Source organism: Thalassophryne amazonica, chromosome 2 (genome assembly GCF_902500255.1).
Source record: "Thalassophryne amazonica chromosome 2, fThaAma1.1, whole genome shotgun sequence".
Lineage (NCBI taxonomy): Eukaryota > Metazoa > Chordata > Actinopteri > Batrachoidiformes > Batrachoididae > Thalassophryne > Thalassophryne amazonica.
The window spans coordinates 92,582,238-92,726,416 of NC_047104.1; the positions used below are offsets into that span (position 1 = coordinate 92,582,238).

At 41.6% G+C, this 144,179-nt stretch overlaps 1 protein-coding gene across 2 annotated transcripts; it reads left to right on the plus strand.

Annotated features, from left to right (window-relative positions):
- Window positions 1-18,158: 18,158 nt before the first annotated feature.
- On the plus strand, window positions 18,159-93,227 carry kif7 (kinesin family member 7). Of its 2 annotated transcripts, none has more exons than XM_034189359.1 (20): window positions 18,159-18,222; window positions 20,230-20,615; window positions 22,618-22,815; window positions 23,249-23,648; window positions 23,733-24,080; window positions 31,111-31,288; window positions 32,118-32,285; window positions 40,919-41,068; window positions 41,197-41,342; window positions 42,520-42,641; window positions 48,870-49,025; window positions 60,633-60,838; window positions 63,510-63,707; window positions 69,976-70,101; window positions 70,388-70,564; window positions 70,646-70,861; window positions 71,102-71,308; window positions 87,456-87,654; window positions 91,474-91,635; window positions 92,532-93,227. In XM_034189359.1, exons 2-20 carry the CDS (start codon window positions 20,291-20,293, stop codon window positions 92,924-92,926), a joined length of 4,077 nt encoding a protein of 1,358 aa, XP_034045250.1. In that variant the 5' UTR covers window positions 18,159-18,222; window positions 20,230-20,290; the 3' UTR covers window positions 92,927-93,227. The 2 variants fall into 2 exon arrangements, with proteins under 2 accessions (XP_034045250.1, XP_034045259.1); XM_034189368.1 differs by having other exon boundaries at window positions 92,535-93,227.
- Window positions 93,228-144,179: the final 50,952 nt, after the last annotated feature.

The following is a 144,179-nucleotide window of genomic DNA, read 5'->3' on the forward strand; positions in this document are numbered from 1 at the left end:
GCTTATCAACCTGGTTATACGGTTAGACAACCGATTAACAGAACACCGACAGGAGCGAGACGAAGGGCGTGGTCAGGCACAAGCCGTCCCTCTTCCTCCTGGGTCCGAAAGGGAGCCGACTTCCCCACGCTCCACAGCCAGGGCTCTCCACGTGATGACAGCTCCCCCTGCTGACTTTGCTATGGAAACGAGCAGGGCCAAAAAGCGATCAGATCAGAGACAAAGGAGGCTGATCCGTGGAGAGTGTTTTCTCTGCAGCTCAACCGAGCACATACAGAGAGAGTGCCCCAAACGGTCAAAACAGCAGCACTCGTCCTTAGAGACTGGGCTAAGGGTGGGTCACAATACCCACGCGGGGAAACCCCGAAGATCTGCACGTATCCCAGTCACGATCCTGAGTGGGGATCTAACCCTTCACGCCCCAGCACTGGTGGACACGGGGTCGGAGGGGAATCTGCTGGACAGCAGATGGGCAAAGGAGGTTGGGCTCCCTCTAGTGGCCTTACCGTCACCATTGTCAGTGCGGGCACTAGATGGCACCCTTCTTCCACTAATCACACACCAGACACAGCCCGTGACTTTGGTTGTATCTGGGAATCACAGGGAGGAGATTGTGTTTTATGTAACACCTTCTACCTCCCGAGTGATTTTGGGTTTTCCATGGGTGTTAAAACACAATCCCCGGATTGATTGGCCGTCTGGGGTTGTGGTTCAGTGGAGCGAAACCTGCCACCGGGAGTGTTTAGGATCCTCGGTTCCACCCGGTGTGACAGCTAAGGAGGAGGTTTTAGTTCCCCCCAATCTGGCGGCGGTGCCAGCCGAGAACCATGACCTTGCTGACGTCTTCAGCAAGGATCTGGCACTCACACTGCCCCCACACCGTCTGTACGATTGTGCCATTGATTTGATACCGGGCGCTGAGTACCCGTCCAGCAGGCTGTACAACCTCTCACATCCGGAACGCGAATCAATGGAGACCTACATCCGGGACTCGTTAGCTGCCGGGTTGATCCGGAACTCCACCTCCCCGATGGGTGCTGGTTTCTTTTTTGTGGGCAAGAAGGACGGCGGACTCCGTCCATGCATTGATTACAGAGGGCTGAACGAGATCACGGTTCGCAACTGATACCCGTTACCTCTGTTGGATTCAGTGTTTACGCCCTTGCATGGAGCCCAAATTTTTACAAAATTGGATCTTAGGAATGCTTATCACCTGGTTCGGATGCGGGAGGGAGACGAGTGGAAGACGCCATTTAACACCCCGTTAGGTCACTTTGAGTACCTGGTCATGCCGTTCGGCCTCACCAGTGCGCCCGCGATGTTCCAAGCGTTGGTTAATGACGTCTTGTGGGACTTCCTGCATCGGTTTGTCTTCGTATATCTAGACGATATACTCATCTTTTCTCCGGATCCTGAGACCCATGTCAAGCATGTACGTCAGGTCCTACAGCGGTTGTTGGAGAACCGGCTATTTGTGAAGGGCGAGAAGTGAGAGTTTCACCGCTCTTCTTTGTCCTTCCTGGGGTTCATAATCTCCTCCAACTCCGTCGCCCCTGATCCGGCCAAGGTTGCGGCGGTGAGAGATTGGCCCCAACCAACAAACCGTAGGAAACTGCAACAGTTCCTCGGCTTTGCGAATTTCTACAGGAGGTTCATTAAGGGCTACAGTCAGGTAGTTAGCCCCCTGACAGCCCTGACCTCCACTAAGGTCCCCCTCACCTGGTCGGATTGGTGCGAAGCCGCGTTTAGGGAGTTGAAGCGCCGGTTTTTGTCTGCACCAGTTCTGGTGCAGCCTGATCCTACTCGCCAGTTCACAGTGGAGGTGGATGCCTCTGACTCAGGGATAGGAGCCGTGCTGTCCCAGAGCGGGGAGTCCGATAAGGTTCTCCACCCTTGTGCCTATTTTTCCCGCAGGTTGACCCCGGCTGAGAGGAATTATGACGTCGGCAATCGGGAACTCCTTGCGGTGAAGGACGGTCTTGAAGAGTGGAGACACCTGTTGGAGGGAGCGACGGTGCCCTTCACGGTTTTCACGGACCATCGGAACCTGGAGTACATCCGGACCGCCAAGCGGCTGAACCCCAGGCAAGCCCGTTGGTCACTGTTCTTCGGGTGCTTTGACTTCCAGATTACATACCACCCCGGGACCAAGAACCAACGGTCGGATGCCCTGTCCCGGGTGCATGAAGAGGAGGCCAAGGCCGAGTTGTCAGACCCCATAGAGACCATCATCCCCGAGTCCACTGTCATGGCCACTCTCACCTGGGACGTGGAGAAGACCATCCGGGAGGCCCTGACACGGAACCCGGACCCGGGGACCGGCCCGAAGGACAAACTGTACTTCCCACCAGAGGCCAGAGCTGTGGTTTTGGACTTCTGTCATGGTTCCAAGCTCTCCTGTCATCCTGGGGTGCGCAGAACCATGGCAGTGGTCCAGCAGCGCTTCTGGTGGGCGTCCATGGAGGCCGACGTCCGGGACTACGTCCAAGCCTGTACCACCTGTGCCAGGGGCAAGGCTGACCATAAGAGGACTTCAGGACTCCTCCAGCCCCTACCGGTACCTCACCGCCCCTGGTCCCACATCGGCCTGGACTTTGTCACGGGCCTCCCGCCGTCCCAGGGCAACACCACCATCCTCACGATAGTGGACCGGTTCTCCAAGGCAGCCCACTTTGTGGCCCTCCCGAAGCTCCCAACGGCCCAGGAGACAGCAGACCTCCTGGTCCACCACGTCGTGCATCTGCATGGGATACCAGCGGACATCGTCTCAGACCATGGCCCTCAGTTCTCCTCTCAGGTCTGGAGGAGTTTCTGCAGGGAACTGGGGGCCACCGTGAGTCTCTCGTCCGGGTATCACCCTCAGACAAATGGACAGGCAGAGCGGGCCAACCAGGAGCTGGAGCAGGCCCTCCATTGCGTTACCTCCGCGCACCTGACGGCCTGGAGCACCCATCTGGCCTGGATCGAGTACGCCCACAACAGCCAAGTGTCATCAGCCACCGGCCTCTCCCCGTTTGAGGTGTGTTTGGGGTACCAGCCCCCATTGTTTCCACTTGTGGAGGGAGAGGTCGGTGTGCCCTCGGTCCAGGCCCACCTCAGGAGGTGCCGCCGGGTGTGGCGGACCACCCGTTCTGCCCTGTTGAAGGCCCGGACGAGGGCCAAGGCCCATGCAGACCGCCGGCGTTCCCCGGCCCCTGCATACCAGCCCGGGCAGGAGGTGTGGCTTTCAACCAAGGACATACCACTCCAGGTCGAGTCTCAGAAACTGAAGGACCGCTACATCGGCCCTTTTACAATCCTCAAAGTCCTCAGTCCTGCCGCGGTGAAGCTGAAGCTGCCGGCTTCACTGCGGATCCATCCTGTCTTCCATGTGTCGCGCATCAAACCTTGCCATATTTCACCCCTCTGTACCCCCGGACCGGCGCCGCCTCCTGCCCGGATCATCGACGGGGAGCCGGCTTGGACCGTACGCCGGCTCCTGGACGTCCGTCGGAAGGGCCGGGGGTTCCAGTATTTGGTGGACTGGGAGGGGTATGGACCCGAAGAATGTTCCTGGGTGAAGAGGAGCTTCATCCTGGACCCGGCCCTCCTGGCCGACTTCTACCAGCGGCACCCGGACAAGCCTGGTCGGGCGCCAGGAGGCGCCCGTTGAGGGGGGGGTCCTTTTGTGTGGGCCGCTGAAGAGGAGGTACTGCTGGCCCACCACCACCAGATGGCGCCCTGCTTGGAGTGCGGGCTTCAAATCACGAGAGGGCGCCGGAACCACTGGGAGTGACAGCTGTCGCTCTTCATCAGCACCAGCTGTCACTCATTCAACCCATCACCATAAAGGCCGGACTGCAACTCCACCTCCTCGCCTAGAAATCATCTACCATACAGGTAATTCTCTGCTGAATCTAAACCGAACAATAGTCTGATCTCTTTTGCAGCCGTTTTCCTGTGACAGATTCCTTGTCTGCTGTGTTGGCGTTTGGTGTGGACTGCGACGGCTTCGCCTCCCACCCCACCCAGATAAGTGGTTGTCTCAGGAGCTGTCCGAGTGTGTTATTGGAGGTGGAGGTTCTCCCTCCTAACTGAACACAGACTGTGGGATTACTGAGTGTGCGTACTCACACTCATCAAACTGTTTCTGTTCTCTGCCAGCAGTACCGGGTCTGACTGCTGAAGACAGTGGCCACCTGCGGCGCAGGCCTTGGCGGCTCCGGTGTTCTTCAGATCCGTTGGTGGTGGAAGCTGTGTGGGTTCCGGCTCTTCTATCACCGGACGTCTTCTGTCGTCGAGCCTGCCACACGCTACCTTGTGTATGACTAACATTCCGCAATCTTGTTATTGTCTGTACGTCGTTGTGCGCTTCACAACATTAAATTGTTACTTTTTGGCTTATCCATTGTCCTTTCATTAACGCCCCCTGTTGTGGGTCCATGTCACGACACCTTCACAACACTGTGAGCTTTTCATCCACGTTTTTTTTTTTTTTGTAGCAGCTACGACTCGTCGTCACCTCTTAAAGCGTGGTGATAACAGCACACCTGCACTGAGCTTTACAAAGACATTTTTATGCTTTTTTTTCTCCTTTATTTAGAATTCTGAGCTGAGCCGCTCTGTATCTGCACGTTAAAACAGCTGATCCTCCGCGACGCGTCAACGACTAACACTATTTTCCACTCAAATGCACCTAAACTCGCTTTCTGAGGACCACATGATGTGAAAACACAATAAAATTTTCTTACCTGTAAATCTGGTCATGTTTTCTGCATAAATAAATGTTATCCATTCTTTGTGCTCAAACGCCAAAGCAGGGGCGAATCCAGATGGAATGGGGGTGTGGGGCAAGGATGTCCCCCCCCCACAACACCCCTAGATTAAAGGTCCAGTTTTGAAGCCTTTTTTTGATACAACTACTAATACTACTTAAAATAATAATAATTTCGACAAGTAAAATGTTTAGAGAAAATTTAAATGTTAGAAAAATGTTAGGAAGAATTTAATAGTTACATTTATTAACAATGTAGGTTAGAAATTACAAGTTTTACTGTTACAGTGCTGTCAACAGTTAAATATGAGGTCAAGAAAGAGGTCTTTATTTTACCTTTTATAAAACAAGTATATATTTTCATTGAAGTCAAGAAAGGGTGACTATAAAGTGAGTTTTGGCAAAACAAGTATCATTGTCTGTTGAGGTGGCAGAGGGTTGTTGTGGGCAGCTGGGGAAAGTAACTAAAAAGTAACTGGTAATCTAACTTATTTACTTTTACAATTGAGTAATCAGTAAAGTAACTAAGTTACTTTTTCAAGGAGTAATCAGTAATCAGTAATTGGATTACTTTTTCAAAGTAACTGTGGCAACACTGGATACCGGTATATAAACCCTCCTATTGGTGCATAAACTGGTAGATCGGCCCTTTAGTTATGATTGATTGTGGCTTGGACCAATGAGGCAAGGGGCAGGCCAATTATCCCTCCATCTCGGGCCTCGGTTGGGCTACACAGTGTGCCAGTGCCGGACAGAGCGATAACGAGCGATATGGATGGTGGCAAGAAGAGGAAAGGTGGCGCTGAAAGAGCCAGGGATCAGAAGAGAGTAGCCCTTCAGGCAGATGCTGCAAAATGTCTTAAAATAACAGACATGTTTGCTTCGCGTGGACGCGGAGCATCCACATCTGTGGCAGGCAGCCTCAGCAAGTGGCGGAGAAGAAGTTCAACAGGTCACACTGTTCAGATAAAAACCCATCTAATGAGACCACTATGGCCATGACGGTAAGTGAAGGTTAACTTCAGCTATTAATTGATGAACAGCAACCTAACTTGTTCATAAATCAGACATCTGTGTGTGAGAGAGACATTCTGATCTTCTGGTCCGAGGTAAAGTGCTGTCTAACTGGGTCACTCAGATATGAATTAAGGTTGGATATAATTTTCATTCATGCTAACTCTGCCAGTCACGTAACCTAGCCTAGCAATGTAACCTGTGCAAATGGTGTGCATGGCTAGCTACCATGCTGCCGCCGCCAGGTTGTTTCTTTATTCTTTATTCTATTTGTGTGACGGTCGTGCGTCGGTCATACGAAGTATGCTGTTTTGCACAGTCTGCGGTGCGGTGGTGTGGTATAATGGCGTCCCTGTCTAAAATGTATTTTCCCGAGTCCTGGCATAATTTCACATACCTAACATTTTACTTTAAATTGAGAGTCATTCTCTAAGTTGATTAGCAACACAAATTGGTAATAAAAGAAATCCTTGATGTTACTTCTAGCTTGTAGTGAGATAGACAACTGTCTCCATCTTGTGGCCTTTTTGTGTATTGCAGTTTCAAAAGTTCAACCTTTGTATCCAGTCATTGGTTCAGTCATCCAGTCATTTCTTGCTTTATATGATGAATTGTATCACACAAGTAATGATATATTATTTATAGTATAGCCTACAGTATTTCTATAACAAATGTTTTTATATAATTTCTATTTCTAAATTGAAGTAACAAGGCTGAATGAAATGATGGCTTATTATGTCTAAAAAGTAATGTGACCTATTGTCAATAGCTCGTACTTTTGATAAGCCTATGATAACTGTATTTCGGGAGAATTTTTCATAATGCTTCTTATAGTGTTAAAATGTATGTGCCCCAGTCCTCCATCTAGTGAGTAAATAAAAATCGATGAGTTGGAGGCATCAGAGAGAAATGTAACTTCATCCACCTTTAACAGAGCACTCTACCACGATGACCTCAAGTTTTGTCAATCAAGAAGGAAGCTGTTACTCTAAAATGTATGTTAAAAACATAGACAAAAGTTTACAGCTGATTGCCAGGACAAAGACAGAGCCTTTATTACCTTATTATTAACATATGTCAATTTTAGATTAATGGCTTCCTCCTTGTTCAACAGCCTTTTAGACCATGCTGATGACCCCAGTTTACCCTGATGTTTTTCAAGTCAAAGTCATATGCATTTCAACTGTGACACAATTTTTTGTAATTTTGCCTCTGTACACATCACAGTGGAGTTGAAATTAAATAATCAGTATGAGCTTCAAGTGTAGACTGTTAGCTTTAATTCAAGGGTTCAATACAAAATATTGCACAAATTATGACCATTAGTATATGTACATAGAGCCTCCAGTTGCAAAATCAATACATAACTGAACAAACTAAATAAGAATTATTTTGATACAAATCATCTCATTTCCAGACAGTTGTCTTTACACAAGTCAGGGCATGATGGATGAACATTTCCAAGTCACTGAATATGTCTTGGACTTCATTCCATCAATCATTAAAAAACAAACATTATGATAAAAACTATGACATCTGTTTGGACAAGAGGTCCTATAGGCCTTTGAGGCCAGCCGGGTTTATCTTTTTAAATATTCTGCATAACCTCAACCCTTTTGCCTTTTTTAAACACCATACCCACCTCAAGCCAAAACTCCAAATTAACTTACTACCTACGTATCTTTTTGATTCCCTAAGCAGATTCCAGATTTGGTGAAGACTACATTTAGTTGATCTTGTTTTGATTACACCAAAACCCCCTGCTCCTTCTTATGTGAAGTTTGTAAGTTGGTTTTCAATCACCATCAAAAGAGGCAAGTTAGATCCAACTTCCCAACAGTGGGATGCCACAATCACTCTAAAAGAATTCAGCCAGTTTAAAGCAAGGGTGTACACTGCTGTGGCACGCAGATGTCCTTCCATAAGGACATGTCTGGACATGTTCTCCTCCTCTTTTTCTTCTTCACCCAGCAGTAGCCCAATTTCGACTTGCAGCCTGTTGGGCAACTGCACCAGAAGCAGTCGTTAACCCAGGCCTTGCCCAATCTGTACAGACTTCTGATTTTTGGCCTGCATAATTTTTGTGACTTTTTCCACACTGAATCCCCTTTTTGATGCAACCCTACTCATTTATCTGGGCTTGGGACTGGCACACAGAATGAAGTGGCTGCACACTCCATGAGGCTGAGTTTCCAGAGAAACACACCACATGGCCAATCCAAGTGATACTCCTCATGTGACGCTCACTACATAACTGCTTCTTTGACACAAAGTCATTCCAGCAATACCCAAAGACTGTCCACAGAGACCTAGTACCAAATCCAACAAGTTATCACCTTATGTCATTGGTTAACATTCAAGTCTGTCTCACAACTGTACAGTAAAGACAGGTAGCACCAGGACCCTAAAGACTTCGTCCTTCATTTTCCTGCAAAAATATCAGGATTGCCAAGCACCTCTGTCCAGCAAACTCATTACTCCACAACTCCACTCAAAAATTCTCAGGATGTCCCAGAGAGTAGCCTGATCAACTGAACCTAACACGTAAAAGTTTTGTAAATTCCTTGTATGCTCAATCCCACTATAAAGCCCCTTAGATACAACCGAGAAGGTGTACCTAATGAAGTGGCCAGTATGTGTGTGTACGTACAAAATGTTGAGAATCTGTGCGATCAGTGTCTTGTCTAGGGTACGCTGTGCTTTTGTCCATTCACTTGTCGCCGCTCACGTTTCCTCTCCACCTTTACGATATCATATTACATTCACTTTCTCATCTTTCTTTCCCTCGCTCTTCTTATCTCACCACACACTTTCTATGGCTCTCTTCTTTTGTGTGGCTGAGTCACACTGTTCAGATAAAAACCCATCTAATGAGAGCCAGCAGTATGTGTGAGAATGAAATCAATATCCTGGTCTCAGCCAGACTAGGCAGGAGCCACAAGAAACCAGAACACCCTCTGGCTGGACTGGGGTTGGTAAGAGAATACTGTGATCTCCTCTGAAGTATCACAGAACAAAAAGAAACACAGTGTCTCTGCTGAGACTATAGTGAATCCAGACAGAAGTCCAAAGTTAGTTTGGATCAGGGCCATTCAAGTGTAGGTATGAGTGAGGAAGGACAAACCACCAAGCCTGTGCTGCAGGTTCCACCTCAAATGCCTATTAACCTTCAAAAAGCAATAGGTGAAAACCTACATACAACAGCAGCACTTTTTAACCAGGTGAACATTTCTCATTGTGTTCACAGAAAACCTGAGGCATGCACCTTCTAAATGCAGTGGAATACACACACACACATATATATATATATATATATATATATATATATATATATATATATATATATATATATATATATACATTTTTTCCATTTTCTTCCACTTTATCTGGAGTCGGGTCGCGGGGGCAGCAGCTCAAGCAAAGCCGCCCAGACCTCCAGATCCACACACACCTACCCCAGCTCCTCCGGGGGAACCACAAGGCATTCCTAAGCCAGCCGAGAGACGTAGTCCCTCCAGCATGTCCTGGGTCTTCCCTGGGGCCTCCTCCAAATGGGATGTGCCTGGAACACCTCTCCAGCGAAGCATCTGGGGGGCATCCGGAAAAGATGCCCGAGGCACCTCAGCTGGCTCCTTTCGACGTGGAGGAGCAGCGGCTCGACTCCGAGCTCCTCCCGAGTGACTGAGCTCCTCACCCTATCTCTAAGGGAGCGCCCAGCCACCCTGCGGAGGAAATTCATCTCGGCCGCTTGTACTTGCGATCTCGTTCTTTCGGTCATGAGCCAAATCTCATGACCATAGGTGAGGGACAGAACGTAGATCGATCGGTAAATCGAGACCTTTGCCCCCCGCTCAGCTCTCTCTTCACCACGACAGTCTGATACAGCGATCGCATCACTGCAGATGCTGCACTGATCCGTATGTCGATCTGACGTTCCATCCATCCCTCGCTTGTGAACAAGACCCCGAGATACTTAAACTCCTCTACTTGAGGCAACGACACTCCGCCGACCTGAAGAGGGCAAGGCACCTTTTTCCGGTCGAGAACCATGGCCTCGGATTTGGAGGTGTTGATTTTCATCCCGGATGCTTTACACTTGGCTGCAAACTGCCCCAGTGCACGCTGAAGGTCCTGATTTGATGAAGCCAACAGAACCACATCATCCGCAAACAGCAGAGATGAGATTCTGTGGTTCTCAAACTGGACCCCCTCTACACCCTGGCTGCGCCTAGAAATTCTGTCCATAAAAATAATGAACAGAACCGGTGACAAAAGCAGCCCTGGCAGAGGTCAACCTGCACTGGAAACAGGTTTGACTTACTACTGGAAATGCAAACCAAGCTCCTGCTGCGGTCGTACAGGGACCGACCGGATAGCAGTTAGCAAAGGACCCCGGTCCCCATACTCCCGGAGCACCCCCCACAGGGCGCTCAGAGGGACATGGTCAATCACCTTCTCCAGATCCACAAAGCACATGTGGACTGGTTGGGTGAACTCCCTTGAACCCTCGAGCACCCAAAGGAGGGTGTAGAGCTGGTCCAGTGTGCCGTGACCAGGATGAAAACCACACTGCTCCTCCTGAATCTGAGGTTCGACTATGGGTTGAATTCTCCTCTCCAATACTCTGGAATAGACCTTACCGGGGAGGCTGAGGAGTGTGATCCCCCTATAGTTGGAACACACCCTCTGGTCCCCCTTCTTAAACAGAGGGACCTACAACCCAGTCTGCCAATCCAGAGGCACTGTCCCTGATGCAATGTTGCAGAGGCATGTCAACCAAGACAGTCCCACAACATCCAGAGACTTAAGGTACTCAGGATAGATTTCATCTATCCCAGGAGCCTTGCCACCGGGGAGCTTTCTGACCACTTCAGTGACTTCGGCCTGGGTGATGGATGAGTCCACCTCTGAGTCCCCAGTCTCTGCTTCCTCTTCGGAAGACGTGTGATGATGGGATTAAGGAGATCCTCGAAGTATTCCTTCCACTGGCCGACAACATCCCCGACATATTATATATATAATGAACTCTATATATATTATATATATAATGAACTCTATATATATACGAGGTCTATTAGAAAAGTATCCGACCTTATTATTTTTTTCAAAAACCATATGGATTTGAATCATGTGTGATTACATCAGACATGCTTGAACCCTCGTGGGCATGCAAGAGTTTTTTCACGCCTGTCGGTTACGTCATTCGCCTGTGGGCAGTCTTTGAGTGAGGAGTCGTCCACCCGCTCGTCGATTTTTTTCATTGTTTAGGAATGGCTCAGAGACTGTTGCTTTGTTTGATAAAAAATTTTTTCAAAACTGTAAGGCACAACTGAGTGGACACCATTCAATAAATTCAGCTGGTTTTCGGTAAAAATTTTAATGGCTGATGAGAGATTTTGGTCTGGTAGTGTCGCTTTAAGGACGGTCCACGGCGCCTGACGGCGATCTGCGCTTCGAGGCGGCAGCGTCTCGCTGTTTCAAGTTGAAAACTTCCACATTTCAGGCTCTGTTGACGCAGTAAGTCGTCAGAGAACAGAGAACTTTCAGAAGAAGTCGGCATGAGGAGTTTATTCGGACATTCCATTGTTAACGGTCATTTTGTAATGAAAGAACGTGCGGGCAGAGTCGCATGTCGGGCTGGACCCGACCGCGGGGGGTCGCGGCAGGAAAAACACCTCCGTTGGAAATCTTAACGGGTAAGTTGGAACATGCCCAAGCTGTTAAACAATTTCTCAGTTACTCAGTTACGGCGCACACAGATTTGCCGAGTCGTCACGGAAACGACTCGGCGAATTTGCGCGTACGTCTTTCATTAAAAAAATGTCCTTAAACAGTGGAATGTCCGCATAAATTCCTCATGCCGGCCTCTTCTGAATCTTCTCTGTTCTCTCACGATGTCCTGGGTGAATTAAGCCTTAAATTAGGATGTTTTCAGCTCGAAACAGGCCGACAACAGCGCCTGGAAGCGCTGCAGGACGTCCCGCTCCATGGGAAGTCCTTACACCGACAGAAACACCCCATAATCTCTCATCAGCCATTAAACTTTTCACAGAAAACCATCTTAATTTCTCGAATAGTGTCCACTCGGATATTCCTCACAGGTCCAGAAAAAATTTTGATAAAGCAACGCGCGCCGTCTCGAGCAGCGTGTGAAACAAAGGAATTCAGCCGAGAGGGCGGGACCACATCTCACTCAAGGCCTGCCCACAGGGAAATGACGTCACCGACACGCGTGAAAAAACTCACGCATGCGCACGAGGGTTCAAGCATGATTGGTGTAATCGCATGTCATTCAAATCCATATAGTTAAAAAAAAAAATAAAAGGGTCGGTTTATTATCTAAGAGACCTCGTATATATATACACTCAACAAAAATATAAATGCAACACTTTTGGTTTTGCTCCCATTTTGTATGAGATGAACTCAAAGATCTAAAACTTTTTCCACATACACAATATCACCATTTCCCTCAAATATTGTTCACAAACTAGTCTAAATCTGTGATAGTGAGCACTTCGCCTTTGCTGAGATAATCCATCCCACCTCACAGGTGTGCCATACCAAGATGCTGATTAGACACCATGATTAGTGCACAGGTGTGCCTTAGACTGCCCACAATAAAAGGCCACTCTGAAAGGTGCAGTTTTATCACACAGCACACCAGCCCAGGACCTCCACATCCAGCATGTTCACCTCCAAGATCGTCTGAGACCAGCCACTCGGACAGCTGCTGAAACAATTGGTTTGCATAACCAAAGAATTTCTGCACAAACTGTCAGAAACCATCTCAGGGAAGCTCATCTGCATGCTCGTCGTCCTCATCGGGGTCTCGACCTGACTCCAGTTCGTCGTTGTATCCGACTTGAGTGGGCAAATGCTCACATTCGCTGGCGTTTGGCACGTTGGAGAGGTGTTCTCTTCACGGATGAATCCCGGTTCACACTGTCCAGGGCAGATGGCAGACAGTGTGTGTGGGTGAGCGGTTTTCTGATGTCAATGTTGTGGATCGAGTGGCCCATGGTGGCGGTGGGGTTATGGTATGGGCAGGCGTCTGTTATGGACGAAGAACACAGGTGCATTTTATTGATGGCATTTTGAATGCACAGAGATACCGTGACAAGATCCTGAGGCCCATTGTTGTGGCATACATCCAAGAACATCACCTCATGTTGCAGCAGGATAATGCATGGCCCCATGTTGCAAGGATCTGTACACAATTCTTTGAAGCTGAAAATGTCCCAGTTCTTGCATGGTCGGCATACTCACCGGACATGTCACCCATTGAGCATGTTTGGGATGCTCTGGACCGGCGTATACGACAGCGTGTACCAGTTCCTGCCAATATCCAGTAACTTCGCACAGCCACTGAAGAGGAGTGGACCAACATTCCACAGGCCACAATTGACAACCTGATCAACTCTATGTGAAGGAGATGTGTTGCACTGCATGAGGCAAATGGTGGTCACACCAGATACTGACTGGTATTCCCCCCCCCAATAAAACAAAACTGCACCTTTCAGAGTGGCCTTTTATTGTGGACAGTCTAAGTGCACCTGTGCACTAATCATGGTGTCTAATCAGCATCTTGATATGGATGATTCTGAGAAAGCTCAGAACTACACAGGAGGACCTGGTCAATGACCTGAAGAGAGCTGGGACCACAGTCACAAAGATTACATTAGTAACACATGATGCTGTCATGGTTTAAAATCCTGCAGGGCAGCAAGGTCCCCCTGCTCAAGCAAGCACATGTCCAGGCCCGTTTGAAGTTCACCAGTGACCATCTGGATGATCCAGAGGAGGCATGGGAGATTGAGACCAGAATAGAGCTTTTTGGAATCAACTCCACTTACCATGTTTAGAGGATGAGAACAACCCCAAGAAAACCATCCCAACCGTGAAGCATGGGGGTGGAAACATCATACTCTGGGGGTGCTCTTCTGCGAAGGGGACAGGATGACTGCACCGTATTGAAGGGAGGATAGATGGGGTGATGTATTGCAAGATTTTGGCAAACAACCTCCTTCCCTCAGTAAGAGCATTGAAGATGGGTCATGGCTGGGTCTTCCAGCATGACAATGACCCCAAACACACAGCCAGGGCAACTAAGGAGGGGCTCTGTAAGAAGCATTTCAAGGTCCTGGAGTGGCCTGGCCAGTCCAGAACTCAACCTGAACTCAATAGAAAATCTTTGGAGGGAGCTGAAACTCCAAACCTGAAATATTTGGAGAAGATCTGAACGGAGGAGTGGACCAAAATCCCTGTTGCAGTGTGTGAAAACTTGGTCAAGAACTACAGGAAACATTTTTTTTAGATTATGTCTCTCACAGTGGACATGCACCTAAGATGAAAATTTCAGGCCTCTCCATGATTTCTAAGTGGGAGAACTTGCAAAATCGCAGGGTGTTCAAATATGTATTTTCCTCACTGTATATATATATATATATATATATATATATATATATATATATATATATATATATATATATATATATATGTAGCGGGATGAAAGTCCCGGATCCCAATTGAAAAGACGTTCCCGCTAGCTTGGCTAATGGGGAGGAACGGTCTTTTGGTGCGAGCCGCGTGGGTTCGATTCCCCACAGTCGTCCCGGCCACAAAGGTCCTGCTGCTTCAATCTGGCGTCACGAACAGGATGTGGATCACAGAGTATGCTAACATGCACCTGTGACTTCGGGACGAAGTCAAAAATGGTGGGGAGATGTGTAGCGGGATGAAAGTCCTGGGTCCCAATTGAAAAGACGTTCCCACTAGCTTGGCTAATTGTGAGTTCCGCTTTGGCTGACCTGGTAGAGGAACGGTCTTTTGGTGCGAGCCACGTGGGTTCGATCCCCCACCGTCGTACCGGCCACGAAGGTCCTGCTGCTTCATATGTATATATATATATATATATATATATGTATGTGTGTGTGTGTGTGTATGTATGCACAGATTATGTGACTTGACAATAGGTGTGAGTAGGAGTGTGACTGTGTTTGTCTCTAGGAAACACTGTCAGAGCCAACAGTACATGTAAGAAGGAACTACAACCCCAATTCCAGTGAAGTTGGGATGTTGTGTGAAATGTAAATAAAAACAGAATACGATTTGCAAATCCTCTTCAACCTATATTCAATTGAATACACCACAATGACAAGATATTTAATGTTCAAACTGAACATTGAAAAACATTGTTCTTAAACTGTTGGACTATTTTTTCACACAGCTGTTCACAAAGTGGTGATCCTCGCCCCATCTTTGCTTGTGAACAGCTGAGACTTTTGGGGATGCTCCTTTTATACCCAATCATGACAGTCACTATTAGTGTCCTCAGTTCCCAAATGCTTATTGAGTGTTGTTAGAAGGAAAGGTGATGTAACACAGTGGTAAACATACCACTGTCCCAGCTTTTTTGAAACATGTTGCAGGTATCCATCTCAAAACGAGCAAATATTTGCACAAAAACAATAATGTTTATCAGTTTGAACATTAAATATCTTCTCTTTGTGGTGTATTCAGTTGAATATAGGTTGAAGAGGATTTGCAAATCATTGTATTCTGTTTTGATTTACATTTTACACAACGTCCCAACTTCACTGGAACTGGGGTTGTAAGTGGCCCTTAACTGTTATAAGTGAGTTTTTAAAATGAATGAATGAATATACAACCCCTGGCAAAAATTATGGAATCACCGGCCTCAGAGGATGTTCATTCAGTTGTTTAATTTTGTAGAAAAAAAGCAGATCACAGACATGACACAAAACTAAAGTAATTTCAAATGGCAACTTTCTGGCTTTAAGAAACACTATAAGAAATCAAGAAAAAAAAGATTGTGGCAGTCAGTAACGGTTACTTTTTTAGACCAAGCAGAGGAAAAAAATATGGAATCACTCAATTCTGAGGAAAAAATTATGGAATCACCCTGTAAATTTTCATCCCCCAAATTAACACCTGCATCAAATCAGATCTGCTCATTGACATTGACCCTATGCCATGACATTGACCCTATGTGTCTTTTTGAAAGGAATGTTTTTGCAGTTTTTGCTCTATGGCAAGATGCGTTATCATCTTGAAAAATGATTTCATCATCCCCAAACATCCTTTCAATTGTCCAAAATATCAACATAAACTTGTGCATTTATTGATGATGTAATGACAGCCATCTCCCCAGTGCCTTTACCTGACATGCAGCCCCATATCATCAATGACTGTGGAAATTTACATGTTCTCTTCAGGCAGTCATCTTTATAAATCTCATTGGAAAGGCACCAAACAAAAGTTCCAGCATCATCACCTTGCCCAATGCAGATTCGAGATTCATCACTGAATATGACTTTCATCCAGTCATCCACAGTCCACAATTGCTTTTCCTTAGCCCATTGTAACCTTGTTTTTTTCTGTTTAGGTGTTAATGATGCCTTTCGTTTAGCTTTTCTGTATGTAAATCCCATTTCCTTTAGGCAGTTTCTTACAGTTCGGTCACAGACGTTGACTCCAGTTTTCTCCCATTTGTTCCTCATTTGTTTTGTTGTACATTTTTCGATTTTTGAGACATATTGCTTTAAGTTTTCTGTCTTGACACTTTGTCTTCCTTGGTCTACCAGTATGTTTGCCTTTAACAACCTTCCCATGTTGTTTGTATTTGGTCCAGAGTTTAAACACAGCTGACTGTGAACAACCAACATCTTTTGCAACATTACGTGATGATTTACTCTCTTTTAAGAGTTTGATAATCCTCTCCTTTGTTTCAGTTGACATCTCTCGTGTTGGAGCCATGATTCATGTCAGTCCACTTGGTGCAACAGCTCTCCAAGGTGTGTTCACTCCTTTTTAGATGCAGATTAATGAGCAGATCTGATATGATGCAGGTGTTAGATTTGGGGATGAAAATTTACAGGGTGATTCCATAATTTTTTCCTCAGAATTGAGTGATTCCATATTTTTTTCCTCTGCTTGGTCTAAAAAAGTAACCGTTACTGACTGCCACAATCTTTTTTTCTTGATTTCTTATAGTGTTTCTTAAAGCCACAAAGTTGCCATTTGAAATGACTTTAGTTTTGTGTCATGTCTGTGATCTGCTTTTTTTCTACAAAATTAAACAACTGAATGAACATCCTCCGAGGCCGGTGATTCCATAATTTTTGCCAGGGGTTGTATAGACCAGGGTTGGATTCCAGGTGTGTACTCCCGGTTGTGCCCTTGAACAAAATGCTTCATCTGCATTGTCACAGTCAACCCAGCCGTTAATGGTACCAGGCTTGGCTGGACAGCAATCTGTGATGTACTGGCATTCCATCTGCTTCATGATGTGGTGCCGTCATGATCAGTATGGGCTTGACGAACCTCAGGACCGATACACACTTGACACTTCTAATACTTGAAGAAGCTGTGGGAACAGGTAAACTGGTTCATGACCACCACCATCATAATAAAAGATTCATGCTGGGTAAAAACAGATGCTGCATGTGAAGACAACACACGGGAAATCTGGTTGTTTTGCAATGTTTTGTTTGAGAGAATATCCTTTGTGGTGAGAAGATACAAGAGTCTGATCCAGATACACAAGAAAGTGACTATACCTTTATGGCACAGAGCAATTCATTGAATTAATTCATTCTGAAGCATGACTTACAGGTATGCAGAAACAGTTGTGAGAATCTGCAAAATGTTGCAGTTAAGTAGCCAAAGTGACAGAGGAAAATATAAAATAAGCAAGTTTGTCATTGTGACATGCTCTTACAGGCCGATATACAGCACAGTGTCACACTGCCCCCTACTGTCCACTAAGGAGACATGATCAAAGTCGAATGGTGAAAGGACAGCTTCACTTTTTGCAAACTGAATCATAATAAAACATTGTTAGAAATCAAGTCTCTGAGTGCACAACTCACTTCTGACCCGCGTTGGAAACGGTGTAGAACTTTTATATATATATATATATATATATATATATATATATATATATATATATATATATATATATATATATATATATATATATTAAAGTTGATGCACTCGATCAACTGAAAAAAGCAACTTTATTACACACACGTGTCTGCCACCTGCTGGATGGTCAGTTGATGCTGGGTGTTTTCCAGAAAATTTTGAACTGTGCTTTGATGTAAATATAGTTAGACGGTAACCTGTTGACCTGTTATGAATTATGACTCAGAATTGCAAAATTAAGTTTTGCATGAATCCTGATTTCGGAGGTCAGTCATACCATACCATGGTATGGTGGGACCGTGTCAGGATAGGTAAAGTAGGAAGATTGCCTGGAATAAGAGAGAGAACAACGCTAAGAGTGCAATTACTGGTTTAGGATTATTAAGCAGTTATTCTTGCAGTATTTATGTTTTCTGCAGTGACGGAGTAAGCTCCTCCCCCTGCCCGCCCCCTTATTATCATCTTCCAAATTCTCCGATGTTAACTTCACTTCTCAGTGCAACTTTAAAGTAAGTTTTTTATGTTGATAAAGCGCATATGAAGCACACAGTGAACAAAAGCAAGACTTTTATGCTTCGGGATTTGTTAGCGGAACATACAGCAGCACTTCTTTACGAAGTTGTCTGCACAGCTTCATGCTCATGTTACGTTGTTGGCTATCTTGCTAACGTTAGCAAAAGTTTTCTAAAACTGTAGCACAAGAAACCTTTTTCCCCACAAATATAGGCCAGCGTGACTTAAGTTTATTATTTTTCTTGTATGAACAGTGTACTTTTTTGCTGATAAGCGTTCACAGTAACTATGTAACAAGCGTTTAAAGTTTCTTCAGCCTTCGGAATGCTAGCCTGATTAGCCAAAGTGATTGAAGAACAACGGTGTCGATGCTAACTAGCCTGGTGGAGCGTTAACGCTGATTTCGTGATAGTAATGCCAATCGTTTGAAAACTATCACAGACAGACTTCCACTGAGCCTGTCAAACAAAAACTCTTGTCCAGATTAAACACAATGCAACAACAAAAACGTTGATTATTTAAGTTTCCGATGTGATATGAATTTATTTCATTTGGCATTAATAGTAACCGATGCAAATTACATGAAACAAAAATTGCCGAGGATAACACAAGAAAGCATTAAACTTGTGGTCCTCAGATGTAAATGTGATAGTTACAATCATTTCCACATGGCTTTGTAAAAATCAGTTAGACTTTGAAGTATGTTGGCTACTGTCAAACGTCCTTGAAGAAAGTAAATGATTTTGTGTCCTTGCTACAGTCAGGCCCATAACTATTTGGGCAGTGACAGTTGTAATTTTGCCTACTTAAAATGTGCAGTAAATGCTTTACATCAAGGCCTTTAACTCAGCATGTAACACTAACCTTAAAATATCTGCGGAGAAGCGCTTCCTGGACTCAAAATGTTGTTTGTTTGAGGTGCTGTTTGGATGGGATGTCAAGAATAAAGGCTTTTTAACTTTTTTGTTATGAGAGTGCCTTGGAGTAATTCTTGGTTGTTTCTATTTTGCGCTGTTTAGGAATTACATCTGTTTTTTTAATTTATAGTCTCTCTGTTTTCAGTGGCCATAAGTAATTGGAAAAACTAAATTAATAAATCAATAAAATGATTTATTAACTGTGCCACCAAGTAATGTTTTCGCTGGTGTTAGCAGGATAACTCAAAAAGTAATGAGCATATTTCAGTGAAATTTGGTGAGATGTTTTGCACATAACATTTATCTGAAAAGGATGTAAGAAGATGTTGATGGAATTTGGTGAGCAGATGGATAATTCACTAGAAAATGAGGGATATATTTGATTATTTTGAATTTGAGCTGCAAAATTTGATCCTCTGGATCCAGGATGAGAAATATATATGATTATTTTGAATTTGATCCGCAAAATTTGATCCTCTGGATCCAGGAACCAGAGGACATTTTAAGCAATACGTGGCTCAGTTCTGAAAAACTGAGTGACTGGGCAGTGCGAGAAGCCACCAAGACACCCATGGCAACTCTGAAGGAATTACAGGCTTCTGTGGATATGATTGGAGAGACTGTGTGTGGTGCAAGTTTTGTCTGTTACATCATCAGTTTTACAGGTTTGTGGTAGAGTGGGACAGAGAAGGAGATAACAAATAAAACTTTATATAATAATTTATAGAATAAAAAATATAAATATATAAATATAAAATATATATATATATATATATATATATATATATATATATATATATATATATATATATATATATAATGTGTTTGTCTATATGTGGCCCTGCGCCAGACTGGCATCCTGTCCAGGGTGTACCCTGCCTCACACCCTATAACTTCTAGGATAGGCTTCAGCCCCCGAGACCCGATCTTGGATAAGCTGTTGAAGATGAGTGTGTGTATATCTAATTTTAAAATTTTAATTTACGAAGCTGTGTCCTCGGGTAGTCAAGAAATGAACTCTTTATGGCCGTGTTATGCCACCTTCAAAAAATTTGCAGCTGTGTGATGATTTCTTTTCCCCTCTAGTGGACCAAAGATGAAGCCATCATAGAAGAGGACCACAGAAGCGTTTCTTGGTGTCGCAGAAATGTCTCCCAAAGTGCCTGGTGGGAAAGGAGATTATTCTGCAGTGCAAGTAGCTGTTCGAGTACGTCCTCTGTTACCTAAAGAACGTCTGCATTGTCACGAGAGCTGCATTATCGCAGACTCTGAGCTGTGCCGGGTTACCCTGGGACATGATCGACACTTCCATTGTGACTTTCTGTTTGAAGAAACCTGCTGTCAGGAGGAGGTCTATGAAGTGGCTGTACAGCCACTTGTTGATGCTTTCTTCCAGGGGTTCAATGCCACAGTCTTTGCCTATGGTCAAACAGGCTCAGGGAAGACTTACACAATCGGAGAGGCTAATATTTGTAAGTAGTTTTGGTATTTATTTGTTTTGCTGACACTATCCACTTCACTTTTTTGTCCAGCTTACCTCCCATGCCTCCTCCTGGTTCGGCTGTGCTCACAGTATAAAGAAAAAACTATTTTACCTCTTTGCAGTGAATTGGAGAACTGAAATACCACTAAATTACCACTTTAGAACTGTCTTTGGGTATAAGGCTCAAGGCTACTTCATAACATTATTAGACATTGACGGATTATTAGACATTGATTAGATATTCCACAACATGCCAGCAACTAATACGGCAGAGCGGGAGGTATCATCAAATGAGCTTGCTCACAAATATGTAATTTTTTGTTTTCAAAATTGATGCTTCTTTGTGTTTGTGAAATCATGAAAATTCTGACATGTTTTGGATTTTTCATCAATTATCAGTATTGTTGCTCTCCTACATTTACTGTTGGCACTAACACAGGCCAGCATTGTTAGACACCAAAGTTCAACAATATGCCAATCCTACATAGTAAACAGTGTTGCTAGCCTCTGTGAGAAACCGGCTGCATCTTCAGATGATCTGGCCTTCCAAGACCGCGGAGGCCAGACAAGCCATTCTGAAATGAGATGGTCTAGCCCACGGAGCATTTTAAATTTGAGCTTTTCCTGCCCCATCACTGCTGCCTATCAACCATGACAGCTTCACTTGGCAAGCTAGCATAGTGTGCGTAAGCCATATTAATGAGATTTCAGTACTTATATTTATAAATTTTACTAATGTCCAATTTCCGTATGTAACCTAAAATTATATATATTTTTTATTTACCAACCATTTTGTCTTGGGAAAATAAAAAAATGTGCAATGACTCTTGGGATTGTTTGAGCTGCAAAGGAACACCTGTTGCATCCTTTGTTTTTTGGGGGGAAGGAGGCTGCATTCATCGGACACATTTTGAGGAGCTTTCAAAATGGGAGAGCCAAGTCGCGCCACTATGATATATGCGGCCTTAGAAGGATACAACCTCTAAACTGAGTCGTAGCCACAATCACTGAAAATGCAGTTATTGAGGAGTCACACACAAATACACAAATCTACTTTTAAGATTAGGCTTAAAACTTTCCTTTTTGCTAAAGCTTATAGTTAGGGCTGGATCAGGTGACCCTGAACCATCCCTTAGTTATGCTGCTATAGACGTAGACTGCTGGGGGGTTCCCATGATGCACTGTTTCTTTCTCTTTTTGCTCTGTATGCACCACTCTGCATTTAATCATTAGTGATCGATCTCTGCTCCCCTCCACAGCATGTCTTTTTCCTGGTTCTCTCCCTCAGCCCCAACCAGTCCCAGCAGAAGACTGCCCCTCCCTGAGCCTGGTTCTGCTGGAGGTTTCTTCTTGTTAAAAGGGAGTTTTTCCTTCCCACTGTAGCCAAGTGCTTGCTCACAGGGGGTCGTTTTGACCGTTGGGGTTTTACATAATTATTGTATGGCCTTGCCTTACAATATAAAGCGCCTTGGGGCAACTGTTTGTTGTGATTTGGCGCTATATAAAAAAAATTGATTGATTGATTGATTGAAATATGTTATCTGTAATAACTGTGAATACACCTTTAGCCTCTGTCCGTTTCTTGTGTTTTATCAGCTACTAGACACATGGTTGGTCAAAATATTTATCACATGTATGAATGGGCTGAGCTGTTACAACTTTACATTTCTGTAAAAATAACTGGGCTCTGAAATAGTCTGCTGAAGATGCTAATAATGTTTTGTAAATTTACAAAATTTACAAAATTTTATGTGCAGTCAGGCAGGGTGGGAGTCTCCATCATGAAATCATTGCAATTTTAACTATATGTAAATGTATTTGTGTGAAACAGTGTTGGCACATGCAAACTTTACAGTTCACACACAGTAGCGCACAGCCGTGAAAGTACAGATGTCTACATGCCTGCACTGCACTGTCACAACATCATTGCCAGCACTCATCCACTTTGCATGTTGGGCAAGCTTATGTGATTATTTATTTATTGTTTATAGCTTCCTTTAGAGATGAGGAGCAAGGTATCATCCCCAGAGCTGTTGCAAATATCTTCAGGTTGCTGGATGAGAATGACCTTACAGATTTCTCAGTCCGAGTCTCCTATCTGGAGGTCTACAAAGAGGAGTTCAAGGACTTACTCGAGATGGAGACTGCCAGTAAGGACATCCACATCCGAGAGGATAAGGGCAACATTGGTATGGACTGGGCTGTTTTTTTAGCCTGTGTTTGCATATATCGTATTTGCCCATCAGAGGGCCCAGGGCCAAGCATTAGCCCACCCTCTTTTTTGAAGAAAGTTGGTTAAACGCCCACCTGAAATTAAATTAAGTTACAACCAACATATTCAATGAATGAGAAAAGGACAAAAAAATGGACACATTCAGGTGGAGTTATTTGTGATACATTTTTTATTTGTGATGAAATGTTATTGAAATTGGTATTCCGATGTATTAGTATTCAGTGCTCGTGCATCGGCCCACCCCCCTCTTCAGGCACAATTTCGCATGGAGAGCCATGGTCCCTCTGACGAGCAAACGGGGTATAACCTGTGGACATTTTGGAATGTTTGTGTATGAACTTTTTTGCATTTAATCCTTGTTTGTGTTTGATTTTTTTCCCCCCTCCAAGTTTTGTGTGGTATAAAAGAGTGTGAAGTGGAAGGTTTTGATGAGGTATTGAGTTTACTGGAGTCGGGAAACACAGCCAGGCACACCGGTGCAACTCAAATTAATCCAAACTCCAGCCGGTCACACACCATTTTTACCATGCACATGGACCAACGGCGAGGAAGCTCACGTCTTTATGGAACTGCCACTTCAGCTGGACCACAGATGTTGTCTTCCAAGTTTCACTTTGTTGACCTGGCTGGGTCAGAACGCATCTTGAGAACAGGAAACACTGGGGAGAGACTGAAGGAGAGTATCCAGATTAACAGTGGTCTACTGGCCCTGGGAAATGTTATAGGGGCATTGGGGGACCCCAAGAGAAAAGGCTCTCACATCCCCTACAGAGACTCAAAAATTACAAGGTAAAACTTACTCAAGGTTATCATTCTATCAGACCTTTTGTACACAAATATGAATTGTATTTACTATTTGTAATTTTCCACTAGGATCCTGAAAGACTCTTTGGGAGGAAACTCCAAAACACTGATGGTTGCCTGTGTTAGCCCATCTTCTTCTGACTTTGACGAAAGTCTGAATACACTAAACTATGCCACAAGAGCTCGAAATATTCAGAATCGGGCTATCGTTAATTGCAGGCGTGAGCCAGATCGGGTGGAAGGGCTGGAGCAACAAATAAAGGCCCTACGCAAAGCCCTTGAAAACCGTCAGCGTTCTGAGACCCGTATCATTGCTCATGCTGACCCAAACAGACGACCTCGACTAGGAGAGGCAGAAATCAGCAGACTGCAAGCTCAAAGTTCCCACTACAGAACCTGCACAGACACTGCTTACAGGTAAAGCACACTCAAAAAAACCACACACAAAAATATCTGGTTCATTTAATCTGGGGTTCGGGGTGCTATATGATCCCAAACTATAACTTATTACCCTAATTGATGATTCTACTGAATGATTTTATAATTAGGTAATATTATAATACTGGCACATGGAGAAAACAAATGAGACAAAAAAGCCTGCTGGATTCAGAAACACACGTCGTGGTCAACAAAGCAAAATAAAAAACAGTGATGCTTTTTTGAACCTTCTGCAATAGCTTGACAAATAAGGGGGAAAAAGATGAGAGCATATGGAAGCTGTAGTAATGTGTGCTTTATTTGAGCACGGAATCATGCACAGAGAAAAAGGCCACATGGCAAAAATGTTGAAGCTGATGCTCCCTCACAATGCATGATATTCCTCATCTTAATCTCTCTTAGTTACTGATTGTTTGATACAAAGTCATTCCAGTGGTACCCAAGGATTCTTTGAAGTAGGGCTGAAACGATGAATCAAGTAACTCGAATAATTTGGTTACAAAAATGTTTGAGGCAAAATTTTTCCCTCGAGGTTATGTTTAATGGCATAGTACATACGGCAGGCCTGTAATGCTCCCCAAAAAAAAAAAAAAAAAAAAACGGGGAAGAAGACCATAGAGCATGTGCATAACCAGTGTTGCTAACTTGGTGACTTTCTCACTAAATCTGGGTACTTTCCAAACCCTCTTGACGACTTATTTTCTCAAAAGCGACTAGCAACAAATCTAGCTATTTTTCCTGGTGTCATTGGAGACTTTTCTGGTGTTTGGCAACTCAAAAGTGAAAGCACGTATTGATGTAGTCTCTGTTCACACCGAGCAGCACTGGGTCTGCCCACCTCCGCTGCAGCTGCAAAGCCGCAGAGCCCTATTGCAAAGCACTGAGCGGAGGGATATCGACAATTCTCTGTTCAAACACACACACGCGATGCCCCGCAGCTTTTCCCGCATTGAATAGTAAGCTTGACTCGGACTCAGTCAACCTTTACCTCGTTTCCTGCGCTGTGACTAATTAGTCTCCAGACTTTGAGAAGCCCTGGCCTTGAGAAGTTATTTTATTTTGAGAAGCGATGGTCCATTTTAATGGCAAAATAAAACAAACCAAGAATCAAGTTTATTTGTAGTTCTAAATATTATAGTGTTTTTACTCACTTTTTTTTGTCTCTCCCATGTTTTGTTTTTTTCCAAAACTTTATTTCAATAAATACATTAACAGTAAACAAACAAAGGACAAGGCCACAATAACATTCATATAGGCCTTATTGTTGAATTGCTGCAGAGATGGTTGTTCTTCTGGAAGGTTCTCTCTCCTCAGAGGAATGCTGGAGCTCTGACAGAGTGACCATCAGGTTCTTGGTCACCTCAATTTCAATTTTAATTTTCTATTTATTTTCATTTATATAGCGCCAAATCAAATCAGCCTCAAAGCGCTTCACACAGGTAAGGTCTAACCTTACCAACCCCCAGAGCAACAGTGGTAAGGAAAAACTCCCTCTGAGGAAGAAACCTCAAGCAGACCAGACTCAAAGGGGTGACCCTCTGCTTGGGCCATGCTACAAACATAAATTACAGAATAATACACAGAACAATTCACGGACAAATATACAAGAAATGCTATTGGCACACAGGACAGGAGGATCGCCAACACGAATACAACTCCCATCTCTGGATGGAGCTGCACCTTAAACAGAGAGAAAATCAGAATCAGGCATCAGAAAGACAAAAAATACTGTATAATTTGCCAGCATTAAACAACAAGAAAAACAGAGAAATACTAAGGTGATCACCGGCCACTAGCCTTAAACTTCACTAAAAGACCCAGAATTTAGGTAAAGTTGAGGCCGCGGCCCGCTCCATTTACTAGTAAATTAATTAAAAGAGTAAAAAGTGTAAAACAAAACTGTACCAGTATGCTAGCCATATGAAAGGGAAAATAAGTGCGTCTTAAGTCTGGACTTGAAAGTCTCCACAGAATCTGACTGTTTTATTGATGCAGGGAGATCATTCCACAGAACAGGGGCATGATAAGAGAAAGCTCTGTGACCCGCAGACTTCTTAATCACCTTAGGGACACAAAGTAGTCCTGCACCCTGAGAACGTAAAGCCCGGGCCGGTACATCAGGTTTAATTAGGTCAGCTAGGTAGGGAGGTGCCAGTCCATGAATAAATTTATAGGTTAGTAGCAGAACCTTAAAATCTGATCTCCCTGGGACAGGAAGCCAGTGAAGGGATGCTAAAATGGGTGTAATGTGGTCGAACTTTCTGCTTCGTGTCAAAAGTCTGGCTGCAGCATTTTGAACCAATTGGAGACCCCTAATGCTAGACTGCGGTAAACCAGAAAATAGAACATTGCAGTAGTCCAATCTAGAAGAGATAAATGCATGGATCAGGGTCTCAGCATCAGTCATAGATAGGATGGGATGAATCTTAGCTATATTTTGCAGGTGGAAGAAAGCAGTCCTAGTAATATTTCTAATGTGGAGGCCAAAGGACAATGAAGGATAAAAAATTACCCCAGGGTTCCTCACTTTGTCAGTGTGATGTATGACACACTAGCTGAGGCTGAGCGTTAACTGGTCAAATTGATGCCAATGTCTTACTGGACGAAGAACCATCATTTCAGTCTTATCAGAGTTTAAAAGTAGGAAGTTTCTAGACATCCAACTTCTCACTGATGCAAGGCAATCTTCTAAGGATTTTATGTGAACGAGATTACCAGCCGTTATCGGCATGTATAACTGAGTATCATCTGCATAGCAGTGAAAGGTAATCCCAAAACGCCGCAATATGTGCCCAAGGGGTGCTATATAAAGGGAGAAAAGCAGGGGGCCTAAGACAGACCCCTGTGGAACCCCAAATTTCATGTCACTAAGGTTAGAGGTAGTGTTACTGTACAAAACACAGTGAGAACGACTGGTCAAGTATGACGTCAGCCATGCAAGGGCACTCCCAGTAATCCCAAAGTGATTTTCCAGCCTATCAAGTAGAATATGATGATCCACTGTATCAGATGCAGCACTGAGATCTAACAGCAGCAGAACCGTAGTGGTGTCCGAATCCATTGTAAGCAGAAGATCATTCACCACTTTAGTGAGAGCCGTCTCTGTTGAATGATATTTTCTAAAAGCAGACTGCAGTGGCTCAAAGAGATTATTCTCAGTAAGATAGTCTACAAGCTTCCGTGACACCACTTTTTCCAGAATTTTAGAGAAAAATGATAGATTTGATATCGGCTGATAGTTTGTCAATACACTAGGGTCAAGATTAGGTTTCTTAAGTAATGGTTTAATCACTGCAGATTTGAAACATTTAGGAACAGATCCAGAAGTTAAAGAAAGATTAATAATTTCCAGCACAGTCGGCCCAAGAGTGGGCCACAGGTCCTTAAACGTGCTTTTTGTTGACATTACGAGTTTTGTCAGCATGCCTAGTGAGATACTGTCAAATTCTGTAAATCTAGGTAATACCTCAGTAGTGGCGCCCACATCAATAGCAGGGTGTAGTGGCTGGATTAAGGCATGCCGGGATATGTTTAACTTGATGTCTTCTATTTTCTTCCCAAAGTAATCCAGGAAATCTTGTGCTGTAAAAGGAGATCGAACTACAGATGGTTGTCCATGCAAAAGTGTTGCCACTGTGTCGAACAAGAACTTTGAGTTATGCTTGTTTTTGTTGATCAGATCAGAGTAGTAAGTCCGCTTTGTAGCCAGTAATGTATGCTTATAGTCTAAGATAGCATCACGCCACGCAGGATGAAATACGTCTAATTTTAAACGACGCCATTTCCGTTCTAGACCTCTTGCTTTATGCTTGAGGTCACGCAGATAATCATTGAACCAAGGTGACTGTGATTTGGGGGAGCGCGGTTTTAACACAGGTGGTGCAATCATGTTGAGTGTAGTTTTGAGCACTGAGTTTAAACTATCCACAAGTCTGTCTACTGACTGGATATTTGTCATATGTGAAGCTAAGACATCAGGCAGTCTAGCTTCGAGTTCAGTCTTAGTTGAGGAGTTGATGCATCGCCGTAATGATATATAAGGTTGTTGTTCCACTAAACACGGCAGCGAAACTGTAAACTTAATGAGTGAGTGATCAGACACCACTGATGTAAGAGGCATGATGTCAATATTTGTGACAGCAATACCATGTGCGAGAACCAGATCCAGGGTATTTCCACTAATGTGCGTCGAATCCCGAATGCATTGCCGAAATCCTAGTGCATCCACAATTTCCATGAATGATTTGCAGAGGGGATCAGAAGGCTTATTTATATGAATGTTAAAGTCACCAATGATCAGAATGTTATCTACACTAGTTGACAAGTTAGAGATGAACGCACCAAATTCATCTAAAAATTCAGAATATGGGCCAGGAGGCCTATATACAGTGACAAAGTAATACGACTGATTTTTATTCTTCTGAACTTGGCAATGTGTAATATCCTGAGCAGAGCGGAGAATCAGATGCTCAAAGGAGTGATATTTGTAACCCTCAACAGCTAATAAGCTAAACCTAGATTTATAAATAAGAGCAACACCCCCACCTTGCTTCGCATCACGAGGAACGTGACTAAATGTATATGCTGGTGGGCAGGCCACATTTAAGGGGAGGAAAGCTGTAGGTTTAAGCCAGGTTTCACATAGCCCAATCATATCTAAGTGATGATCAGTAATTAGATCATTGATCAACAATGATTTTGAGGACATTGATCTTATGTTAATGAGTTGAATGGGTTTAGGGGTGGTTCCAGAGTGGCATATATAAGATGCCTAGAAGTAGGTTTAGGTTTAAGACATTCCACACGCGTTATAGGTAGCAGACATGAAATCTTTGCTATTGCTGGAACAACCACTGGGCCATCCTCAATTTCAACATCATCCAGTATAGTAATGGATATTAAGTTTGGAAAGCATATCCCTCTATGATTTTTATGGACACGACTACGGAAGCAGGTCAACTTGTTGAAATTCCCTCCCTGGAAAATAAACTGCACTAACACCATAGTGGATTTTCTGCACTAAATTCCCCGCTAAGCTAATGGATTCCACACCCACATTTGTCATAAGCCTTGCAGGGTCTCTAATCACCTGCTCCGTGGCCTGCTGTAGATTCCTAATGTTACCCTCCCTGACTAAGGCCCTTCTTCCCTCAGTTGCTCAGTTTAGACAGGTGACCAGCTCTAGGAAGAGTCCTGGTGGATCTGTACTTCGTCCATTTCTGGATATTGGAGGTCACTTTGCTTATTGGGACCTTCAGAGCAGCAGAAATGTTTCTGTACCCTTCCCCAGATTTGTGTCTGGAGACAATCCTGTCTCTGAGGTCTACGGACAATTTCTTTGACTTCATGCGTGGTTTGTGCTCTGACGTTTACTGTCAACTGTGGGACCTTATATGTAGACACTTGTGCGCCTTTCCAAATCATGTCCAGTCAACTGAATTTACCCCAGGTGGACTTCAGTTAAGCTGTAGAAACATCTCAAGGATGATCAGTGGAAACAGGATGCATCTGAGCTCAATTTTGATCTTCTTGACAAAGGTTGTGAATACATATGTACATGTGATTTCTTAGCTTTTTTATTTGTAATACATTTGCAAAAAAAAAAAAACTCTTTCACATTGTCATTATGGGGTATTGTGTGTAGAACCTTAAGGAAAAAAATGAATTTTGTCTATTTTGGAATAAGGCTGTAACATAAAAAATGTAGAAAGTGCTGTGAATACTTTCTGGATATGCTGTAAGAAACAACTTCATCCCTGTGAACTATTTTGATTTTCATCTCTGATTGATTTAATAGCACACCATAATAATTGAGCCCAATGGTGTGTAGAAATGATAGCAAAGTTTTTTTTTAACTGTGTATATGTTTAGTTATACTGGCTTGACATTAGACAGCACTTGTGTACTGTTTCAGTAGGTATGGCAAATAAAAATTGAGGAAAAATTATTAATTTGATGACAGTGTATATTAAGGGATTATTAACTGAGCGAGAGGTCTATATGGGAAAATATCAGACCGATGTGTTGACAGTGTGGTCTGATCTCCCCATCCAGACCGAACAAGCGAGGTTAATAATTTGTTTATTATATGGCTATTTTATATATAAACACGCAAACCTACAGTATCACCCAAATATGCTGCTGATGGTGTTGGGGTCGTTCACTTTCTTCACCTCCACTTGGTTAACAGATGGTCTGGTCATTAGCTGGTAAGCTTTAAGGGGAGGTGATGGTCTAGTGGTTAAGGTGTTGGGCTTGAGTCCAGAAGATCATGGGTTCAAATCCTCACCTGACTGGAAAATCACTAAGGACCCTTGGGTAAGGCCTTTAATCCCCTATTGCTCCCGGTGTGTAGTGAGCGCCTTGTATGGCAGCACCCTGACATCGGGGTGAATGTGAGGCATAATTGTAAAGTGCTTTGAGCATCTGATGCAGATGGAAAAGCGCTATATAAATGCAGTCCATTTACCAATTACCATTTAAGCTTTCAATCTGTGTTTTTTCCGATGCTGTTCTGCTATTTATGAAGTACATTCATGTCTGACTTGGTTTTTGTAATCGTGTTTTCAGCTTCCTGGGTTGTAACGATAATACACGTTGCAGACCGATTGTCATGGTAACCGGTCTGATATGGGAAAATATCCGACGGGTAATCAGTCAGTCAGAGCATGCGTAGTATCGCACCACATAATAACAATGTATATACATTGCAAATACAAACCTAAATGTCCTGGTAGTCATTTGAGTACTTGAAACAAAAAATGGTCTACACTGATGTCTGGTTGTGTATGTACGTATATACCAAAGCACAGCTGACCTGTTTCGCTGCTCCTACTACTGTCCTAGTTTTACACACTTCTGAAGCTGTTGTCACAATAAGACACAATTTTAGTGGTGTCATCATCCAGGACCATAGTCCTTTGCATCTTCAGTTTGTGTTTTCTGTGAGAGGAGTAGTTATTACAAGCGTTATTAATTAGTAATCTGCCTGTGATATTTGTTGTCACAGGTTGCTGCGGGAGCTGCAGAGTGAAGACTCACTGACCACAGAACAGTCAATCAGAGTGAAAGAGTGGCTATGTTCAGTGGAGGAGGAACGGAGTGGGCTGAGCACTGCCTCAGGACCAGACAGCGGTATCGACAACAGCTCCACCGAGGACAGTGTTGCATTAAAGAGGGAACGAGCTGTAAGGAACCAGCCTGCTTCTGCTTCTCTTTCTCAGAGTGTTATGCCTGGTTTACATGGCAAGATTTTAAAATTGTCGGTAGGTTTTCAATACCTGAGAGACCACACACATGGTGATAAAAAAATCATAGATATAACAATTTTAGTCATACAGTGTGTGGTGGGCAGCCACATGGTAAAGACAACACACCACATACGAACAGATTTCACGCGCAAACATTACCAGGTCAGACGGGAAATCTCACAAAACCTCTCGAGATTAAAGGTGACTTCAAAGTAAACAAACATGCTGGATGAGGAAGAAGCATTGACAATAGTTGTGGACTATTTCTGAGAAAAAAGTTACACAGAAAGAAAAGGCATTTAAAGGAGTGGAGACAGCATGACCACCAGACTTTCTGGTGTGCCATGACAGCTGTTTTGATTTTGGATTCCCCTCCTTGTGTCCGTCACCTCGCTTTCTGATTGGTTACATGTCACATTAAACAGGCTGTGTGCTCGTTTGTGGTAGGGCAGCCCACACGCTGCAATATCAGGCTAAGACAATCCAACATGTTGAGTATTCATGATTTGAGGTCTGAGCTGTCCCAATGTCCTTCCATGCAGACTAGAGTGCCCTTAACACACCACACAGCAGGAATATCTGATAAGATTATTCTCAGGGACATCACGATAGTTGGGCGTCCTTAAGATTGTCGGAAGGGGAAGATCGGGTCAGAAATTGGCATAATTATTTTGCCTTATGAACCAGGCATTACTTCAGTATTGTGTGATTACAGTGCTTTTAGGCATTTATGAATACACTACAGTTAATGTTGTTTGTCACACAGGATCGGGATGTTGGGGAGGAGAGGTGGAGCCATGATCATGAAAGTGAAAAAGATGACCAAAAAGAGGATAGTGTTGTTCAGCTTCAAGTCCAGATCCGGCGCTTGGAGAAGGAGAACACAGACTTTTTGGCAGCCCTGGAGGATGCAATGGAGCAATATAAGCAACAGGTCAGATGTAATGAAAGTTAAGACTGTAAATGTTGAGTATTTTCATAGCAGAATATTGTACTCGATATATTTATCAAGTCAAGTAGTTGAATAAGACTAACATTCTGTATAAATATAATGAAAACGGCAAGGGCCAACAGTATGAACTGACAACGAGCTGAAGCAGCAGCCAAGCCAAACGCAGGCATTATCTTACTAACATTGACTTTTAAAAAGCAGGTAAAGACACTTTTACACAGAGAAGCTTTTAGCTAGACTTATTTTTCTGTTGTTTTCTATTTTTAGTGTGTTTTTATAGTTTGGTATGATAAATTATTTTAATTTTACTGGTTTTTTGTAAAGTGTTTTTGTGATTTTTATCTGATAAGTGTTTTGTGTGAATCCATAGTGTTTGTGGACACCCTGGACATAAACATAAACTTGTAAACAGCAGAGATGTGAATTTAGACACAGATGTTCAAAACAAAGGACAATGCATCAGATTAACATTATTTCAAAGCATGCCATTAGAGGGTTTAAAACGCTCACGTCATCTATAATGTCATCATAGAAAGTGTGTTGCAGCATCTTGTTGCTGTATTTTAACCAAGTTGCATCCTGAGACCATGTGATATTTATTTCTAACTTCTTAGTTTAAGGTGTTTTTAAGAAATAAAGTTCTGTAAATTTGGGGGCGTGGTTGCTTTGAGTGACAGTGGTTGAGCCCAGTGTATCCCCTTCTCTTTGCTCAGACTCCACACAGTGCTTCACTCAGAAGCTCTATTTGCTTGTTTGGAGTATTTTATTACAAACACGTGGAATGATATGGTTTGTTGTATGGTGAAACGTCCGAACGGATCAGATGTTTCTATTGCAGTAGACACACTGAGTCGGACTTAATGCTGTATGCTGACAGTATAAGCACTTCTGGCTGTTGTAGGTAGCTTCACCCATTAGGTTCACTTAATGTACGATTACTGAGAAAATATGCGGCTCATAAATTTTAATGTCCATAACAAAGTAAGCCATTAGGGGAACCACTGCACAGTCGCCAAAACACCCAAACTCAGGTTAGGTGGCTCGGACTCTAATGCTGCGTTCACACCGGGCTTGACTAGACGCCACAAATTCACATTGGTCGCGTGGCGACGGACGCGCCACCATCACCTGGTGTGTCGCTCTGCTTTCGCTGCGAAAATTCGCCCCAGTGCGTCATCAAATAGGAGGAGCTTCCATTCCGCTCGCCGGCTCCGGTTGTCAGTCAAGTTAACATGATGGACCTTGATCACATGGAGCGAGTTGTTGTGGAAAGCTGACAAAGGTCATGAGACGTTCCCAATTTGGGTAGTATCATTATTTGCTGCAGGAGCTGCGTCTGGATGACAGTCCTTCCACCTCTCTAGGACCCCATTTGAGGACCTCCTGTCCCATTCATGCGCACACATGTAAACAATAAAAAAAAAAAAAAATAATAATAAAAAAAACTCCGCTCCCCCTGCTGTGGGGCTGCTCCTCGCTCTTCCCCAAAAAACTCTGTCATAATTGTGTTTAGAAACCAGTCACCATTTGTTTTATGATACATCTGTGTAGTTAATTAATAAAATAATCTTCACGGACGATTTGCTCGCGCGCGCACATAAAAAAAAAAAAACCCGCTGCTTGCTGTGGGGCTGCTCCTCGCTCTTCCCCCAAAAATCTCTGTCATAATTGTGTTTAGAAACCAGTCACCATTTGCTTTATTATACATCTGTGTTGTTAATTAATAAAATAATCTTCACGGAGGATTCGCTCGCGCGTGCACGTGAGAAAGAAAAAAAAATACTCTGCTCCCCCTGCTGCGGGGCTGCTGCTCGCTCCAAAAACTCTGTCATAATTGTGAAATAAAGGACAAAAGGGACATAAGGCCTGCTCACAGGCTGGCTACCAGAGACAGGACATGTTCACATCCAACTCAGTCACACTCCAGACATCTCCACGTCACTACATATTCAGTCCCTGATTGGTCATCGTGGTGCGACAAGACGAAAAAGTTCAGATTTTTCAACTTGGGGAGGAGGCCGACGCGACGTGATGCAAAAGCAATATCGCGCCACAAACACGCCAATCGCTCAAAATTGCTTCACTTGCGTTGCTTCATTCGCATCCATCGCGTCACGCTGCGTGGCTTGACGCCACAACACGTCCTTCCGTACGGATTACATGGCAACCTGCCGCTGCTGTCACTCACGTCGCGCCCGGTGTGAACGCGGCTTAATACTCATGTTCAGGCGTCTTTCATCATGAAAGATGATGGACAGAGACAAAAGGTGTATTCACAGTTATTGCAGATAACGTCATGATTGAACATCTCTGGAGTGATCTGAAAATGGCTGTGCACTGACAGTCGTCACCCAACCTGATGAGTTTGAGAGGTGCTGCAAAGAGGAATAGGCAAAACTGCCCAAAGATAAGTGCGCCAAGTTTGTGGCATCATATTCAAGAAGACTTGAGGCTGGAAAAGTTGGATCAACAAAGTATTGAGTAAAGGGTATGCACTTGTGATTTCTTAGTTTTTTTAATTTTTAAATAAATTTGCAAAAATAAAAAAAAAACTTTTTCACATTGTCCTTATGGGGTATTGTGTGTAGAGATTTGAGCGAAAGAAAAGAATTTCATCTATTTTGGAATAAGGCTGCAACATAAAATGTGGAAAAAGTGAAGTGCTGTAAATACTTTCTGGATGCACTGTTCACAGAGACACCCATGTTCCACCCTTTTTTACATTAATACGTTCATCATTCAGCTGCTGTGAACATGGCAATTGGCTTCATATCACCTGTTCCAGGTCTCTGTTGAATACCAATGGCTGATGTCACACAGGCTTTGTCCAGTATGTATACAATGTATGATTTTTTTTAAAGTAGACTTGCATTGAAATAAATGTGGTCAGATTTCAGAAAGAAATAGCTAATATGTATTTATAAGACCCTTGTGAATGCAGTAAAGTAAATCTGTAAGCCCAAATTTGTAATTCAGCGGAGAAATCTTCGTTTAAAAATGACAAATTTGCAGCTAAAATTTAGCCCTCTGTGAAAACAGTTTGTACAGCCGTATCATGTCCATGACGTCAGGGACAAGACGACGCGCTCCCGCCTTCAGTCCGATCCCACATTGAAATTGATTTTATCTGTTAGTAATGTTACTTATACACGTCCTGGTTTCAACATTCAAAAGTAAGTAACAATTTGCGGAGGGCTAAATGTTAGCTGTAAATTTGTCATTTTCAAATGTAGATTTTTCAATGCAGGTCTCCTTTAAAGGAGACCTGCATTGAAAAAAATGCAGTCAGATTTTTTTGAACAAAAAAATGACTTACATTTACACATGAGATCCTTCTGAATGTAGTAAAGTAAATCTACAAGCCCAGATCTGTCATTCAACAGAGAAAATGACATTTGAAAATGACAAATTTACAGCTAACATTTAGCCCTCCGCAAATTGTCCCTCTCATCATGGACGCTGCCGAGACGTCACGGACAAGACCCTCTCCCAGCATGCATTGCGCCAGTTATAATTTGTGGATTTACGTCAGTTTGCATCTGCACCTTTTTCTTGTCTTATACGGAAGGATCTACTTTTTTTAAAACTTCATATTGTCTTGCGGCACGTTTGGTGAGTACACATTTCTTTTATTTGTGCTTGAAAATTATTTTGGGGGATTTTTTCATACGCCCGTTTGATTGAGTGGTGTCGCAATGAAAATCTACTGTCTTTTGCCTCCGGCACCATCGCGGGATATGGAGGCAAGACCCGCAAAGAATCCCAGTCATTAAAAATATATAAACCTCTCTCAGCGTCCATGGAGCTCTGGGGCTCTGATTGCCAAGACGTGCGGTGCTGTGAATTTTGCCGCAAGAAGTCTGTCCTTGCAGCAACAGGTGTACTGGCCGCTTCGCATTAAAACTGCGAGCGTAATCTCAGGACTTGTGCCAAGTGTGCAGCAGCTCCATTTAGTAGACAGGTGATGCCGTTGTTGTGCGCTGAATCTGGCACAAAACCGGCTGCAAAGCAGACACGGGTGGTGAGTGGCCCGTGTCGGCGGTTAACGAGCTCGTTAACGAGCCCGCAGACTTAATAAGCACAGCGGAGGCAGAGAGGGAGAGGAAGAACGGCGCCCGCTGTCGATGTCGTTGCTGATCTGAGCACACAGATCTGTATCTCACATTCATTGCAGCTTACTTTTGGATGTTGAAACCAGGACGTGTATAAGTAACATTACTAACAGATAAAATCAATTTCAATGCGGGATCGGACTGAAGGCGGGAGCACGTCGTCTTGTCCCTGACGTCATGGAAATGATACGGCTGTACAAACTGTTTTCACAGAGGACTAAATTTTAGCTGCAAATTTGTCATTTTTAAACGAAGATTTCTCCGCTGAATTACAAATTTGGGCTTACAGACTGCATTCACAAGGGTCTTATAAATACATATCAGCTATTTCTTTCTGAAATCTGACCACATTTATTTCAATGCAGGTCTACTTTAACCCACATGGGTCTAATCTGTTTGCAGATGAGGTAAATTTTGATCATACTGTTAAAAAAAGACTGTGAATTCTTTGAAAAAAAAATAAAAATATATATATATATATATATATACGAGGTCTGTCCGTAAAGTATAGGTCCTTTTTATTTTTTTCAAAAACTATATGGATTTCATTCATATGTTTTTACGTCAGACATGCTTGAACCCTCGTGCGCATGCGTGAGTTTTTCCACGCCTGTCGGTGACGTCATTCGCCTGTGAGCACTCCTTGTCGGAGGAGTCGTCCAGCCCCTCGTCGGAATTCCTTTGTCTGAGAAGTTGCTGAGAGACTGGCGCTTTGTTTGATCAAAATTTTTCTAAACCTGTGAGACACATCGAAGTGGACATGGTTCGAAAAATTAAGCTGGTCTTCAGTGAAAATTTTAACAGCTGATGAGAGATTTTGAGGTGATTCTGTCGCTTTAAGGACTTTTCACGGTGCGAGACGTCGCGCAGCGCTCTCAGGCAGCATCATCAGCCTGTTTCAAGCTTAAAACCTCCACATTTCAGGCTCTGTTGATCCAGGACGTCGTGAGAGAACAGAGAAGTTTCAGAAGAAGTCGGTTTCAGCATTTTATCCGGATATTCCACTGTTAAAGGAGATTTTTTTAATGAAAGACGTGCGGGCGGATTGCAGCGTCGGCTTGCAGCCGCCGCGACGCTCCGTCACGGGAAAAACACCTCTGTTGGAAGCCTTGAGGACAAGTTGGAACATCTCCAGCTGATAAACAATTTCTCATATACTCACTCCACTGAAAGCCATCAAAAGCCAACTGGATTTTAACAAATGGTTATCAACACGGAGGTGTTTTTCCTGTGCCGCCGCATAACCAAAGAATTTCTGCACAAACTGTCAGAAACTGTCTCAGGGAAGCTCATCTGCATGCTCGTCGTCCTCATCGGGGTCTCGACCTGACTCCAGTTCGTCTTCGTAACCGATTTGAGTGGGCAAATGCTCACATTTGCTGCCGTTTGGCACGTTGGAGAGGTGTTCTCTTCACGGATGATGCGAAGGAGATGTGTTGCACTGCATGAGGCAAATGGTGGTCACACCAGATACTGACTGGTATCCCCTCCCAATAAAACAAAACTGCACCTTTCAGAGTGGCCTTTTATTGTGGGCAGTCTAAGGCACACCTGTGCACTAATCATGGTGTCTAATCAGCATCTTGGTATGGCACACCTGTGAGGTGGGATGGATTATCTCAGCAAAGGAGAAGTGCTCACTATCACAGATTTAGACTGGTTTGTGAACAATATTTGAGAGAAATGGTGATATTGTGTATGTGGGAAAAGTTTTAGATCTTTGAGTTCTTCTCATACAAAATGGGAGCAAAACCAAAAGTGTTGCGTTTATATTTTTGTTGAGTATATATATATACATATATATATATATATATATATATATATATATATATACACACACACACACACACAACCCCTGGCAAAAATTAGGGAATCACCGGCCTCAGAGGATGTTCATTCAGTTGTTTAATTTTGTAAAAAAAAAAGCAGATCACAGACATGACACAAAACTAAAGTCATTTCAAATGGCAACTTTCTGGCTTTAAAAAACACTGTAAGAAATCAGGAAAAAAAATTGTAGCAGTCAGTAACAGTTACTTTTTTAGACCAAGCAGAGGGAAAAAAATATGGAATCACTCAATTCTGAGGAAAAAATTATGGAATCATGAAAAACAATAGAACGCTCCAACACATCACTAGTATTTTGTTGCACCACCTCTGGCTTTTATAACAGCTTGCAGTCTCTGAGGCATGGACTTAATGAGTGACAAACAGTACTCTTCATCAATCTGGCTCCAACTTTCTCTGATTGCTGTTGCCACATCAGCTTTGCAGGTTGGAGCCTTGTCATGGACCATTTTCTTCAACTTCCACCAAAGATTTTCAATTGGATTAAGATCCGGACTATTTGCAGGCCATGACATTGACCCTATGTGTCTTTTTGCAAGGAATGTTTTCACAGTTTTTGCTCTATGGCAAGATGCATTATCATCTTGAAAAATGATTTCATCATCTCCAAACATCCTTTCAATTGATGGGATAAGAAAAGTGTCCAAAATATCAACGTAAACTTGTGCATTTATTGATGATGTAATGACAGCCATCTCCCCAGTACCTTTACCTGACATGCAGCCCCATATCATCAATGACTGTGGAAATTTACATGTTCTCTTCAGGCAGTCATCTTTATAAATCTCATTGGAACGGCACCAAACAAAAGTTCCAGCATCATCACCTTGCCCAATGCAGATTCGAGATTCATCACTGACTATGACTTTCATCCAGTCATCCACAGTCCACGATTGCTTTTCCTTAGCCCATTGTAACCTTGTTTTTTTTCTATTTAGGTGTTGATGGCTGTCGTTTAGCTTTTCTGTATGTAAATCCCATTTCCTTTAGGCGGTTTCTTACAGTTCTGTCACAGACGTTGACTCCAGTTTCCTCCCATTCGTTCCTCATTTGTTTTGTTGTGCATTTTCGATTTTTGAGACATATTGCTTTATGTTTTCTGTCTTGACGCTTTGATGTCTTCCTTGGTCTACCAGTATGTTTGCCTTTAACAACCTTCCCATATTGTTTGTATTTGGTCCAGAGTTTAGACACAGCTGACTGTGAACAACCAACATCTTTTGCAACATTGCGTGATGATTTACCCTCTTTTAGGAGTTTGATAATCCTCTCCTTTGTTTCAATTGACATCTCTCGTGTTGGAGCCATGATTCATGTCAGTCCACTTGGTGCAACAGCTCTCCAAGGTGTGATCACTCCTTTTTAGATGATGACTAACGAGCAGATCTGATTTGATGCAGGTGTTAGTTTTGGGGATGAAAATTTACAGGGTGATTCCATAATTTTTTCCTCAGAATTGAGTGAGTCCATATTTTTTTCCCTCTGCTTGGTCTAAAAAAGTAACCGTTACTGACTGCCACAATTTTTTTTTCTTGATTTCTTATAGTCTTTCTTAAAGCCAGAAAGTTGCCGTTTGAAATGACTTTAGTTTTGTGTCATGTCTGTGATCTGCTTTTTTTCTACAAAATTAAACAACTGAATGAACATCCTCTGAGGCCGGTGATTCCATAATTATTGCCAGGGGTTGTAATTGTATTTGCTATGTAAAGCAGTGGCTCTCCCAAAACTTCCTTTACCTGAATGATGGTAAAACTGAGATCATGGTGTTTGAGCGCTCTGGCATACCGAATGTGGTAACACCAAATTTTGGTGCTCTGGCTAAATATGTAAAACCAGCTGTCAAGAATTTGGGAATGATATATGACAGCTGTTTGAGGTTCGATCAACAGATAAACTCTGTTGTCAAAGCAAGTTTTTTCCAGCTTTGTCTTTTGACTAAAATAAAACATTTCCTCAGTAGACGTGATCTTGAGACAGCCATTCATGCTTTCATTAGCTCCAGACTTGATTATTGTAATGCACTTTATTCTGGCATTAATCAGTCTTCTCTTGCACGTCTCCAATAGGTACTGAATGCTGCTGCTCGTCTTTTAACAAACACTTTTAGACGTGAGCATATTACGAGTGTCCTGTACTCACTCCACTGGCTTCCAGTTTGATTTAGAATTGATTTTAAGATTTTAATGTTTGATTTTAAAGCTATTTATGGCCTTGCACCTCCCTACTTGTCTGAAATTTTAACTTTACGCACTTACAGTAGTACATTCCGGGCATCTGACCAACTTTACTTAGATGTTCCGAGGACAAAATACCAACGCTGGGGTGATCATGCTTTTGTGGTAGCTGGCCCCAGACTGTGGAACAAGCTACCTCTTGAATTACGTACTATTCCTGACGTAGCACTTTTTAAATCTAAGTTGAAGACTTATTTAATTAAACTGGCTTTTAACACCTAGTGGAGAGGTGACATGTTCTGTTTTTATGTGCTGTTTTAAAATTTTATTATATATGTGTTTTATTTTGTGAATTTGTGTTTTTAATGTTAAGCACTTTGGACACCAGTCGGTGCTGTAAAGCACTCTAGAAATAAATGTTGATTGATTGATTGATTCATTCATTGGAATTGGGGTTGTAATTGACTTCCATCCTTTTCAGAGTGATAAGCTGCAGGAACAGCATGACCTAATAGCAGAGCTGCAGAGTCTCCTCTCGACTCCGGGATTGATGGGCCTGGGCCTATCGCGGCCACATACTGCACCTATAAGTGCCACACAGCACAGTCAGAATGGCGACACATGCAGACAGGTAATCAACCAGAGAACAGCAAACCATAACAAATGTTCTTATGCCTGCCTATCATATTTAGTTTTTACTAGAAAATATCACTACATGCTTCTTTGGGTCAGTTGAGTAATTATGTCTGTGGGCTACAGCTCAGTGCAGCTGGCTGCTTCGGCAGGGCATCATGTGGAGAGCGTGACTCTGATCACTTCGAGAAACAAGAAGTCACAGGAGCTGCAGAAATGAAGGAGAAAGAAGAAAAGGGCAGTCACTCGAACCTTATCAAGGACAGACATAGGTATGTCTCACGTGGAATCAAGCTTTGTCTGTGCTAATAGCTGTGCTTTAAAGTGGGCATATTAATCACTTTTTCAGCAAGCTAATATAAAATGTGTTCAAAAAATGTGGGAAATAAAAACTGTTTTAAGGCAAATTCAGATCACTAAATTTTGCCAACCTCTTCTTTGAAACACACATCTCATTTGGACCAAATTTGCTGGAATCCTTAAACTGCTTTTGAGTTTTAGCCTCCACAAACAGGCAGACAGAGTTTAATACATAACTTCTACTTACTGGCTGAGGAAGACGTTTGGATGGTGGAGGTAATGAAAGGGATAAAGTAAAGTGCTGGAATAAGTAGGAGTGTTAGATGTGCTTTATATTGTACTTGAATTATTTGATTTTGTTGTACATGGAATAAAAATATTTATTATATGGCTGTGACGCTACACGCGCTCTGATTGGCTGATTACTGGTCAGATATTTTCCCATATGGGACCGGTTTCCATGACAATCAGTCTGAAACGCGTATTTTTTTACAAACCAGAAGCTAAAAGCACGATTAGAAAAACTAAGTCGGACATTTAACGTACTCCATAAATATCTAAACAGCAACTGAAAAAACGCACAGATTGAAAGCTTACCAGCTAACGACCGGACCATCTGTTAGCAAGTTCTTCATGGAGGTGAAGCGAACAAGTCGGACTACGAGCCGTCAGCAGCTTTCATATTCGGGCGATACTGTAAGTTTGCATGTTTATATATATAATAGCCATATAATAGACAAATTATTAACCTCACTTGCTCGGTCTGTACGGGGTCCGTACTGACAACACGTCGGTTTGATATTTCCCCGTACAGACCTCCCAGTCGGTTAATAATCCTTTAATATTCTCACTCAAATAAATTTTGTGCTGTTTTGATCCTTTATGACATGTTGGTGTTTTTTGACCAGTTTCTCCCTCAATGACATACCCAGAAGCAAATGCCTATTTCTGTTGAACATATGATAAAGGAGCCATGTACTTTGCATCAACACTTTTTTTTAGAAAAGGAAGCATTGACTTAACTGGAGTCTATCAACTCTGTGCACATGTCACAGACACAGCGGGCTGCAGACAATGCAAATTTAGTATGTGGATATGGATATGCACTATGCGGCCAAATATTTAATGCAATACTTTTGCATCTGTCAGGCAGGTGAACCCAACCTGGATGAAAAGGGACATGCTGATAGGGCGACATGGACCGGGTGGAAAAGTGGTGGGGTCACAGCTTCTTGAGACAGATCATCTCTCCAATTCAGTTAGAAAAGCATGTAAGTCTAACTGCCTGAGGTTGCTGCATAAACACATTTCATGAGTAATTGATTGGGAGGCTCACTCAAAATAAATGAGTAAACTGAACATCTACCCGAAAAACCTTAAATTCTTAAATCTGTTTTGTGCTATATCCAGTGGTGGGCACAGCTAACCAAAACGTTAGTTTCGATAATAGAGAAGCTTGAATCTTCGACTGGACTGGGTTGCTTGATGAGAGGACGTTTCGCTTCAAATTGCAGAAGCTTCCTCAGCTAAAATTCTTGCTCTGGTAGTCTGACTTCTGTCTGACCCTTGTCAAGAAGAACAAACAGAAGCCACAAAAGCTGGAGTTTTAAACCTAACCAGACGCCTCCTACCAAGAGGCAGACTGCTATTGGCTAGTGATTAAACAATTGCTTTAATTAGCACCTATTGTGCTCTAGTTAGCACCCTCCTAATGACAGGGTAGCTATCCCTCCTAACGATGGGACTGACGCCTCTCCTGATGATGTGAATGACTCATTACCATGAACAAAAGACTGAAACTGCTTTGATCTGAGTACCCCATTGTAAACAGGGGACAAAACGTGTCTCAGACCCCCTCCCCGGTTAAGGCTGAGTTTCAACTGTTTCACATAGAATGCCTCTTTCACCCCTCTTTCAAACCTAGAACATAGAATGCCTCAAAGAGGAAGCTGAGGAAGCTTCTGCGATTTGAAGCGAAACGTCCTCGCGTCAAGCAACCCAGTCCAGTCGAAGATTCAAGCTTCTCTACTACGGAAACCACCTAGACAGCTGAGAGCCTACACAGAAACATAGCTTCGATAACTGCTAATCTGCTAACTGAAAAGATGACTTTTATAATGCTTAAACCGATAAACCGCTAAAGAATTTAGCAGAAGTTACAGCTAACCGCTAACTTTTAGTATTGACTCTGGAACACTTGCAGCTACTGATAAGCCAGTTTTGAGTTTAAGCACCACCGACGCTTCTGAGTAAAATCAAAGGCGATCACAAACCCAACATGACCAACGAGTCAGAGCTTCTGTGTTTGTGCAGTCCACCCACTACTGTAAGGACTTAGTGTTCTGTGCAATTTGACCCAAAATGCATACAACACTGCCATTTACTGTATGGGAGTGTGAATAGCAACCAACGATCACACAGTCGCTATTCATTGCGATGAATCACACTTAAACAGAATTTTCAGTTTTGTAAATGCCTTTTATTTACAAATGAAAAAATACACATATACCAATACACATTTATTTGTTAAAAAACAACACATGCGTTACAGTATCTTGTGTGTTGGTTTTTACAAATAAATAACCCAACCAACCAGTGATGAGAGGAGGCTCATTTTCCCATAATGCCTTTTGGCATCTGTGTGTGTTAATGCTCAAACCTTCAGAATTAGTGCAATACTTAAAACTAAAGATATGTGCAATAGTTTCACTTTGTGAAAATGACAGTTGACATTAAAGTTGATAAACTGTCCAGAATTAGTTTTGTTTATAAATCAAACCATAAGTAAAAACTGCCTTGCTTTGCTTCTCTTCTGCCACACATCTGGGGCAATGTATGTTGAATATAAATGACTTTTTTTTTGTAGCAGCCTGACAACCAGGCCTCTTCTGCTGGGGTAGGGTTGAGCTCAGCTCCTCACAGCTGCCTGACTGCTGCAAAACATGTAACAGACAGAACTAACATGTATGATTTTAGAGTTTACAATTGTTTTTGACTGTTAGGCATTACTAACTATGCCAGCTAAAAAAAAAAGTCAGTGGACTGAAAGTAAGTGGAATGAAATTTAGCTTAATCTAATTGGTCCGCTGATGGTTTTCGAAGTTAGTTGAAAAGCTAATCTGCTAACAAAAAACTTAGCTTCACTAATTGGTAGTTAGTGAATTAGCGGAACTGTGCCCACCACTGGCTATATAAGGTGCCTTTTGCACCTCTAGATGATATACGAGGGCTGTCAATAAAGTAACGGTCTTTTTTATTTTTTTCAAAAACTATATGGATTTCATTCATATGTTTTTACGTCAGACATGCTTGAACCCTCGTGCGCATGCGTGAGTTTTTCCACGCCTGTCGGTGACGTCATTCGCCTGTGAGCACTCCTTGTGGGAGGAGTCGTCCAGCCCCTCGTCGGAATTCCTTTGTCTGAGAAGTTGCTGAGAGACTGGTGCTTTGTTTGATCAAAATTTTTTCTAAACCTGTGAGACACATCGAAGTGGACACGGTTCGAAAAATTAAGCTGGTTTTCAGTGAAAATTTTAACGGCTGATGAGAGATTTTGAGGTGATTCTGTCGCTTTAAGGACTTCCCACGGTGCGAGACGTCGCTCAGCGCTCTCAGCCGCCATCGTCAGCCTGTTCAAGCTGAAAACCTTCACATTTCAGGCTCTATTGATCCAGGACGTCGTGAGAGAACAGAGACGTTTTAGAAGAAGTCGGTTTCAGCATTTTATCTGGATATTCCACTGTTAAAGGAGATTTTTTTAATGAAAGACGTGCGGACGGGTCCGCGCGTCGGGACGCAGCCGCCGCGACGCAGCCGCCGCGACGCTCCGCCACAGGAAAAACACCTCTGTTGAAAGCCTTAAGGACAAGTTGGAACATGTCCTGCCTGTTAAACAATTTCTCATATACTCACTCCACTGGAAGCCATCAAAAGCCGCCTGGATTTTACAAATGGTTATCAACACGGAGGTGTTTTTCCTGTGCCGCCACACCGCGTCGGCTGCATCCCGACGCGCGGATCCGTCCGCACGTCTTTCATTAAAAAAATCTCCTTTAACAGTGGAATATCTGGATAAAAACTTCTCTGTTCTCTCACGACGTCCTGGATCAATACAGCCTGAAATGTGGAGGTTTTCAGCTTGAACAGGCTGACGACAGCGGCTGAGAGCGCTGAGCGACGTCTCGCACCGTGGGAAGTCCTTAAAGCGACAGAATCACCTCAAAATCTCTCATCAGCCGTTAAAATTTTCACTGAAAACCAGCTTAATTTTTCGAACCGTGTCCACTTCGATGTGTCTCACAGGTTTCGAAAAAATTTTGATCAAACAACGCGCCAGTCTCTCAGCAACTTCTCAGACAAAGGAATTCCGACGAGGGGCTGGACGACTCCTCCCACAAGGAGTGCTCACAGGCGAATGACGTCACCGACAGGCGTGGAAAAACTCACGCATGCGCACGAGGGTTCAAGCATGTCTGACGTAAAAACATATGAATGAAATCCATATAGTTTTTGAAAAAAATAAAAAGGACCGTTACTTTATTGACAGCCCTCGTACAGTGTTTTTTTTTTTTTTTTGTCATTGTGATCCCTTATTTATTTATTTTACATTTTGTCCCTGTACATAGCATCAGTGGTGTGAATGTAGGCATGTTCTTGTTAAGATGTGAGTTACGTGACATTAATTACACAGGTGTTACACAGGGAATAAATGAGCTGATTAGTGTTTCGAAGACTTTGTACATGAATTTGCAGTTACACCCTGTGCAGCTTGCATCATCACACGATCCTCATGTTGATGGACAAAATAGACTCATTACGGTTGTCATGACAAGCAAGTCATTACCTCTGTTCTTAAATGTTCTTTTATTTTCAGTCTTCTGGCTTGAAGGTCACTTAGTGAGGTCATGTTCAGCATATGGCTGCACTAATCAGTACAGACAAAAGAAAAGTATTTTATTGTACAGATTTCCATCAAATCCAGAAAGACGGGCTAAGTCATTAGCAGTACAGTGGTCCCTCATTTATCGCGGGAGTTACATTCTAAAAATAGCCCGCAATAAGTGAAATCCTCGAAGTAGTCAGCGTTATTTTTTACAATTATTATAGACGTTTTAAGGCTGTAAAACCCCTCACTACACACTTTATACACTTTTCTCAAACAGGCATTAACATTTTCTCACTTTTCTCTCATGTGTAAACACTCTCAATGTTCAAACCTTAGTAGAAAAATAAGACAGACCTGTTTTCAGGCCCAAACATTTTTTTGAGAAATAAAAATAGAACGTTTTCCTACAAATAATTATGATGGCTTTTAGAACTCCATCCATCCATCCATTTTCTTCCGCTTTATCCGGAGTCGGGTCGCGGGGGCAGCAGCTCAAGCAAAGCCGCCCAGACCTCCCGATCCACACACAACTCCCCCAGCTCCTCCGGGGGAACCCCAGGGCGTTCCCAAGCCAGCCGAGAGATGTAGTCCCTCCAGCGTGTCCTGGGTCTTCCCCGAGGCCTCCTCCCAGTGGGACGTGCCCGGAACACCTCTCCAGCGAGGCGTCCAGGGGGCATCCGGAAAAGATGCCCGAGCCACCTCAACTGACTCCTTTCAACGTGGAGGAGCAGCGGCTCGACTCCGAGCTCCTCCCGAGTGACCGAGCTCCTCACCCTATCTCTAAGGGAGCGCCTAGCCACCCTGCGGAGGAAACTCATCTCGGCCGCTTGTACTCGCGATCTCGTTCTTTCGGTCATGAGCCAAATCTCATGACCATAGGTGAGGATCGGAACGTAGATCGGTAAATCGAGAGCTTTGCCCCCCTACCCAGCTCTCTCTTCACCACGACTGTCCGATACAGCGACCGCATCACTGCAGATGCTGCACCGATCCGTCTATCGATCTCACGCTCCATCCGTCCCTCACTCGTGAACAAGACCCCGAGATACTTAAACTCCTCCACTTGAGGCAAGGACACTCCACCAGCAGCACTTCTGGTGGTGGTGGCTTTTAGAATTAACAAATTTATTTTTAACGATCAACCAACGAGGTTGGACACATAAGAAATTATTAATAGTGACTGACCAGTATTTCACAGTTCCTCTGATTGCGCCTGTTCGTCCTGGCGCCGCTCTTTTTCCACTGAGTCACACCTCGGTGCAGGTGTCTTTTTCTGAGTGAAGAACACAGTTATGGGTAGTTGTTGGTGCTCTTTTTTCTTCGGGGCGAGAAGATTCTTATAAACAGACACGCAGAACACAATGCGCGTGCTCTCCCTTCACGGTGCCGCGACCGGCCTGCTTGATGAGGATGCAGAACAAAATGCACTGTAAAAAAAAAAAAAAAAAAAAAAGCATGCAAAACTGTACTAAAAAAAAAATCTGCGAGCCCGCGAAAGATGAACCGCGTTATAGTGAGGGACCGCTGTAATGTCCCAGAATATTGGAGCAGCCTTCAGCATTTTCAGAATATTTATTTTAAATTTCCTTCATGGCAAGATTTACTGTTTTGTGTGTGTGTGGGTGTGTGTGTGAGAGAGAGCTTGCATGCTCTGGTCAAGTTGTGTTTGGTCCACGAGAAGGCCAGTTGTAAGGATGCTGTATCTCAACATGTGACCATTGTGCTACTTTTCTTTCTTAGCTTCACCAGCTTAGTGTCCAGTGTATTGCAGAGATTTGCATTCTCATAGCAATGAGCCTTTCGGATCGTTTAGGCTCAGTGTTAAATAGGGATACAGAGGGAGCCTTCTGTCTGCATCCTGCATACAATTCATCCATATTTGTGTCTGTTTCTGAAAACATGCAGGGACAGAATAAAGGAAGCAATACTAGTGGTAATCTTGGGGGCATTGTAGCCCAAGTTCAAGCGAGACACAACCTTAAAGCAAAAGTACCTCACAAAGAAGGCTGGTGTAATATTTTACACACACATATATATATATATTTTCTTGCTGTGAAATATCTAGTGGCAGCACAGATGACCACCATCTACATCACTGCCAACTCTTTTGTTTCTTTTGCGATAGAAATAATGGTGATGATGACTTTCTTAACATTTAGTGTTGTCAGAAAGTTTCAAGAGGCTCTGCCATGCCAACTAGTGGATGTTTTAAATATCCATGTAAAGGACATATAGAAGTATGTGGGTGGCAGCATTTATACCATTTAAAGTGGACAGAGAGCTTTCTGTATGTAAGTGTACCATATCTGGCCCCTATATGTGCACTGAGCGAGGGTGTCCAGTGTCTCTTTTGCCCATGAATATGGTAAGATTTGAATCTGACTGCACAGGTCTCTACTTGACAGCTGACACATCCATTCCATCTGATTTGACAAGAGCAATATATTGCTAAACACATTGGAGAATAAGATGAGAAAGTGTGGTAACAAGTTGCGAACATACAGTGACTTAGACTGTGTCCAGTCTCCTGCTGACCTCTATCTAGTTGTGATGATTGAGTCACTTGAAGGTACAGAACATATATTACATTAGTCTTTCTCTGATCTTTGTGTAGCCAACTGCAGTTCTGGGGACACCTCTGCACGCGAAAGTTTGAAGTGTTTCGAAAGTGTTTCAGAGTGGGGCCTACTTCAGGCGCAACAGAAGATCAGAGAACTATCCATCACCATTCGCATGAAGGAAGAACTAATCAAGGAGCTGGTGAAAACAGGTGAGGACTTTATATTCTCTATGACCTTTGTTACCTACCTCAATAAGCATCTTGAATAGTTTTATTAATACAAACTATAATGTAATTTATGCCAGGAATGCATGGGTGCTAGTTGTCCGTCAAATGAGGGAAATCCGTCAAAATCGAAATTCAGTTTGTCATTTCTGTCACAAGTTGTCAATTGCTAAGTTAAAAAACTATTTTAATGCTTTACTTTGACACAAATCGATTGAAAACCAAAGAATTCCGTAGTGTTTTGCAATAATGGAGGTCGCCGTTACTGGAAATAAAACCGAAGCGAGTTGATTTGTTACACGAGCCGTGAAGTGGTTGCATTTCGAAGCGACTCCATCACCACGCCCTCGAATACAATAAGGTAGGTATAGCACATGGGTTAAAGTTCTCCGTCACCACAACGGATTTCCGTCATTTGGAAAATTTAACCACACATACTCGCGCGCACGTGGTGTCATGTGTGTTTTGGGGCCGAAATATGATACTGTCACTGTCAAAGCAACATCCCATTCTTCGCTAATCAAAGCAGCAGCAATGTCAGCGTGGATGGCACCGCACCGTGGAGGAAGGGACTGTGTGAATTTTCACTCCTCTCCGCTTGCCATGAGCCACGGTCCTTCTCCTCCCTGTCTTCGTGGGAACATTGGCAGACCTTCCCCAAGTACAGCAGGTCGTGGCTTTGCTTTGAACCAATGAAGCATTGATCCGACTCGCTGCTTCAATGGTTTGTTGTTTTATTTCGCTTTATCTTAATTTTGCCCCGCTAAAACCCTAAAGAGCATATATCTGTGAGTAATAATTACCTTTTTTATGTTAAACCAACTTGTTATGGTCTTCTGAAACAGTTGATAGATGTATTTTATAAGTTAAAAACGGGACTGATGCTAACGCGTTAGCATGTCTATGGCATTTTCAGTCTTAAAGTTAGCATTAAGCTGTTCGCATCTTAGCACAGTTTGTGTGCATTTGTTTTCTGTATAATAATTAGGCTCAGCATTTGTTGTTGCAAAAGAGTCAGATGTATTACGAATTGTAATTTTTTTTATTTATGTTATTTATATATTAATAATAATAATAGCAACAACAATAATAGTAATAATAACTAATAATGCTACAATACAATTTTAGAGAAACAGACAAAAAGATCCTGATAAAGCACAACAGAAAGATAAAACCAACTAACAATGAACATAAATATAGAAATAAATGTTTCCTGTGAACACCTAGTGACTCTTATGCTGCGTTTACACCGGGCGCGACGCGAGCGACAGCAGCGACAGGTTGCCATGTAATCCCTATGGAATGACGCGTTTTGGCGCCAAGTCACGCAGCGCGACGCGATAGACGTGAGTGAAGCGATTTTGAATGATTGGCGTGTTTGTGGCGCAATATTGCGTCGCATCACGTCGCGTTGCCCTCCTCCTTAAGTTGAAAAATCTGAACTTTTTCGTCTCGTCGCGCCGCGATGACCAGTCAGGGACTGCATATGTAGTGACATGGAGATGTCTGGAGTTTGACTGAAGATGTGAACATGTCCTGTATCTGGTAGCAGCCTGTGAGCAGGACTTATGTCTCTTTTGTCCTTTATTTCACAATTATGACAGAGTTTTTGGAGCGAGCAGCAGCCCCGCAGCAGCGAGAGCGGAGTTTCTTTTTCTTTTTATTTTACGTGTACGCGCAAGCGAATCGTCCATGGAGATTATTTTACTTATTAACTACACAGATGTATAATAAAACAAATGGTGACTGGTTTCTAAACACAATTATGACAGAGTTTTTTGAGGAAGAGTGAGCAGCAGCCCCACAGCAAGCAGCTGAGTTTCTTTTTTTTTTTTTGTCTTATGTGCGCGCACGAGCGAATCATCTGTGGAGAATATTTTATTAATTACCTACACAGATGTATAATAAAACAAATGGTGACTGGTTTCTAAACTCAATTATGACAGAGTTTTTGGGGGAAGAGCGAGCTGCAGCCCCACAGCAGGCAGCAGAGTTTCTTTCTTTCTTTTTTTTAATTGTTTACATGTGCGCGCGTGAATGGGACAGGAGGTTCTCAAACTGGGTCCCGCAGAGGCGGAAGGACCGCTGAAAGCGGCCGTCATCCAGACGCAGCTCCTGCAGCAAATAATGATACACCCTGAATTGGGAACGTCTCATGACGTTTGTCAGCTTTCCACAACAACTCACTCCATGTGATCAAGGTCCGTCATGTTAACTTGACTGACAACCGGAGCCGGCGAGCGGAATGGAAGCTCCTCCTATTTGATGACGCACCGGGGCGAATTTTCGAAGCAAAAGCAGAGCGACACACCGGACGATGGTGGCGCGTCTGTCGCCACGCGACCCCTGTGAATTTGTAGCGTCTGATCGCGCCCGGTGTGAACGCGGCATTAAACCTCCACTTCATCCCTGTTTTATTTAAGTTTAATGCCAATTTGTTTTGCTCAAACTACACCTAAGCTGTGTTTTTACACAAGAAACTACACATTTGTGTCTTTTTTCATGAAAATATCTTATGAAAGATCACATATTACACTTTAGTCAGGCCTTTAAAATACTTTTGTGGACTCTTGCTGTAATATGTTGTCAGTGGTTGAGATAGCTGCTGTAGGCATCTAAAAATGCTCATAATTGGGTGAAATCTGATGGAAATCTCTTTGTGGTGTGTTGGTGATGTATGTATGTGCAAAATGAAACAAAACAATACTAATGTTTTTGACGAGAATATAACATCATAACTTTGTTACAAGCTCAGATGTTGATGTTGCGTGATAAAGGCCTTTTAATAATAACTCAAAGAAAAAATGGCAAAACTCACATGTAAGTAAAAAAACAAAACAAAAAAAGATGAATCAAAAAAATAATGGATTACTAAAATAATCATTAGTTGCAGCCCTTGTTTGTTTTACGAGTGAGAGCATTTTACTGATTAAATGTGAATAAGCCAGTTTTGAGGTTCTCAGTGTGCATGTATTTTCAAAACTGGTGACAGTGTTATTTAGTGCACAGCAGAACAACATTGTCACTTGCTTTAGGCCCTAATTTTGTATTTTATTGACTGTACAGCCAGCAACACAGCACCCTTTTGGCGCATTTACCAGATTAGAACCGATGAAAATACTACAGAAGACTAAGAATTTTTACTTGACAGTTTGAAGTGAGTTTTATTTGTTTCAGAGGGCTTCATACTCATTAAAATTCACCAGAATATACAAAATTTGACTTGCTCTTTTCAAAAATTTCTGGCGGAGATCCCCCAGACCCCTCCTAATCAGTACTGTGTTATTACGTCACAGTTTGAAGTGTTTTTTCCTTGTTTCAGAGGGCTTCATACCCATTAAAATTCACTGAAATATACAAAATTTGACTTTCTCTTTTTAAAAAATTCTGGGGGAGCACCGCCAGACCTCCCATAATCAATAATGTGTTTTTACTTCACAGTTTGAAGTGATTTTTATTTGTTTCAGAGGGCTTCATACTCATTAAAATTCACCCGAATATACAAAATTTGACTTGCTCTTTAAAAAAAAAAATTCTGGGGGTGCTACCCCAGACCCCCCATAATCAATACTGTGTTTTTACTTCACAGTTTGAAGTGAGTTTTCTTTGTTTCAGAGGGCTTCATATCCATTAAAACTCACTAGAATATACAAAATTTGACTTTCTCTTTTAAAAATGTTTTGGGGGAGCACCCCCAGACCTCCCATAATCAATAATGTGTTTTTACTTCACAGTTTGAAGTGATTTTTATTTGTTTCAGAGGGCTTCATACTCATTAAAATTCACCCGAATATACAAAATTTGACTTGCTCTTTTAAAAAATTTCTGGTGGAGATGCCCCGGACTCCCATAGTTTGAAGTGAGTTTTCTTTGTTTCTGAGGCCAGCCCCTTCCCCATCAAATCAAACACTTCACAAGTGGTTTAAAGGCTCAGACAAATGAAAAACTCTGAAAATTGTGAATGAACATTGAATATAATATCAAATAGAACTGAAGTCAGATGATCATAAGTTTTAATGACTGTCAGTTTAATCCTGTAGTATTCATGTTACAAATTTATTTTTAATTTAAATTCATTAGATATTAAAAATCACAAGAAACTGAATCATCTGGAACAATGCTAACAGAAGTTACTAGTATTCCATGAATGCATTATTATTACATATAAAATTTTCTAAGATTCATTTGGATGTCTTATACTTTTTAAATGATTCATATCTTCTTGCCTAATATAGAATGAACCATGAAGAGTGCAGGAAATTGTTTTGAGGAAGAATGCATCCATTCGTATGTACATACAGGCTCATTACACGAGTCGAGAACTGAAGAATTTTAAACTACAATACCTGTAAAGCAGTGGTTTTCAAACTTTTTCTTTTGTGCCCCGTTTTAAAAGTGGAAAAACAGTTGTGCCCCACCTCTTGAAGAATTGTTTATCAATTATATGATAATGGTAACTAAAATAGAACCTTTCAGTTGATTGAATTTATCAGATTTTTAGAGACAACACTTGAATTAGCTAACAGCTGTCCCAGAGGACCTTAGCCATGTTCACAATCACCTTTGTTGATGTCTCTCATCGGGACTGGGGACTTCTAATCCGTACATGGCACATTTGTTCCTGTACACTATTCCCACGGCTTGGATGTGCATCCCAGTGTACGGTCCTCCATCTTGCCTCCTGTCCCCCCTGATCGCGTGATATTCAAAGTTCCTTCAAGGTTGGGAGGTCTGTGTTCTTGCCTGCAGTGCATCCAGAAAGTATTCACAGCACTTGACTTTTTCCACATTTTGTTATATTACAGCCTTAGTCCAAAATGGATGAAATGATGAGCTCAGGGGCATCCTGTTTCTACTGATCATCCTTGAGATGTTTCTACATCTTAAGTCCACCTGGGGTAAATTCAGTTGATTGGACATGATTTGGAAAGACACACACCTGCCTACATATAAGGTCCCACAGTTGACAGTGCATGTCAGCGCACAAATCAAGCATTCAATTCAAAGGAATTGTCTGCAGACCACAGAGACAGGAATGTCTCAAGGCACAAATCTGGGGAAGGGTACAGAAACATTTCTGCTGCTTTGAAGGTCCCAATACGCACAGTGGCCTCCATCATATGTAAATGCAACAAGTTCAGCTCCACCAGGAGGACAACCATCTCTGCAGCAATCCACCAGACAGGCCCGTATGGTGGACTGGCCAGGTGGAAGCCACTCTTTAGTGGAATACACATGGCAGCCTGCCTGCAGTTTGCCAAAAGGAACCTGAAGGACTCTCAGACCATGAGAAACTAAATCTGGTCTGATGAGACAAAGATTGAACTCTTTGGTGTGAATGCCAGGCGTCATGTTTGGTGGAAACCACGCACCATCCCTACAGTGAAGCATGGTGGTGGTGGCATCAAGCTATGGGGATGTTTTTTAGTGTCAGGAACTGGGAGACTAGTTAGGATTGAGGGAAAGATGAATGCAGCGATGTACAGAGACATCCTAGATCAAGGGTGGGCAACTTGTTCCAGAAAGGGCCAAGAGGGTGCAGGTTTTCTTTGCAGCCACTGACTTCACCAGGTGATTTCACTGATTAATATCACTTTGAGTAGATGGAATCAGTTAATCAGTGAAATCACCTGGTGGTGTCAGTGGCTGCAAAGAAAACATGCACGCTCTTTGCCCTTTCTGGAACAAGTTGCCCACCCTTGTCCTAGATGAGAACCTGCTCCAGAGCGGTCTTGACCTTAGACAGGGGTGACACTTCATCTTTCAGCAGGATAATGACCCTAAGCACAGAGCCAAGATATCAAAGGAGTGGCTTCAGGACAACTCTGTGAATGTCCTTGAGTGGCCCAGCCAGAGCCCAGACCTGAATCTGATTGAACATCTCTGGAGAGATCTGGAAATGGCTGTGCACAGACGCTCCCCATCCATCCTGATGGAGCTTGAGAGCTGCTGCAAAGAGGAAGGGGCAGAACTACATTTTAAACTAAATTTTTATTTCAATTTATTTTCATTTATATAGCACCAAATCACAACAAGGTTGCCTCAAGTCGCTTCACACAAGTAAGGTCTAACCTTACCAACCCCCAGAGCAACAGTGGTAAGGAAAAACTCCCTCTGAAGAAGAAACCTCAACAGACCAGACTCAAAGGGGTGACCCTTTGCTTGGGCCATGCTGCAGACATAAATTACAAAACAATTCACAAAACGAACATACAGGAAATGTTGCCGGTGCACAGGACTGTTTCCTGAACAGATACCACACGCATTTCTGGATGGAGCCACACGTCAGAGAGAAAAGAAATAAAGCAGAATCAAGCATCAGAAAGGCAACAAATACAGTATAATTTGTCAGCATTAAGCAACAAGAAAAACAGAAGAAATACTAAGGTGATCGCCAGCCAGTAGCCCTAAGCTTCACTAAAAGACCCAGAATTTAGATAAAGTTGAGGCCGCATAGAAACATACTGTCAGTATGCTAGCCATATGAAAGGGAAAATAAGTGCGTCTTAAGTCTGGACTCAAAAGTCTGTACAGAATCTGACTGTTTTATTGACGCAGGGAGGTCATTCCACAGAACAGGGGCACGATAAGAGAAAGCTGTGTGACCCGCAGACTTTTTATTCACCTTAGGGACACAAAGTAGTCCTGCACCTTGAGAATGCAAAGCCTGGGTTGGCATGTAGGGTTTAATTAGGTCAGCTAGGTAGGGAGGTGCCAGTCCATGAACAGTTTCATAGGCTAGTAGCAGAACCTTAAAATCTGATCTCACTGGGACAGGAAGCCAGTGAAGAGATGCCAAAATGGGTGTAATGTGGTCAAACTTTCTGCTTTGTGTCAAAAGTCTGGCAGCAGCATTTTGAACCAGTTGGAGGCCCCTAAAGCTGGACTGCGGTAAACCAGAAAATAGAACATTGCAGCAGTCCAATCTAGAAGAGACAAACGCATGAATCAGGGTCACAGCATAAGCCATAGACAGGATGGGATGAAGCTTATATTGTGTGTGTATATATATATATATATATATATATATATATATATATATATATATATATATATATATTTCGCAGGTTAAAGAAAGCAGTCCTCATAATAGCTTTAAGGTGGAGGTCAAAGGACAACGTAGGATCAAAAATTACCCCAAGGTTCCTCACTTTGCCAGTGTGATGTATGACACTGGTTAACTGGTCAAATTGATGCCGATGTCTCACTTGACCAAGAAGCATCATTGAGTTTAAAAGTAGGAAGTTACTAGACATCCAGCTTCTCACTGATGCAAGGCAATCTTCTAAGGATTTTATGTGGATGAGATTACCAGCGGTTATCGGCGTATAAGTGAGTATCATCAACATAGCAGTGAAAGGTAACCCAAAAATGCCGCAATATGTGCCCAAGGGGTGCTTTATAAAGGGAGAAAAGCAGGGGGCCTAAGAAAGACCGCTGTGGAACCCCAAATTTCATGTCACTAAGGTTAGAGGTAGTGTTATTGTACAAAACACAGTGAGAACGACTGGTCAGGTATGACGTCAACCATGCATGGGCACTCCCAGTAATCCCAAAATGATTCTCCAGCCTATCGAGTAGAATATGATGATACACGGTATCAAACGCAGCACTGAGCTCTAACAGCACCAGAACAGTAGTGGTATCTGAATCTATTGCAAGAGAAATCATTCACCACTTTAGTGAGAGCTGTCTCTGTGGAATGATATTTTCTAAAAGCAGACTGCAGTGGCTCAAAAAGATTATTCTCGGTAAGGTAGTCCACGAGCTGCCGTGAAATCACTTTTTCAAGAATGTTAGAGCAAAATGATAGATTTGATATCGGCCTATAGTTTTTCAATACACAAGGGTCAAGATTACATTTCTTAATGGTTTAATCACTGCAGATTTGAAACATTTAGGAACAGATCCAGAAGTTAAGAGTTTAATCATTTCCAGCACATTTAGCGCAAGGGCCACAGGTTCTTAAACAGTTTTGTTGGTATAGGATCAAATAAGCAGGTTGTGCTTTTTGTAGACGTAATGAGTTTTGTCAGCACGCCTAGTGAGATACTGTCAAATTCTGTTAATTTCGGTAAAAGCTCAGTAATGGCACCCGCCTCAATACCAGGGTGTAGTGGCTGGGTTAAAGCATGGGTAGGTAACTCTGTTCAGAAACACTTTTTGTTATATTGGTGAAATGGTCCGTCTATCCTAAAATCAGACGTGTGTAGCAGCTGTAGGATCAATAAAACTCAGACCAGTTTAAGTCCCGCGGTGCGCTCTCAAAAAGCTAATCAGATGCCTTCATGTCTAGTTCTTCCTGCTCGCGTCACCAAGCTCAATGCCCCCCTCTGTCCCTCCCTCCTTCGCGTGTGCACACTCATCTCGTTTCAACAAAAAAGTTCACTTTAGCCCCTTTCACACTTGGTCCACTTCGAGTTGCGTCGTGTGATGCCATGACAATGCCACGTGGATATAACCTAGTACCGAGACAATGTAGCTCAACGCCAGAACACCATGAGGGATGCAAAGGATGAAGTGAATCTTATGCCAAAAAATAAACATGTTGAATTTTTTCTGTGTCGAGCACAGGATGCAGAAAGGAAGTGGTTTCAATGCAAGTCAGGGCAAAGCAACAGTGCTCAACGTGACTGGAAGCCACTCCCTCACAATACAGCGTTACCCAATGCCAGTTTCTGATTCCTGCTGTGTTCCACTGTTCCCAAAGTATAAATCATGCAGGATTATTTTTATACCGTGTACACAATGCAGTAAAACTACACACTCAAAGAGCACAGAAAAAAAAATGCTCAGAGTCCGGACATCTCCAGTCCACTCAGGGACGATTTGCTCACGCGCGCACATGTGAACAATTAAAAGAAAAAAAAAAACTGGCTGGCTGCAGGCAGTTACTCGCTCTCCCCTCAAACTCTCTCATAATTGTGTTAAATAAAGTCCATAAAAGTCCTGCTCACAGACTGATTCCCAGAGACAGGATATGTCCACATCAAATATAACTCCAGATATCTCCACAGTTACTCATGGACGGTTCGTTCATGGGTGCACAAGTGGCTTGCGGTCAAAGGAAGAAAGATAAACTATAACAGAAATCAGCCCTGCAACCCTGCACAAGAACTGCTCTCCTGCTGCGCGCACCTGACGCAGACATTACTGCGTTGTCATGATGCCGCATGAAGCAACTGGAAGCAGGCCCGTTACGTTTAACGGCTCACCCCGATAGAAAGCCAAGAAAAAGAAAGCCGGAGGCAGAAAAGGCTGCGATGAAAAAGGCTTGGGATAAAGCAAGTCTGGAGGTGTTTGCAGGGGTACAAAGGTCAAGGTCTTTAAGGTCCTTGCATTTCTTACCTGAAGTCCCATTCTCAATTTCCAGGGTGCATCTCAGAAGCACACACTGTACAACCATGACAGTCCATAGTGTGAAGATCACTATTGCCTCTAGATTCCAGGTTTGATGATACAACATGCCAATTAGGTGTCACCGTGATGACATAATGCTTTGAGCTTGTATTGTACCATGCAATTTGTACATAAACAACCACAACAACATGTCACTTCCAGAAGACCACCTAATGATGTTCCAGCATGGGTGGAAATGTTAGACTCCACAGAAATGCAAGGGATTACCCAAATATTTCAGAGATCACGATGAAAAAAAATTTTTTTAACATGTTGAAAATTCAGTCTCAGCAGAAACAAGATTATGGCACAATGGTGGAAGGTCCAAGTTCACCAGGACACCTTTCTAGACCCTTTTAAGTTTTACTTAGAATAAGGACAAGGTATGAAACATTTAACTTTAAACCTCTGTGACACCTTGACAGTTTAGCCAGCATTTGCAGAGCATATTAAAAATGCTGGCATACGCTGTTGTACATCTAATAAGTTATGGGTAAGTTTTGTATGAGTTAAGAGCATGTTGAAGTATGCTGGTATACATTGTAAAAAGGTGAATACGGCCAAATATTTTGGGCATGCACAAGATTTTCGATGTATGCCAGCGTATGACTCATGTTCTGCACACGCGGACCATAAGTTGTAGGTAAATTTTGCAATTGTTGACACACGTTTCTTGTAAGTTACTAATAAGTCGAACTACGTTCATTGATGCAGTCTATTAATTGGCTGAAAAACTGAAAGCTGCAGTTCAGACTGTTTCAAATATTAAACCATTCACACACGGAGTAAATGGTAAGTGCCTTCGGCTGCTCCCTTGTTTTCATTCGAGGTAGCCACAGCACGAAATGTGGCAGGGGTGGGGTTCGAACCGGGAGCCTTCTGCAGTGAAACCAAGCACACTAACCACTTGGCCACCACCCCTGCACACACACAGAGTAAATATAAAGTCTTAATCTGACCTGTTTGTTTCAGTCTGATTCATCATCACAGCCTGACAAAAACATATCCACATAAAGTGTCCTGATTTTGGAAAATGGCGTCTGAAAATACTTGAGTTTCTTGTCGTGGCTGAAGAAACGTAGCATTTTAAAAGAAGTCCCTCTGTGTTTGTCTGCTCCCAGTACATTTCTCAGCCTGAACCAGAGGACACTGACGCTTTGTGCCACATCAAGACAGTTAACTTATTTTAAAAGTCAAAAGAGTCACAGCGCCTCATTCATTCACATCAGTGTTTACCACAGGCATCAGTCATTTCTTCAGTATACTCCATGCATTGAAAATAAATCCCATGATCCACCAAGACAAAAATAAAATAAAAAAATTTAAATTACTCTGCTTGGCCTCCGTGTGGAACGGAGAGGCAATGCGACAGCGTCCGTGTGCTCGATGATGTGCTTGCCAATATTTACGTGTTCCTCCAGCCAAACAACAGGGTTCTGCCGATGGTGGAAGCGCAAACCAAGCCAGATTTAACCATTCCGACCCACACCATACCATGCAGTACTGACCCGGACCACTCAGTGGAAACGGGGCTGTCAGCATACGCTGGGTAAATCGACAAGGTGTGACAGGGCCTTTATGGATGTTAAATGTGAAAGAAGGAAAGGGGCTTTAATTATGGTGGTGAGACCTGAATGTCTTTGGTATTAGGTCCCTTTTGAGCATTCTTGGATATCTTTGGGAAGATTTTTTTTTTTTTTTGTCAAATGAATACTTACTTAGGGAGACTCGGATAAAAAGTATCACTTGCACTGTGAGGGAATGTCAGCTCCACGCCATGTGGTTCACTTCCCTGTGTGATCAGTGCACAGGTGCCTCAGTGTTTTAGGAACCCAGCCACTGGGAAACTGCCAAGTGGACTTCCAAGTATTATGTGCTGCAACAGGTAGATGGCTACATTGGAGAGGTATGGATGAACCCGTTGTTTGTTTGAGTTGTCATCCAGGACCCAGGGTGGTTCTGTCATGTGGATGTGGCAACATGTGACACCATTGCATGCTCCTAGACCTGATATGATTCATCTGCACTCCCTGATAGCTCTACAACCTCAAGGGTTGGCCTCCTCCACAGCTTGAGAACCACTGCTGTAAATGTTACATCTGTCTTCCAAGCCCTCCTTCATTGACTTGTTTTCAGTTACAGAATTTATGATTTTATGGTAAATAAATTGTGTGCATCTGTGTGGTATTGTAGGTAAGGAAGCTCAGGCCCTGAACAAACAGTACAGCAATAAGATTACTGCTCTGGAGAGTGAAGCTGTACAAGCACGGCATGAGCTCCAGGAAGCCCAAAGACAGCTACAGGATCTGGAGAAACAAGAGCGAGAAATCAGTACAACAGATAGAAACAGAGTGCAGGAGTGTCGCAGGAAGATCGCTGCTGCTCAGAGCAAAGTTCAGGTATAACTGCCACACCTGTGTTTTTGTGCATGGAAATAGTGATAGCTAATCAGTGATAGATTCTGAAATATATTCATCCACGGGATGGGTGTCAACTTTGCTATTTATCACGTGATTGGGACGGTACGGGATTAAAAATTTACGGGAGCAGATGGGAGAGGGAACCAAGGTTTTAGGCAGCGAGCTATCCTGCTGTCATTTGAGCGGTCAATTTTTGAAAAAGACGCAGAAAAAATAGCGGGCGGCTTTGCTTAAAGCCGTCTAAATTTAAGACTGGGTCCGATCACTGCAGCCATCTCTGTGTGTGTGCGTGTGTGCGTGCGCGAGTCGGCTGGCTCCAAGGAGGGAGAGGAGGGGGGCGGGGGAGGAGCGCGCTGAGCACAGAGTGAAAAACGACACAAACTAAACTGTGGCGCTGCCTTTATTTCTCTCTGGACTGTTCTGACGGTACGTCCTGTTCACACCGTGTGCAAGTGTCTGTAACAGTTATACTGAAATTATGAGATGAAATAAATTGGTCAAAATTCCTTAAAATGAGAATATATGAATGAACAGAATAAAAATTACACGTGTGATTAAAAAAAAACTGATGTGGAGAAACTCTGCAGTGATGTTCAGAAGCAGAAAATCACATAAAGCAGCTGAGAACTCTGAACTTTAACAGGCTGTTATTTTCCACAGATATTTATTTTAGATGACTTAATGTAGATGTTTTATGTTCAAGCACAAAACGTGACTGAGGAGGAGAAAAAAGAGGAAATGAACTCTCGTCTGAATAAAAATACAAGCTGCTGATTTTTATTTTTCAAAATTATTAGGCTGCAGTTCTGAGTTTCATTTATTTCGAAGTAAGTTACCGCTTATTATTTTCAAAAATCACGAGTCAAATCAGTCTGCATTGTTCAGTTTTTCCTGCATGTTTGTGTACTTTTTCCTTCTTTTTATAAGAGTTTGGTTTTTGTGTTTGTTCTACTACAAAGTTTGAAAAAAACAATAAAATGTTAACACTTTTCCTTATAGCAGTTCTTTAATTTCAGAAGTGGAACAGAAACAACCACAAATAAAAACAATTAGGGACTGTATGTAAAATGATGATAAAATAAAAATGTTGTTATATTCCCAGTTTCTCCACTCACACCCACAGAAGCCAAACGTTCTTCCAAAGTTGTGTCTTGGTGGCTTCTCTCACTTGGCTTCTTCCAGCATGGACATTTAGTTTTTGACAACTGCCTACATGACACAGATTTACCATAAAGTACCACACTGTTTGTATTTTTGAATGATTGATGTAAATAAAGTCTAAGAAATATGCGGTGAGTTGGAAATATTCATGTATTCATCCTCTGACATTTCCCAAGAAAACTGGCTGTAAATATTATTAACTAATTCTTCCATTAACAATAAACTGCCCTGTCCCAACCCTTTTTCTTGGAAAATGCTGCAGGCCTCAAAGGTAGGAATGGATATATTAACAAATAAATAAATAAAATAAAGCTGACCTCACAAAACATGAACTATGTTGGTTTCATACAGTCTGCAGTTACAGAAATAGAAGACAAAGTAAATGTCAGGATCATTACTTGTCCATCACCACCACATTTTGAAAAACTGTAAGACCACAGGACATGCATTATTTATGTTTTGTGTCTTTTAGTGAAGTTTTTTTTTTAGTTTTTTTTTAGTTTTTTTCATTTGGATTAAGGCAGTAAGTGTCTCCCTGTATTACCACAGGTGAACTGTTTCTGTTGCCACATCTTCTGAAATAAAACTGCAGAACACTAAAGCCAAAAACTAAAAGAGGGAAAGTAGATGTGATAAATATTTAATCTGAATCTCAGTCCCAGAAAATGTTGAAATGTAATGATTTTTCTATTTCAGCTGCAATTCTTATGTTGGAATATTAAAGTTAAAGTACTTACAATCAAAGAAGTATGACAGGTTTTTATTAAGTGACAAGTCAGAGCAAAGTAGATGTGATAAATACTTAATCTGAATCTCAGTCCCAGAAAATGTTGAAATGTAATGATTTTTAAATTTCAGCTGCAATTCCTATGTTGGAATATTGAAGTACTTACAAACAAAAGAAGTATGACAGGTTTTTATTAAGTGACAAGTCAGAGCAAAGTATATGTGATAAATATTTAATTTGAATCTCACTCACGGTTGTCCTGCCAGGGTTACTTGTCCATAGGACAAGTACACTAAAAAGCTTAATGTCAATGCCCGTGTAGTTAAAACTCTAAATGGATCAGTTACTATTATTATCTATCATTATTTTTATCTATTACTGTCATTTTCACAGCATTCATCCTTGAACCAAAATACGTAAGTATTTCAAAGGGCAAATGTCAACTTTCCCCAGTTTCTCTGTGTTCAGCATTAGACACACATACACAGAAGCCACTTGGCGTTTAATATATAGATAAAAGACAAAAGATTAACAAATGAACCCTGCTTTTTTTGTTTGTTTGTTTGTTTTCTTACAGTTTCAGTCATCATCAACTGCCAGGGTGATTAAAATTAGGCTATGAGAAATTCCAATCAATACTGGGAAAAAATATTATTTCTTCTCCCGTATCACCCAGCCCTACTTGTACATGAGACTTTTATGACCTTATACTCTGTATATCTGAACTGTAAACATCTGAACATCTAAATGATTGTACTTTAGGTTTTAAGCCAACGTCAGAGAGATACAGCTCGTCTGGCTAACTTGCCAGCATTGAGTGAGCGTCGAGTGCTAGAGCTGGAGCGCAGCGTACAAAATATGAGACAACAGCAGGAGCAGCTCCAACGCCGACTGCGCCAAGAAAGTCAGCAGAAACGACGTCTGGAGAGCGAGATGCAGAGAAGAAGTCACAGAGTCAAGGTACAGCTTTTGACGTACACACTGTCATTCTTATACTATTATGGTAACTGTGGGCCACTGCAGTAGAGCTGAAATTACAGTTTCAGAATAATTCTGATTGAGAAAAGTTCTTTCAGTAATTACCATCATCTGTTTTGCAGGATGCTTTCAAATATGCAGCAGTTGGTCCAGCAGTTTAACCCAAAAAATCACCAAAACCTCTGAGTGCATTGGAAAGTTGCACAACTAGTGTTTCTTTTCAGTCATTCTCATATAGAAACAAGAGGAATATTTTAAAGGCTCAAACACTATGACCAGCGCAAAGCATTGGGTCATACAAATGGAGACGAAATATTGATTTGCAGAGCAGAATGTGAACGTTTTGTGATTCTGGGGGGGGGAAATGGGTTGAACAGAGTAATAAATGAAAAGCATAACTGTCACACACATCACAACTATGACTTAAACTGGATTGGATGAAGTGTCCTTCGCATGACACTTCATCACTTCGTTACAACATGAATGCATGAAAACAACAGTGTCTGTTATAATGAAACCAGCAAGTTGTTTACCTGAGGAATTACTGTGCTAATCAAGTGGATGAAATTTGTATGTTTGTTTGTTTTTCGTGTTTGTTTTTTTTTCTGCCTCCTTGCGAATGGAAGTAAGCAGCAGTCAGCATTCTTGATTTCTTATCAAGATGCAGGTAAGATTTTATTAGTTAAGGATCATTAAAGTGAATGTTAATGAATACCTCAACTTTAAAGGCTCTCCCATATGTGTGACAAGAATGAGGTGATAATTGTTTCTATTTAATGTACTTCATGACAATATCGCAGGGAGTAATTGCTGATAGTGTGAGAGTTTGTGAGTACTTGATTACAAAAGCAGTCATACTTTTGCTGTTGGTTTTGCCTGCTTTTTTACTTTGGTGGAGCAGAAATCTCAGTGTGATCAGGAGATGGGCTGTGAATAAGTAGGCTTGGGTTTGATTCCTCGTCAGACTACCTGTCTGTCCTTGGACAAGGCAGTCAGAGTGGCATATCGTCCAGGGCGAGTTCTAGACTATCGTATACATCATGCTACAGAATCCGGAGATGAGAACCGGCACCATCAGGCCTCTGGACCAATGCTGGACTTACTTCTTACTATGATTTTAGCCTCTGCATATGGCAAAGGATGCAATTATAAACTGTGGTGTTTTTTGAGGGGTGAGTGCCATGTGCACAGTTCTTTGTCAATAAGTGAAAATTTGTATTGCGTGTGCCAATGTGTTTGTGTACCCATTTGTGCATACGTCATGTGTCTGTCTCCATGTGTGTGTGTTAGATTTGCAAAAGATCTTGTCATACGCTTCATTAGTCACATTGCATTACGTTTTGTGTATGTTGCAAACTTCAGTTATCAGCACACACACTGCAATACCGTGTGCGGTTCTGAACAAAATTTAGTTTCCCAGCACACATGGACATACCTCCAAACCATGTGCAGCAGATTACCACAGTTTGCAGTTTATCAACATTTTTTGAACATTTCAAAATGTTGTGATTGCCCTGCACCTGTTGTGACTTCTTTGCTATGTAATCAGTAGCCTGCAACATGCAGCTTTGTTTATCACAACCAAACAGGCTTTTTGTTGCAGATGTGAGAGGGGCTTATTGAAAGCAGTGTTCGAAATCGGTACAAGCACAAGTAGCTGCAAAATGTTTCAAACCCAAATTTAAATGAATTCATAAACCTCAAGATCTGTTATAGTGTAACCAACCTTCAGCCTCACACATCATAATGGTTGTTTTTAACGTAATTGTTATATTAACGACTTAAGGCCGTTGGCACTAACCTCTGAAGCTATGAAGTGCTTCGAGCATCTGGTCCTCCACTATCTCAAGTCCTACCTCCCTCTTACCTTGGACCCACACTAGTTTGCTTATCGGGCAAACAGGTCATCAGCTGATGCCATCACCACTACTCTGCATACCACCCTGAGCCACCTGCAGAAACCTGGGACCTACGTCAGGATGGCTTTTGTGGATTGCAGCTTGGCTTTCAATACCATCCTGTAGGGACCTGTAAGTCAAAAAGATGACTGACCTGAAATTTCCACCCTTCACCTGTGACTGGATAAAAGACTTTCTGACTAAGCATCCACAAGTGGTAGAGGTGGGAGTGCGACCCCTCAGTTCCTCCACCCTGACACTCAGCACCCCCGCAAGACTGTGTGCTGAGCCCCTTCCTGTATACCCTATATACGTATGACTGCATCCTCTCCCACCACTCAGACATCATTGTCAAATGTGCTGATGACACAACAGTGGTGGGCCTGATCACAGTAGATTAAACAGCATGAGGGGAGAGAGGCTCGAGGCATGGTATTCCGCAAACAACTTCACGCTGAATACCATCAGAACCAAGGAGATGGCCGCCATAGCTTCCAGGAGGGAGGGAGGAAACCATGCTCCCCTTCAGATCAGTAGCTCCTGTGTGCAGAGGGTGTCCTCCTTCAGGTTCCTGGGGGTGCACCTTTCTACGACCTAACATGGTACACCAACACGTTGGCAGTGGTGAAGAAAGCCCAGCAGGGGCTGCATTTTTTAAGACTGCTGAGGAAGTACCACCTGGAAGCCTCCCTGCTGTGGACCTTCTACCGAATCACAGTGGAAAGCATCTTGTCATACTGCATCACAGTGTGGTTTGCAAACGGCACAGCGGGGGACAGGAGAGCGCTGCAGCAAGTGATTAAAGCAACCCAGAACATCATTGGCTGCCCCGTCCCTGGAAGACATTGACACATCCCGTGGCCTCAGCAGAGCACAGTAAATCTGCTTAGATCAGTCACATTTGGGCAAGGGTATCTCGTGCCTTCTGGAAAAAGATTCAGAAGCCACAGGTGTCAAACAAATCACCTCAAAGACAGTTTTTACCCATGGGCGATCAGACTCTTGAATGCACAGGTGTGACCCCCACGGGTTCCACATTCAAAGAGAATCCAACCAATTTCAATTTATTTTCATTTCACAACAAATCACAACAAAGTTGCCTCAAGGTGCTTCACACAAGTAAGGTCTAACCTCACCAACCCCCAGCGTAAGCACACAGGTGACAGTGGGAAGGAACAACTCCCTCTGATGATTTGGGGAATAAACCTTAGGCTGGGCATACACTGTACGATATTTTCAATCGTTGTACTTGGCTCCAGCTCAAACTGTGCGACAAAACCGCAGAGTTTAAAAGTTCAGAGCGCACGATTCATGTTCTCACACGAACGGCCCGATGCTCTGATGCGATCTGACTGCTCACATTGTACGTTCAAAAACCACACGTCGGACTGGTGTTTCCAGAGGTAAAACGCAACAGAAGCTTTTTTTTTTTCTTTTTTAAAAAAAAATTTATTCCATGGCTATCAGCACGCACAGTGAGTGAAATCGGGGGTGGGGGGGTGGGAGGGGAGAGACCGAACGCATATGCGCGTGCGCACACACAGCAGACAGCGACATGATTCACGAGAGGACGGTAAAAAAAGAAAAACATTCATAACAGGTGTTGCTACTTACACTGTTGTAAAAATAAACTATATTTCATACGGAGTCATACAGCTATGCAAGGTGTAGCAACTTACTCCCTCATCTGTCGTAAATCCTATTGTTGTCTGCTGTGTGTGTGCGTGCACGCGCATATACGTTCATTCTCCACCCACCTGATTCCACTCACTGTGCGCGCTGATAGGCATGAACTTTAATATGATATTAGGTTATTGTGAGGGAACGCAACAAAACAATAAAGAAACACAAGACTTTACATGAGATCACTGTTTGCTCTCTCCGGTGTTTGCTCATGGACAGTGTGCGAGGTAATCAGCGCGTAGATGCTTGTAGCACTGCTTCAACAGCGCGAAACCCTCACGAGCCACGGCGGCCGACCAAAATATCAAACAGGTTTGATTTTCATCCGACCATACGATTCTTGATCGGGAGGTGGTCGTGAGATGTTAAACGCAGCTCGTTACTCCATGTAGACTGCACGATGCAGGACGCACGATTAAGCTGAAACTCGGTGCGATCCAAAAAATTCTCGCACGAGTGAAAAATCGGCTGAAAAAGAGCCAAAGCTCGCACAGTGTAAGCCCACCATTCAGCAGACCAGACTCAAAGGGGTGACCCTCTGCTTGGGCCATGCTACCCACACAATTTACAAAACAATTCACAAAACGAATATACAGGAAACCAAGTGCAATATTTATTCTTACCATTGTCATGTCTTTCATTGACAGCCATGTTTCAGTGACATGGTTTATTTTATTCTGTTTAATTTATTTTATTCTAGAAGTGTCTTATTCTTGTACTGGAGGGGAGTAGGGCTGGGTATCAGTTCATATTTCAAGAATTGATTTGATTCCAATTCTTAATATTCAGAATCGATTGTTTCAATCCAATATTGATTTGGATTAGTGTTATTAGAACAGTTTTTTGAGCTTTTTTTTATCTGATTGTCTAGTTATTCAACATATTAATACTACTTCACAAAATTTGGCCCTCAAAATTCAGGCAATAGTGTTTCAGGGACTTATAAATTAAAAAAATTTCAGGGGGACAATGGCCCCGTCTCCTCTAAAAAACTTGCATATGCAAGCGCTCGCTGCGCAGCACACTGCAGGATAACTTTTCTCCTGTAGCAGGAGAACGCAGCTATGGGAAAAGTTTTCCTAAGTTCTCCTGCAGCAGGAAAATGTGGCTATGTGGGAAAAGCTGTCCGAAAAGCTGTCCACAGTCCACACCAGAGAACCTTTGTGTGTTGTCCCACGGAAAAGGCACATTATGAGTAACAAAACAAAAAAAAAACCTACTGTGTGAAATATAAACAGTGGATGATTCTCTTTTCTTGCCCACAGCAACAGTCCCGGTAGTCGTGATTGACATCTTTAAATGGCTTTGACAGAGGTTGATGAATAAATGTGGAGGTGCAGCTTCTAAATCAGAACCAGTGCGTCCACAATCAATGTAGAGAAATTATCATTTTCCTGTTACACACCCTCAGAAACAGTGTAATGGCCTAACTGCAGCATAATGTTTTCAGGCACGCTGTTATAACGCTACTTTGAAGTGCATATATGTGTGTGTGTGTGTGTGTGTGTGTGTGTGTGTGTGTGTGTGTGTGTGTGGGAATTAAAATGAGAATAGATTTATTATCGGTGAATCGATCTTTTCAACCCAGCACTACAGGGGAGATTTCATTGTATGCCCAGTTGTACAATGAAAATAAACAGCTATTCTGTTTTATACAACAGCAGATCCTTGTCATTTGATTGGTGGTTTGTATGTCAAGTGATATTGATCATTTGTCCCATTTGCAATTTTGTTACATTTACCATGCAATTTTGGTTCCATATGTTTTGCACCATTGCATGTCGTGGAAACCTTAATGTAAAAACACAATGTATTACGTTTGTGTGCATGCAGCAATCAAGCATTGATGGACCGCATGCTTACAGTAACACTCTCGCATCCTTTGACTGTGTTAAATAAAACAAATAATGAACTTTTCATGCACCTCATCGAATGGAACATTTCATCTTTCACCTCATGAAATATTCTTACCATTGCACTCATAAACATTCATTATTTGTATACTACAGTATGACATTGATCCCAAACACACCTCTCAGGCAACAAAGGAGTGGCTCTGTAAAAAGCATTTCAAGGTCCTGGAGTGGCCAAGCCAGTCTCCAGACCTCAACCCCATAGAAAATATGTGGAGGGAGTTGAAAGTCCATGTTGCCCACCGACAGCCCCAAAACATCACTGCTCTAGAGGAGATCTGCATGGAGGAATGGGCCAAAATATCAGCTACAGTGTGTGCAAACCTGGTGAAGACTTACAGGAAACATTTGACCTCTGTCATTGCCAACAAAGATTATGTTACAAAGTATTGAGTTGAACTTTTGTTATTGACCATATGCTTATTTTCTACCATAATTTGCAAATAAATTCTTTAAAAATCCTACAATGTGATTTCCTGGATTTTTTTTTCTCATTTTGTCTTTCATAGTGTGTACCTATGATGAAAATTACAGACCTCTCTCTTCTTTCTAAGTAGGAGAACTTGCACAATCAGGGACTGACTAAATACTTTTTACCCCACTGTATTTTGTTATTTTAGACAAACACAAAGCAAAGTGTTATAAAATAGTAATAGTTTTTTCCCATTTACTTAAGCTGGTACAGTTGTGTAATTTAGACCTTTTTTGTCCCTGTAATTTGCATTTATGTTTTCCACATCCACATCCTTTCTGTAGGAACTTGAGATAAAGAATGAGCAACAGCAAAAGATCCTGAAGATAAAGACAGAGGAGATTGCTGCCATCCAGCGACAGAGGCGCAGTGGTAGTAACGGTTCTGTCGTCTCTTTGGAGGAGCAGCAGGTATGACAGTAATCTCAGCAGTGGTAGTTATTGTCAACAGCAAATTCCTAATAAACTGCTACACAGTGTTTTTGATCATAATGTAGTAAAAGTTGATTAAAAGGATATGTGCAGATTTGCTTATTTATTATACACTGTCTGGAAACATGGGTGTAAATTCTCTTCATTATGTAGCACGTTTGATTTGGTGTTTGTGAACACATTACTGCTGTCTTCCGTATCCTGGCTGCTGGATTCAGTTTTTGTTTTTATTTCCACGGGGTGTCTACTTTTGTGTTTGGAGCAGAAGATAGAAGAGCAGAAACGTTGGCTGGATGAGGAAATGGAGCGAGTACTAGAACAAAGAAGAGGCCTGGAAGATCTTGAAGGAGAACTCAGTAAAAGAGAGGAAATCCTGGCCAAGAAAGAGGCCCTTCTGCAGGAACGCAGTGGACTGGAGACCAAGAGGCTTCGCTCTAGTCAGGTGCTAACAGAACCAAACAGTTCATATCGGTCGCATAGAAAAATGGGATAATGCTAAAAAATATTTATTGCTTCTCTCCAGGCTCTGAGTAAAGACCTAGTGATGCTTACAGGACGTATTGAGTCACTTGAGCGAGAGCTAAGTGAGAGAAACGGACTTCTTCGTAGCAGCAGTGCACAGGACTCTCAACAGATTCGCCAGGAGATCTCGAATCTGCGTCAAGAGAAAGACTCTCTCCTAAAGCAAAGAGTTGAGCTGGACGATAAACTGCGGCAGGGGACCCTGCTCTCTGCTGAGGTCAGATATTGAACTGGGCCACAGTCTCTGCATTTAAGCTGCAGAATTACTCATTTTGCTTTTGTTTTGAATTGATGGTACATAGAGTGATAAACATTTAGTGTGACCCAACCACATGCTCTTACATAAATGAGTGGAACTCTGATCTGCCTTCACAGATGGCTGTAATTTTACCTGATTATGACTGAATTTGGAGGTTCGAGGTGTTCGTAAGTATGTGTGTTTACTCTTCCATTCCAGGAGGAGCGAACCCTTTTCCAGTTGGACGAAGCGATCGAAGCTCTTGATGCAGCGATTGAGTACAAGAATGAGGCCATCACTCAGCGACAGAGACAGTTGAGGGCATCTGCCAACATGCTGTCACAGTGGGAGATGAACCTCATGGCCAAACTCAGTTACTTGTCTGCCTCAGAGACAAGAGCTCTGTTGTGCAAGTATTTTGACAAGGTCTGTAGAATGTTTATCTTCTTGACATTCAATTTGTCATTTTTAGTTCTCATTGACAGAGTTCCTCCTAATCTCAGTTGTATCAACTGCATATCTCACTGTGTGTGTGTGTGACTCACCTAGAGATTAAGGGTCTGATTTACTAAGACCCCATATAGAGTTATAAATTTCATGAACTTTCCAAACTTTTGTGTGTTGAGGTGGAGACAGTTTCGTGGATGATTTACTCAGAATTATTGCACATTTAATTACTGGTGGTAATATGCCGTAGACAGCAGTATCTAAATGGAATTTTGTATGTTAATTAGAAGTTCAATCAGCCACTTATAGGTATGTGTTTTGTGCTTCCTATATTTGAGCTGTGCCACATAAGTGAGCATTTTCACACATTGGCAATTAAAAAACGAAACACAATCTCCTATTCCTGACATTTAATTATTATTTCATTGACATTATTTAAGCAAACTGGTTAATAATTATGCTATTTTCTGCCGGTAGAATGCACACAGACAACTGTGCATTCTACTGAGCGTGCATAGACAGCTGTGCATCATCCCACACAGACTCCAAGATACTCAGCATGGAAAGCCAGAACTGTGGTCCCCCTGTTACACATGGTAACATTCACGTTTTAAAGAAACAAGCATTAAGTAAACCATTAACTCTTTAAATATGCCTGGCATTTACAACCCCTGGCAATAATTATGGAATCACCGGCCTCGGAGGATGTTCATTCAGTTGTTTAATTTTGTAGAAAAAAAAGCAGATCACAGACATAACACAAATCTAAAGTCATTTCAAATGGCAACTTTCTGGCTTTAAGAAACACTATAAGAAATCAGGAAAACAATTGTGGCAGTCACTAACGGTTACTTTTTAGACCAAGCAGAGGGGAAAAAATATGGAATCACTCAATTCTGAGGAAAAAATTATGAAATCACCCTGACTGTGGATGACTGGATGAAAGTCATATTCAGTGATGAATCTCGAATCTGCATTGGGCAAGGTGATGATGCTGGAACTTTTGTTTGGTGCCGTTCCAATGAGATTTATAAAGATGACTGCCTAAAGAGAACATGTAAATTTCCACAGTCATTGATGATATGGGGCTGCATGTCAGGTAAAGGCACTGGGGAGATGGCTGTCATTACATCATCAATAAATGCACAAGTTTACGTTGATATTTTGGACACTTTTCTTATCCCATCAATTGAAAGGATGTTTGGGGATGATGAAATCGTTTTTCAAGCTGATAATGCATCTTGCCATAGAGCAGAAACTGTGAAAACATTCCTTGCAAAAAGACACATAGGGTTAATGTCATGGCCTGCAAATAGTCCGGATCTTAATCCAATTGAAAATCTTTGGTGGAAGTTGAAGAAAATGGTCCATGACAAGGCTCCAACCTGCAAAGCTGATCTGGCAACAGCAGTCAGAGAAAGTTGGAGCCAGATTGATGAAGAGTACTGTTTGTCACTCATTAAGTCCATGCCTCAGAGACTGCAAGCTGTTATAAAAGCCAGAGGTGGTGCAACAAAATACTAGTGATGTGTTGGAGCGTTCTTTTGTTTTTCATGATTCCATAATTTTTTCCTCAGAATTGAGGGATTCCATATTTTTTTTCTCTCTGCTTGGTCTAAAAAAGTAACCGTTACTGACTGCCACAATTTTTTTTTTCCTGATTTCTTATAGTGTTTCTTAAAGCCAGAAAGTTGCCATTTGAAATGACTTTAGTTTTGTGTCATGTCTGTGATCTGCTTTTTTTCTACAAAATTAAACAACTGAATGAACATCCTCCAAGGCCGGTGATTCCATAATTTTTGCCAGGGGTTGTACAATGAAGGATATTTTCTTTTTCTTTACATTCAATGTCTCGGCTACTGGAACAGAGACACTCAAGTGCAATAACTTATTGTGAAGGTTTCAAATGTACAAAATTTTCTTTTGACTTTGATAAAGGCCCAGTCCATCACCTAGTTGCAAGTTTCTCCCATAATTTTGCGCACTCAGGTGGCTAAATTCCAAATTGCATGTTCATGAAGGCAAACACATAAATTGCCAATATGCGCTATTTTGCACATTTGAAAGACGCAATCCTCAGTTAGTAAATCAGCATGTAGGGTTTTGTTTGCAAGCGCTATGGTGGTTGTGCATATGTTTATACACACAAACATTTAATAAATCAGGCCCTAAGTGCATACAGTTAATGGTGTGTGTGTGTGTGTGTGTGTGTGTGTGTGTGTGTGTGTGTGTGTGTGTGTGTGTGTGTGTGTGTGTGTGTGTGTGTGTGTGTGTGTGTGTGTGTGTGTGTGTGTGTGTGTGTGTGTGTGTGTGTCACATGAGAATTTTTAGTTACTGATTTCATTTTATACATCACCAGAGGTAAAGGACACTGAACCATTTTTTAATCATTGATTAGAATAAGTCACATTAACTAAAAAACATGCCAAATATTAAACATTGCTCTTTATTATGAAAGCTGATTTTGATTTTAGATGTTGATTTTTTTTTTTTAAGTTGATTTATGTTTGTGTTAAATGCTGCTAGCAGCTACTGAACACTGTAAAGACCTACTTTGGTTTGATAATACTCATTTTTCCTGGTTTTTCATTGCACATCGAAAACACTAGACAGCAGTGACCTTATCCTCTGGAATGACACAGAGAACAGTCATGGAAGATGTGAATAACTCATAGCCTGCATTCAAATCCTCACTATGTACTAATGTCCATTAGGAAACTACTATCTAACCCAGGGATGGGCAATCATGTGCCATGAATGGTCAAGATACTGCAGGTTTCCCTTTCTACCAGTCACCTTAGCAGGTGATTTCATTGATGTTCAGGGGAGAAGCTCATCAGCAAATCCACCTGCTGAAGTGATTGGTTGCAAGGAAAACCTGCAGTGTCTTGGCCCTCATTGTCCACCCCTGATCTAACCGTTACTATCATACATATTAGAAGTAAGCGAGCCAGGAGTAGGGACACATTTCGGACATACAACACCACCACCATCTTACCTGTCCTTTGACCTGTATGTTTACAGATGACTCACTTGAGCATACCCATGTAGGCCACAAAATTTATTGTTGTTTATTGTTTATTATACCTCATAAATGTATATTTGTACAAAGTCACACCCCCTTGGACACCGCTACCATTTTCGTGTATGTCCACCCTCGTCTTTCAGTTTTCCCAGATAGCTCTTCTTCGGTAGCCAGGCTCAAGCTTCCTCAAGAGATAGCATAGTGTAGCCCATTTGAACACTGTGGAGGTAGTAGTAGCAGTCAACTGGATATAGTTTGAGTACTCCTAAATGCTTACTAGTATAGGCTCTGGGGGGGGTTTTCGTGTACATTTCTCTTTGAGAGCCAAAACTTGCATTTTCACCTTACATATGATGAGGACATTCAAAAAAGCTTGGTTAAGATTTTCATCCGTGGTACGTTTTTTCTGCAGCACGATTTATGCCATCACAGTCCATGGCTAATGGGTCGAAATTCAAGAATTCAGGTTTGACAGAATAACTAACAAGAAGACAGTATCAGAATGAAAAAAATCACCTTTATCTATCATGTTTAGACATAGCATACACATTTGCTACATGATTTAATGTCATTAACAGCATTTTGTATCCAAAAACATTATTTTTTCCCATATTTTGTACTTATTTTGCCGAAAAATCACTTTCAGTTTTAAGGTCACCAACAGGTTGTAAGCCTCCCTAGATACCACTTGTGAGCATATAGAGGCCAACATTTGGGGAAAACTTCCTAATGGTGTCCTTTCATAAAAAATGCCTTCAATTTTTATTTTCAGTATACTGCAGGGTCATTTAGGGGGGTTGATGAGAACTAAAGTTTCCCCTACCCCAAAACCATTTTTTTACCGAATCAATTAAAGTACTTCTTCTTCATGGAATAATGAATATACAAAGTTGGTTTGTAGTCCAGTTATAGTGTCTGATGAAGTCTATTGAGTCTATTGATAGTGCCTGAGGAAGGCCCTGGTGGCCGAAAATTCGCTAATAATATGACTTTATATTCCATATAAAAAATACACCCTGACATCACACTCAGTTTCAGTTTCCTACTGTATACCATTGGAATTTTAGTACAAAAGCTCAAAAAAAGAGGGCAGCACTAGTTGTTAGAGTCCCTTCTTGTTATGAAATCAAATAAAAATACAATTCTTGATTTAGATGAGATCACTGTGTCCATACACTAATGACATAAACATAATCTATTTCTGTTGTAGGCTACTACTGAAATATGCTTGGGTTCGATAGGCCTACACACCAGACATCCATGAAATCACTTCTTGGCCACTTAGGCCATTGTGAATCCTAAGAAGGCCTTTACAAATACATAAAGGTCAGAACAGACTGTGATGATGTAGATAAGATCTGTTATGGACTTCCGGTCTGATGGGCGACTCAGTGGCAGCCTAAAAAGAAAGCTCCCGACAGCTAATTCGGGAAAATACCCAAAAACAAAATCCGTTTTTGTGATCAGTTGATAGTGGGTTACAAAAGTGCATTTAACATTTAACGGAACAAAGTGCAGAGGAAGAGGTGCAACAGCAAGCTACTAGCAATAGCAACATCGAGAGCAACCCACTGCTAAATGCTAATATGAGAGACGGGGAAGGCAAGTCTGACTTAATCCTAAAAGAGCTCCGTGATTTTAGGAGGGAAAACAAAGAACAACTAGAAGCAATGAGAGAAGACATGAGCGAAATTGGCAGGAGAATGGATGAAGCAGAGGAACAAATAATGACCGTGGAATCACGCGTACAGACCTCCGAAGAGATGCTAATGGAGTTAGCAAAACTGCAATCTCAAATCGAAGCTCAACTCCTGGACTTACAGGGTCACTCCAGACGCGATAACCTCCAAATATATGGAGTGAATGAGGGGGCTGAGGAAAGGGCTCCATCTGTGATTAATTTTGTTGAAAATCTTCTTGTAAATGGCTTGAGCTTTCCCACGTCTATTGCACTTGGTATTGAGAGAGCGCATCGCGCTGCCGGAGCTAAGCCTCCAGCCGGAGCTAAGCCTCGGTCCTTTGTGGTCAAGTTTGCAAGTTACCAGAGGAAAGAGGAGATTTTACGTTGGTCGTGGCAAACAAAAAGCTTTGATTTTCAAGGCAAGAAGATCTACATGGACAGCGACTATGCCCCAGAAGTTCAACGTAAGCGCAAGGAGTACAAAGCAGCAAAGGTAGTACTCCATGAGAAGAACATCCGATTCCAAACGCCTTTCCCGGCCAAGTAGAGAGTACATTACAGCGGAGGTACAGTGACCTACAACTCTGCGCAAGAGGCAACAGAGGACATGATCAAGAGAGGGATGAAGGTCGACGTGGTCAAAACCCCCGTTTCAATGATGGAGAAATTTAAGCAGCAAATGTGGCAGACGGTGAATGAGAGAAAGGGACAGAAGGAGTTGGGACTCAGACGCCAGGATTTAAGGAGAAACTCCAGGAATTTCGACTCCAGAATGTCAATGCTTGAAGCATTTGCTTCCAGAAATTCAGAAAATGCGGTAAAATGTTATAATCTTGTTAACTGATGTTAGGACCTCAGAAAGCTACCCTTATTTGTTGAGTACTTTTCTGTTACGGGAACCACAATACTTTTTGGTCGGTCCAATACTGATGGATGAGACACCACAGACCCACGTTACAGCCACCAGGCTAAAGAGGGCGCTCCAGCGCAAGAAGACGGAGCAACCCTTTCCTCCTCCATGGCCAACATTGAGGCCCCTTTTTGGAAGTCACAGTGTTACTTTAATTTTTCTACTATTTGTTCTACTGTTACTAGTTCTTTGTTTCGAGGGATACAGGTTTTGCTTAAAGGAAATATTAAAACACAAAAATATGCAAGATATTAAGTCTGTTAGGGTAGCTACATATAATGTTAATGGGTTGGGAAATCCTGTTAAAAGGAGTAAGATTATGACAAAGTTTAAAAGGGAGGGAATTGAGCTGGCTCTGCTCCAGGAAACACATTTACCTACATTGGAACATGAAAAATTAAAAAAATGGAGATTTAAACAATTTTCATCATCTTGTTCCCAAAGTTCAAAGAGAGGTGTTGTAACATTGATCTCAAATAGACTAAATTTTGAGTGTATTCAGGAAAAAAGAGACTCTGAGGGAAGGTATATTTTGGTTAAAGGTTATTTAGAGAGTATTTTGATAACAATTATAAATGTTTCTGCCCCTCCAGGTTCTGAATGGAAATTTTACAAACACATCTTTGAGTTAATTTCCATAGAAGCAGAAGGAATTCTGATTCTGGGAGGTGATCTGAATGTCCGGCTCAATCCACTGATTGATTCATCAAACCCACAGGCACAGGGAGCAAGTAAAATAACTAAAAGTATTATAGCGACGATGAAAGAACTTGGGCTCCTGGATGTTTGGCGAGAACTCAGCCTGATACAAAGAGATTATACATTTTTCTCACACCCTCATAATCTTTATTCTAGATTAGATTATTTTTTCATATTTCAAAATAATATTCATAGGGTGATAAATTGTAAAATAGGAGTTATGGACTTATCAGATCATGCCCCAGTTTATTTGGACATAATTATAAGCAGTGAAAAAAGAGATACATCCTGGAGATTAAATATAAGTATTCTACAGCCTATGAGGGAGCAAATTAGAAAAGACATAGAGACCTAATTGAAAATGATAATAAGGAAGTCACGCCCATAATTATGTGGGATGCATTAAAAGCGGTTATTAGGGGAAAAATTATTGGTTACAGTTCAAACTTAAAAAAGAAAAGGAATCTCCTTCTAACAACTCTCCAAGCCCAATTAAAGACCTTTACAAAATGCCCACAAATTGAACTCAAATAGGAACTTGAAAACAGAAATAGATAAAACAAAGAATGAAATAAATCAGATTCTTGCTAGTGAAATAAAGAAGAATATGACCTTTGTAAGGCAATGTTATTATGAAGCGGGAGGAAAATCTGCAAAGTTACTGGCTTTCAAATTAAGAAAACAGCTGGAAAATACAGTTAATAAAATAAAGGACCCCCAGTCAAATATTATGGTCTCAAAATTAGAAGATATCCAACAGGCATTTTTGACATTTTACAGTCAGTTATACTCCCAACCAAGAGTGAATGATAGCCTTATGACTGCATTTTTGGATACCGTTAATTTACCAATAGTAAGTGAGGACCAAAACAATCACCTGGTCTCTGAAATTACTGAAAAGGAAGTCAAAAAAGGAATATCTGAATGTAAAACAAACAAACAATCAGGACCGGATGGGTTTCCATCCGAGTGGTATAAGGAGATGAAGGACCTTATTGCCCCTATACTGACAGCCTCATTTAATCATGTTCTAAAATATGGATCAATACCTCCATCTTGGAATGAGGCAACCATATCTTTGATTCATAAAGAGGGAAAAGATAAAACTGACTGTGCTAGTTATCGGCTCATAAGTGTACTTAATCAAGATTATAAAATATTTACACACATCATTTCCAAGAGACTAGAAAATATCTTACCCGAAATAATAAGTTTAGACCAGACTGCCTTCATTAAAAATAGACAGACGCAAGATATTATTCGCCGAACATTACACATTATTATGTAGTTAAAACCCAGGATAAAATGTTGTTGTTGAGCCTTGACGCTGAAAAGGCATTTGACCGCGTTAACTGGAAATTTCTGTATAAAGTTTTAGAAAAATTTCAATTCCACCAATCATTCATAAGAATGATACAGTCACTGTACAACCCCTGGCAAAAAATTATGGAATCACCGGCCTCGGAGGATGTACATTCAGTTGTTTAATTTTGTAGAAAAAAAGTAGATCACAGACATGACACAAAACTAAAGTCATTTCAAATGGCAACTTTCTGGCTTTAAGAAACACTATAAGAAATCAGGAAAAAAAAATTGTGGCAGTCAGTAACGGTTACTTTTTTAGACCAAGCAGAGGGGAAAAAAATGGAATCACTCAATTCTGAGGAAAAAATTATGGAATAACCCTGTAAATTTTCATCCCCAAAACTAACACCTGCATCAAATCAGATCTGCTCGTTAGTCTGCATCTAAAAAGGAGTGATCACACCTTGGAGAGCTGTTGCACCAAGTGGACTGACATGAATCATGGCTCCAATACGAGAGATGTCAATTGAAACAAAGGAGAGGATTATCAAACTCTTAAAAGAGGGTAAATCATCACGCAATGTTGCAAAAGATGTTGGTTGTTCACAGTCAGCTGTGTCTAAACTCTGGACCAAATACAAACAACATGGGAAGGTTGTTAAAGGCAAACATACTGGTAGACCAAGGAAGACATCAAAGCGTCAAGACAGAAAACTTAAAGCAATATGTCTCAAAAATTGAAAATGCACAACAAAACAAATGAGGAACGAATGGGAGGAAACTGGAGTCAACATCTGTGACCGAACTGTAAGAAACCGCCTAAAGGAAATGGGATTTACATACAGAAAAGTTAAACTAAAGCCATCATTAACATCTAAACAGAAAAAACAAGGTTACAATGGGCTAAGGAAAAGCAATCGTGGACTGTGGATGACTGGATGAAAGTCATATTCAGCGATGAATCTCCAATCAGCATTGGGCAAGGTGATGATGCTGGAACTTTTGTTTGGTGCCATTCCAATGAGATTTATAAAGATGACTGCCTGAAGAGAACATGTAAATTTCCACAGTCATTGATGATATGGGGCTGCATGTCAGGTAAAGGCACTGGGGAGATGGCTGTCATTACATCATCAATAAATGCACAAGTTTACATTGATATTTTGGACACTTTTCTTATCCCATCAATTGAAAGGATGTTTGGGGATGATGAAATCATTTTTCAAGATGATAATGCATCTTGCCATAGAGCAAAAACTGTGAAAACATTCCTTGCAAAAAGACACATAGGGTCAATGTCATGGCCTGCAAACAGTCCGGATCTTAATCCAATTGAAAATCTTTGGTGGAAGTTGAAGAAAATGGTCCATGACAAGGCTCCAACCTGCAAAGCTGATGTGGCAACAGCAATCAGAGAAAGTTGGAGCCAGATTGATGAAGAGTACTTTTGTCACTCATTAAGTCCATGCCTCAGAGAGTGCAAGCTGTTATAAAAGCCAGAGGTGGTGCAACAAAATACTAGTGATGTGTTGGAGCGTTCTTTTGTTTTTCATGATTCCATAATTTTTTCCTCAGAATTGAGTGATTCCATATTTTTTCCCTCTGCTTGGTCTAAAAAAGTAACCGTTACTGACTGCCACAGTTTTTTTTCCTGATTTCTTATAGTGTTTCTTAAAGCCAGAAAGTTGCCATTTGAAATGACTTTAGTTTCGTGTCATGTCTGTGATCTGCTTTTTTTCTACAAAATTAAACAACTGAATGAACGTCCTCCGAGGCCGGCGATTCCATAATTTTTGCCAGGGGTTGTATAACTGTCCAAAGGCAAGAATCAAAGTAAATGGAGCCCTTTCTGAATTCCCCTTTCTAGAAAGGGGAAACAAGCAGGGATGCCCAAGTAGTCCATTGTGCTTTGCCATCTTTATTGAAGCATTGAGTTGAGGTGTTACCCAAAATACTAATATTACTGGGGTGAGCATGAGTGGTCAAGAACATAAGATTTCATTATTTGCAGACGATTCTTCTTCTTCTTCTTTGTCTTTCGGCTGTTTCCGTTAGGGGTCGCCACAGCAGATCAATCGTTTCCATCTTACCCTGTCCTCTGTATCTTCCTCTGTCACACCAACCACCTGCATGTCCTCTCTCAGCACATCCATGAACCTCCTCTTTGGTCTCCCTCTTCTCCTCCTGCCTGGTGGATCCATCCTCAGCATCCTTCTCCCTTTATACCCTGGGTCCTTCCTCTGCACATGTCCAAACCATCTCAATCTCGCCTCTCTTTGTCTCCAAACCGTCCCACCTGAGCTGTCCCTCTGATATGTTCATTCCTAATCTTGTCCATTCTTGTCACTCCCAAAGAGAATCTCAACATCTTCAGCTCTGCCACCTCCAGCTCTGCCTCCTGTCTTTTTGTTAGTGCCACCGTCTCTAAACCATACAACATAGCTGGTCTCACTACTTTTTTGTAAACTTTCCCCTTCACTCTTGCTGATATTCTTTGGTCACAAATCACTCCTGCCACCTTTCTCCACCTACTCCACCCTGCCTGTACTCTCTTCTTCACCTCTCTACCACACTCTCCATTACTTTGCACAGTTGACCCCAAATATTTAAACTCATCTGCTTTCACCACTTCTACTCCTTGTAACTGCACTATTCCACTGGGCTCCCTCTCCCTGACTCATCTCTTCCCAGTCTCCTTTCCTACTTGGATAAGTGAAAATTACAGGCCGATATCAAATCTGTCATTCTGTTCCAAAATTTCAGAAAAGGTGGTTTCACGGCAGCTCATAGACCACCTTACTGAGAATGATCTTTTTGAGCCGCTGCACTCTGCTTTAGGAAATATCACTCCACAGAGACAGTGCTCACTAAAGTTGTGAATGATCTTCTGCGAGCAATGGATTCAGACACCACTACGGTTTTGGTGTTGTTAGATCTCAGTGCTGCCTTTGATACCGTGGATCATCATATTTTGCTCAATAGGTTGGAGAATTTTTTTGGGATTACTGGAAGTGCCCTTGCCTGGTTGACGTCATATCTGTCCAGTCGTTCTCAATGTGTCTTGTATAATGGCACTACCTCTGACCTTGCTGACATGAGATTTGGGGTTCCACAGGGATCTGTTTTAGGCCCCTTGCTTTTCTCCCTGTATGTGGCACTCCTTGGGTGTATACTGCAGAGTTTTGGGATTACCTTTCATTGTTATGCTGATGATACTCAGTTGTACATGCCGATAACTGCGGGAAATCTCACTCCCATAAAATCCCTGGAGGACTGTCTTCTATCAGTGAGAAGTTGGATGTCTAGTAACTTCCTACTTTTAAACTTTGATAAGACTGAAATGATGGTTCTTGGTCCAGCAAGACATCGGCATCAGTTTGACCAGCTGGCGCTCAGCCTGGGTTCCTGTGTCATACATCATACAGACAAAATGAGGAACCTTGGGGTAATTTTTGATCCCATGTTGTCTTTTGACCTCCACATCAGGGATGTTACTAGGACTGCTTTTTTCCATCTGAGAAATATAGCGAGGATCCGCCCCATCCTGTTCATGGCTGATGCTGAGACCCTGATTCATGCTTTTGTTTCTTCTAGACTAGATTATTGTAATGTTCTATTTTCAGGGTTACCACAGTCAAGTATTAGGGGTCTTCAGCTGGTTCAGAACGCTGCCGCCAGACTTCTGACACGTAGCAGAAGGTCTGAACATATCACACCCATTTTGGCATTTTTGCACTGGCTCCCTGTCTCTGTGAGAGCAGATTTTAAGGTTTTGTTATTGACTTATAAGGTTGTTCATGGACTGGTGCCATCTTATCTGGCTGATCTGGTGGAACTCTACGTGCCGGCCCGGGCTTTGCGGTCGCAGGATGCGGGACTTCTCTGTGTTCCCAGGGTGAAGAAGAAGTCAGCAGGTCAAAGAGCCTTTTCGTATCGTGCACCCACCCTGTGGAACAGTCTTCCTGCGACCGTGAGGCAGTCTGAGTCTGTGGACATTTTTAAGTCAAGACTCAAAACCTATTTTTATTCTCTTTCTTATGGATAGTTTTTATCTTTATTTGTTTTATTCTTTTACTTCTGTTTGTATTCATGTATTTGAATTTTTTATTCATTTTTAATTATTTATTCAATTTTATGTTGACTTGTTTTGTGTGAGGCGCCTTGAGACGGCTTTTGCTGTGATTTGGCGCATTATAAGCTAATTAAATTAAAATACGTTTGGCTCAGTGTCTGGGTATAAATTAAATATCTCCAAAACACAGATACTTAGATTTAATTATCAACCTTCCCAATCACTGACTTCTAAAATTCAATCAGACTGGAATTTGGAGTATATAGGGTATTTGGGGGTGAATATTCCAAAAGACTTATCAAAACTGTACTACATAAACCTGAATCCTCTTTGCCAGAAGATCAAAAGTGATATAAAAAGATGGGGTTTACTACCAATTTTTAATTTTGATTCTAGAGTGGATACAGTTAAAATGAACATTTTACCCAGGATCTTGTATTTATTTCAAACACTCCCAATTCCAATTAGTGACATGCAATTCAATAAATGGGATAAATTAATTTCTAGGTTCATTTGGCAGGGGAAGAGGCCATGATTGAGGTTGAAGACTCTTCAATTGGCTAAGGAAAAGGGAGGCCTTGCCATGCCATGTTTTAAGGCTTACTATATAGCAGCACAATTTAAAACCCTGGTGTGTTGGTGCAGTATTGATTATGAAGCCATATGGAAAGAAATAGAAGCTAAAATTTCTGAAGATGGTCCAATTCAAGCCAGTTTAGGAGACAGAAGACTTATTAAAAGACAGATTCAACAAGGAAATCAATGGATTAAATTGCCATTAAAATTATGGTTAAATTTTATTAAAACAAACAAATTTTTTGATCAGGTGAGAATACTACGTTGGGCTTCCAATAACCCACATTTCGCACCAAACGGAATGGATAAGATGTACGGATCCTGGACAAGGCAGGGCCTAACTTCATACTCTACCTATTTTTCCAAGGAAACTTTGAGGGACTTCCAATCACTAAAAAGACAATTCCAGCTCAACAACAAGGATTTCCAACAAGGTCTTTCCATTTGTTGGAGGAAATATGGGGCTCAGGTAGTGAATCATTTACATTTGTTTTGGTCATGTCCCCTAATACAACATTTTTGGATGAATATTCAATCTGAAGTGTGCATAATGTTAAATGTACCATCACCCTTAAACTGGGATGAGATGCTATTTGGCCTTTTGCAGTCTGTGGACACAAATAAAGAGACAAAGTGTCTATTTGGAATTTTAAGTTTGGCAGCTCGGAAATTGATTACCAAAAACTGGCTAAAAACAAACTCTCCAACCCTGAATGATTGGCACAACATTGTCTATTCTATATACATAATGGAAAAAATCATTATGTCTAACAGACTTCAAAGTGACAAATTTGAAAAAATATGGGCAAAATGGAAAGCATATGTAAGGATAAGAAAGCCCGAATTTGTATGATTCGTTAATATTTGTATATGGAATACTGTTATGGTCAAAACTGTACACCCTCAGTTAATGTTTGTGTTTTGTGTTGACATGCAAAAGAAAATTCTTTAAAAAAAAAAAAAAAGATCATCTGTTATTACTTTGGAAACTTACCTATCAGCTCTACTTTGTAATAGCACATACAATAGCTTAGAGAAAGGTGACAAGGTCACTTCACTTTCAAAACAAAGAGAAGAAAATGGCTTCTTCCTAAAAATAGAATGGCTTAATGTTACAAGATGTGGGTTACTTTAAGAACAATAGATGGCAGCGTGGTCTTGGATATGCTTGGCTCTAGGGAAATGGATGGGGAACTTAGGCCTTACATGCATGTATTAGACATAGACCAACTTCATGTCTCCTGGGGCCATGTGGAGGACATTTTGGCAGCCATTTTGAAATAATGCAAATGAGGCAAAATTGAAAGGGGTTAAAATGGTGTCAGTGAACTTCCAGATAACAACACCCTGTACCCTAATAGCAAAATCAAGTTTCAATATCAATTACTCCATGAATTAGAACTAATCAGCTGATTTGGTAAATACTGTTTTTTGGGGGTAGGGGAAACTTTGGGTCACATTAACCCCCTCAATGACCCTGCAGTATACTGAAAATAAAAATTGAAAGTGTTTTTATTAAAAGGACCCCATAAGGATGTTTTTCATAAAAGCTGGCTTATTTTTGTATATAAATAGTATCTAGGGAGGGTTGCAATCTTTTAGTGGCTTTCAAACTAAAAGTGATTTTTCAGCAAAATTAGGGGGAAAAATCTTTTTTTTTTTTTTTGTCAAAATATTCTCCAAATGACATCTAAACATGGTGCAAATGTATATGCTACATCTCAACATGACAGGTAAAGGTAATTTATTTACTATGCCACTGTTGTCTTGTTAGTTATTCCGTAAGATATGAATTCTAGAATTTTGGGCAAATAGCACTGAACCATAATTGAAAATTGGGCGCTGCAGAAAAAACGTACCACAGACAAAAATCTTAACCAAGCTTTTTTGAATGTCCTCATCATAGGTAAGGTGAAAATGTACACGATTCAAAGAGAAATGTACACGAAACGCCCGGCTGTTTTCTCATCCAGAACCGCAACAAAAACTGCTTTTGCTTAAAATTTTTACCCTGATAGAACATAATCAAACAAGTTTCAAGGTGTACTCCCTAGGACTACCCAGTTTAAAGATGTTTGAATATGATTGAAGCTGTTAAGACTACGAACGCAGGAAGTGACCACATAATGATGCCAATTTGGCAAATTAGGAGGAAATTTTTGAACAGCTCAAAAATTTCAATCCAATTTCAAAACTGGTGCCAGTGATGGACATAACTACTGTTTACTGTTTGTTCAAGATTGACAAAAGATGGGTCAAGGAGTTACTGTGATGCTTCATAACGCACGAAATGGGCAGGAACAGCGCTCTGTGGAATAGGGGTACAAGTATAAACAGGGGTGTGCTGCAGTGTGCTAAGAAAGGTGGTGTGACAAATGCCATGAAAGAAAAGATTATGTAGTTTTATATTTGAAAAGGAAATGTAAAATCTGTGCCTAAAGGCGCAGGCCTTTTGAAATTAAACAGTCGTTGGATCTAGTTATTCTTTTTGTACCTTCAGAATTGACTGGGAATTTGTTAAACCAAAGCAGAATAAAGAAATTCCAGATTTGTTTTTTTTGTTTTTTTGCTTGTTTGTTTTTATTAATCTATTGTAAGAGCCACAACTCGAGTCAGTTTAATTTAGTTAAATATGATGCAAACTTCATATGTCATTATTTTGTGTTATCTTTGATAGATATAGAGTTTGCTGCCATGTTCAAAAACCTACATACTGGAGCTTTAATCTATGACCAGTAGAGAGCTGTGTCAGACACCATGAGACAGAGTAAATGAAAACTATTTTTTCATTAAATGTTTTTGAATTGGATTGCAGCTTTTGTTTTTCATGTTGCATGAATTTACTCTGCAGCACGTTTCTTTTTTCCAGAACACCAAATTTTGTCAATTTTAAATTTGATATTGTGCAAATTTGTGTAATAAAGCATCACTCTACAGATTAAACATCACCGTAGGCAGCGTTGCTATTCAGCGAACATCCCATTCCTGAAATCTAACACCAGTTCATATAAAACATTAATAAGCAACATAATAAGTTGGTGGCGTTGTCTTCTTAAACACGGATGCAGCGCAGTCTGATGGCATATGGGGACAGTCATTAAACACAGATGTGTTTAATGATCTGTGTGCTTTGGCTTTTAGGTTCCTAGTTTGGAAGAAAAAAGTAAGTTAACCAATTCCATTTATTCTTCACAACTTTTTGTATGGAGTGATGCAGGCTGGTTGTATGCTGTCCACTGTAAGTCGCCCTTGTACATCTATGCTCAGACACACAGCAGGCTGACCCACCTTCTACCACAGACAGCAGGAGACAGGGACAGAAGCAGTGACTTGCTGACGGCACAAACAGCCAAAACGGAAACGTTATTTAAAAATCCATTTGTGATTGTTTTAAATGCGCGCCCTGGGGATGTGATACATATTCTGTTGCGCCCAGCCTTGTTGATTTTGCATTAGAATGGTGTAAGCACCCTAAGTAGTCACTGGCTATTTTTAGGACATCCATTGCAGGCCCTCACAGGCGGGCTACCTTGTGCCCATGGGCACCGTTTTGGCGAGATCTACTCTAAGGAACAGAATAGTCATCAATGGCTTTAATATGTTTAGCACATTTCTCAACAGTGCAGACAACAATCAGACTAAAGCTACAAAAACACCAGCAATATGCTTCACTTAATTTTTAGTAAGGTGCATGTAAGCTAGCGCAGCACACCCTAAGATATTGCACTGCTGTAGAAAACCGCAGTGAAGTTACAGCAGCATCTCACACAGAAGCATGAATCAGCATTTTATCTGAAAGTTGTTTTTTTTTTTGTTTTTTTTGTCTCGACTGAGAATTAACATGGATACTTTCTTTAGGTGGTGTCTCTCCGTGAGGAGGAGCGTAAACTCCAGCTTGCTCTGGCTGAGCTGGAAATGCAGTTAGAAGAGCAGCACTGTTCAGTGCAGTGGTTGGAACACGCCCTTGATCGCACGCAGCTTGACACAGATCGCCGTCTCACACAACAGCAGAAAGAACATGAAAGGAGCATACAGCTCTTACTACAGCAGTGTCGAGGTATGCATGACACATGAAAGTATAAAAGAAATGTGCTGAACAAGTAATACACAGGCCACAGCAGTCACCAGACGTAAGCAGTGGAACTTAAAGGGCATATTTCACTACACTCAACAATATATTTCAAATAAAATGATGTACCAGGTTATAAATCATTTCTTCCAACTCTTTAACTTCTGCCATCAATGATAAAGCTGTTAAAAAAAAAAAGCTAGAGTGTGGCTGAAAAATGCATGATGAGTTAATAGCCATTTTGACCCACAATCAGTATCTAAAGTCAGGTACCAACTTGTAGCTGCCTGAAAGTCACTCCACCTTTGTCCACCTACACTCCACTCAACATGTGCCACCCCAGTGCACACAGTCAGTCCAGGTTGATTTTTGTCTACAAGTGTAACTTGGGCTTTCAAGCCAAATTCTTGTATTTTACGATCAACATAAGTCCATCTCTGCCTCTGACACCCACGGTGTATTCAGAAAAAAACAAAACATTGCATAAGTCCCAGTAAGACTGAATAATAATGATTATATACCTTGAAAGCAATGTTGCGGTGTTCGCACACAAAGCCATGTCGAACTATTGTTTAGCTGTGTGCCGTTATCATTTGTCCACAGTGTTCTTCCACCAGACTCGTGGACTCCCAGTAGTTTAGCTTAGTTCACGTACACACCGATAACACATGGCTAGACGCCACTCTTTGTTGCGGCTCTTCTGTTAACAGCAATCAGGTTGTCACTCGTTACCACATCTCAGACACTCTATGATAACAGTTGGAGCTTTCTTGGTGAGACTCTGTGATAGCCTGAGCCTAGCACCTTAGCTTAGCATGATGTGACATGGTTAGAAAGGTTTTTACCTGAGGCCATCAAAATATGGCCACCAGATTTTGCGTCTGTGTTAAGCATAAGTCCAGTGCTATTACTGCCAGGGTCTTCAGATTCACAGGGAGCATTCTTGGAACACAGACCTTGGACACGTTCAAAGATGGCGACTCTTGACCTATTTTAAGAGGTCAAAAGGTCACATTCAGTTTCATATTTTTATGCTATGAATCATGCAAATCCATTCTATTTTTTGGGGGGGCAGTGACAGCCAATCAGAGTAGAGAGGCACTGTGATGTCACTATCTGGTCTCTCTCTAGCTCTGTGGCTGCTAATTCAACATGGCAGAATCGCTCCCAAACTGCCACGTTTCTGTGTAAATCTAACATCTTTTTCATATATCATGTAAAAGCTAGCGAGAAACAAACTGTTCTAAAACTGAAAACAGTGTTTTTTGTAACCTGATAACACCTCTGGAGTGATTTACAAGACATCTCGTGGACATCAGCATGCACGTGCATCACAGGCTGTCAAAGGTAGCTTTTTCAAAAGCTCATGCATGCGCACATGTACGCCCTCCTGCAGACACTGTTAAAACATAAAATATTGTTTATGATTGATTTAGTTTATTCTGCAACATGAATATAAACATACAGAGGTGACTGTATCAATGATACACTTATAACATGATAAAGCATAAAAGCTTATGTCCATTGTGGTCCTCATGAAATTATCTTGTGACAAAATAGAGGGGCTTGATTAAACATGTACAAATTGTAAATATGACAGTAGGATCTTAATGATTAATGTAAATAATGTGTGTGTGTGTGTGTGTGTGTGTGTGTGTGTGTGTGTGTGTGTGTGTGTGTGTGTGTGTGTGTGTGTGTGTGTGTGTGTGTGTGTGTGTGTGTGTGTGTGTGTCTATATATATATAGACACACACACAGTAGTGTTCAGAATAATAGTAGTGCTATGTGACTAAAAAGATTAATCCAGGTTTTGAGTATATTTCTTATTGTTACATGGGAAACAAGGTACCACTTTGTCCGTGAGTCATTTAAATACAAAAAAGCTCCACCTAATAAACATCACTAGTGCTGTTGCTGTGTGCTTCCAAAACAGACCTGTCCAGCATTTTGCATTCACCGTCAAAGTCCACAAAAAATACAGATTTTGAACTGCAAAAAATTCTGATTTTCTCATTCGGGTTCAGTAAAATCTCTGAGTGGGGATTACCTCACATGATGTCATTGACGTCTACCTTTCTCACAGGTTCACATTTCTGAGTGTTTATTGGCAGCAGGTGGAATCAGGCTGAATTCCTCGTGTTTATGTCTTAATTTCTCAGGACATATGGCACCAAAAATAAAACACAGTACATTTCATTTACCAGTGATGTGCACTTTAAGCATAATCAAGTCTGAGAGCATGCACTGGTGCTACGCTTTGCTGCATCCACAAAACCTTGAGTCTTGGATGGCAACCACCCAGGCAGACAACAGGTACATTCCCACATCTCTTAAATAACCATCTAGAATGAGGCAAATAAGTATCTGATCCAGTGTAGATCTTGCAAGATTTTTTCCATCTACAAAGAATGGAGAGGTCTGAAATTTTTATCATAGGTACACTTCAACTATGAGCATTAATGTACTTTGCGATCAAATTTGTGTCGGTGAATCGACGTTAACATAACGGATGAAACCTGAAATTGGGGTGTTCCGTGGCAACATCATGAAAGGACTTCCCTCCATTTCACCAGGATTTTGCAGAAATCAACAACCTTAATCCACCTCGTTGTTGTCATTGAGGTGGATTTCTTATTATTTATGGATTCAAAGTAGAAAAAGCATTTAATTTCTGTTTCTCTAGCCAGCGAGCCTGCACTTTCAGCCGGAGACGCCATGTTGTTTACACACTGCTAGTATGTGAAAACTGAGCAGTGATTGGTTCAGACGGATCACGTGGGGTGGATCACAAGGAGGCCCAAATTTATACACCTGCCTAATTTTGTTTCAGTAATGATTGCACACTTTCAGTAAATACTAGAAACTTCATTTCACTTCTCAAATATCACTGTGTTTGTCTGCTATATGACATTTAACTTAAATTTCTTATCCAGACAACCAATGATTTATAAAGGAAAATCATGCAAATTATCAGGGGTGCCCAAACGTTTGCATACAACTCTATATCCAGTTTGTACATTTTAAGAGTTTACATTAATGTAGTTATTCTATCCAGAATAATTTGATTTATAAATCAAAACCATACGTTAAACTTGCTTCCCATTTCAAGACCTCTGCCTCATGGCTGGACCACTGCCAGGCCCTTTCTGCTGGGGGCAGAGTCGAGTTCAGCTCCTTTTAGCTACCTCACTGCTGCAAAACACATAGCAGATAGGAGCAAAAGTGATTATAAATGTTTTTCAGTGTTACTAGCTATGTAAAAAAAAAATAAACGTTAGCAGTCTAAAAGTTATCGGAACTAAATTTATCGGAACATAATTGGTCCAATGATGGTTTTCAAACTTATCTGAAAAGGTAATCCGCTAACAAAAACATTCACTTCGATAAATATCAGTTATCAGATTAGCCGAACAGTGCCCACCACTGGCCATTTACCAGGAGATTATTGAGCACTTCATGCTTCCATCTGCTTGGCACCTGCCCAAAGTGCAAAAACTAATAGAAATGGTTAATTTTTCATGGTATTACTGTATTTGATTGGCCACATAGTGATTCTATGGCAGGTGTGCCCAGTACACTGATCCAGATCAGTCATTTGAGATGTACATGTAGTTGATAGTTGTTTGTTGCATTACCAAGGTTTACATTTAAAATTGAAAAAAGTGAGTCATCTCTACAGACATCTGTGTGAATATTGGTTCAAGTAAATGCAGTGCAGCACTCCTTTTCTAGCATGTGTTTTGGAAGGCAGTGTTTGCTTAATCACCCTCGTATTTACGTACCCTTGCGCATTCGCTTCCTCCTCAGAACAACTGGACGAGGGTCTGGCGGGAAGGCAGTGGCAGTATGAGGGATGGATCCATAACCTCAGCAAAGAACTTAGCTACTATAAGGCAGCTAATCTTGATCTGAGTAACAAGCTTAGGGAGATGTGTGGATCAGTCGGTGCACCGAAGGAGCATGTTAAAGGTAAACCTTTTTATACTAACATAACTTTTGTGTATACATAGGAATCACCCTGTTCGTCTGTCCATGAGTCCTGTAAGCGCAGCTCCTCCTAAAAGCCCCAGTCACATTGGAGGCAGAAAGAGCAGGAATGCCGTCGCAATGAAAATTCCATGTACATTCTGAAACGGTTGAGGTGCATTCCAAAACCTCCGACTGCGTACTGAGTGCAGTCCAAACAGACACATTCGTGCGGTTTGGCCCGAATGTTTAGCTCATGTTCATAACATTCAAGGTGCTGTTGAAGTGGAGAAATATCAAATGGCGTTTGAGGTGCATTCTAACTGCATTCTGACTCCATTCTACATATTCTGACAGCATCCCTACAGCATTCTAAACATTCTGATCACAGTCGAGGGAGAACTCAAATTGGTCAGCCACACCATATCCAGCCAGAATGGTCCTCCTCAACAGCACACTGTAGTACAATTATTAATAGCTACAGATGGAAGATTTTAATCACAACATCTTTACAAATCTTCTGTCCTTATATCAGCAGGAGACACAATATTTTTTTTGAAGAATATATCATATTTTCACATTCTTATGTGTGAGATTGGAGTATTATACGTCCATAATTCCATAATGATCACCATCACAGCTTCCAATCAGATATTTATAATATTGAAAGAAAAAGGTACTCCTATTTGTATGACCTTGCTCTTTCAGCCAAATACTCATTAATGAGTGTTTATAGCAAAACCTCACAACATACACACAGAGTACTGCGACTCCCTGAGGCCAGTGAAGGCACCTTCCAACCAGACTTGGGTTAAATCTGTGTTTTTGTGTGTATATTTGTTGTTGATCATGATGATCGCATTGCATTTTCTCTCTCTTTCTCTCCCTCCCTCCCTCAGTAGCAGTACCTGAGGGCAGACAAGGAGGCGTCGGCAGTATGGATAAGCTGAACCATTGCTCAGAGGATAACCAAGCAGGAAGAGGAGCACTTGGTGCTGAGAAACCTTCCAGATCAAGGGAGGAAATGCGTGAATTTGTGAACGCCCCTCTGCCTTCTACATGGAGGCGCTCTTCTCTGCCCACAGAGGAGCCCACTGTCATGGAGGAGCTTTGGGTCCATGCAGAAGGGGAGGTTCCTGTTAACCGTGTTGTTCAAATGGGGATGGGACCCTGGGGTGGGCCAACATCCCTTCCTGTGGTTAAACCTCGTCAAGAGTGGCGTCGCTCCAGCCTCAACATTGGACCACTTATGTCAAACAGTGCATTAATTGACGTGCGGAGAAATCCTGTCTGAAAGTCATTTTTAAAATCCTGGCTGTTTCTTCCTCTGTGGTTTCAGCTTTGTTTTTGTATAATTTTTGTTGACATTTTGTATTTTTAATACTTGTACATACCGTTTTAACAAGTGCTGTGATTTTTTTTTTAAACAGTATGTTCACTACATTAATTTTATATTTTTAATTGATGCAGTAGTAGATCAGATAAAGCTGTGGAAGTAAGTTGCTTGAATCATTACACTGAATTAAATGTTTTGTTCCACTCTACCCATTTCTACTGTTGACCCTATTTTGCATTAAAATAATTTTTGCATCCTACACTCGCTGTATGCTCATTTCTTTACAACATTGGAGCATTTACTTATGAGGTACTTTATTCCACAGCTTTTCTGTGGTACATTTGTGTGAAAGGATTTGCTGTGTAAATCGAGGTCCACCCACTGAACGAAATACGTATTGGACTTAATCTCTCTGAACCTGATCAGTAATGTCACTTTGCATAATTTATTACCACCCTTGAAAAATGTCAGTTACCTATTTTATAAACACTACCCAATCTAGAACCCATAGGTCCCCATTGGTAATGCTCTAGTAACATCATATTAGTGCTATTTTGTACATTTCCACATTCAGATTTAGGGAAGGGTATTAAAAAAAACAGGCTTTTTTGACACCCTTTGTTTGGTGTACCAAAATAATGGAATGTTACAAAAGGGAGGCGCTAACACACTGCTGTCCATTGATTGGCTCACCTTCCAAAGCGAAAGCTGTAGTCATGTGACTATTCATAATTTGTAATTATAATAATAATTTATTAATTTATATTGCGCCAAATCACGACTAATCGCCTCAAGGCGCTTCACAAGCATTTAAAAGCAGAATAAAATGAAATAAGATTAAAATACAATAAAAAATAAAGTAAAATAAAACGTATAAAAAAAAAAGACAATAAAATACTAATGATAAAACGGAGATGTGTCTTCAACCTGGCTTTAAAAGTCTCCACAGAGTCCGACTCGTATTTGTGCAGGAAGATCATTCCACAGAGCTGGAGTGTGGTGATAAAAAGCTGCTGACCTTTTCTTCACCCTCGGGACACACAATAGTCCTGCACCCTGTGAACACAGAGCCCTTGCCGGCACATAGGACTCAACCAGGCCGGCCAGATAGGGGGGCGCTAGTCCGTGAACAATTTTATAGGCCAATAGTAATACCTTAAAATCCGATCTCAAGGAGACCGGAAGCCAGTGAAGGGATTCCAGAACTGGGGTAATATGATCAAACCTGCTTCGCGTCAAATTTGGCAGCAGCATTTTGAACCAGCTGAAGACCCCTGATACTGGACTGTGGTAAACCAGAAAACAAAGCATTACAATAGTCCAATCTAGAAGAGACAAACACATGAATCAGAGTCTCAGCATCAGCCATAGACAGGATGGGACGAATCTTTGCTATATTTCTTAAAGAAAGCAGGCCTCGTAATGTCCCTAATGTGGAGATCAAAGGACAACGTAGGATCAAAAATTACCCCAAGGTTCCTCACTTTGTCAGTATGATGTATAACACATGAACCTAGGCTAAGCGCCAGCTGATCAAATTGATGCCGATGTCTTGCTGGACCAAGAACCATCATTTCAGTCTTATCAGAGTTCAAAAGTAGAAAGTTGCTAGACATCCAACTTCTCACTGCTGCGAGACAGTCCTGTAAAGCTTTTATGTGGACAGGATTTCCAGCAGCTTTCGGCATATACAACCCCTGGCAAAAATTATGGAATCACCGGCCTCGGAGGATGTTCATTCAGTTGTTTAATTTTGTAGAAAAAAAGCAGATCACAGACATGACACAAAAGTAAAGTCATTTCAAATGGCAACTTTCTGGCTTTAAGAAACACTATAAGAAATCAAGAAAAAAGATTGTGGCAGTCAGTAATGGTTACTTTTTTAGACCAAGCAGAGGAAAAAAAATATGGAATCACTCAATTCTGAGGAAAAAATTATGGAATCACCCTGTAAATTTTCATCCCCAAAACTAACACCTGCATCATATCAGATCTGCTCATTAGTCTGCATCTAAAAAGGAGTGAACACACCTTGGAGAGCTGTTGCACCAAGTGGACTGACATGAATCATGGCTCCAACACGAGATATGTCAATTGAAACAAAGGAGAGGATTATCAAACTCTTAAAAGAGAGTAAATCATCATGCAATGATGCAAAAGATGTTGGTTGTTCACAGTCAGCTGTGTCTAAACTCTGGACCAAATGCAAACAACATGAGAAGGTTGTTAAAGGCAAACATACTGGTAGACCAAGGAAGACATCAAAGCGTCAAGACAGAAAACTTAAAGCAATATGTCTCAAAAATCAAAAAATGCACAACAAATGAACGAATGGGAGGAAACTGGAGTCAACGTCTGTGACCGAACTGTAAGAAACCGCCTAATGGAATTGGGATTTACATACAGAAAAGCTAAACGAAAGCCATCAACACCTAAACAGAAAAAAACCAAGGTTACAATGGGCTAAGGAAAAGCAATCGTGGACTGTGGATGACTGGATGAAAGTCATATTCAGTGATGAATCTCAAATCTGCATGGGCAAGGTGATGATGCTGAAACTTTTGTTTGGTGCCATTCCAATGAGATTTATAAAGATGACTGCCTGAAGAGAACGTAAATTTCCACAGTCATTGATGATATGGGGTTGCATGTCAGGTAAAGGCACTGGGGAGATGGCTGTCATTACATCATCAATAAATGCACAAGTTTACGTTGATATTTTGGACAATTGAAAGGATGTTTGGGGATGATGAAATCATTTTTCAAGATGATAATGCATCTTGCCATAGAGCAAAAACTGCGAAAACATTCCTTGCAAGAAGACACGTAGGGTCAATGTCATGGCACAGGGTCAATGTCAACGAGCAGATCTGATTTGATGCAGGTGTTAGTTTTGAGGATGAAAATTTACAGGGTGATTCCATACTTTTTTCCTCAGAATTGAGTGATTCCATATTTTTTTCCTCTGCTTGGTCTAAAAAAGTAACCATTACTGACTGCCACAATCTTTTTTCTTGATTTCTTATAGTGTTTCTTAAAGCCAGAAAGTTGCCATTTGAAATGACTTTAGTTTTGTGTCATGTCTGTGATCTGCTTTTTTTCTACAAAATTAAACAACTGAATGAACATCCTCCAAGGCCGGTGATTCCATAATTTTTGCCAGGGGTTGTACAACTGAGTATCATCAACATAGCAATGAAAAGCAACCCCAAAACGCCGCAAAATGTTCCCAAGGGGTGCTATATATACAGGGAAAAAGCAGGGGACCCAGAACGGATCCCTGCAGAACCCCGAACTTCAATCAATCAATCAATTTTTTTATATAGCGCCAAATCACAACAAACAGTTGCCCCAAGGCACTTTATATTGTAAGGCAAGGCCATACAATAATTATGTAAAACCCCAACGGTCAAAACGACCCCCTGTGAGCAAGCACTTGGCTACAGTGGGAAGGAAAAACTCCCTTTTAACAGGAAGAAACCTCCAGCAGAACCAGGCTCAGGGAGGGGCAGTCTTCTGCTGGGACTGGTTGGGGCTGAGGGAGAGAACCAGGAAAAAGACATGCTGTGGAGGGGAGCAGAGATCGATCACTAATGATTAAATGCAGAGTGGTGCATACAGAGCAAAAAGAGAAAGAAACAGTGCATCATGGGAACCCCCCAGCAGTCTACGTCTATAGCAGCATAACTAAGGGATGGTTCAGGGTCACCTGATCCAGCCCTAACTATAAGCTTTAGCAAAAAGGAAAGTTTTAAGCCTAATCTTAAAAGTAGAGAGGGTGTCTGTCTCCCTGATCTGAATTGGGAGCTGGTTCCACAGGAGAGGAGCCTGAAAGCTGAAGGCTCTGCCTCCCATTCTACTCTTACAAACCCTAGGAACTACAAGTAAGCCTGCAGTCTGAGAGCGAAGCGCTCTATTGGGGTGATATGGTACTACGAGGTCCCTAAGATAAGATGGGACCTGATTATTCAAAACCTTATAAGTAAGAAGAAGAATTTTAAATTCTATTCTAGAATTAACAGGAAGCCAATGAAGAGAGGCCAATATGGGTGAGATATGCTCTCTCCTTCTAGTCCCCGTCAGTACTCTAGCTGCAGCATTTTGAATTAACTGAAGGCTTTTTAGGGAACTTTTAGGACAACCTGATAATAATGAATTACAATAGTCCAGCCTAGAGGAAATAAATGCATGAATTAGTTTTTCAGCATCACTCTGAGACAAGACCTTTCTGATTTTAGAGATATTGCGTAAATGCAAAAAAGCAGTCCTACATATTTGTTTAATATGCGCTTTGAATGACATATCCTGATCAACAATGACTCCAAGATTTCTCACAGTATTACTAGAGGTCAGGGTAATGCCATCCAGAGTAAGGATCTGGTTAGACACCATGTTTCTAAGATTTGTGGGGCCAAGTACAATAACTTCAGTTTTATCTGAGTTTAAAAGCAGGAAATTAGAGGTCATCCATGTCTTTATGTCTGTAAGACAATCCTGCAGTTTAGCTAATTGGTGTGTGTCCTCTGGCTTCATGGATAGATAAAGCTGGGTATCATCTGTGTAACAATGAAAATTTAAGCAATACCGTCTAATAATACTGCCTAAGGGAAGCATGTATAAAGTGAATAAAATTGGTCCTAGCACAGAACCTTGTGGAACTCCATAATTAACTTTAGTCTGTGAAGAAGATTCCCCATTTACATGAACAAATTTTAATCTATTAGACAAATATGATTCAAACCACCGCAGCGCAGTGCCTTTAATACCTATGGCATGCTCTAATCTCTGTAATAAAATTTTATGGTCAACAGTATCAAAAGCAGCACTGAGGTCTAACAGAACAAGCACAGAGATGAGTCCACTGTCCGAGGCCATAAGAAGATCATTTGTAACCTTCACTAATGCTGTTTCTGTACTATGATGAATTCTAAAACCTGACTGAAACTCTTCAAATAGACCATTCCTCTGCAGATGATCAGTTAGCTGTTTTACAACTACCCTTTCAAGAATTTTTGAGAGAAAAGGAAGGTTGGAGATTGGCCTATAATTAGCTAAGATAGCTGGGTCAAGTGATGGCTTTTTAAGTAATGGTTTAATTACTGCCACCTTAAAAGCCTGTGGTACATAGCCAACTAACAAAGATAGATTGATCATATTTAAGATCGAAGCATTAAATAATGGTAGGGCTTCCTTGAGCAGCCTGGTAGGAATGGGGTCTAATAAACATGTTGATGGTTTGAATGAAGTAACTAATGAAAATAACTCAGACAGAACAATCGGAGAGAAAGAGTCTAACCAAATACCGGCATCACTGAAAGCAGCCAAAGATAACGATACGTCTTTGGGATGGTTATGAGTAATTTTTTCTCTAATAGTTAAAATTTTGTTAGCAAAGAAAGTCATGAAGTCATTACTAGTTAAAGTTAATGGAATACTCAGCTCAATAGAGCTCTGACTCTTTGTCAGCCTGGCTACAGTGCTGAAAAGAAACCTGGGGTTGTTCTTATTTTCTTCAATTAGTGATGAGTAGAAAGATGTCCTAGCTTTACGGAGGGCTTTTTTATAGAGCAACAGACTCTTTTTCCAGGCTAAGTGAAGATCTTCTAAATTAGTGAGACGCCATTTCCTCTCCAACTTACGGGTTATCTGCTTTAAGCTACGAGTTTGTGAGTTATACCACGGAGTCAGACACTTCTGATTTAAAGCTCTCTTTTTCAGAGGAGCTACAGCATCCAAAGTTGTCTTCAATGAGGATGTAAAACTAATGACGAGATACTCTATCTCCCTTACAGAGTTTAGGTAGCTACTCTGCACTGTGTTGGTATATGGCATTAGAGAACATAAAGAAGGAATCATATCCTTAAACCTAGTTACAGCGCTTTCTGAAAGACTTCTAGTGTAATGAAACTTATTCCCCACTGCTGGGTAGTCCATCAGAGTAAATGTAAATGTTATTAAGAAATGATCAGACAGAAGGGAGTTTTCAGGGAATACTGTTAAGTCTTCTATTTCCATACCATAAGTCAGAACAAGATCTAAGATATGATTAAAGTGGTGGGTGGACTCATTTACTTTTTGAGCAAAGCCAATAGAGTCTAATAATAGATTAAATGCAGTGTTGAGGCTGTCATTCTCAGCATCTTTGTGGATGTTAAAATCGCCCACTATAATTATCTTATCTGAGCTAAGCACTAAGTCAGACAAAAGGTCTGAAAATTCACAGAGAAACTCACAGTAACGACCAGGTGGACAATAGATAATAACAAATAAAACTGTTTTTTGGGACTTCCAATTTGGATGGACAAGACTAAGAGACAAGCTTTCAAATGAATTAAAGCTCTGTCTGGGTTTTGGATTAATTAATAAGCTGGAATGGAAGATTGCTGCTAATCCTCCGCCCCGGCCCGTGCTACGAGCATTCTGACAGTTAGTGTGACTCGGGGGTGTTGACTCATTTAAACTAACATATTCATCCTGCTGTAACCAGGTTTCTGTTAGGCAGAATAAATCAATATGTTGATCAATTATTATATCATTTACCAACAGGGACTTAGAAGAGAGAGACCTAATGTTTAATAGACCACATTTAACTGTTTTAGTCTGTGGTGCAGTTGAAGGTGCTATATTATTTTTTCTTTTTGAATTTTTATGCTTAAATAGATTTTTGCTGGTTATTGGTAGTCTGGGAGCAGGCACCGTCTCTACGGGGATGGGGTAATGAGGGGATGGCAGGGGGAGAGAAGCTGCAGAGAGGTGTGTAAGACTACAACTCTGCTTCCTGGTCCCAACCCTGGATAGTCACGGTTTGGAGGATTTAAGAAAATTGGCCAGATTTCTAGAAATGAGAGCTGCTCCATCCAAAGTGGGATGGATGCTGTCTCTCCTAACAAGACCAGGTTTTCCCCAGAAGCTTTGCCAATTATCTATGAAGCCCACCTCATTTTTTGGACACCACTCAGACAGCCAGCAATTCAAGGAGAACATGCGGCTAAACATGTCACTCCCGGTCCGATTGGGGAGGGGCCCAGAGAAAACTACAGAGTCCGACATTGTTTTTGCAAAGTTACACACCGATTTAATGTTAATTTTAGTGACCTCCGATTGGCGTAACCGGGTGTCATTACTGCCGACGTGAATTACAATCTTACCAAATTTACGCTTAGCCTTAGCCAGCAGTTTCAAATTTCCTTCAATGTCGCCTGCTCTGGCCCCCGGAAGACAATTGACTATGGTTGCTGGTGTCGCTAACTTCACATTTCTCAAAACAGAGTCGCCAATAACCAGAGTTTGATCCTCGGCGGGTGTGTCGTCGAGTGGCGAAAAACGGTTAGAGATGTGAACGGGTTGGCGGTGTGCACTTCATGCCCTTAAAGTCAGAGGTAGTGTCATTGCACAAAACACAGTGGGAACGACCAGACAAGACGTCAGCCACGCAAGAGCAGTTCCAGTAATCCCGATATTATCCCATTCATACAGTTCTATTTCAAATTTCAGTCAGATTCATCATCATAGCCTGACAGAAATGTATCCACGTAAAGCACCCTTATTTTGGAAAATGACACCTGGAAATATTTGTTAATGTTAATTTATTGTGTTACAGATTGAATGAAAAGGATCCAGCAAGCAGGTGGATGGCCTCATGCTTTTTATGATCCTCTCCACCTCTGTCTGAGTAACGCCTGAGAAGACAGAAAAACTGTTGAGTGGAGTTGAGAGAGTGATGTCAGAGGAAGATGGGGCTGTAGCAGGGAGGGCTGACCGGATTGATGCCACCTTATTTGTGAAGAAGTCCATAAACCTATTGCATTGATCTATACTGCTGTCGGCATGTGCGTGTGTGGGAGGTTTGAGCAGAGAATTTATTGCTGAAAATAGCTGCTTGGAGTTTCCAGTGCTGTTTGAGATTTTTAGTGAGAAATATTGGGACCTGGCTATGGCGAGTGCTCTGGTGTATGATTTTTGATGATCACGGCAGGCCTGTTTGAATACTTGTAAGCCACTGGAGGTGTATTTCCGCTCCAGGGCACGGCCACCGGTTTTCATTGTGCGGAGCTCTGTGGTCTACCAGGGAGCTGACTTGGAAAATGTAACTGTTCTTGTTTTGATTGGTGCATGAGACTCGAGGATATTGTAGAGGCTAGAATTGTAATAGTCAACAGATCCATTAACTGATGTGAACTGTGTGACTAGTGAGGTGTCTTGTATATCCTGGTTGAAAACGTTGCTGTCTATTGCTTTTATGTTTCTAAAATGGATTTGGCGTTTTGTTTTATTGTATGGGCCTGCTAAAGGTAGTTCCATGGAGATGCACTTATGGTCTGACATGCCTAAGTCATTTACGAGGTCTGTCCAAAAAGTATCGTACCTTTTTATTTTTTTCAAAAACTATATGGATTTGATTCATATGTTTTTACATCAGCCAAGCTTGAACCTTTGTGCGCATGCGTGAGTTTTTCCACGCCTGTCGGTTGCTTCATTCGCCTGTGAGCACGCCTTGTGGGAGGAGTTGTCCAGCCCCCTCGTCGGATTTTCATTGTCAGGAAATGGCGGAATGATTTGGGCTTTTTTTTCCATCAGAATTTTTTCAGAAACTGTTAGAGACAAACAGCTGGAAACCATTTGAAAAATGTATCTGACTTTTGGTGAAAATTTTACGGGCTTCACAGAGAATAAGGAGTGTTACTACAGCTGGAAGCCCCACAATGGCGCACAGCGTAAAATTTTCACCGAAAGCCAGAAATTTTTTTCGAATGGTTTCCAGCTGCCTGTCTCTAACAGTTTCTGAAAAAATTCTGATGGAAAAAAAAGCCCAAATCATTCCGCCATTTCCTCGCAATGAAACGACGACGAGAGGGGTGGACCAGTGCTAACTCAAAGCCTGCCCACATGCGAATGATGCAACCGACAGGCGTGGAAAAACTCATGCATGCGCACGAAGGTTCAAGCTTGGGTGACGTAAAAACATATGAATCAAATCCATATAGTTTTTGAAAAAAATAAAAAGGTACGATACTTTTTGGACAGACCTCGTACTTGCAGGTTGGTAATGGAAGCACTGTCTGTAATAACCAGATCCAGGGTGTGACCTTTAGTGTGAGTGGGTACTGTGACGTGTTGTGTGAGATGCAAACAGTCCAGGAGTTCTAGGAATTCTGCAGCAGGGCGGTTTGTGTGTGTGTGTGTGGGGGTTCTATGTGCAAATTGAAGTCTCCCAGTATAAGTGCGTTATGGGCTATTGCACAGTGATGTAAGAAGATCCTGCAATTCATTAATGAATCCAGGGTGTTTAGCGGAGCGGAAATATGCTAGATTCTTATGATCTGTCCAGACTAAAGGCAACTGTGCCCCCTCCAACCAGTGCTGCCACTCCTCCAAAGCCACTTTAACCACCAGCAATTCGCAATCACCGATGCCGTAGTTGCACTCGGCGGCAGTGAGTTTCTTTGACAAGAAGGCACACGGGTGTAACCTGTTATCTCAGGGCCCTGTTTGAGAAAGCACTGCCCCGATGCCGGCATCAGACGCATCGACCTCAACCACGAACTGCCGGGCGGGGTCAGGGAGGAGTAACACGGGGGCCGTTGTAAAACGATTCTTTAGGTTCCGTAATGCCTTGTCGCACTCCATACAAATGGACGAAGTGAGGAGGTGACGTTATGTAGCAGAGCTGCGATAGTACTGAAATTTCAAATGAACTTACGATAAAAGTTAGCAAAGCCCAAAAACCGTTGAACATCTTTGCGACCTTTTGGAACCGCCCAATCATGAACTGCGGCAACTTTCGCCGGGTCCATCTGTATGAGCCCTTCTGAAATCAGGAAACCTAAGAAAGACACCATGGAACAATGGAATTCACATTTCTCAGCTTTGACATCGAGATTATTTTGTAACAAGGTCGATAAGACGGATCGTACCTCTTGAATGTGCGTCTCTAGATTCGGGGAATAAATCAATATATCATCAAATCGAATCAATTTTATTTGTATAGCGCCAAATCACAACAAACAGTTGCCCCAAGGCGCTTTATATTGTAAGGCAAAAGCCATACAATAATTACAGAAAAAAACCCAACGGCCAAAACGACCCCCTGTGAGCAAGCACTTGGCGACAGTGGGAAGGAAAAACTCCCTTTTAACAGGAAGAAACCTCCAACAGAACCAGGCTCACGGAGGGGCAGTCTTCTGCTGGGACTGGTTGGGGCTGAGGGGAGAGAATCAGGAAAAAGACATGCAGTGGAAGAGAGCAGAGATCAGTCACTAATGATTAAATGCAGAGTGGTGTATACAGAACAAAAAGAGAAAGAAACACTCAGTGCATCATGGGAACCCCCCAGCAGTATAAGTCTATAGCAGCATAACTAAGGGATGGTTCAGGGTCACCTGATCCAGCCCTAACTATAAGCTTTAGCAAAAAGGAAAGTTTTAAGCCTAATCTTAAAAGTAGAGAGGGTGTCTGTCTCCCTGATCCGAATTGGGAGCTGGTTCCACAGGAGAGGAGCCTGAAAGCTGAAGGCTCTGCCTCCCATTCTACTCTTAAAACCCCTAGGAACTACAAGTAAGCCTGCAGTCTGAGAGCGAAGCGCTCTATTGGGGTGATATGGTACTATGAGGTCCCTAAGATAAGATGGGACCTGATTATTCAAAACTTTATAAGTAAGAAGAAGAATTTTAAATTCTATTCTAGAATTAACAGGAAGCCAATAAAGAGAGGCCAATATGGGTGAAATATGCTCTCTCCTTCTAGTCCCCGTCAGTACTCTCGCTGCAGCATTTTGAATTAACTGAAGGCTTTTCAGGTAACTTTTAGGACAACCTGATAATAATGAATTACAATAGTCCAGCCTAGAGGAAATAAATGCATGAATTAGTTTTTCAGCATCAATCTGAGACAAGACCTTTCTAATTTTAGAGATATTGTGCAAATGCAAAAAAGCAGTCCTACATATTTGCTTAATATGTGCATTGAAGGACATATCCTGATCAAAAATGAGTCCAAGATTTCTCACAGTATTACTAGAGGTCAGGGTAATGCCATCCAGAGTAAGGATCTGGTTAGACACCATGTTTCTAAGATTTGTGGGGCCAAGTACAATAACTTAAGTTTTATCTGAATTTAAAAGCAGGAAATTAGAGGTCATCCATGTCTTTATGTCTGTAAGACATTCCTGCAGTTTAACTAATTGGTGTGTGTCCTCTGGCTTCATGGATAGATAAAGCTGGGTATCATCTGCGTAACAATGAAAATTTAAGCAATGCTTTCTAATAATACTGCCTAAGGGAAGCATGTATAAAGTGAATAAAATTGGTCCTAGCACAGAACCTTGTGGAACTCCATAATTAACCTTATTCTGTGAAGAAGACTTCCCATTTACATGAGCAAATTGTAATCTATTAGATAAATATGATTCAAACCACCGCAGCGCAGTGCCTTTAATACCTATGGCATGCTCTAATCTCTGTAATAAAATTTTATGGTCAACAGTATCAAAAGCAGCACTGAGGTCTAACAGGACAAGCACAGAGATGAGTCCACTGTCTGAGGCCATAAGAAGATCATTTGTAACCTTCAGTAATGCTGTTTCTGTACTATGATGAATTCTAAAACCTGACTGAAACTCTTCAAATAGACCATTCCTCTTTCCTCAATTTCAATTCTCAATTTTTGAGAGAAAAGGAAGGTTGGAGATTGGCCTATAATTAGCTAAGATAGCTGGGTCAAGTGATGGCTTTTTAAGTAATGGTTTAATTACTGCCACCTTAAAAGCCTGTGGTACATAGCCAACTAATAAAGATAGATTGATCATATTTAAGATCTTCTAAATTAGTGAGACGCCATTTCCTTTCCAACTTACGGGTTATCTGCTTTAAGCTGCGAGTTTGTGAGTTATACCACGGAGTCAGGCACTTCTGATTTAAGGCTCTCTTTTTCAGAGGAGCTACAGCATTCAAAGTTGTGCTCAATGAGGATGTAAAACTATTGACGAGATAATCTATCTCACTCACAGAGTTTAGGTAGCTACTCTGCACTGTGTTGATATATGGCACTGGAGAACATAACAAAGAAGGAATCATATCCTTAAACCTAGTTACAGCGCTTTCCGAAAGACTTCCACTGTAATGAAACTTATTCCCCACTGCTGGGTAGTCCATTAAAGTAAATGTAAATGTTATTAAGAAATGATCAGACAGACGGGGGTTTTCAGGGAATACTGTTAGGTCTTCAATTTCCATACCATAAGTCAGAACAAGATCTAAAGTATGGTTAAAGTGGTGGGTGGACTCATTTACATTTTGAGCAAAGCCAATTGAGTCTAATAATAGATTAAATGCAGTGTTGAGGCTGTCATTCTCAGCATCTATGTGGATGTTAAAAGATCAAGATAAACAAAAATGCACCTATTGAGGTATTCACGTTATATGTCATTCACCAGATTTTGAAATACCGCAGGAGCATTAGTGAGGCCAAAGGGCATGACTAGATACTCGTAGTGACCCGTGGGAATATTAAAGGCAGTTTTCCATTCATCCCCGGCATGAATGTGAACCAAGTGATACGCATTCCGCAAGTCCAACTTTGTAAAGATTTTAGCTCCCTCCAAAAGCTCGAAGGCTGTTGAGATCAGCGGTAAGGGCTGTCGGTTCTTGACTGTGATGTCATTAATGCCTTGATAATCAATACAGGGATGGAGTGTTTTGTCCTTCTTTTCTACAAAGAAGAATCCAGCCCCAGCAGGCAAGGACGACGGACGAATTAGCCCAGCAGCTAGTGATTCTTGAATATGTGTTCATGGCCTCGCGTTCGGGAGCTGAGAGCGAAAATAACTTTCCCCGGGGAGGCGTAACCCCTGGGAGAAGATCTATCGCACAATCATACTCATGATGAGGAGGTGATTTAGCTTTTGACTTACTAAACACCTCAGCAAGATCATGGTAACATGTAGGAACTCTCTCCAGATCTGAGTTATGTAAATCAGAAGTTTTAGCAGGCTTGGTTAAACAGACATTTGTACAAGCTGGTGCCCAGGACTCTATCCTCCCGAGTGACCAGTCCAGGCGGGGTTTGTGTTATGTGTCGGACGCAGCTCGGAGAACCGACCACCATTTGAAGGACCCAGTATGAAATAAGCAGAGCACGGTACAAAGGCTAACTGAATTTAATACATAACAGTGATACAAAAAACAACAAAAGAAAGTGCGGTCTGGCGTGGTGCGCTCCCAGCAGCGCTAATGGTCCGGAGCCAGAAGCTGTTCGGACCCAAGGACCCCGCCGACACCCCCCAGGTGGCCGCAACAAACCGAGTCTGTGAAAGAAGGAACCATTATGTAAGTCCACACTCTACACACAGAGAGAACACTTAAGGTGTACAAACAGCAAACACTTCCTGGCTTGATTACTAATCAGCTTCCCAACCTGCAGGCATGGAACATCCAGTTCACAAAACTCCACTGCAGTGGAAGCCGATACATGGCTAACATACAGCTCAATATAATAAAGGTGTGAGGGACACCACATTTACTGACTGTATAAATGTTAGTCACAAAATCTAACGTACCTCAGGAAGTGTGCTGATGAGTGTGAGACCTCACCCCCTCCTCTTTCACAGACCGTGCATCAAACCCTGGACGTTCTCTGCATCCACTGATGATGAGATGGCTCCCGAGACGACGATCTCACCCGTCTGGTCACAAGGTCGAGTCTCTGGCAAATACACACTGTATACTCCAGTCTTAAATGCCACCATGTTCCAATCCATATAGATGCACCTCAGCTGTGAGTCCTGACGAGCCGCAGGTGATCAGGGTGAGGTCCTGATAACCTCAGCAACACAGCCACTCAGTCCCAAATGCAAGCCACCTGGAAGGAAAAACAAAAGACAGAAACAAAAAGGCAGCCAGGCCCCCCAGCCATACAACAGTTTGTGGCGCTGCAGCCAGGGATGCCCCAGGATAACCGGGTGAGTCATTTTATCAAAGATATGGAAACTAATGCTTTCTGAATGATTATCGGGTATGGTCATTTGAACTGACTGTGTCCGGAATATTATTTGGCCCAGCGGGCTGCCATCCACTGCATGGACCACCAAATGCCGTGAGAGCCTGTACCACTTAAGATGGAAGGACCTGGCGAGAGAAGATTGCATGAGATTAGAATCAGCACCCGACTCGATAAATACTGGGCAAATTAAGGATGACGAATCAGACTTAAGTTCAGCATTAATCATATTCTGAGATGAGGGGAGAATTGAGCTCTGACTCACCCGCACTACTGTTCTTGGCCACACCGGGGCACCCCTGACTGAGCAATGTACAAGCAAATGACTTTGAATTTCATAATAATTATGTTACCTATGCCATTTATCTTGTATAGGTAACATAATTATGCAATTCAAACAATATACTGTATGTATTTTAAATAAATACTGCCATTATTATTGATTTAAGTAATTATATTTTATTAATACTAAATATATAACGCTGAGGATTATGCATTTCAAATAAATAGGATTTATTACAATAATGAATATGCATCATGTAAGGTTTATTTGGTAGGTTTGTATTAAAATTATCTAAAAAAGTAAATGGGAATTTGTCATGTAATAAAATTACATAAATTTTAAAAGTTAGGGTTAAATATTTCTGTGAGTGATGAGTCAGCTGGCCATTGGATCTAATATGCTGCAGGTTGAACATGAGTAGCTGATTCTTTATAGTCTTTTGGTTCTTGTATTGCCATTGTTAGATAATATCTGTGCTAATTCTTTATGTTAGCTATCAAGTATTTGTGTTATTTGTTTGGAGGTTCTGAGAAATGTAAGTTTGACGTCCATCATATGTCCAAGTTTCAGAAACAAGGAGATCATCCCCTGTTGGTGAGAGCCAATAACATTAAAAATGTAAGACTAAACCACACGTACTGCGATGCCCACCTGGTATAAAAAGTGTTGTATGACTCATTTTAGTGGCCTTTCACACGACATTTAGCTATATCTGAGATTGGGTATATCTAGCTGCTTGAGAGAAGATTCCTCTTCCTCTTCCTTGGCAGTACATGCCTCCCCTTTGTCCTTGTTGCCCTCTGTAGAAGGCTCCTCTGTTAGGTTGGAGTTTATTCCAACCCAATCTCATGGCATTTCATGATGGCATCACGAAAAGTTAATTAATCTATTGGTTCGTGATACCGTCATAAGAAGTGCCACATTTTTGTGACAGGAGCACAATTGCATTTCATGATGGTATCACAAAATGCAGAGTGACGCAGGGGAGTCTGTGAGGGTTATGATTAGGGTTAGGGGAAGGGAGAGGGTTAGAAATAGTACATCATCAGGCCCGGATCCAGACCGGTTTGGACCGATGCAGTTGCATCGGTCAAATTTTTTTACGCATCATTAGTCATCAGTAAAAAAAAATCTTGAATAATCCCGAATAGTGCCGAATGTGTCCCCGCCGTGAACACAGCTTTGGTTTTCATGTCAACTATAGTCCGTAAATTATACAGATTTTTCCAAGTTTCAGAGTAATACAGATGTACAAATAAATTCGGATATTCAGGGTTTGGTCTGCAGCAGCTCTGTAATCAAACGTTTCTGCAGCGCGACTCCACTTTGAAGCCATGAACCATTGAAGCAATGCTTCGATTCAATGGCTTGTGGCTCTTTGATTCGCTGCTTTTCAGAAGCGGTAAGTTCGCTTCTTAACCCCTCTCAAAGCCATTAAAATATCATGAGTCACTTTTGTGTGTATTAAAGTCACTAAGTGGAACTCTTGTCTTGTTGCAGTCAAGAAACGAGAATCGTCCTCGGTTCCATTGTCACAGCTCGAAACACTGTGCGGCTCTCTGCCGAGACAGAGTCTGATCTGAATTAATAACTTCAAAATGAATTGCCGCTTTAAATAAAATGACACCTCTTTCCAAACGTTGTAATACAGACAAGAAACTACAGTCGACTAAAATGTTTTTTTCCTCCCAAAATGAAACATGCTGTATTTTCTTTTCAAATTACATCCTGAAGTGAAGCACAGCAGCTGTAAGAGTTCAGCTCAGATATATGGAAAGACATTTATGCCAATAATGTCTGAACGGAAATGCTTTTGACAAAAACTACAGATTTTGTTTATTCCTATTTATGTCCAGAGATCAAGGATCCACCATGTAGAGTTTATTATGTCCAAAGTTTAAGGATCCAGTGACAATTTCATATTTATTTACTTTAAGACTCAATAAAATGTTCAGTTTCAATTCAATTTCAATTTAATTGGCTTATAAAGTGCCAAATCACAAAAATAATAAATAAAAAATAAATAATAATAATAATATAATAATAATAAAAAATAAATACATCACAATTGTACACATATCACAGTTGTGATATGTGTACAATTGTGATGTATTTGTTTTAGTATATTTAGCCATGGACATGATGAATATTGTTACCTGCTGGACTGTTTCTAATTTTGATTGGTATCAATGGAAAATGTCTTTTGTGAACTGTCTGTATCTCAATATATTATTATAAGAATATATACAGTCATATTTTATTGATTTTATCAATTGAAAAAAAAAATATAGATTCAGGTATAATTGAAAGATTTTGGCAATAAATTTGATCTTGTTTACAGTCAGTTTTTGTTATAGTGTTTTTTTTTAGGACATCGTATTTATACAAATAAGAAGTGTTCACTATGGTCCATGAAGTATAATGAATATATTGAAAGACGTGTGACAGTGTATGTTGCACAGGAATAAAAGAATGAAGATTATTGAATAACAAGACGCATACAATTTTTATTTTATCATTGGGCAAAAATGCATGTCAGATTTTCACTTTGGATCCAGCTCTGATCATGAAAATGTGACTCATTTCATGATGGGAGCATGAAAAAAAAGCGCGAGACTGGGCTGGTTGATTCACAGACCATGAATGGGTGGTAAAGGAATTGGTGGTGTCACAGGTGTCGGTACAGGCCCCTGTGGTGCTGGAGCTGGAGGCTGGGATCCTGTCTGACCCTGTTGCATGGCTGCTGTTGTCTGCTTCGCTCTCTGTTGAAGGATTCTTCAGGCCACAGTTCTCTTGCTGCTGTTTGTAAGGATTTTTGTGACTGATGGTGTCATTCTCTGGTATATTCTGTGGTACTCTCTGCCTGTTGACGTTCCATCAGCTATTGATATTGTGTATTTTCATGGTCTGATACACTTCTCTTTAATGTAGCTTTCACATATTCCCTTCTATTCTCCTCTTCTTCACTTAGTTATTTTTCCCCACTGCACACTTTCACTGCCTTTTTCACCTTTTTCACTTTCTTCACTGCAGGCCTCTTTCAATTCTCCTTCTCCTTTGTTTTCTGTTCCCAGCAGAGGGCACCATCCTGCTGGTCCTGGCATCATGTGAGCGTGTATGGCGGGTGCCAGTGTTGCAGACCGAACCCTCCCCCCCCCAAAAATTGGTCCGCCCTGCCTTCACTGCGCATGCGTCATCAGCTGTGGTTCACCGATTATCACCTTGTTTCTGTGTAAAACCGCACTCCAGTCATCATCTGTATTCAGCATTATTTCATCATAAAAGGTGGAGGAAGCAATTAGAGCGCCACAGCTACATGAGCTGCTAGCTGATATGTTCACTCCGCATCTGTCATTTCAAAGCATCACCAAGTATTGCTTCATTTCTGTTTAAAACGGCCTTGTTTCTGCTTAATACTGACTTTAGAATGATTTAAGAGGTTTTACCTTTTCATCTGATGGTTAATAATCCCATTAATCCATTTGATCACTTTTGGTGAAGAGACTCTGTCTCAGAGCTCCGAAATGATGCATGCGCAGTGGAGGCAGGGCGGACCAATTTTTAGGGGTGGACCGTTCGGTCTGCCACACCAGTCATTGGGGCAAAAGTGGTGACCTGCTGTTCTTCTGTCTCCTTCTTACCTCTATTCAAGACAGGCATTTATTTAGTAGCAAATACATGTTTTCTGGCTGCATGTCTGAACCACATAAGCACCTTTCTCTCCTTCACACGCTGCCCGTCTCGGCAGTCCTCGTCTTCTTCACAGCATGAAATTTATTGCCACTGTAATCTACCTGAAGTTTGTTTATGCCATTTGTTCATACAAAGTTTGATTTATTTAGCGGAATCGAGATGATGTTGTATTACTAATAGGGGTGCCACCAGGGATTTTCGGCCCCAGGAACAGAAATCTTACTGGGAGCCCCCATAGTCGGCCGCCAGGTCGGCTGAAAATTTTGATATAGTTTTACATAAAACTATTCATTTTAATGATGGCTTTGACTATCATGCCCATATTTGTGAAAAGACTGATACTCTAGACTGACAAAAATACCTGTGGGGCTGGTTGTTATTATTTAATCTTCTGATTTCCAGAAAATGTAAACATTTCTGTGATTGGATTGAGAGTAATCACCCAGTCTGCACACACTAGAAATGTTCTCTGTTCCTACTGCAAAGCAGGGGGATGGCAGTCCCAAACAACTGACCAAACATTATATTTCTGTGATAGCTGATGGTTTTTAAACCATTAAAATCATTCTGAAATAAATACAGACTTTACAGGCTTTTTTTTTAAATTTCAGAACGATTTTTTATTTTTTAATGTTTTTTCTCCATAATGATTGATTAATTCAACACACAACTGCTCACCTCAGCGGTATCTGGGCTTGTTCAGGTGGGGAGTGGGGGGGACTGACAGGCGTGCTGCTCCCAATGGGCCTCAACGTATCAACGTGCGTACGGCGATATTTGAGCGTATATGGGGTGTACGCCAAAACGGCTGCGCTACTTGGCATTTATCAATGTGGTCGTTGGCGTACGCTGCGCTGAAAATATACACCAGGTCGAGAGGTGGCGTAAATTATACACCAAAATGAACCAGCGCTGGAATCCACATAAAAATGAAGATGATCAACATGATAAACAGTGCCATTATACAAATCAATGCATATGTTACATAAATAACACTTTCCTGATTATACTACATAATAATCAATACAAATCCCGCCTTTGCGGGATTGTTATGGAGCACGATCCGTGGCCACAGCGCTGACTGCAAAGACAGCGCTGCTCGCCTTTTTCTCCAGACTTCGAGCCTGGAGCCAGAGCAGCGCTGAGCTTAACTTCATGTGGTGTGATCAATTTAGACAATGAAATTGATAATAACAACTGTAGTTCCATCATTCCCTTAATTCGCCCGTGCTGCAACCAGGTTTTGTCGTCTCCATTCGGTTGTCACAATAAAATAAATACAGAAATACATTTAAAAAATAAAGAAATCTGACAGGTTAGGCGTGTCTTATTAATTGAGCGAGCAAATATCCACGTCAAGAATTATTGACATGTGAAAAGAGAATACAGTGGTCCCTCGCTATTACGCCGTTCACCTGTCGTGGCCTCGGAGTCTCGCGGAGTATTTAGTCCAATTTTGCATGCCTTTTTTTTTACAGTGTTCTGTGTTCTGCGTATCTGTTTATAAGAATCTTGTTGCCCAGAAGAGAAAAGAGCACCAACAACTACTCATAACTGTGTTTGTCACACGGACACAGACACCTGCTGCAGCGAGATGTGAGTGGGAAAAGGCGCAGCGCCAGGACACAGAGGCCCGATCTGTGAAATACTGGTGAGTCACTATTAATAATTTCTTATGTGTCCGACCTCGTTCGTTGATTGTTAAAATTAATTTGTTAGTTCTAAATGTCATCATAATTATTTATAGGAAAACATTCTATTTTTATTTCTCAAACAAATGTTTGGGCCCGAAAACAGTTTGGTATTATTTTCCTACTAAGGTTTGAACTTTGAGAGTGTTTACACACAAGAGAAAAGTGAGAAAATGTTCATGCCTGACTGAGAAAGTGTATAAACTGTGTAGTGAGGGGTTTTACAGCTTTGAAACGTCTATAATAATTGTAAAAAATAACGCTGACTACGTCGCGGTTTCGAGTATTACGGGCTTTTTTTAGAACGTAACTCCAGTGATTAATGACGGACCACTGTAACACTTTATTGATTATATACTACAAAACAATTGATACGACAGCCGCTTTTGACGCTCTATTGGCACGCGTCGTGATTGGTGGAGTTCTTTTTCATTGCCGTCTTCCCGGCTTCCATGTCGTAAAATGGGGGTGTGTCTGAAGCGGAGTCTGAATATTTATGGGCGTGTTTATTATAATTACGATCGTTTCCACCCGCCACATTTATCAAGATCACATCAGGCGTACGCCAGAAATGGGCAGGTGCGCACTACTTGATACATGTCACGGCGACTTTGGTGTATTTCAAGTTTACGCCGTAAATTTACGCCACAAGTGCGCAACATTGATACATGAGGCCCATTGTGTCTGTGTGGAACATGAGTCATTTTTTGCCATGTTTGCCTGCATTGGTTATTTAACTAAAACAACAGTAAAATGTACAAAGTTAGGAAAAGACAATAGGCTAACATTCCAGAACTTTCCATCACAGACCCACCCTGCCTGTGAAAGAACTGGGTGATGTACTGTCAACCCTTTGCTTCTTTCCCCTGTCTAAGCTTTTTTTATTTGCTCTCTGAACTATCTTGCCTCTCATCCTCCACTCCTGTGAAAAGTTTCTGCAGCAGTTGTGGGAGCAGGTGGACTGAACCATTTTACTTACTGTAAATACAGAGGAGCGGTGAGCACTGAAACAAACTAAATTAATGTTCCCTATACATTGTAAATAAAATATATGTGTGTGATTGTAAGTTTATAACTTAGTGTCATATTATTTTATCAGTGTATTTTATATTTAATATTAGGGGCCTCTCTGGGCCCCTATCAATCATAAGCCCCTAGAATCCTTCTCCTTATTCTCCCCTTTTGGCGCCCCTCATTACTAATTCCACTGGGGTCAGGAACCTCTCCCCCTTTATCATTTTTGCTCCCATAACTCCTTGTGTGGCACTGCCTTCTCCCTGTTTAGAAAATTCAGGCTGTCCTTCCTCTCTGGTTCTTATTAATATTAATGGTTTTTGTACTGTTATCACTGGTTCAACTTTTGGTACTCTGTGAGGATTATATCTCAGATTTTCATTCCTGGCTTTGGCAGGGTGAAGGTTTTGGTGATGTATCCAAATTTACCGGTCTCCCATTCTACCCACCTGGGGATAACTGTTATCTCCAACCGTGGATCAATGGCCCTTCTGTTTTGACCTGCTATTGTTAAGCTTTCCGGGATCCCTAAAGCCTGACGTAAAGGAAACTTTACTATAGTAGCTGTTGGTAGGGATGAGCGAGTACACTACTATCTGTATCTGTATCTGTTCAACCATCTAAATTATCTGTACGAAGTGGCTAAGGATACATACATCCGTGTCTTCTGCGGGACTGCTAAAGGTACGGACCGAGGAGAATTACGGCCAAGAGATTTCCCCTAACCCTGACTGCCTGCGCATGTGTATCATGGGTGCGATAACATTCGATAATCTTGTTTGTCTTATCGTGCGAAAAATTCAAAATATGATGTCAATATGGTGGCTCTGCATCTAAACCAAATATTTACAACATTTGATGAATTAAAAGAAGCTATCCAAAAGTACGAGAAAGACAATCTTGTGACCTTATATATCAGGGATTCAAGGACCCTAGAGGCGTATGGCAAAAGGAATCCTAAGAAAGCAGCATGCATGAACAAGGAGCTAAAATATGCCATGGTGGACTTGAATTGTATTCATGGTGGAAAGAACTTTAAATCGAGATCGATTGGTCAAAGACAGGGCAGGTAAGGCTCTCAGTTTCTTTACAGATCGACAGTTATTTGTGATCTCATTTGTGATAGTCAATGAAATCAACCTAGTAAAACAGACAACTCGTTTATCTTATGAATTTTATTTCCATTTTTTAAGGCATTTATTAAGATCTAGACTAGGCATATAAGCTGATAAGAGTTATATCTTGATCTAGACTAGATCTATCTCTATTTAGTCTTTGATTTACATAGATCTATATTCATTTATTTATTTTAATGAGCCTTACATTATTATTTGTCCACATTATTTCATTTTATTTATTTGTCTTATTTTATTTATTTATTTGACGCACGTTCCAGAGGTCATGCCCAATGAGCTGTAAAATACGTCTTGCTGATGACTCAAAATCCCTCATTGTTAAAGAAATTTCAAATGAAATTTCATCAACTGAATGAGGTAAGTCGTCCATATATGATTCAAACCACTGCAGCGCAGTGCCTTTAATACCTATGGCATGCTCTAATCTCTGTAATAAAATTTTATGGTCAACAGTATCAAAAGCAGCACTGAGGTCTAACAGAACAAGCACAGAGATGAGTCCACTGTCCGAGGCCATAAGAAGATCATTTGTAACCTTCACTAATGCTGTTTCTGTACTATGATGAATTCTAAAACCTGACTGAAACTCTTCAAATAGACCATTCCTCTGCAGATGATCAGTTAGCTGTTTTACAACTACCCTTTCAAGAATTTTTGAGAGAAAAGGAAGGTTGGAGATTGGCCTATAATTAGCTAAGATAGCTGGGTCAAGTGATGGCTTTTTAAGTAATGGTTTAATTACTGCCACCTTAAAAGCCTGTGGTACATAGCCATCTAACAAAGATAGATTGATCATATTTAAGATCGAAGCATTAAATAATGGTAGGGCTTCCTTGAGCAGCCTGGTAGGAATGGGGTCTAATAAACATGTTGATGGTTTGGATGAAGTAACTAATGAAAATAACTCAGACAGAACAATCAGAGAGAAAGAGTCTAACCAAATACCAGCATCACTGAAAGCAGCCAAAGATAACGATATGTCTTTGGGATGGTTATGAGTAATTTTTTCTCTAATAGTTAAAATTTTGTTAGCAAAGAAAGTCATGAAGTCATTACTAGTTAAAGTTAATGGAATACTCAGCTCAATAGAGCTCTGACTCTTTGTCAGCCTGGCTACAGTGCTGAAAAGAAACCTGGGGTTGTTCTTATTTTCTTCAATTAGTGATGAGTAGAAAGATGTCCTAGCTTTACGGAGGGCTTTTTTATAGAGCAACAGACTCTTTTCCAGGCTAAGTGAAGATCTTCTAAATTAGTGAGATGCCATTTCCTCTCCAACTTACGGGTTATCTGCTTTAAGCTACGAGTTTGTGAGTTATACCACGGAGTCAGGCACTTCTGATTTAAAGCTCTCTTTTTTAGAGGAGCTACAGCATCCAAAGTTGTCTTCAATGAGGATGTAAAACTATTGACGAGATACTCTATCTCACTTACAGAGTTTAGATAGCTACTCTGCACTGTGTTGGTATATGGCATTAGAGAACATAAAGAAGGAATCATATCCTTAAACCTAGTTACAGCGCTTTCTGAAAGACTTCTAGTGTAATGAAACTTATTCCCCACTGCTGGGTAGTCCATCAGAGTAAATGTAAATGTTATTAAGAAATGATCAGACAGAAGGGAGTTTTCAGGGATGTTAAAATGGCCCACTGTAATTATCTTATCTGAGCTAAGCACTAAGTCAGACAAAAGGTCTGAAAATTCACAGAGAAACTCACAGTAACGACCAGGTGGACGATAGATAATAACAAATAAAACTGTTTTTTGGGACTTCCAATTTGGGTGGACAAGACTAAGAGTCAAGCTTTCAAATGAATTAAAGCTCTGTCTGGGTTTTGATTAATTAATAAGCTGGAATGGAAGATTGCTGCTAATCCTCCGCCCCGGCCCGTGCTATGAGCATTCTGACAGTTAGTGTGACTCGGGGGTGTTGACTCATTTAAACTAACATATTCATCCTGCTGTAACCAGGTTTCTGTAAGGCAGAATAAATCAATATGTTGATCAATTATTATATAATTTACCAACAGGGACTTAGAAGAGAGAGACCTAATGTTTAATAGACCACATTTAACTGTTTTAGTCTGTGGTGCAGTTGAAGGTGCTATATTATTTTTTCTTTTTGAATTTTTATGCTTAAATAGATTTTTGCTGGTTATTGGTAGTCTGGGAGCAGACACCATCTCTACGGGGATGGGGTAATGAGGGGATGGCAGGGGGAGAGAAGCTGCAGAGAGGTGTGTAAGACTACAACTCTGCTTCCTGGTCCCAACCCTGGATAGTCACGGTTTGGAGGATTTAAGAAAATTGGCCAGATTTCTAGAAATGAGAGCTGCTCCATCCAAAGTGGGATGGATGCCGTCTCTCCTAACAAGACCAGGTTTTCCCCAGAAGCTTTGCCAATTATCTATGAAGCCCACCTCATTTTTTGGACACCACTCAGACAGCCAGCAATTCAAGGAGAACATGCGGCTAAACATGTCACTCCCGGTCTGATTGGGGAGGGGCCCAGAGAAAACTACAGAGTCCGACATTGTTTTTGCAAAGTTACACACCGATTTAATGTTAATTTTAGTGACCTCCGATTGGCATAACCGGGTGTCATTACTGCCGACGTGAACTACAATCTTACCAAATTTACGCTTAGCCTTAGCCAGCAGTTTCAAATTTCCTTCAATGTCGCCTGCTCTGGCCCCCGGAAGACAATTGACTATGGTTGCTGGTGTCGCTAACTTCACATTTCGCAAAACTGAGTCGCCAATAACCAGAGTTTGATCCTTGGCGGGTGTGTCGTCGAGTGGGGAAAAATGGTTAGAGATGTGAACGGGTTGGCGGTGTACACGGGGCTTCTGTTTAGGGCTACGCTTCCTCCTCACAGTCACCCAGTCAGCCTGCTTTCCCGGCTGCTCGGGATCTGCCAGGGGGTAACTAACGGCGGCTAAGCTACCTTGGTCCGCACCGACTACAGGGGCCTGGCTAGCTGTAGAATTTTCCACGGTGCGGAGCCGAGTCTCCAATTCGCCCAGCCTGGCCTCCAAAGCTACGAATAAGCTACACTTATTACAAGTACCGTTACTGCTAAAGGAGGCCGAGGAATAACTAAACATTTCACACCCAGAGCAGAAAAGTGCGGGAGAGACAGGAGAAGCCGCCATGCTAAATCGGCTAAGAGCTAGTAGCTACGCTAAGCTAGCGGATTCCTAAAAACACGCAAAGTGAATAATGTGTAAATAATTTAGAGGTGATTCAGCAGAAGGAGTGCTTTAGTTAAGGCACGTAAAGATTACACTGGGAAACAAATCGTAATCTAGATAACTAGATCAATCTAACTGCGCAGATTAAACAGCTAACAGATACAGAAAAACACCGCTGTGCTCCGGAACAGGAAGTGATACAATACCGCAGTGAGAGCCAACCACCAGTAGAGGCAAGCAATAGGAAAATGTATCGGAATTTACAGATAACCGATAACCAATAAATTCCAGTATTGTCTCTGGTACACTTGCAACTACTAACAAGCTAATTTTGAGCTTTAACACCACGATCGCTTTTGGAAGCATTAAAAGGGACAACAAATCCAAACAATGAGTAAGCACTGCTGTCTTTGAGCGTCCTGCCTCCTGCTGGAAGCTCCTATTTACTACATAGCTTCCAGCATAGACACAAGCTGAGACGCTCATCTCTCTGCTCAATCGCAATGATGGCATGAGGCGGAGGAGGTCTTGGAAAATAAAGCAATGCTGAGTTATGGTTTGGTGTATAAATAAAATGAATACTGATAGAATAACTGTCAATTCTGTCATTTGTACAAAGTTAAAATATAACATATATCTTTTAATGTTGAATAATGCACTAATTCTGAAGTTTTGTAACAAACACAGACAGATCACAAAGGATTCTGGGTAAAATGTGCCTCGACCAACACTGATTGGTTTTACTCATACATTATGTAAAACCAACTCGTTAATGTGAGGTGTGTCGTGTGTTGGTGTTTACAGATAAATGTACTTTTGTAAAACATTCACATTTTTTATTTGTAAAAAAAAAAAAGGCATTTTCAAAAAAATTTGTAATTAGATAACCACCTGATATAACCTTTGTCAAAAATAAATAATAGAACACTGTCATGATCTACTGGTGCCAGACATTCAGTACTTAAGCTGGGTTTACACTGTGCGAGTTTTGGCCCTTTTTCAGATGATTTTTCATTTGTGCGAGAATTTTTTGGATCGCACCAAGTTTCAGGTTAATCACACATCCTGCATCATGTAGTATACATGGAGTAACAAGCTGTGTTTAACATCTCACGACCACCTCCTGATCGCAGATCATATGGTCGAATGAAAATCAAACCTGTTTGATATTATTCTGGTCAGCCGTCATGAGGGTATCCTGCTGCTGAAGAGCTACAAGCATCCAACCGCTCGCACTGTGCCTGTGCAAACACCGCAGACCTGTCTTGTAATGTTTTTTGTTTTGTTTTGTTTTTAAACTTTGATGTCTCCCATCGAGAGTTTGTGTAAATTAAGTTTGAAAAAAAAGCTTACATTTTGCTTCTGGAAACACGAATCCGATGTTTTTGAATGTACGTGTGTGAGAACATAAATCATGCGCTCTGAACTTTTACACCGTGCGGTTCTGTGGTACAGTTTGAACTGAAACCGAGTACAGTGATTAAACATATCATACAGTGTTTGCCCAGCTTCAGGATGAATACTGCCATGAACACTACTGGCCAGTAGATGGCAGTAGAGACCGTGAAAACTTACCAAAACAAAATTCCAGATAATCCGTGTCTGCTACATTTAAGATGTGTGGAATTTAACAAACGCAAACACAATAACAATGTCTATAAACCCAGAGAATATATTCACGAGAGTTTTAGGCACTAGAGTTTAATACTGTTGTCTGTGGAGCCTGAACAGTGTTTCTGAAATGCATTCCTGTCGTGAACATACTGAGATTACTCTATCCTACCCATAATGCAGTGCTGGGCACAGCATGTGCTCACTAAAACATTAAAAATTAGCGCATTACTTTAAAACTAAAACATATATCTGCTATTTTCACTTTATAAAACTTCAGACATGACAGTAATTTTAAATAACTTGTCCAAAATTAGTTTGGTTAAAATTTGAACTATAAGTTAAAAATGTATGCCTCTGGATGACTTGGGTGATATTGCCAGTGCATCAGTATGGTGTTAAAGGAAATGATTTTTTTTTTTTTTTTTGCAACCAGTTCTCTTTTGTCTGCAGAGGAGAGAGCAGTTTCTTTTAGAAGCAGCTCTCTTTTGTTTGCGGAGGGTAGAACTACACATTTGCTATTAAACTTTTAACAGGTAGATGCTCAACTGATTTTAAATTTTAAAAATGGTTGTAGCTGTTTACTGTGTTAATGGTCTAAAAATTATCGGACAAAAGTTTATTGGAAGATAATTAGTCCGATAATGGTTTTTAAAGTTATTATTTTATTTTTTTATATATACTTTATTGAGCAAGTTAAAAACATTTATACATTGCGCACATTCATCTTTGAAAATCCGTACATTACTCAAAGGGAGCAGAATGAAGTAAAACTTATATTTTCTACCCCCTTTCACATGTTTTGTTTTCGACTACGCGGACAAAAAAAATTATTTTTGAGATCATATATACTTATATAAACACAGACCTTTCATTATACATATCAACATGTATTTACATAAATACACTACCTCTATACACAAATACCCTTGCATACACCAATACACACACTAGATTCAATGAGATTTGACAGTATGACACTTTTAACCCACATACATGCACCCATGGGCACCCAGCCCATGCATGCATGCACGCACATTTACCTATATTCGATTAAACTTGATGATATATTAATTTTTTTTTTCCCCACACACATGTATCATGGGCAACTCGTGTGCATTCATATTTCCCATACGTTCGTCATGCCCAAATAATATAACAGTTTAGATCCACAAACATGCACACTAAGAATTATGTTATTCAGTTTCATATTTTTTTAATATTTTGAGTTTTAAATTTCTTTTGAATTGATGTACTGTAGTACATACTTTGATGTCCTCAGTTAGGTTATTCCATAAATCCACCCCATGTCTCGTAAGGCACATTTGTTTCATTGTTGTACGAGCACACTGTTTTTTTAAGTTATATTTCCTTCTTAGATTGTAATCTCCCTCTCTTTCACTAAACAATTTTTGGAGGTTATCTGATAGTAGGTTTTGTTTCACTTTAAAAATAATTTGTAAAGTTTTAAATTCTGCAAGATCTCTAAATTTTAGTATTTTGGATTGTAAAAACAGTGTACTCGTATGATCTCTGAAGCCTACATTATGGATGATTCTTATTGCCCTTTTCTGTAACTTAAAAAGTGTGTCTACATTACTTTTATATGTATTACCCCATACCTCAATGCCATAGCTAATATATGGTAATATTAATGTGCAATAAATAATATATAAGGACTCCTGATCTAAGAAATGTTTGGCTTTCCCCATTATGGAAATACTTCTGGCCATTTTGGATTGTATGCTAGCAATGTGGGGTTTCCAGCACATCCTGTGATCGATTATTATTCCTAAAATCTATGTTGGTTAACCCTTTCTCGGTTTCCAAAGAGCATTCATTTTGTCTTTGAAATATTAAGTGACAATTTATTACTATCAAACCAATTTTTTAATTTAATAATTTCTATTTGCATTTCGATCACAAGTTGTTCCAGGTTTTCCCCAGAACATACTATCGTTGTGTCATCAGCAAAGAGGATAAATTTCAGTTTTTCAGAGATGAATTGCAAGTCATTAATATAAATTAAAAAAAGTTTAGGTCCTAAAACGGACCCTTGTGGAACTCCACAATGTATCTGTTTAAACAAAGATTTATATTCTCATATTTGTACATATTGTTGCCTGTTGTTTAAATAAGATTGGAGCCAATTTAGTGCAATACCCCTTATGCCAATTTTTTCCAATTTACGTAATAATATGTTGTGGTTAATAGTATCAAACGCCTTTTTTAAGTCAATGAAGATCGCCATTGTATGTTTCTTTTTATCAATATTATTTGTTATTTCTTCCACTAAATCAATTAAAGCTAAAGTTGTTGATCTATTTTTTCTGAAACCATACTGGTTATTGTTTAATATCTTGAACTTTCCAATGTATTGATCTAACCATACTGTATATAGTTTTTCTAAAATTTTTGAGAATTGAGATAACACAGATATAGGTCTATAATTTGAGAATAGATACTTATCTCCACTTTTATATATAGGTGTAATTTTGGCAATCTTCTTTTGACTTGGAAACTCTCCATTAATAAAAGATAAGTTATAGATATGACTTAGAGGTTTTGCAATTTCATTAATGACTTGTTTAATTATTGTAGTGTCCAACTTATTGCAATCTACTGATTTTTTTTTGCCTTCAATTCATTAACAGTGTTTATTATTTCCATTTCGTCTGTTGCTGATAGAAAGAATGAATGTGAGTTTATTTGTTCAGTACCTATTTCTGAGGCTGAATATGGCATTTTTATTTCAGCTGCCAATTCTGGCCCTATATTGACAAAATAATGATTAAATGCATTTACTAGCTCTTCGTTGTTATAGATCTTTTTATCACTGTCAATGAAATAGTCCGGCAAGGTACTACGGTTCTCCTTTTTCCTGATGACACTATTTATTACATTCCAGAGACCTTTAATATTTCCCTTGTTTTGTTCTAGTTGTGTTTTATAATACATCTTTTTACAATTCCTTAATACACATGTCAAGTTATTTTTGTATATTTTATATTTATTTTCTGTTTCGATTGTTCTTTCTTTAATAAATACCCTGTATAGCCAGTTTTTCTTTTTACAGGCATTAATTAAACTGCTTGTCATCCATGGGTTGGTTTTAGCTTGTTGTTTGATTTGGATTGATTTCACAGGGCAACATTGATCATAGAGAGTCAAAAATTTATTCAATTTATTATTATCTAAAAAGATAATCTGATAATGAAAATATTATCTTTGATAATTATCTGTTATCAGATTATCGGAACTGTGCCCACCACTGCCTATACCACATGCAGCTAAAGGTGCGCGCCGTACATTTTTCCATTGTCCATATCTTCAATGTACTGATTAAAGGTACAGTCTGCCCGCACAGCTATCTTTCAAAAAAATCATTAAAATGCAAATATTTAGTATTTGCTCAAAACTTGCAATTTGTTTATAATATTTATTGTTATCTGTATTTATTGTCCATCTTAACACTTATTTATGATCCTGCAGTGTTTATTTGTTTCTTTTATAGTTTATCCTATTTATTATTTGGTAAAATACTTTGCATGAAAAGTGACATAATAAAAATTCATTCATTCACTAGAGTTCTCTATTTTTCACTAGATCTAGTTTCTATCATTATTGCCACAGAACTTGGAATTTCCAACTTAAGCATGTATCACAATTTTTTTACAGAAATCAGATCCAGATATATTTCTTATTGTTACATGGGAAACAATGTACCAGTAGATTCAGTAGATTCTCACAAATCCAACAAGACCAAGCATTCATGATATGCACACTCTTAAGGCTATGAAATGGGGCTATTAGTAAAAAAAAAGTAGAAAAGGGGGTGTTCACAATAATAGTAGTGTGACATTCAGTCAGTGAGTTTGTCAGTTTTGTGGAACAAACAGGTGTGAATCAGGTGTCCCCTATGTAAGGATGAAGCCAGCACCTGTTGAACATGCTTTTCTCTTTGAAAGCCTGAGGAAAATGGGATGTTCAAGACATTGTTCAGAACAGCGTAGTTTGATTAAAAAGTTGATTGGAGAGAGGAAAACTTACACGCTGGTGCAAAACATTATAGGCTGTTCATCTACAATGATCTCCAATGCTTTAAAATGGACAAAAAAACCAGAGACACGTGGAAGAAAATGGAAAACAACCATCAAAATGGATAGAAGAATAACCAGAATGGCAAAGGCTCACCCACTGATCAGCTCCAGGATGATCAAAGACAGTCTGGAGTTACCTGTAAGTGCTGTGACAGTTAGAAGACGCCTGTGTGAAGCTAATTTATTTGCAAGAATCCCCCACAAAGTCCCTCTGTTAAATAAAAGACGTGCAGAAGAGGTTACAATTTGCCAAAGAACACATCAACTGGCCTAAAGAGAAATGGAGGAATATTTTGTGGACTGATGAGAGTAAAATTGTTCTTTTTGGGTCCAAGGGCTGCAGTTTGTGAGACAACCCCCAAACTCTGAATTCAAGCCACAGTTCACAATGAAGACAGTGAAGCATGGTGGTGCAAACATCATGATATGAGCATGTTTCTCCTACTATGGTGTTGGGCCTATATATTGCATACCAGGTATCATGGATCAGTTTGGATATGTCAAAATACTTGAAGAGGTCATGTTGCCTTATGCTGAAGAGGACATGCCCTTGAAATGGGTGTTTCAACAAGACAATGACCCCAAGCACACTAGTAAACCAGCAAAATCTTGGTTCCAAACCAACAAAATTAATGCCTCACAGATGTGAAGAAATCATGAAAAACTGTGGTTATACAACTAAATATTAGTTTAGTGATTCACAGGATTGCTAAAAAAGCAGTTTGAACATAATAGTTTTGAGTTTGTAGCGTCAACATCAGATGCTACTATTATGGTGAACACCCCCTTTTCTACTTTTTTTAATTAATGGCCCAATTTCATAGCCTTAAGAGTGCATATCTTAAATGCTTGGTCTTGTTGGATTTGTGAGAATCTACTGAATCTACTGGTACGTTGTTTCCCATGTAACAATAAGAAATACGAGGTCTGTTAGAAAAGTATCTGACCTTTTTATTTTTTTCAAAAACCTGGTGGATTTGAATCACGTGTGCTTGCATGAGCAAACCTTGAACCTTCGTGTGCATGCGTGAACTTTTTCACGTCTGTCAATTGCATCATTTTCTGGTGAGCAGCCTTTGTGTGAGGTGTGTGCTGTGCGCTCGGCGTTTTTTCATTCCAAGGAAAAAGATGGAACGACTGGAGCAGCGCCGCATCAAATTTTGCCAGAAACTGGGGGACAGCCAGGTGGAAACCATTTGGATTATTCAGACGGCTTTCGGTGACGATCCTATGGGCATCACACAGATTAAGGAGCGGTACAACCGGTTTAAAGACGTCCACACAACGGTGGAGAGTGAGCCACGCTCCGGTCGGCCATCAACATGCTGAAATGACCGGATCATTTCCAAAGTGAACGCTGTGGTGATGCGGGACCGTCGTGTGACTATCCGAGAAATTGCAGAAGAGGTGGACATCAGCACTTTTTCGGCAGATTCCACTATGACAGAAGATTTGGCCATGAAAAGACTGGCGGTGAAAATCATGCCGATGGCTTCGGCACAAAGCTGCCGACGGTGGAGCAAAAGCACCTTTGTGTTGAAGTCTCACAGGATATGTTGTGACATGCCCAGCTTTTCCACAATTTCTCGGATAGTCACATGACTGAAAAGTCACCGAAAGCCATCTGAGTCATCCGAATGGTTTCCACCTGGCTGTCGCCCAGTTTCTGGCAAAATTTGATGCGGTGCTGCTCCAGTCGTTCCGTCTTTTTCCTTGAAATGAAAATCCACCGAGCGCGCTGCACACCTCCCACATAAAGGCTGCTTACAAGGAAATGATGCAATCGACAGGCGTGAAAAAGTTCACGCATGCGCACGAAGGTTCAAGGTTTGCTCATGCAAGCACACGTGATTCAAATCCATCAGGTTTTTGAAAAAAATAAAAAGGTCCGATACTTTTCTAACAGACCTCGTATACTCAAAATCTGGATTAATCTTTTTAGTCACATAGCACTACTATTATTCTGAACACTACTGTACAGATGTTTCAGCTCCAATATCAATTATATCACATCCATTTGGTTGTGAATACCTGTAATTGGATATTTAATGTCACAATATATGTGTAGATATACCATCAATAAAAAATTATCACAAGGACAACAAATTAATAAACTATTATAATAGCCATCTAGAGGTATCATGTAATTGAAAACTATCATGAAAAATTGGCATCACAAGAAAAAAAAAAAAAAACACTACTTTCATCACAAACATTTATCACAATTTTTTTTACAGCAGTCAGATCCATGTACATGAGTTTCAACTCCAATATCAATTATATCACATTCATTTTGTGGCAAATACCTGTAATGCATACATCTACAATTAATCACAAAAAAATCACAAGAACATAACAAATTCTTCTTTGTCTTTCGGCTGTTCCCGTTAGGGGTCGCCACAGCAGATCAATCGTTTCCATCTCACCCTGTCTCTCTGTATCTTCCTCTGTCACACCAACCACCTGCATATCCTCTCTCAGGACATCCATGAACCTCCTCTTTGGTCTCCCTCTTCTCATCCTGCCTGGTGGCTCCATCCTCAGCATCCTTCTCCCTATATACCCTGGGTCCCTCCTCTGCACATGTCCAAACCATCTCAATCTTGCCTCTCTGACTTTGTCTCCAAACCGTCCCACCTGAGCTGTCCCTCTGATATCTTCATTCCTAATCTTGTCCATTCTTGTCACTCCCAAAGAGAATCTCAACATCTTCAGCTCTGCCACCTCCAGCTCTGCCTCCTGTCTTTTTGTTAGTGCCACTGTCTCTAAACCGTACAACATAGCTGGTCTCACTACTGTTTTGTAAACTTTCCCCTTCACTCTTGCTGATATTCTTCGGTCACAAATCACTCCTGCCACCTTTCTCCACCCACTCCACCCTGCCTGCACTCTCTTCTTCACCTCTCTACCACACTCTCCATTACTTTGAACAGTTGACCCCAAATATTTAAACTCATCTACTTTCACCTCTTCTACTCCTTGTAACTGCACTATTCCACTGGGCTCCCTCTCATTCACACACATGTACTCAGTCTTGCTTCTACTGACTTTCATTCCCCTTCTCTCCAAAGCATATCTCCACTTCTCCAGACTAGACTCAACTTGCTCTCTACTCTCACTACAGATCACAATGTCATCTGCAAACATCATAGTCTATGGGGACTCCTTTCTGATCTCATCTGTCAACCTGTCCATCACCACTGCAAACAAGAAAGGACTCAGAGCTGATCCTTGGTGTAATCCCACCTCCACCTTGAATGAGTCTCATTCCGACTGCGCATCTCACCGCTGTCACACTATTCTTGTACATGTCCTGCACTACCCTAACATACTTCTCTGCCACTCCAGACTTCCTCATACAATGCCACAACTCTTCTCTTGGCACCCTATCATAAGCTTTTTCTAAGTCCACAAACACACAATGTAACTCTTTCTGTCCTTCTCTGTACTTTTCCAACAGTATTCTCAGAGCAAACATTGCATCTGTAGTGCTCTTTCTCAGCATGAAACCATATTGCTGCTCACAGATCTTCACCTGTTTTCTAAGCCTAGCTTCTACTACTCTTTCCCATAAATTCATGCTGTGGCTGATCAGCTTTATGCCTCTGTAGTTACTGCAGCTCTGCACATCATCCTTGTTCTTGAAAATAGGAACCAGCACACTTCGTCTCCACTCCTCAGGCATCCTCTCACTTTCCAAGATTTTATTAAACAATCTGGTTAGAAACTCTACTGCCATCTCTCCTAGACATTTCCATGCCTCCATTGGAATGTCATCTGGACCAACTGCCTTTCCACTCTTCATCCTCTTCATAGCAGCCCTCACTTCTTCCTTGCTAATCTCTTTACTTCCTGATTTACTCTCACCACATCATCCAGCCTTTTCTCTCATTCATTTTCTTTATTCATCAACTCTTCAAAATATTCCCTCCACCTTCTCAGCACACACTCCTCACTTGTCAGCACATTACCATGTGCATCTTTTACCACCCTAACCTGCTGCACATCCTTTCCAGCTCTGTCCCTTTGTCTGGCCAGTCGGTACAAGTCCTTTTCTCCTTCCTTACTATTCAACTTCTTGTACAGCTCGCAAGAACAGCTCGCAAGAACAGCTCACAAGAACATAACAAATACTATTATAAAAGCCCTTTAGAGGAGTAAGAGGACTAGAGGTATCATCTAATTGACATCACAATAATGTTTTTTAACAAATGTTTACAAATTGCATATTAGATTCACAATGACAGTTAAAATCTTTACATAGGACTAGAATAACATTGCCTGCAAAACCAGGTCTTCCTTCTTGGCTTTGTAACAAGACCAACATAGTTGAAATGGTACCAATTTAGACACGAGTCACAACCAACTGAAAGTGGCCCCCCAATATCATCCAAACATGTACCACATCTCCAATTGTCAATGTAACCGGTGTCAGACCTAGGGGTATCTGGGCCGGCAACATGTGATACACAGGCTAAGGAGCACTGTAGATCTGTGGTGCCCTGGCTCTACGCACACAATGGATCACTGTGGATCAATGAGGAGAGACAGCAAATTAATGTCCTTGTCAAGCCAGCGCCATTTATTTCTGATTCGCGCCAGGTAAGGCCTGAGAAGAAATAGCTCTGTCTGATCCACAGGAGCAAACAAGCGCCATCTACTGATTTGGTGGAGTAGAATCCACGAATCTGTGATGCGTTCAAGTCACTCTGCTAGAGTAGTTCTTTACAGTATTATCTCCAAAAAAAATAAGAGGGGGGTTTGCTTCATAATAAAAACTCTGTCTGTAGCATTTTCAACCTATTATATCAAGCATCTTAACACGTGGCAGGATGGTGTTCAAACATCGCCAAGCTGCAGATGTGAAGAACTCAACAGCATCCAAGTCTACATTTTCATCCAATTAAAACTGATGTTTTAAAAAACTATTGCATTAAACTTACTGCGATAGCGTTCACCAGGTGACTTTTTAGCAAATGCGACAGGTTTGTTGTTGGTTGAATCTTCGACTGGACTGGGTTGCTTGACGCGAGGACGTTTTGCTTCAAATTGCAGAAGCTTCCTCAGCTAAAATTCTTGCTCTGGTAGTCTGACTTCTGTCTTGACCCTTGTAGAGAAGAACAAACAGAAGCCACAAAAGCTGGAGTTTTGTTCATGGTAATGAGTCATTCACGTCATCAGGAGACATGTCAGGAGAGCCGTCAGGAGAGGCATCAGTCCCATCGTTAGGAGGGACAGCTACCCTGTCATTATGAGTGTGCTAACTAGAGCACAGTAGGTGCCAATTAAAGCAATTGTTTAGTCACTAGCCAATAGCAGTCTGCCTCTCTGGAGGAGGGGTTTAGTTAGGTTTAAAACTCCAGGTTTTTCCAGTATTGTTACAGTTACATACAGTGTTGTATGAAAATGTCCATCAAGGCTCCAATGGTTTCCTTGTCCTCATTTGCCACGATCCACAGAGCCACAACCTGGCTTTCCCCATTACTCTCAACCACCATAAGAACATACAGTGGGAATCTTAAATCATTCAATTTGTAAGTGGCATCCAAAAGAAGAAGCTCTGGATACTTGGACTGAAAATTTCTCATTTTCTCATCTTGGTAAGAAATGGCTCTCAATTCTTCATCGGCTCCAACAATTACTTCAGTAGCGGCCCCAGCTTCTTTTTTCATTTCCTGCAGCAGCTTACTGAGGATGTCCTCACTGTGATGTGTGTCCGGAGCATTCAAACTGTGCAAATCTTTCAAGAGAAACACCTTCCCACTCTGTTTCATGAAGTGATCTTGCACCATCTTCTTGTTGGCTTTCAATGAGAGCATCTGGTGTCCAAACGTCTTTGACAAGGCAGGTGTTTAAAGCCCTCCTAATAAAATCGAATTGAATAAGCGTACATTCAAGTTGTAGCTTTAAATCATAATATAAATCATTATTACCTGATTGATAATTGAACATTGATTCACTGAGAATTATCACAATAATTGTGCAAGTAGATCGAGATGGTATCATACACTCAACAAAAATATAAAAACACTTTTGGTTTTGCTCCCATTTTGTATGAGATGAACTCAAAGATCTAAAACTTTTTCCACATAGACAATATCACCATTTCCCTCAAATATTGTTCACAAACCAGTCTAAATCTGTGATAGTGAGCACTTCTCCTTTGCTGAGATAATCCATCCCACCTCACAGGTGTGCCATATCAAGATTCTGATTAGACACTATGATTAGTGCACAGGTGTGCCTTAGACTGCCCACAATAAAAGGCCACTCTGAAAGGTGCAATTTTATCACACAGCACAATGCCACAGATGTCGCAAGATTTGAGGGAGCGTGCAATTGGCATGCTGACAGCAGGAATGTCAACCAGAGCTGTTGCTCGTGTATTGAATGTTCATTTCTCTACCATAAGCCGTCTCCAAAGGCGTTTCAGAGAATTTGGCAGTACATCCAACCAGCCTCACTTGACTTGACTTGAGTGGGCAAATGCTCACATTCGCTGGCATTTGGCACGTTGGAGAGGTGTTCTCTTCACGGATGAATCCCGGTTCACATTGTTCAGGGCAGATAGCAGTGGCCCATGATGGCGGTGGGGTTATGGTATGGGCAGGCCTCTGTTATGGACGAAGAACACAGGTGCATTTTATTGATGGCATTTTGAATGCACAGAGATACCGTGACGAGATCCTGAGGCCCATTGTTGTGCCATACATCCAAAAACATCACCTCATGTTGCAGCAGGATAATGCACGGCCCCATGTTGCAAGGATCTGTACACAATTCTTGGAAGCTGAAAATGTCCCAGTTCTTGCATGGCTGGCATACTCACCGGACATGTCACCCATTGAGCATGTTTGGGATGCTCTGGACCGGCGTATACGACAGCGTGTACCAGTTCCTGCCAATATACAGCAACTTCGCACAGCCATTGAAGAGGAATGGACCAACATTCCACAGGCCACAATTGACAACCTGATCAACTCTATGCAAAGGAGATGTGTTGCACTGCATGAGGCAAATGGTGGTCACACCAGATACTGACTGGTATCCCCCGCCAATAAAACAAAACTGCACCTTTCAGAGTGGCCTTTTATTGTGGACAGTCTAAGGCACACCTGTGCACTAATCATGGTGTCTAATCAGCATCTTGATATGGCACACCTGTGAGGTGGGATGGATTATCTCAGCAAAGGAGAAGTGCTCACTATCACAGATTTAGACTGGTTTGTGAACAATATTTGAGGGAAATGGTGATATTGTGTATGTGGAAAAAAGTTTTAGATCTTTGAGTTCATCTCATACAAAATGGGAGCAAAACCAAAAGTGTTGCGTTTATATTTTTGTTGAGTGTATCTTTGATAAAGATAAACCGATAAACCACCCAAAAATCAATCAATCAATCAATCAATCAATCAATTTTTTTATATAGCGCCAAATCACAACAAACAGTTGCCTCAAGGCGCTTTATATTGTAAGGCAAGGCCATACAATAATTATGTAAAACCCCAACGGTCAAAACGACCCCCTGTGAGCAAGCACTTGGCTACAGTGGGAAGGAAAAACTCCCTTTTAACAGGAAGAAACCTCCAGCAGAACCAGGCTCAGGGAGGGGCAGTCTTCTGCTGGGACTGGTTGGGGCTGAGGGAGAGAACCAGGAAAAAGACATGCTGTGGAGGGGAGCAGAGATCGATCACTAATGATTAAATGCAGTGGTGCATACAGAGCAAAAAGAGAAAGAAACAGTGCATCATGGGAACCCCCCAGCAGTCTACGTCTATAGCAGCATAACTAAGGGATGGTTCAGGGTCACCTGATCCAGCCCTAACTATAAGCTTTAGCAAAAAGGAAAGTTTTAAGCCTAATCTTAAAAGTAGAGAGGGTGTCTGTCTCCCTGATCTGAATTGGGAGCTGGTTCCACAGGAGAGGAGCCTGAAAGCTGAAGGCTCTGCCTCCCATTCTACTCTTACAAACCCTAGGAACTACAAGTATGCCTGCAGTCTGAGAGCGAAGCGCTCTATTGGGGTGATATGGTACTACGAGGTCCCTAAGATAAGATGGGACCTGATTATTCAAAACCTTATAAGTAAAAAGAAGAATTTTAAATTCTATTCTAGAATTAACAGGAAGCCAATGAAGAGAGGCCAATATGGGTGAGATATGCTCTCTCCTTCTAGTCCCCGTCAGTACTCTAGCTGCAGCATTTTGAATTAACTGAAGGCTTTTTAGGGAACTTTTAGGACAACCTGATAATAATGAATTACAATAGTCCAGCCTAGAGGAAATAAATGCATGAATTAGTTTTTCAGCATCACTCTGAGACAAGACCTTTCTGATTTTAGAGATATTGCATGAATGCAAAAAAGCAGTCCTACATATTTGTTTAATATGCGCTTTGAATGACATATCCTGATCAAAAATGACTCCAAGATTTCTCACAGTATTACTAGAGGTCAGGGTAATGCCATCCAGAGTAAGGATCTGGTTAGACACCATGTTTCTAAGATTTGTGGGGCCAAGTACAATAACTTCAGTTTTATCTGAGTTTAAAAGCAGGAAATTAGAGGTCATCCATGTCTTTATGTCTGTAAGACAATCCTGCAGTTTAGCTAATTGGTGTGTGTCCTCTGGCTTCATGGATAGATAAAGCTGGGTATCATCTGCGTAACAATGAAAATTTAAGCAATACCGTCTAATAATACTGCCTAAGGGAAGCATGTATAAAGTGAATAAAATTGGTCCTAGCACAGAACCTTGTGGAACTCCATAATTAACTTTAGTCTGTGAAGAAGATTCCCCATTTACATGAACAAATTGTAATCTATTAGACAAATATGATTCAAACCACCGCAGCGCAGTGCCTTTAATACCTATGGCATGCTCTAATCTCTGTAATAAAATTTTATGGTCAACAGTATCAAAAGCAGCACTGAGGTCTAACAGAACAAGCACAGAGATGAGTCCACTGTCCGAGGCCATAAGAAGATCATTTGTAACCTTCACTAATGCTGTTTCTGTACTATGATGAATTCTAAAACCTGACTGAAACTCTTCAAATAGACCATTCCTCTGCAGATGATCAGTTAGCTGTTTTACAACTACCCTTTCAAGAATTTTTGAGAGAAAAGGAAGGTTGGAGATTGGCCTATAATTAGCTAAGATAGCTGGGTCAAGTGATGGCTTTTTAAGTAATGGTTTAATTACTGCCACCTTAAAAGCCTGTGGTACATAGCCAACTAACAAAGATAGATTGATCATATTTAAGATCGAAGCATTAAATAATGGTAGGGCTTCCTTGAGCAGCCTGGTAGGAATGGGGTCTAATAAACATGTTGATGGTTTGGATGAAGTAACTAATGAAAATAACTCAGACAGAACAATCGGAGAGAAAGAGTCTAACCAAATACCGGCATCACTGAAAGCAGCCAAAGATAACGATATGTCTTTGGGATGGTTATGAGTAATTTTTTCTCTAATAGTTAAAATTTTGTTAGCAAAGAAAGTCATGAAGTCATTACTAGTTAAAGTTAATGGAATACTCAGCTCAGTAGAGCTCTGACTCTTTGTCAGCCTGGCTACAGTGCTGAAAAGAAACCTGGGGTTGTTCTTATTTTCTTCAATTAGTGATGAGTAGAAAGATGTCCTAGCTTTACGGAGGGCTTTTTTATAGAGCAACAGACTCTTTTTCCAGGCTAAGTGAAGATCTTCTAAATTAGTGAGACGCCATTTCCTCTCCAACTTACGGGTTATCTGCTTTAAGCTGCGAGTTTGTGAGTTATACCACGGAGTCAGGCACTTCTGATTTAAAGCTCTCTTTTTCAGAGGAGCTACAGCATCCAAAGTTGTCTTCAATGAGGATGTAAAACTATTGACGAGATACTCTATCTCACTTACAGAGTTTAGGTAGCGACCTGCACTGTGTTGGTATATGGCATTAGAGAACATAAAGAAGGAATCATATCCTTAAACCTAGTTACAGCGCTTTCTGAAAGACTTATACTGTAATGAAACTTATTCCCCACTGCTGGGTAGTCCATCAGAGTAAATGTAAATGTTATTAAGAAATGATCAGACAGAAGGGAGTTTTCAGGGAATACTGTTAAGTCTTCAATTTCCATACCATAAGTCAGAACAAGATCTAAGATATGATTAAAGTGGTGGGTGCACTCATTTACATTTTGAGCAAAGCCAATTGAGTCTAATAATAGATTAAATGCAGTGTTGAGGCTGTCATTCTCAGCATCTGTGTGGATGTTAAAATCACCCACTGTAATTATCTTATCTGAGCTAAGCACTAAGTCAGACAAAAGGTCTGAAAATTCACAGAGAAACTCACAGTAACGACCAGGTGAACGATAGATAATAACAAATAAAACTGGTTTTTGGGACTTCCAATTTGGATGGACAAGACTAAGAGTCAAGCTTTCAAATGAATTAAAGCTCTGTCTGGGTTTTTGATTAATTAATAAGCTGGAATGGAATATTGCTGCTAATCCTCCGCCTCGGCCCGTGCTATGAGCATTCTGGCAGTTAGTGTGACTCGGGGGTGTTGACTCATTTAAACTAACATATTCATCCTGCTGTAACCAGGTTTCTGTAAGGCAGAATAAATCAATATGTTGATCAATTATTATATCATTTACCAACAGGGACTTAGAAGAGAGAGACCTAATGTTTAATAGACCACATTTAACTGTTTTAGTCTGTGGTGCAGTTGAAGGTGCTAGATTATTTTTTCTTTTTGAATTTTTATGCTTAAATAGATTTTTGCTGGTTATTGGTAGTCTGGGAGCAGGCACCGTCTCAACGGAGATGGGGTAATGAGGGGATGGCAGGGGGAGAGAAGCTGCAGAGTGGTGTGTAAGACTACAACTCTGCTTCCTGGTCCCAACCCTGGATAGTCATGGTTTGGAGGATTTAAGAAAATTGCCCTGATTTCTAGAAATGAGAGCTGCTCCATCCAAAGTGGGATGGAAGCCGTCTCTCCTAACAAGACCAGGTTTTCCCCAGAAGCTTTGCCAATTATCTATGAAGCCCACCTCATTTTTTGGACACCACTCAGACAGCCAGCAATTCAAGGAGAACATGCGGCTAAACATGTCACCCCCAGTCCGATTGGGGAGGGGCCCAGAGAAAACTACAGAGTCCGACATTGTTTTTGCAAAGTTACACACCGATTTAATGTTAATTTTAGTGACCTCCGATTGGCGTAACCGGGTGTCATTACTGCCGACGTGAATTACAATCTTACCAAATTTACGCTTAGCCTTAGCCAGCAGTTTCAAATTTCCTTCAATGTCGCCTGCTCTGGCCCCCGGAAGACAATTGACTATGGTTGCTGGTATCGCTAACTTCACATTTCTCAAAACAGAGTCGCCAATAACCAGAGTTTGATCCTCGGCGGGTGTGTCGTCGAGTGGGGAAAACGGTTAGAGATATGAACGGGTTGGCGGTGTACACGGGGCTTCTGTTTAGGGCTACGCTTCCTCCTCACAGTCACCCAGTCGGCCTGCTTTCCCGGCTGCTCGGGATCTGCCAGGGGGTAACTAACGGCGGCTAAGCTACCTTGGTCCGCACCGACTACAGGGGCCTGGCTAGCTGTAGAATTTTCCACGGTGCGGAGCCGAGTCTCCAATTCGCCCAGCCTGGCCTCCAAAGCTACGAATAAGCTACACTTATTACAAGTACCATTACTGCTAAAGGAGGCCGAGGAATAACTAAACATTTCACACCCAGAGCAGAAAAGTGCGGGAGAGACAGGAGAAGCCGCCATGCTAAACCGGCTAAGAGCTAGTAGCTGCACTAAGCTAGCGGATTCCTAAAAACACACAAAGTGAATAATGTGTAAATAATTTAGAGGTGATTCAGCAGAGGGAGTGCTTTAGTTAAGGCACGTGAAGATTACACTGTGAAACAAATCTTTATCTAGGTAACTAGATCAATCTAACTGCGCAGATTAAACAGCTAACAGATACAGCAAAACCACACACCACCACTGTGCTCCAGAACAGGAAGTGATACAATACCGCAGTGAGAGCCAACCACCAGTAGAGGCAAGCATAAACCCCAGGAAGGACAAAGAAGTGCGGTGGAACTTGCACTTCTCACCCATCACAAACAACTGGTTCTCCAGTAACCGCTGCAGGACCTGACGTACATGCTTCACATGAGTCTCAGGATCCGGGGAGAAGATGAGGATATCGTCTAGGTATACGAAGATGAACCGATGCAGGAAGTCCCGCAAGATGTCATTAACCAAGGCTTGGAACGTCGTGGGCGCATTGGTGAGGCCGAACGGCATGACCAGGTACTCAAAGTGACCTAACGGGGTGTTAAATGCCGTCTTCCACTCGTCTCCTTTCCGGATCTGAACCAGGTGATATGCATTTCTAAGATCCAACTTGGTGAATATTTGGGCTCCATGCAAGGGCGTGAACACTGAATCTAACAGAGGCAGTGGGTATCGGTTGCGAACCGTAATGTCGTTCAGTCCTCTGTAGTCAATGCATGGACGGAGTCCGCCGCCTTTTTTGCCCGCAAAAAAGAAACCAGCACCCATCGGGGAGGTGGAGTTCTGGATCAACCCAGCAGCTAAAGAGTCCCGGATGTAGGTCTCCATTGATTTGCGCTCCGGACGTGAGAGGTTGTACAGCCTGCTGGACAGGTACTTGACGCCCGGGATCAAATCAATGGCACAATGCTACGGACGGTGCGGGGGCAGCATAAGTGCCAGATCCTTGCTGAAGACATCAGCAAGGTCGTGGTACTCGGCTGGCACCGCCGCTGGATTGGGGGGAATTTGAACTTCCTCTTTAGCTGTCACCCTGGATGGAACCGAGGATCTTAAGCATTCCCGGTGGCAGGTTTCGCTCCACTGCGTCACAACCCCAGACGGCCAGTCTATCCAGGGATTGTGCTTTACCATCCATGGAAAACCCAGAATCACTCGGGAGGTAGAAGGTGTTACATAAAACACAATCTCCTCCCTGTGATTCCCAGACACAACTAATGTCACGGGCTGAGTCTGGTGTGTGATTAGTGGGAGAAGGGTGCCATCTAGTGCCCGTACCTTCAATGGTGAAGGTAGGGCCACTGGAGGGAGCCCAACTTCCCTTGCCTATCTGCTGTCTAGCAGATTCCCTTCCGACCCCGTGTCCACCAGTGCTGGGGTGTGAAGGGTTAGATCCCCTCTCAGGATTGTGACTGGGATGCGTGCGGATTCACGGGGTTTCCCCGCGTGAGTGTTATTGTCCACCCTTAGCCCAGTCTCTAAGGGCGGGCATTGTAGTTTAACCGCTTGGAGCAGTTCTTCTGTATATGCTCACTAGAGCCACAGAAAAAACACTCCCCGCGGGCCAGCCTCCGTTGTCTGTTATTCGATTTTACTTTGGCCCTGCTCGTGTCCATAGCTTCGTCAGCAGGGGGAGCTGTTGCCACACGGAGCTCTCTGGCTGTGGAGCGCGGGGATGGCGGCACCCTTTCGGACCCGGTAGGAAGAGTGATGGCTCGTGCCCGGCCACGCCTTTCGCCCCGCTCCCGACGATGTTCTTCTAATCAGTTATCTAACCGTATAACCAGGTCGATAAGCCCGTCAAAATCCCGCGGCTCGTCCTTAGCCAGCAGATGCTCCTTCAGGACCGGAGACAGTCCGTTTATGAAGGCGGCGCGGAGTGCAACAGTAACAGTAGCGATGCGGAAGTCGACTGAATACTCGGCCGCACTCCGATGCCCCTGTCTCATTGACAGCAGCACATTTGAAGCAGTCTCGCCTCTATTGGGGTGATCAAACATTTGTTTGAACTCCCTCACAAACCCAGCATATGTTGTTAGGAGCCGTGAATTCTGCTCCCAGAGCACTGTAGCCCAGGCGCATGCCTCTCCTCGAAGCAAATTTCTAACATAAGCCATCCGGCTGGCATCCGACGCATACATGACGGGACGGTGTGCAAAGACGAGCGAACACTGCATCAGGAAGTCTGCGCACGTCTCGACACAACCTCCGTACGGCTCCGGAGGGCTTATGTATGCTTCAGGGGATGGGGGGGGGGGGGGGGGGGGGGGGGGGGTTCGTTGAACGACCACTGGAATGTCTGTATTCGGCCCCAGGTCAGCAGGAGGTGGCGCTGCAGCTGCGCCCTGCACGTGCGCTTCCACCTGAGCGGTGAGAGCCTCCATCCTCCGATTGAGTATAACGTTCTGCTCGGTTACTAAATCCAACGGAGCAGTGAAGGCGGTTAAGATCTGCTGCAACTCACTTAAGATGCCTCCTGCTGGCGCCTGTGCACCTTGCATTTCCATTGATGGTTCACTCAATGGTTGACGCCCCTCGGTATCCATGATGTATGGCCAAGAAATCCTGTTGGGAAAGTGTAATGACACGGACCCACAACAGGGGGCGTAAATGAACGGACAATGAAAATGCCAAAATATAACAATTTAATGTTGTGAAAATGTGCACAATGGAATACAGATGCTGCTTTTAGGCAACAGTCAATTAAATTACAGATGACGTGTGGGCAGGCTCGAGGATAGGAGACGCCTGTCCAGAGAAGAGCCGGGCCCCACACGATTTCCACTGCCAACGGAGACCTGCAACAAACCGGAGCTGCCGAGTCCTGAGTCCCCAGGTGGCCACAGCCTCCAGCTGTCAGATCTGGTACTGCTGGCAGGAAGAACAGACAGATTATGGTGGGCGTGTGAACACACAGTAAACAGTCAACCAACAAACACAGTTCCTTCTGGTGGAAAAACCTCCACCTCCTGAACTCAGTTACTCAGAGTACGTGCAGATCCTTATGTAACACTCAAGTTTTGGATTGAGGAGCGGGAACGCCAACTCCTCCCAACGTCCACAAACTCAGCAACCAGCTGTGTGTATACAAAAGGTTATAGCTGCAAAAACTCAGATGCAAAAATGTTACAACTACGAGCTCGGATGTAAAGACGTTACAACTGACAAGCTTAGCTGTAAAATTGTGTGCGTACGGCACTGAACGGCTGAGAGTTTACCTTGTAGGTAAGCAGATTTCTCAGCAGGGAGGTGGAGTTGCTGTCCGGCTTTTATGGGTAGTGTGGATAATGAAGTGATGAGTGACAGCTGTCACTACCGGAGCTCCAGGATGCTCCTGGGAGGCGGCTGCGCCCTCTGGTGCCTGAAGCCCGCCTTCAGGCAGGGCGCCCTCTGGTGTTGGGCCAGCAGTACCTCCTCTTCTGGCGGCCCACACAACATTAAGAGCCTCATTCATTAATGTCACATCAACAACGCCAGACAGAGGGAAGATGGTGAAAAAGACAGTTTGAAAAAGTTTAATAAGGACAAGAATCCATGGAATTGTCGCTGGCTTGAATTTAACACATTCGAAAGCTAAAAAACAGGAAAATCAAACTGCATCTTGTGCTGCCAGGAAACATGGTAAGAATTTTTTTTTGTCTCTGGAAAATAAATATTGTGCTATTCAGACAGGATTTCAGACAAGATTATGTAACTTTTAAATTAATCTAGACTTTCTTTCATTGGAAAAAGATATTGTGGCTTTGAATGGATTTACAGGAATTTACACAAGAATATAAGTGACTTTTTTTTACTATAAGGTATGTTATTCATATTTTACCATGCTTTTGTCATGGTCTGCCTCCTAATCCTGTTTTTATCACAGTTGTAGTTTATGTGGTTTTTTTTTCCCCAGATGGTGCACTCAGAGCCGATTCACACCTGCTGTGCTTCACCGCTCATCACGGCTGCACGCCTGCCATGTATGAGTGGCTGATGAGCGGCAGGATATTTAAACTCAGACTTCCAGTTCTACTGTTGCCAGATACTTGCTGATCATCTTCCTAGTGTTCCAGTCCTGCCTGGTGCTTTCCGAGACTGCTGATCTTGACCTCGTCTTCCTGCTGCTCCCATGCGCTAAGACAACGGAGCTTCCCACAGCTAAACTCAAGGTAACCTGGCCAGCTCTCTAATTCCCGTATTAGAGCGTACTGTCTTTCCTGGTGTTCCAGACGCTATCTCGCGGGGTTTCCACGCTGCCCTGGTTCCTGGCTCCCGGCTATCTGCACAGCAACGTCACTTTGGAACTCTACCGCTCTCAGCTCAGAGCATGCGGCTCTGCTCCGCTCCAGTTAAGTTCCTTCATGTCTCAGTGGGATTCCATTCTCACTCGTTCCTGCCTGTGACTGTGCATGTTAAAGAACTCTTCCTAAGAACTGTATGAACTCTGTCATTGAACTATTAAGAACTTTCCAACCTGTCAAGTCCCGCTTAATTGGAACTGCGTCACAGACACGCGGCACTTGACCTCTGACCTCTGAAGATAACTCATGAACTATGAATGATTCCTGAACATTAAACCTTATTTCCTAAGAGGAGACCATTATTTCCAGAACTGTGAACACTTCTGCTTAAGTCTCCTGTGAACTGTTAAAGGCATCCTGTGTTACAAATGCAATCACTCACCATCTTTCTTCTCTGTTCTTCTAGTTCCTGGTCTTGGCTCTGTGTGCCCCACCTGGTCCCTGGCTCTGAACCTCTCAAGCTTTCAGTTTGTTTGCAAGACTGGCTCGGGAACCGGCAGCTCCCTATTTTCCACCACCATGAGCGGGCTAACTCTCCACTCTGCAGGCACATTATTATTTCCCTTCTTGTAAATAAATATCTTTTCATTCACAACCCGCTCTGTTCCTTGGTCTCAGCATTTGAGTCCATAGCCTGAACCGGTCCCGTCCCGTCCGGACCTCTAACATAACACTTTTCAGTCTTCATGAATTTCATGTAGTTTAATTGTTCTGAGTTAATGCATCATTTGGTTTACAATTAAAAGGAAAATCATTCCAGGTCCTAGTTCCATGTCATAGTCTGTTATTTCAACATTATTGTTGACAATTCAAATGAAAGGTTGAATCTAGGATCATTTAAATATGCCCTTCTTTTGAGATGTTTTTTTCTTCCAGGAGATGCTGAAAATCTATCATCAGATACAAATTTATTTGGTTTCTGGGGCCCCCTGCAATTGAGCTGGTGTACCTAATAAAGTGGCTGATGAATGGTGAACCCATTTGGTAGAGCGATGCTTAGTAGACCATTTAAAAGTAAATGGTCTGCTACTTTAAAAGCACAGTATCCTAACCTTATGATGAGTGCAAGATGAGTCATTCTTTCTTAATTTGGAAAATAAAGCAGTTTTGACTTTTTGTTGGCATCCTTCTGTCTTGGAAGACAATGCAGTGTTGCATCATGGATCAGTCCGTTTTTGTGCTGCAGCGTCTGCTGTGGCTGAACAGCCCAATGCGTGGCCAGCACACCCTGTTACAGTTACTGCAGTTGTAGTTGTTGATAGCAGCAGGAGCTGACAGCTGACTCTGTAGTCTGTGTGTCCTCCGTTCCTCCCACTCAGTGTTCCTATTTTCCTCAGCTTGCTGGATCTCAGCTTTCGTCATGTATCACCAGCTGGTGTGCTTAGATGCTGCCATCTCCAGGTCAGCAGGGTTTATGCCACCTGCCCTTAGGTCGCGTTTGCACACATCTTTGAAACGAGGTACAGGACGTCCTCTGGGCCTGAAACCGGTAGTCAGCTCACCATATAGTATGTCTTTGGGGATGTGGCCATTGTCCATGTGGCAGACATGGCCGAGCCAACGCAGGTGAACATACTCATTTACAAAAGTCAAGTTGTTATTAACAACCGTCTGATATAACCGGGTCAAAATGCTTAGAACACTGCCATCTACTGGTGCCCAGATGATCAGACCCTAACCCATAATCCTTTGCATGCCAGAGAGTTGCTGCGGTTTAAACAACACAGAGAGAAAACACATGACGACAACTGTAAATGAACATTATATAACCAAAATTTACATTTTCATTTCTTTTCATCTGTTGCAGCAACTCTCTGGTGCGCAAAGAATTATGGAATATCTCAATACTTAGGGCGAATACTGCCATGAACACTACTGCAAACAGGAAGCGATTGCAGCTCACATTCCAATTCCAATTGAAAATAATGGAGAAGCAACCTGAGCTTCTTCTGGCATTTTTACATAAAACAAACACAATAACAATGTCTATAAACCCAGAGAATATATTCACAAGGGTTTTAGGCACAATATACAAAGGGTTTAATGCTGTTGTCTGTGTGGAGCCTGATCAGAGCATCTCAAATGCATTTCTCCTGTCATTAACTTTTACAGAACCCAGAATGCACTGTGCACACACAATGTCCAACCTAAAACCCTTAAAATGACTGCAATACTTTAAAACTAAAACATATAGCTGATATTTTCACTTTATAAAACTTCAGATGTGACGTTAATTTAAATAACTTGTCTGAAATTAGTTTGGTTAAAATTTTAACCATAAGTTAAAACTGTATGCCTCTTCTGTTACCAGTTCTCTTCTGATTGTAGAGGATAAAGTGGTTTCTTCTGAAACCAGCTCTCCTCTGTCTGTAGAGGATAGTACTGTATGTCTATTACAAAACATTTAACAAGTAGGCTCTAAAATCTTTGATATCAGACTTCAAAAATGTTTATTAACTGCTAAAGCTCTATTCACTAAACTTACAATAATAAGTTAGCGGTCTAAAAATTATCGAACCAAAATTTATCGGAAGATAATTGATCCAATGATGGTTTTCAAAGTTATCTGAAAAGCTAATCCGATAGTGAAAACATTCACTTCGATAATTAGCAGTTAGTGGATTAGCGGAACTGTGCCCACCACTGATTATACATTCCAAATCTAAGGTGGAACTCTACTAGTGTTTACTAAGGTACACCTAAATATCTTTAAAAAAAAAAAAGAAAGTAGAGCCACTTAGGTGTCTGGTCTTGAGAACTAGGGATGGTAGGTTGAAAAGCTTTTTAATCCCATGGGAACTCTCCCGACCCACCTAAGTGGATCAAGAATATGGACAGCATGTATATAAGTGATATTTACATGACAATTTATATGACAATATTGAGATACAATATTGTACAGCCCTACTGTCAACTAGCTGAAAACTTTGAATATTAATTTACATCTACATTAAAAAAAAAATGCTTAAAGTGGCAGGGGGTTAAGAGCAGCCCTCTTAATTCGGGGGGCGGGGGGTTCACCTGAAAAGCAAAAAAATAAAAATGCTTTAAAAGGCCTGGGGTCTGGGGGGAGCAGAGCCCCCCAGAAGCTAAAGGTTTTGTCATACTAACGCTCCCCTGAAGTATTTACTCAAAATAAAGTCTGAAGGACCTAAATGATATGGTGAGATGCTGAGGAGCTTCACTCATTCATGTCTGTGACATATGCATATTAGTTACCATGGACTGGAAAAACATAAATAAAACTAGCGTGCTGCCCGTGGGGATCAATGGGCTCTAGATTAGGTAGTATTTATAAATAGGCAGCTGACATTTTTCAAGGATGGTAATAAATTAAGCAACGTTTCTGTAATGCCTTGAAATGGCATGTGAGTCCAGAATGTTTTTAAAACCTTAGACTGGTGTTATAAAAGAAACCACCAGGGGGCCTCAGGCCTTATACACAGGCACAGGCCTTTCACTAAGTGCTTGCTCACAGGGGATCATTTTGACCATTGGGGTTTTTACGTAATTATTGTATGGCCTTGCCTTACAATATAAAGCGCCTTGGGGCAACTGTTTGTTGTGATTTGGCGCTATATAAATAAAATTGATTGATTGATTATAAAAGGCTGGGTGTGGCTGCACCTCGGGATGGTGTTGGTGGACTTGGGATGAGTGAGCAGCAGGTGGAATTGCTGTGTACAAGCTGTAATTCTCTGGTGGGACTCCAGCGAGGGTGGTCGCATCTCCATTGTTGAAGATCTTTGATCCAAAAATGAGAGTTCCACCCTTGACAGCTGCTAGAATGCAAAGATGGCCTGTAATCTTAGCAGCCTATTTGTATAAGATGAGGTACAAACCTTCCGAACAGCACGGAAATGTGTACGCATTATCCAGACTGCCAATTGTGGATGACAATTTTCCACGGTCAAATACTGTGTTTCGAGTTTCATACCTTGACAGATGGCGATCACAGCTCAGCAGATTGCAAGTGAAACTGCAAAGGATCCTACCCTAGCTAAGATAAAACAGATGAAACATTCAGCTGTATTTGAGGAGAAAATTTATGTAAGGAATATGAGTGCTTACTCTGGGGATTTTGAGTAATTATCCCAGCTAGTTGGGGAATGGACAAAATGAAGTCCCCGGCTAGGAGCTTAATGTGGTGGCCTTCTTTGGATGAAGACATTGAAATGGAAGTGAATTAATATGAAGTCTGCAAATATCAGTGTAGTACGCCTGATAAAGCACCAGTGCATACTTCATTAGCAAGATGGCCAGAGATTGTCCCTATGTGGACTACTACCACGTACAAAACCATTGAAGTTTTGAGAAACTTGCTTGATGCTTATGGGTTACCTAAAGAGGTGGTAACTGATAATGGACCTCAATTAATTTCAAGTGAATTTGAAACATTCCTAAAATTGAATGCAGTCAAACACATCAA

Bases quoted from the DNA above. Each gene is read 5' to 3' on its own strand.
- kif7 (XM_034189359.1), top strand. From the start codon at position 20,291: ATGTCTCCCAAAGTGCCTGGTGGGAAAGGAGATTATTCTGCAGTGCAA. The intron at 71,309-87,455 runs GTCTGTAGAATG...TACTTTCTTTAG, and splicing joins TGTGCAAGTATTTTGACAAG to GTGGTGTCTCTCCGTGAGGA. The intron at 87,655-91,473 runs GTATGCATGACA...CTTCCTCCTCAG, and splicing joins CTTACTACAGCAGTGTCGAG to AACAACTGGACGAGGGTCTG.